This window comes from Drosophila teissieri, chromosome 3R (assembly GCF_016746235.2).
Source record: "Drosophila teissieri strain GT53w chromosome 3R, Prin_Dtei_1.1, whole genome shotgun sequence".
NCBI classification, from domain to species: Eukaryota; Metazoa; Arthropoda; class Insecta; order Diptera; family Drosophilidae; genus Drosophila; species Drosophila teissieri.
In genome coordinates, this window is record NC_053032.1 from 13640267 (window position 1) to 13777947 (window position 137681).

Below are 137681 nucleotides of genomic sequence, written 5' to 3' on the forward strand. Positions count from 1 at the left end.
AAGGGGCTTAAAAAAGCGCGAAATTAATTTCTTTTTAACCACCCGTTGGCATCAAAATCGAAATCAAACCGCTCCGGCACGTGAAGAGTGAATCGCTATTGTTGCACGGATGACTGTGAGTGGGCTGGGCGGGCGGAGAAAGGGGTGGAGAAATGGCGTAATGAGTAGCACAATGTGACAATTGTCGTGTACTTTTCCAGACTCATTTCGGACTCGGGTTCGTGACGCAACTGCCAGCCGGCTGGCTAATGAATGAATGGAGTTGGGAGCTCGGAGCTTGGAGCTTGGAGCAGTTCACCGAAGTGGAGTGGAGGAGGGAAAGAAATGTATCTCACTCGGGAGGCCACGATTCTACAAAGAAAGTCTCGCAGAGCGATTATGTCTGGGCCTTAAGTCTAAGGGAAAGTCATGAGACTTTAATTGCGCAATGTTTTTGTGCAAATGATTTGAATAATTTGCAGAACTTGTCCACCAACTACACTGGGGGAAAAGTTCTCTGGCAGACTTTATGGCCACTCTAATGGGCTACTTAGCTAGTCGCATTTTCTCTCACTGCCTGCGCATGTCAGATACGCAATGCTGGGCACAAGACGAGCGCGAAGGAATCAAGCGTATCTCTCGGAGCACCCAACTCCCAACCTCCAACTGGCAACTCCAGCTCAACCCTCCGGTTGTATCTCCACTATCTGTATCTTCAAGCTTCGTCGGGCTGGCGCTGAGCAGAAAAAAATACGACTAATTTCTGAAATAGCTGCCGCTGCACAAGAAACTCAAGAAACCTTAAAACAGACACCGAAACTACGAAAAACTACGGCTAAAACACAGCCTGGTAAATTGAATAGAGAAAGTGATGATCACGGTAGTATGATGTTATTTGTTAAATAAATCACATCACCCATCAACACCACAACCCCCGTCGAATGCGTGCAGTTAACGGTTTTAACTGCCAAATGAAAATTCTCTTAAAAGTAAAAGCTGGCGACGCACAAAGGAAAATTCTACCTGCACTTAAGTGGACAGAAACCGTTGAAAGCGAGAATGAAAAGGGGCAGGTTCGTGTTTGGGTTCTCTGAAATAAAAACAAAATTAATTATTTGTATCTCATTTAACTGCTTTTTTATGTGACATTCGTAGAAAACGAAACCAGGCACAGGTTAAAGTTAAAGGGTCTTCAGCCCTTCAGGTCCAGAAAAGCCATAAAGCTAAGAGCTTTCTGGCCAGAGTCTGGACAACAAAAGGGCAAATTATGCCGCTTTGCATTTTTCGTTTTGTCTCAGGTGGACCACATTTAATTACTTGTTACTGTTAGCTCATGAATAAACCGAAAACGTTGTCAACACTCGAGAAACAAACACAGCCGATCAGAGGCCATCAAAATTAAAATCTTGGATGGAAAATGGAAAGTTTGATGCAAACAGAGAGATAGATTTTTATGGCGGCGGGCTCAAAAGTGTTTTATGAGTGAAATGTAAACGAATATTTAATTGAATCATCTTGATTTAAATGCGGTGGTAGTGTGTTGATTTCATTTCGGTAGCAAAGCCAAATATCATAAAATCCATCATGCATACAACCCCCACTTATGACACTATCCATAAAGCTCAGCTTGTGTATTATTTTTGTTTGCAAATTAGAATTGCAATTTCAAATGCAAATTTAAGATCAAGCACGTAATGGCTTTGCATGCATATAAGCGTAATAATACGCTTATTACCCGAAACTATTCTTCTGCTTGAGATCTCTCATTCATTCTTGGCCAAGCTATTCTCAATTTCCAACTGCGCCCAGGCGATTTCAGCTCCACACAAAGTGAAAAATTAAATGCATTTTACGATGGAGCGAAAGAGGCCGCGGGCAGCTCCAATTATCGTAAGACTTGACCACGGTCATTGATTTCGAAAATGCCTTCACTGCTGCAGCCCGCTGGTTACCCTTCCCCCGGCTATCCAACCAACAACCATCAACCATCTATCCACGCTCTCCACCTGCCCCCGGATTCCCCTAATCCGTCACAGCTTCTGCGCTTGCGCAAATGGCAAAACCCGGGCCACCGGCATTCGGGAGTCCCACTCGAAGTCGCGACACCACTGGGTTTAATTGCAATTTGCCCGCGGTTCGGGCATTTTGTGGGAGACTGACATTGGGTTCAAACCCTCAATGGTGCATTGCCCAAAGTTGACTTTGCGACATTCACATCGGTGGTATGCAAATGCTGAACCGCACACATAATGCTCGCATATTGGGCAAGTGATTGTGGCACTCGTCCCTCTCTATCATTCGTCATTTTGGCCAAAAGAAAAACAGTTTAGCCATTTGGCCATCATATATATTCCATATTCCGCGGTGCACAAAGGCATTCTCATTGTGCTCCTACTGCCCACTTGCGCCAGAGATGATATTGTTGTTAATATGGCCCGCTCTTTCTTTTCTTTCTCTGCCACTGGCTCTTTTGCTTGTAGCAACTGCTTCGACGTTTTGAGCCCGGTTTAGTCGCCGTGTGGCATTCAACGAACTCGGACGGACTTAGCCCGGTTTCGGAGCCCAGTTACAGCACTTGGATTGCAGATGCGGATTACCAAAAGATAGACCAGTATTTGAACGGATTGGGCCGGGTTTTTCGAGTGACGATGTGGTGCAGTGGAGTTGAAGTTCAATAAGGCACAAGTAAATGGCATTTCAAATTGGCTCATTCGAGTTGTGTGTGTGTGTGTGTATGTGGTTGTGAGGCATTTGCTAATTACCGCGAATATTTCTGCAGTGAAAGTATCTCATAGATGCAGCTCGAGTCCCACTCCGTAGTGCGTGGCTGTAAATAGCAACTAGCATTTTTCCGATACAACAATCGCATTTCATTGGGCAATTTATCAGCCGAGATGGTGTAAAAACTAAAAACGAAACTGGAAAACCTAAAATCTCGAATCATACATTATTAATAACGATTTTGCAATACCTTTTCCTACTCGTGAATTATGGCCAACGGTTTTGGGTGCCTGTGCCTTAATCTAATAATGCTAAAGTCTGTCGGTTTTTGGTTTTGCTTGCAGCTAATTAATGAGCCGGCTCCAGTGCGATGATTGAATGATGGCCCCTGTGGAGCACGCCATGCAAATGCAACACCTTCGCCGGGTATCTTACAGTGTACCTAATATCTCATACCCTGTGCGATTCGCTAACATGTTGGAAATTAGCGTTCAATGCGCCTAAACGGATTGCATTCACCGCTAATTGCTCACAAATTGCTAGCTCCACCGCCGCCAAAATAAACCAACAAAGAAATCAAGTTAAAAACCAACAATAACCAGTCAGTGAAACAGTGCGATTTGCATCCGCAGCTGCGGCATTCCGCGGCTGTTTAGCACGTCCAGCCCCCAGGAAGGAGGAGGATGGTCACCTGCAAGGTGGACTCCCAAACCGCGGTGGCTGTGCCCAAAATGAACTCGGTCCGGACCCGTGGAAAGCCCGCCGCCGGCAGCAACAGCAATAGCAACTCCTCCGGCTTTCGGCTCCTGGACGGCGACCAGCTCGAAAACAATTCGAGTGTCAGCCGCAACTCGATCTACAAACTGAAGATCGATCTGATGTTTGACGATTCCAGGTGAGTTTGGATATGTTCGGATCGGATATGATTTTGGTCATAGTTTCGGGGTGAAATTTTGTGATTGGGAGCAAATTGCCTGGGGAGGTGTGTTTTGTTGGGCCATTAGCCTCGCTCTCCATCTCTCTATCTCTAAGCAAAACAAATCAATTAGCCTCTCATTTCCACTGCTGACCACCCAACACTTTCGTTCTCGAAACCGCGACTCACAAGATACAAATACAAAAACTAGTTCCAAGAGATATTTCGTTTACCGTTTGGCATTTCCATAACCAGCATAAAGCTACAGTTAGTTCCAAAATTAAAAACTATATTGTCCGATGGAGTCTGCTCCATCCGAATCCGAAGAGGGGCCATCCAAAGATAGAGCGACACTTGCTCTTTGAATAAACAAATATTCATCGGCGACACACATTCGCCGGCGGACGAACTACTAAATTGATTGAAAAAGAAAACCACGAGCTCCCCACACCAGCCCCCATCAGTCTACACCGATCCCCACTCAGCTCCACTCATCTTCATTCCCATTCAAAACTCGAGACGTTCTATGGAAATAAGCATTTCCGATTTTATGTCAGCTAGCGGTAAACGGAATGGCTTGAATTGGGAACACCTTAAGCTGCATTCGGTATTCGGTATTCGGCACTTGGCCATTGGCCTCCAAGACGCCTCTATCCCGGTAACCTCTCTTTGTCTTTGGCCATTCCAATACTCTCGGGCTCTGACCTGGTCAGCAGGATGTGGCCAATTCGGCTTCCAGCCAACAAGTTCACAACTAGCTGACACTCGGACTCAAACTCCGCGGAGAGTCGAATATGCTAATCTCGGCTTGCTTTTGCGTTAATCAGTCAAACTTTCACAAAATGGAACCGTTTTCTCGACTTAAGCACTCTACGTGTTGACGGGAGAACGGCAATAAAATAAAAAGCAAAATTAACTTTTCAATCTAATCGATGATCTAGATGGCATTCTAAATTTTATGTTTTTGAGCAAATTAAATTAGACATTTATTCTTCGGCGAGGCCAATAACTTTCTGGTCGTTTTGGCCATCAGAATGGTTTGAATATATCAATCCAAGTTAAGGAATTAAATGAGTTTAGAAATTCTTCAACTAGTACTAAATTATTCAGTTCGTAATTGTTACCTGTATATGTAAGAATAGTGTTAGGATGTAGAAGGAAAAAATTTATTATCAATAGGATATGTGGAAAATGGTATTAAATATTTATAGCAATTCAACTAGAAGTATATATTTTATTGTATATTTTTGAAGTTATCTACTTTGTTTTTGTAAGAAGATATTGATTTTGATTTTGACTACCAATAATCATCAAAATAATGGATCCCTACTCCCTATTCAGATCCATGCGAAGCAGCCGCCTTGACGATCCCCGTGGATCGCATCGCACCCGCTCCATCATCATGTATGGGCGCAGTGAGTTGGCCAGCACTTCGGGCGACACGCCCCGCTCCCTGAGCAGCTTCCTGCAGGACAACCAGCAGGGAATGGGTCAGGGGCAGTCGGCCAAGGTGCTGGCCGAGGCGGCCAAGAAGGACGTGCAGCGGATCAGCAACAGTGTGCAGGCCCAGATCGAGCAGTTGTTCACGGACGTGGCCAAGGACGCGACCAGCAGCTTCGATGTCACCTGCCTGGGATCGCTGCCTCTGAAGGACAAGGTGACCAGTCTGCAAGGTCTGCAGGAGCCACTGCGTCAGCTGTACCTCAGTGAGGTGACCAAGAAGGTATGAATGCTTGCAGGTTATCCGCCCAACTGGCAATAATATCTCCGTTCCAACCAACAGAAGCTCAACTCCGGATCGCTGGATATCTGTGCCACCGGACTGAGAGTAAAGATCAGCGCTCTGGCCATCCCAAATGGATCGACTGCTCCGGAGGAGAACGAGGCCCTCATAACGCCCTTCCACAACATTGCCGTGTGGTCGGCGGTGAAGTTCGTCATATCCGATGACGATGGAGGTGCCGCCTTTCTGCCCCTGATCACCGATCCAGAGAATATCGACAAGACTGCCCTGTTCCAGCCACTCAGGTGAGTTATCGTTCTAAGTTTTTAGGGAAACTGATTCTTGTCCGTATGATATATATACATATTTTATATAAAATTTACAGCTCCAACGAGAAACTGGCGGTGGAGCACAGCATCCATGTGCACGCGCCCATTTTCGCAGTGGTAATGCGGTCGGCCAGTTCGCCCAAGGTGCTTGAGTGCCATGGATTCATCTGCAAGAGCACGGAGGACGCCATCGTGATCGCGGCCACGCTCTACCAAAGCCTGATGGCCCACGTGAGCAGCAGTTCCCGGCGAAGCACCCAGCGGAGGGCACCGCGTCAGCAGAACGGAGTCAGCTGCATCAGCATCGCCAGCAGCTCGGCTTTGGCCAGCTCGAACTACCTGTCCCGGTCGCAGATCGTGCCCAGTGCCTCTGGACGACGCAGCTCCTTCCGGGGTAGTGCCGGTGGTGCCCCATCCCGTTCCGGTCGGAAGAAGCGGGTGTCCAATAGCTCCCTAAGCTCACATAGTAATGTGATCAACGAGACTGCAGAGCTGGAAACATCGACGGAGGAGCGCAGGCGGAAATCTCACAAGTCTAAGCGGGCTCCTCCGGTTCCCACCACGGTTCCTGGCTTGGGTAATCACAGAAGCGGCGGAGGAGGAGGACCATCCCGAAGTGGCAGCATAGTGTGTGGCAATGGCCACGTGAACCGACTGCATCAAAGCGCTCATCACGGCAAGAAGTCTTCGGTGGGATCGGAACTATCTGCTTCTGTCGATGTGGCTCCCGTCAACGGGGACATCCTCACACGTGTGGCCATTCCCAGATCCGGCAGCTTTCTCAACACCGGAGGATTGACGCGCTACAAGTCGCGGGCGGCTAGACGCCATTCCGGCAAACTGGGCGGCGGAGGCGGCGGCGGAGGAGGGTGAGTATTGCCACCGGTCTGGTGGTCAGGTGCAACTGTCGCACAGCGCCACTGCATCTGGCCCTTGGGCACGGGCGGCAAACTTTTTGCAATATGGGGGAGAAGGTTTGGTCTGGTTGATTGGCATCGCTTGAATTGTGCTTCTAGTTCCCCACTTGGTTTCAGCGAACTGTTTAACGAATTTCGCCTGCACGAGAACCTGCACTCGCTGGACGACATCCTGTACGCCATCATCGATGCCGACGGCATGTCCTTCAACGATCTGAAGCCCATCTACAAGGAGTTTCTGCTGAAGCTAGCAGTCACTCTCACCCAGGACGAACTCTTCCAGCGCTCCAAAAACATCATGAGGCGCCAGAAGAAAAAGAAGCAGAAGCGCAAGGCTAGTGTTAATGGATCACAGGTGGGTCTCCTCTCTGCTTAGGAAATTGGTCCATGTAACACATTTTCCATCCTATAGAAGAAGGTGAAGACGAGTTTTTTCGGCACGAAGAGTCTGAAGAAGGTTCTCCAACTGGGCCAATTTCGCTCGTGCCGCGGCAAGTTGACCAAGCCGGCGGTGAAGGAGTCCACCCTGGACAGCAAGGGCAAGCCCAGGATCAGTTCGCCCATCATCATCGGACCGCCCATCAGTCACAGCCACGCCCAGCAGCAGCACCAGCGGAATAGGGCGGCCACCAGCGGCTCCGATGTGTCCGTGGTGCGGAACGAGCACATCCAAGGACTTAATCGGAACAGCAGCAGTGGGTATGTTACCGCTATTGCAATATATTAAAACTGGTTTCAAGTATATCGAATGATATGCCATATGCATACCCTGTTCCCAGTATTTTCAACAGCTTCTAAAATCATATGTTATATCCTGCAGATACGTGTCCTGCTCGGAGTGCAGCTACGACTCCGAGTCCTGCGCCTGCGCCTCCGCCGATCGCTGCTACTGCAGCCTGCGCACGGAGCACCTGAACCACAAGCTGCGCCAGAAGAACGAACGGACCATGGCCCTGGCCTCCCCCACCCGAAAGCCCACGAGCGGCGCTGTCCTGCCCCCCAGTGCAGCTGGAAGTGCAGCCAACAACCGGCACTCGTTGATCTCTTGCCGCTCGGACGACAAGTGCTACTGCTCCATGGTGGAGGAGGAGCCGGCCAGCTCGATGGAACGGGACTCGGCCAACAACTCGCACACGGAAACCACCACATCCTGTGACTCCGACAGCTGTGTGAGCGCCAGCAAGTGCTACTGCAAGCGGACCCATCGCCGTCAGCGATCCGCGGCGGCAGCGGCCATCAGCGAGGATTCACTGTCGCAACAGCAGCGCAAATCCCGCCCAGGAAACGCAGGAGCTGGTGGGGCACGTAAGGGAAAGTCTGCGGAGAAGCTGGGCCTGGACTACGAGCTCTTCAGCATCAGCGGAAGCGGTCAGCCGGTGCAGCCGCACGAGGCACTCAGCGTGAAGAAGAGCGTGGAGGCGGCGGCGGTCTTTGCGGACATGAAGCTCAGCCAGACGACGGACATTAAGAGCCTTTGCCCACCAAAGGGTCCGGGATCGAGGATTGGCAATGGGAGCTGCCGATCGTACGCCTCCTCCAGGAGGTCCTCGTACCGCACCCGCGAGTCCTTCAGCACGGATCGCTTGGGTGGAGGCCTCCCACCGCCGATGCCTCTGGGCAAGGGCATGGGATTGGCGGGCGGAGGAAGCGCCGACAATCTGTTGGCGAATCTAAAGGCCATGGAGGCGAAGGCCGCCTCCATTCGCAGCAGCGTCAGCAGGAGCCGCATGGGCAGCTATCAGTCGATGCGGGCGGTCAGCGCCTCCCTGGAGGACTCGCTGGGGTACTTGCCATAGACCAGGATGTGGGATCCGAAACTAGAAGCTGATTCTGATAAGATGTACATAGTTCGTAAGCCTATATTTAAAGAACATACTGTACTCCCTCGAACGGCTTATGTTTCCCAAGACGATTTTCATGATTACCATTTGCATGATCAATTATCTTGGGAAACGTAATCATATTTAGCTTTAAGTACTATAGGAAATTCAGTTAGACTTTAGTTCTAAGATCGTATCCGTATCCGTAACGAGGTGCAATATAATGACCAATCTTTTGGGCACAGAAATGTTCCAGTTATTTAAAGCAGTGCAATATTTATAAATACTATTTAAAATAAAAACATATATACTCAACAAAAAATCGTAGTTTCTGGAAATCGGGTTTACGTAAGTTGCGAATGATTTAGCAATTTTCAATATTTTATATGTGGCTATTGAGTCGGAAATGACTCGTATCTCAAATATAGTAAACAGTGATTTGGGGAAATTCACGGAAAATATAGAACTCATTGAGTCTATGCGATGTACAGTGAACTCTAGTCAGAGAAGACCTTTTATAGCTATTATTACGAGTCCTATACTATATTTGTTGTTAAATATTATGGTCAAATATAATAATCATGTGTGATAACTGACGCAACATAGATTGGAACCGTAAGGATCTTAAAATACCTATGATTTTTATAGGTGTTACAGACTTCACTGTAAGCTGACATGCTTACTTATTTGCATCGTCATTCTATTTTGACCAGGGGATGCGATCGCTGACTCCTAATCAGAACCGGAGGGTCAGGGTCAGGAGCAAGTCACAAAAGCGAAAGCCCGCCGGCGAGAACACGTTCCGTCGGGAACAGATGTTGAAGCTCTAGCCGTCATCCCGCCCATGGGTCATACGTCAAGTGGGCGGAACTGATAAGATTACGGACTGCTATGTGGCCTAAGTCGGCACTTTGTGGGAGCGCCAGCTGTTGGCTTCTGAATCCCCGGAAAGCCGACGTGGAACGTGATGGTGGAACGGCAAATTATTCACTTGCCATCCGCCGACCAGTGCTGACCACCAGAGATGACCACCTCCGCCGACAGTGTGTTCGTTGCCCGATCCGATGGCATCTCCGCCGAAGGAGTCCGGGATCAGTACGCCGATGGCAAGGCCGCCAAGGTGTGGGAAATCTTCATCGGAGACAAGAACTCGCGCACGGACAACTACAAGAACTTCCTGATCGACATGCTGCGCAATAAGGGATGCAAGCGTGTCCTGGACGTGGCCTGTGGAACGGGGTAAGATGCGAAACTATCCTCATCCTTAAGTGTTAAATCTTAGTCATCTAAACTATGGCATAGAATCAATATATTTAATCAATGAATTCTTTCAATAGCTCTTATTGCAAGCTTGTCCTCAGAATCTACTGTGTGCTCTAATCTACAATACTTTTCTTTCAGTGTGGACTCCCTGATGCTTGTGGAAGAGGGCTTTGAAGTTGTGTCCGTGGATGCCTCTGATAAGATGTTGAAATACGCTCTCAAGGAGCGCTGGGCCCGACGAAAGGAAGCTGTCTTCGATAAGTGGGGTATGTTGCGTGAATATCCTTGATAATATCCTCAGCCCTTCAGTAACTTATCTACTTATCCTACAGTCATTGAGGAAGCCAACTGGTTGACTCTGTACGACGACATCCAGGAGCACATTCAGGATGGATTCGATGCCGTCATTTGCCTGGGCAACTCCTTTGCCCACTTGATGGACGGGTTCGGGGATCAGCGGGAGCACAAGCAGGCCATTGGCAACTTCGAGAAGTGCCTCAAGCCTGGAGGCGTCCTGCTCATTGATCATCGCAACTACGACAATATCCTGGAAACAGGAGCGACGCCTGCCAAGAGCATCTACTATAATGTAAGTACTACTCTTCATTTAATAACTAATCTCAATCTGATCCAATAAGCGTGAAGTTCATGCCTCCTATAGTGAGTTGAACAATTTCTAGCGAATCATCTCCTCAATTAAAAACTATTAAATTCCACACTCGGTCAAAATAGCCCAATATTGTCGCATCATCGTGGCGATAAGAGCGGATGATCTTGTTTGTGAACCCCACATAACACATCGTAATCATCACTCGCCTTATCAGTTACACATCTTCCGATTCAATTAATCCAATAATCCAATGATGACTTGCGACTAATTGCAGACGAGTCACACGGCGGACATCAAGACATCCGTGCTCTTCTACTGCGGCAAGCCCTCACTGGTGTCCATGGACTACCTGATCGCTGGTAACAAGCTGACCAGCGAGTTCCGCCTGTCCTACTATCCCCACGAGCTGAAACGCTTCCAGGAGATTCTCGCCGAGATCTTCTCCGCCAAGGCCAAGCACCAGTTGTATGGTGACTTCAAGGAGATGAGCCAGGTGAAGAACCCCGCCTTCTACATCCACCTGATCGAGAAGCCACAGGTTTAGGTTTAAGTTTTTAGTTGTATTCACATTAGGCCACAAGACACATTCATATAAATATAAAGTTCCTCCAATTCGCACAGTCTCGGGTCTGCTCAGTTTTCTCCTAAACCATTATGCAGAATCGACCCACGATGGAGCCAAAGCACAGGGTCACCATGGAGGCCTCGATTACGAACGGGAATTTGGCCTTCACGTAATTGAACATCCCGGTGTAGATGCTCGACAGGGCGGCCAGTAGTATCAACGTCATCTCTCGTCCGCCGAACTTCGCTTCAGACTGCCACTAAAACGCAAAAGCTATCGAAACCCTCAATTCTTGGGGCAAGTGTCATTAGCCTTGCAAATGCTTTTCCATTACGTTTTCAATGGGTTCTGTTTTGAAGACAAAATGAGTAACGATCGAAGTGCAATACTTATACACCCAAATACTGGGAAAATTGGCGGTATTCTGATAACAGTGAAGCTCAAACTTGAAAAACTGTACTCCTGCGATACTACTCTGTTTTGATAACAGAATATTATTTATAAATGATATGATATGGTCAGTTACTACCAAGAAAATACCATTGTAATGTAATTGCTTGGCTTGGTGTTGTAATTAAGACTTTTATCCGGAAAATGGACCAGTACGTCAAGAATAGATTTTACTGTAATAGACTTTGTAGCACAATACCCATGGGTACCATGTTGTGGTGGCTTCTGTTTGAAGGATCGTCTAGCAGACACCGCTGACGTATGCTCATTAAAATGTCATCGAATAGAAAACAAAAAGCCAGCTAGCAGAAATAGGACCTAATCGATATGTTTATTATTAATACGTTTTAGTTCTACGCAAAGGCTTTACTATCTCGAAAACGTGGTGAAATCATAACAGTGCGCTTTTCAATCCGAGTTTAGACGCCAACGATTTTGTTTATGCGCTTGACGTCGACGATCTGGCGATCGATCTCCCCGGTTAGCTGAGTGAGTATCTCGGTAATAGTGCGGTGCTGTTTCTCCGGCAGCTCGTACGCGTTCTTCTTGAGGTCCTCTTGACTCTTGGCGATGTGGTAGCGCTGCTTGTTTAGCGTCTTCTTGGCGCTCTCCAATCCAGCGGCCAGGCTCTGAGTGACCTTGTTAAGTCGCGTCACCTCCTGGGAAAACTCACGTTCCGCTACCACACTATTGGGTAGTGAGGCATTGGCCTTTTGCATCAGGGCGTTGCACTTGCGGACGAGGAGCTCCTGGTTGTAGCTGATCTCCTCGAAGCGCTCCGCAAGCTTGTGGGCCCGCTCGCTGATCAGTTCGCGTTCCTGCTCCAAGTCTTGGATCTCCTGCAGCTGTTGTTCTTTCTTTAGTTGGATCTGGTTGATGTGGCGGGCAAAGGCGGCGCGCACAAGGTCATGTCGTTTTAGGTACTGCTCGCGAAGCACCTCGATGGCCTGGTTAAGCAGTTCATAGCTCTCCTGGGCAGATGGCGAGGAAAGTTTATCCGCCAAGATGGGCTGGTTAACACTGCGTTGCAAAAGCGATTTAATGGTATCGACAAATGATGGCCCACTTTCCTGCTGCGACACGTCCAGGCCAACTGGCTTATTCTCATTGGGTGTAACCAGCAGCTGGGCATCAATTACCAGCTTAAGACTAATAACCTGACCGCTGCCCAGCAGCAGAACCATACCGGCAGGAATTTGCAATAGTGCAAGCCCAAAGACTGCGTTCACAGTCTCACTGGAGTCGAATTTTGTGCACAGAATGTACTCTGCACGTGAAGATGCAGCCAGCTCTAGACGATCCTCATCGGACTCGCTCTCCAAGTAACGTTGCAACTCTGAAATAAAGCTGACCGTAACGGCATGAAGTCCTGCGTTGTGGTAGGCAAAGTAGCGCAGCTCATTGATCAGATCCCGCTTTAAATATATGGGACAGTGGTAGACATCTCCTCCTTTTTCAGTTCCGGATGCAGCTATTCCCAACTCAAGTTCCACAGTTTCTAGTACATGTACAACGTATTCGGCGGGTTCAATTAGCACAAAGTCATCAACCTCGTTGAACGAATGCTCAGTGGCTTCCGCCTCCATTAGCAGAGCATGGTGAAGCTTTCCGTTAGACTCAGCTATAACCATGGTCGGCGGAAGTGACGGGATAATCATGAGGGCACACGACTCCAGACCATAATTGTCATGCGCCTGGGGCGTTATGGTGATGGGGCCCTGGAGGCGGGTTTTCTCGGAGTCCAGGCCGGTCATTAAAATGTATATATTTCCATTCTCGCGGAGCACAACCATGGGCCACTCTATCCGCTCCTGCTTTGGCAGCGTTTTTGCCGCCATAAGGGTTTTGTTGCTCTTATCAAGAGTGGTTTCGTTTTTGCCGGCTATTTCTGGTTCTGTATCACGTGGTTTTGCGGCAGGAGCGATGTCAAAGTCAACGGCTACCTCGCCGAAGTCGCAGAGCGAGTTATTGGCCCCACTTCGAAGGACCGAGGGACCCACCTGCCACACGTGGCGCAACTTGGAGTGATTGTAGACTCGAATTGTGTTGTTGTTGAGCAGCACGAGCAGCGTGGAGTCCGATACGGAGTGCGGATGCCAGCGGACCTGGCGCACTTCTAGTTGCGGGTTGTTGAGAAAAAGCTGCGTGTCCAGGCCAAACGTGCGGCAGGTGATCATGGGCTTGCCGTCTTTGTAGTATCCATCGGGGCCCCAGCGACGGGGCAGTTCCATGATGATAACGCCGCGCGGTCCACTGAGTGCGACTATGGAGCCCTCGTTGGAGGCCAGTACGCGGTCCACATCGAGGGTCACCAAGCTCGATGGAATTAGCGTCTGGAACTTGACATTCACATCTGCCGCCAACGATGAGCGCCAGTTGCGCACGAGCAGGCAGCTGTCCTTCGCGTCCCAGGCAAACAGCAGGTCGTCCTTGCAGTCCAGCAGGTTCTGCGTTCTTTGTATCACGGGCAACCCATCACGAATCTTCGCGAACAGCTCCGTTTTGTTCAATTCCAAGACATCGGTGAGCGACATCGTTTGTTTATGCTTTAATTCGTGTGCCCGACTTTTGATGCAATGTGATGGTGTGATCGTAGTTTTCGGAAATCCGCAAAGTATTTTTTTAGTATTTTTTGAGTTCGAATAAAAAAACTCGAAATTTGCGAAAATCGCGACCAAGAACAATTTCGAAAAAATAATTTCACAATAATTGCTCTTCAACTTTTTAACTATAAAAGTTAGTATGGACCAAACCAAAAATTTAAAACATAGGGAAATAATCAAAATTGTTCTCTTGTAAATTCGGTGAATCTTTAAAAAAAACAATGAAATAGATAGGAAATATTATTAGCTAAATAATCTACATTCCTTACAATATTGATATAATTCACAGAACGCATTCTTTCAAACAACTTTTATTAATCTATTTAAAATCACTTAGTTCTATAAACATTTAAATTCTCTTTTGGAGCTCCAACAGCGGCACAGATTTTAACTTCATGGTTATATCCTCAACGAAGTAAAGATCTTCGAACGGAAAACTCGTTCTAAACCTATAATTCCTCAATAACTTGGCTAACGTAACTTTAGCCGATATCAAAGCATATCTCCAACCTAATACAAATGAAATAATAAATATTTAGTCAAATTAAATGTCATGTACAAGCGCCTAGTTACCTATGCAATTTCTAATTCCCTTGGTAAAAGGTATGTACGCGTACGGATGCTTGTCCTGGATATTGTGGGGCAGAAAATGATCTGGGTTGAAGGTTTCCGCATCTGGGCCCCAGATCTTTTTGCTTCTGTGCATGTGATATATGTCGATGGCGATCTGGACCCCTTTGGGAACCACTATTCCATTGGACAGCTTCAGGTCCTGCGACGTTTGGCGGGATACAACTGGTACGGGGGGTATCACTCGCATTGATTCGTTGAGGATCAGATCCAGGTACACCATCTGCTGTGTGTCAGCGTAGGACACATCAAAGTCTCCGGTGTTGGGGAATATCGTTTTTATTTCCTCAAAGGCCCTCTCCTGATAATCGGGAAACATGGCCAGCAACATCAGGGTGTAGTACACTGCATTAGCGGTGGTCTCAAAAGCTCCAAACACGATTATGTTTGACTCATCCTCAACATTTTTCAGGGTGAACACTCCTCGTCGCATCAAATCCGTGGCCAGGTTTAGAAATATATTCTTATCATTGGATTGGATGGCGGGTAATGTTCCCATCTCGTCCTCTGCCAACTTCCTTTCAATTATCTGAAGCAGTAAGAGATTATTAACTGAATTAGCGGAGGTAATGATTGTCCTCACCTTCCGGATGAACTGCCGAATCTCAGTTTTGGCCTGGTAGTAGTGCGATTCCTTTCCAGCCAGCTGACGACAAATACGGCTATTGAGCCACGGGGAGAAGCACATATCTGTCATGGTTTCCAGGATGCTATTAATGGATAGATGCCATCCGATTCCACCACAACACTCACCATTGATATCGCCCCAGCAAGGAATTGCTCCTGAAGTTCTCCTCGTCCTTCACGTCGCTGCCCATGGTGGTTTCTGATATTATATAAAATGGTAATAAGTTTTAAATCAGATCGACTACCTGCAATTTGCGTTTAGTCTAATGCTAGAAATGCTTCAGCGGAAATGTAGCAAGATACAGCAACAAGTGGAATTCGCTTTTGGCAATGTTTATAAGCAAACAATAAACGTGACAGCCATAACTAATGAGTCTTCAATAAAACAAACAACACATTCTTCTTTACTCACGGGTGGCTATTCCCAGGGTGAAACTTTGCAGCAATGGAATGAGATCCTTCTCTCCGTCGTCCTGCAATGGTTCGAGCTGGTCCAGCAGAAGGGCCGTCTCTCGGTTGAAAATGGGCAGGAAGCTGAGTAGGACCTTGTGGCCAAAGGCGGGATTCAGCAGCTTCCGATGGATGCTCCACCGGGGATCTACACAAATCCACACTTAAGTAACTCCCACAATCAATTCCACGGACACACACCCTTCATGCTGAATAATCCAACTCCGGCTCCATCGTCCACTGCCTTGTAGATAATACCCTTGTTGACGCAGTGGGGCGATGTGAAGATATCCTGCACCACTTGGGGATCACTGACAATCATGAAGGGAATGGGCCCCAGCCAGGAGAAGATCGTCGGACCGTGCTTGTCCAGAAAGCAGCCGAATGCATTCAGGATATCTGCACACGGACACTAAGATTATTACTCCCGATCAACACAATAATCCAATCTATGGCACCTTCCCTGCGCATCAGCCAGTGAGCCATGCCCAGAATGGGATATCCAAGTGGACCCGGTATCTTCAGGGTGAGCATATAGAATCTGCGCCTGCTCCACAGAAAGTAGAACCAGAGCAGGAACAGCAATCCACACCACAGGGTCCAGGTCAGCATGATTAATCCTTTGGCAATATCCGCTATCCAATAGTATAATCCGTTTCCTAACAATTTTCGACCGATCGGCTTGAAGTGCGCCAACAGTTTGATTAGCCAATTTTCAGTCAATCGACTTTTTATATTCCGGACGTGTTGACTGGTTTGGGACTCGATCGATCGATTTGTTGTCACGCGTGGAGCTCAGCAATCGACCTGGTTGACTCTCCTCCTCCCAGGAGAGAAGAAGCCACGGGGCGTACTACGGGGCTACGGGTGGAGACCCATTGAACCGCACATAGCGCGCCGTTTTTATTGGGACTCGACATGGGGGGTTGCGCATACAAATAGCTATAATTTTGACTAATGGCCAGTGGTGACATGCGGCACTCACTTCAAGAATGCGAATTGGCCAACGACGATGCACTACGTCACTGATCGATTCCGATCTGGGGGGTGCTAATAATTGCGTTGTATAACCGAGCAAATCTCAAAAACTACCGTGTTCCCGTCGTTTCAGGTGGTAAAGTGCGATGACACAAATATTTCATAACGATAGGGTTAATTAACGATACAATAGCCCCTCAATTGGGTTTGTACGGAGTCAGCGACCCATTGAAAGATTAAAAAGTAACCCATATATGATTGATTCGATGTTTTTTAATATTGTAATATACTCTTTAACACTATTCCCCAATTATAAATCATTGCCCGTAACGAGATCTTCACTCTTGATTTCCTCGATAAACTACCCAATTCAATAGTATACTTAACAAAGAGTCAACAGACTAATAAAACTCAACGGGTTCCTATTCTGTGTATTATTTATTAAAATTTAAAATATTACTTTCATTTGGTTTTCAAAATGTTCTTAGCCTAGGTATATTATGCACGTATGAAGGATAGGAAAGCGCAAAGGCCTCTCAACCGATCTCATGAAGAATGGGCATATGCTTGGAAACATGTGCGGTAGCTATGGCCTCTATAAAGAATGAACACCTCGACTTTGCGCTGGCTAAGCTGTGGGCTCCGACGACGAGATTACAGCGGAAAATGGCAGAACTTTTCAATTGGTTTCGAAAGTTTTGTGGAATTTTGAGTTAGTGCGACGACTGCCTCCCTACGACGCCGATCCGTTGGGCACGGCGAGTTTCCCTGAAAGATGTACAGGATAATAGAGTTGAAGGGGTTTTCTTGTGGAACGATTCGAGCCTGCCCATGCGATGACTCCGAAACACTCAGCGAGTAGTATGCGACATAAGCTGGCATTTATTTACAGCGGGTCCAAGTCGATGAGGCTTACGATCTACAAAGCAATTGGGGACTATGGGAATGGGTTTAGGGGTGCTGGGATGCTGGGGATGCAGGTGCAGGGTTAGAAACAAGGTGCTCGGAATGTGGAGTGGATAGAAGTGCGTCTTAGTCATGCTATTCGATTACAAACTCGATCCACACCAGGAAGGCATAGTACAGCAGGCGAAGCAGAGAAGCTCTAGCAACTAGCAACTAGGCAGTGAGTGGGTTAGTAGATGGAGTAGTCATAGCGACGCCTCTTGGGGTCGTCGCTCAGGGGCAGGGACTTGCTGGAGCCAGTGGCCCCGCTCAGCAGGGCGGTGTGTGAGCAGCTGGGCAGCAGAGTGCCCGGGTTAGTGTGAAGCGAGCTACTGGGATGGTCGCAGGCGGCGGAGTCTGAGATGCGAGTGGGGCTAGGCCAAGGTGAGGCCGGGTACGAACCAGTTCCGTTGTCCACGTGTCCATTGATCTGGATAGCTGGCGACGCTGCTGCGGTTCCATTGACACCGTTGGTGACTCCCATTAGCGGTGCACTGGACTTGGTGCCTGTAGGGAATGTATAAATCAAGTGCATTATTAAGTTAATAGCTCAATTACATTCTTAGTTTCCCTTCTATAGGGCTTAGATATGACCAACAACAGACGTGGAACTTAAGCGACCAAAACTTACCAGTAGACCGATAATGGCCGTTGCCGGCTATCTCGATGTCTCCATTGGCCAGAACCACCGCTCGCGGCGCACTGACCCCGTTCTCCTCCTCCTTGACACATTTAATGAGGAATAAAAGCGAGGAGCCGAGCAGCGGGGGCAGTCCAGCGAGGATCAGCGGTAATGTGTAGGAGTTCGTGCTGTCGAAGATCATGCCCGCCACTGGTGGGCCCACTGTCAGCGGAATGGAGCTGAGGCCTAGCAGAAAACCGATTGCCTGTGTGGCACCCGAGGGGCCGCAGATCTCGTAGGCGATTGGGCCCAGCAGCGAAATGAAGCAGCCGTCGAAGAGACCCATAACCAGGGTGAACGAGACGAGGATGACATACGAGTTGGTGAGCGGCAGCATCAAGGTGACCAGGCCAATGGACACCAAGGACAGCTGTTGCAGGTACATGCGGTTTACGCCCGGCATATCAGCAATCACGCCGAAAATCAGACGCCCGATGCCGGAGGTGATGCCGATGCACATGACCGGCAGGTTGACATCCTCGCCGGGAAAAGTGGTTTTCACGAACTGCATCATGTGCACATAGGGCACAAAGTAGCCGAACAAGGCGAGCGGCACACAAAGAGCCCAGATGACGAAGCGTTTACGCTTCCAGATCTCCACGTTGATTATGGAGCGCATGAAGAGATTGATGCGCGACCTGCCGGGCTTCTTCTTCGGCGGCTCCGGTGGCGGATGCAGTGGCTTGTAGACGAAGGAGCAGAGGATAATAAAGGCGGAAACGAGGCTCATTATCTGAAAAGTCAAGAAAAGCCATCAATATAATATAAGCATGTATAAGCCATCGAAATCCCACTTACCCGCAGGGTCCCCTCCAGACCATAGCTGCCCAGGAGCTTGTCCAGACAGGGCGGCAGTATCACAGTGAAAACGCTGGAGCCGGCGGTCACGAAGCCACTCACCTTGCCCAGGTAGCGCTTGAAGTAGTGGCCCAGGATGGCCAGCGTGGGCGTGTAGGCAAGGGCGGCGCCCAGGCCAAACATGATCCCGTAGGTGAAGTACAGGGCGCCGATGTTCTCCGTGCAGAACGAGGACAGCAGCAGTCCTCCTGCAGAGAGGACTCCGCCGGCGAACGTGGTCAGCCGCAGTCCAATCTTGTCGGTCAGGCAGCCAGCCATTGTGGAGAAGAGGAATGTGGTGCCGATGGCCAGGGCTCCAATCAGAGCTAAAAATAATTAAGAAAGAAGAAAGAAGGGTGTGACGAATAAATAATATTTTCCCAATCATTCAATTCCGCGCACGTATAAAAGTATTTTAGATATCAGATAAAGTAATCTGTGTGAAAACAAGACGCTTTGTGAAATCCAGAAGGAGTGCTTCCTTTAAACACTGCTACATTCTGACCTAATTGTATATCTCTGTTGAGATATTAAAATCCTTTTATATTAAGTAGGATGACGATTTGCAATCCCTCTCTGTCTGAAACAATATTTACTTTTCTGGCTTATAAGAAAAAATGTTGGCGAAATAAATGTTTATATTGTTGTTGGTCCACAATATTCGTATTTATTTATCTCTTGATGATTTCCTGAGCCATAATATACCGTAGGTGAAAGTATAATGAGGCAGCTATTGAATCCCTAACTTGCTGACCAACTGTCTGCTCGACTCATTTGGACCAATTTCAATTGACAAATCGAATCTCACGCACTTGCGGTCGATTGTGAAGTGAGGCCATCCAAACCATGTCTGGATATTGGCCGCAGTCCCAGGTGTTCATTGCAACTTCCAGGTGGATGCCCGACTGAGTCGAAGAGAGGGCGCGAGCTGGAAACCCGATCCGCCGGCGGTTGGCGGGATGGAGGACCAAACGCATCTTGTCGCACGCCGCTCAAAGATTCGATTTTCGTCGTCAATAATTTTCCGCTGAACTCTGAAAGCAGAAGTGGGGAACTCGAACTGTTTTCGTTGCGTAAACACTTTCGCTTGTTCCACTTAGGCACTTCAAATTGATGTTCGATTGACAGAATTGGGTTAATTCTTTGTTCCCCGCCTGTGAGGATGATCAAATGGCGTGATAAGGTGCGCTTCTCTGGCAGATGTGCAGCTGCAGCCCCTCCAGCGCCATTGGTCCATTGTCTGGGACATGGACAGTGGACCGGAGCAGGTAGCGCTCCAAAGCCATAGTTGCTTTACTTGTAACTAATTGAAACTATTAAGATTATTTTTATAGCACGCAATTATAAGTCGATGACCCCTCAAACCTCTCAAAGCGGATTTGTAGTTCCTATCGCGGGGAATTTCAAGTACTATTGTGCGCCGGAACTAGAGATAAGCACTAGATTCTGTTCGCGTGTCCCTTCGAATTCGTTGTCACAATCTACGGTCTGAAGTGATTGAAATAGCTTCTTTAATGGCGATGCTAATTCATAAGCTAACCTCCCTTGACCCTTAGTCCGAAAATATGTTCATTCATCTAATTCACTTTTGCCAAAGTCGTTTAAAAAACTTTGAGATGCATAAGAAAGACACTCTTCAAGTATTTTTAATCTCGCATGTTATATGGGAGAAATGTAACAGAAAGTGCAGCGCATTAACCCAAAATAGAACTTGACCCACTCCGGGTGCCCCATGGATATCTATTGACCGTTTGCCGAGACACGTCCCATCATTTCCCACTGAGGAATGGGGCCGTGAGATGGCACGTAACTCTCGCCCACATGCGCAGTGATTCTGCCGCAATCTCGGCCAGAGCCAGCTAGTCGTCCAATGTCAATGCCACAGATAGAGACGGCGGCGATTCTCTCTCTGCACAGCCAGTCAATGGCGAGGAGAGCCATTAGATAATAGCCGAATGGCCGGTGCCAAAAATCTAAAAAAGAATCCGAACGGAAGGGGAATCTGCCGAGTTACATGGCTCCTCCGGCGTCTGGCGAAAATAGATCGGAATATTTATAGTACGCCTCATATTCATACGCAGACAGACGGCAGGCAACCCGATGCGATCTCATGCAATATCTGACGCAATCTGCAGGGAGATTGCATCGGTGGATAGCACCAAGATTGGCACTCGCTTAGATGATTGATCTTGACCTCCTATCCACCCGGATGAACCAATGGGCCAACCAGCGCCCATTAAGCTCCACTAAGTCGCGCTGATGTGCCCATGGAGGTGTGTAATTGACAAAGGCTGACAATTAATTGATGAATCGACACCGCGATAAAAGTGGGTGGAGGGGCAAAATATGGCACACATGAGCTCGGGCTGGGGCTCGGGCTCGGGCTCGGATTACGTCAGGTTTTAATCATATTGCGGAACTGAACTGGCAGCCAGTCTTAGCTTAGCTCTAGCCTTAGCCCTAGATGAATGCATCTAGCTGCCGTTTGGCGGAGGATCGCTGTCAGCCGGAGCACTTGAGGGGCTTCCCCGTTGCAGCGCCGTCAGCCGACCAAGTAACTGGGTCACTGGCGGGTGGCTTTCGTCTTCTGCCGGCCAGTTGCCGGCTTGGCCAGTTCGCCCAGCTCGTCTTAAAAGCGCCGGCCGTGCCCCCAATGCGTTGTCGTCCAACGCTGCGTATGCGTAATGCAGGCCAAGCAGCAGAACCTTGACAAATCCAGTGAACTCTGCACGCTAAAGCAGTTGTTTCTGGTTGGGGATAGCACTTCCCCTTCAGGTGAAGAGCTGCCAAATAATTATGCACTTCTGACGCTGGCAAAGAACACTCTGTCCTCTGAATTTTCCGCTCCAACTTTATGCGACTCCCGCGAATCTCGACGCCGCTGTCTTCGTGCTCTTCGCACTCGAAGTCCGTTGAATAATGCTTTGTGATCCAATCAACTTTTAGCAATTTAATTCACTTGACGTCGGTACGTTGGATTCCTATATCGCCGCTTCGTACTACGTACTACAACGTTTTATTGAACCCAAGAGCCAGATGGAAGACGCCAATGTGCGTTAGATTCAAAATAAATATTAATAAATATAAATAAAAATTGGCAAAGTAATATTGAATGCGAACTGCGTCAACACCTAATCAAATTTCAATTCTGAAATATAAAAGCTCTTTTATATTTTAGCGGTAATTCCAAATGGTGATAGTACAATCTTTGGCTGTGGATGCTATTAAATGCAAGTCAGATGTGACAATATTATCAACTAATAGGGATTCTTTCTGGATTGAACTTCTAGGCTTTTTCGAATCAAAGTTTGAGGACCCCCTGGTCCGCAATCAGAGGCCATAAAATATGATTTGTTCTTTGGAGGTTGGGCAGGTCCGTGCAAAAACAGATAATAGCCGCGAAAACAACTGCCCAGTTCCCATCTAATCTCATTTGCCCTGCCTGCATAATTACAATCAACGCCGGCAGCAGCCGTCCATAAATTCTGAATAGATTTGCCAGCGGCTGAAGGGATTATGGACAAATTGCTTTTGCAATCGGGGATGGGGAAACAACCCCATACCCGGCGCCCGTGGCACACTCACCCGCTTTGCTGGATGCCTCCGGATCGCCGAGCTTTGTGAGCCTATCCGTCAGCAGCGAATGGATCACGCCGTAGGTGTTGATGAACCCGAAGATGATGCCGTTGCAGAGGAAGGCGCTCACCATGACCAGCCAGGCGCGGGCTCCTCCGTCCGGTGGCTCCTTGCCGTGTATGTCCCGACAGCAGGGCGCCTCGATGTGTGTCCCGTTCGCGTTCCCGTTCTGATCCGGTGCAGGTGGCTTCAATGCATCCTTGCCATTCGCATGCAGCACGCCGTTGGTCGCGGGTGCAGTGTGTCCATTGGCAGGCAGGATGCGACCATTCACCTGGCTCTGCAGGTCGTTCAGCGGCTCTTTCTCAGCCATGGCTGCTGGCTAGGATTGACTTGCTGCCTGAAAATATACATAGTGTTTTGAGGGCTTTGGATCAGTGGGGTGCACTCCGTAATCAGTCAGCCACATTGCACCCAAATATGCTGTTAACTACCGCCCGCCGAAATGATACCAGTGCCGCTCGCGTTTCCCCATCCCGGAAAATAATCGCAGACTGACGGAATTGGCTGGCCAAATATTTGGATACGTTTATCGCTATTTGCCCCTCCGGCGAATGAAAATGCAGTTTACTTTGTCGGGGATCCAGAGCCCAACTAAATGGCGGACAAAGGCATGAAGTGCAAGATTTTAAGGGAGAGTTACTAGGGACGATCTCCAGTCTATCTAGAGATAAGCTGAGGGAATAGATTTAATGATATAGTTAATGCATTTTGGTCTCAAATATTTCAAATAAATTAAGTTGCATCTTTAAATAATTTACCCCTTTGTTCTTTACAATTTCAGTCACCTTATAAGTACCACAGTTAGCCAGCGAAAGGTTTAAATTGGATTAAATTGCAAAGCTCAGTTAACTGAGAACCATAACAATATATGGATTCATGAGCTAACAGGTTCAAATTAATATCCAAAGATATCATAGCAACATAGCTTTCTGGTTACGAACACCAAGCTATTGCGGAAACATGCTCGATTCTGAGTCCAATTTCCCTTCATAGTATCTGGTCAGCAACATTGTAATGCATTTTAAAAGCTGCGCAGAACACAGATTGCATTACAAGCGATAACTGAAATTCCTCGCTTTTTTCGATTATGCATGCCCTTGTCGAGTGCACTTCGGTTTGGGGGGCTCGAGGTGGGTCTACGGTCTACGGTCAACGGTTCACTGCAGCGTTCCGTTCTGCAAACGTTTCTTTTTCCCGCCCCGGGGCAGCCGAAAAACCGCACCGCCGCAGCGAAAACTCAATGTAACGCGAACCGCTCGCCAGAATTATAGGAAAATAAAGAAATATAATTGAAACCGCTTTCGTTCTTGGCGGCTATCTATGAAGTTCGCGCTATCAACGCCATGCACGTGCCCGCTCGATGACGCTGCGGTGACACCCAGCCCAATCCCTAGGGGGGTCACTGCCTAAATCGAAGGTCACCGTTCGCTGGGTTGGCCCTTATGCAACCGCCGGTGCTTGGGCGAACTCCATGTCGACTTCTTGAAACCCTCCTCTACGTACTTGTAAGCCGGAACTCCAGTCGCTGAAGGCGTGCGATTCACTTGAAGACTCGGGAAATCCGGCGAATTTGACTCGAGCGCGAATCGAGAGTGTTAAGTGGTCGGGTGGAGACCTCTCAAGCGAGCACACAACCGAACGCTTGCGTCGTCGGCGGCGGAATGAAGAAAACTGAATTATTTTCCACGAGTCGTTTTTGCAAATAATCGCTCGCTCACTTGAGGGGCGCCTAATCAGAGAAGCAGAGCAACTGAAACCACGGCGGTTGCTGTTCTCTGCGGTAAACAAAAATTCACCTAGGCAACGCACGAACAAATGGCGCGGCAAGAGTTTCCCAGCCAAGCGGATGATGCAGCTCCTCCAAGTCCAGTTCCTCGCACAATCACATGATCAGGGGCGGGATTTTGTGTTCAAACTGAAGGCTCTTCTAATTGATCAATTCCCAGAATTAGAAACTGAAGCATTCGGCTGTCCTCTGCGCAGTACCATCAATTGGTGGTTTAGTTGGTGGCGATGACATCCACTGCAGGCAAGTGGCCATATCCGCCGCAGCCACCAAAGATGAATAGTCCCACTGCTCAACAACCTGACCCCAACTCAACTCATCCGGCGAATTGTTCGCTCCTGGCGCCGGCGCTTTCTCTTTTCATATTCCGATCAAAGGCCCGTCGAGTGGTTTCGGGTATGTTTTCTTGTATATTTTGACTGAACTCCGACGAGGAGCAAAAGCCACGTGCATTGTGTTAGATGAGATGTATAAATGAAGAACTTACGTGTTAGTGGAAGATTCAATTCGATTAATTTAAATAACTACTAGCTAAGCACTTGACACTGTCACATTTTCAAAGGCGCAGCGTCGAGGGACATGGGCAGAACATTGGACAGCACAGGTTCCGGCTGGTCGATGATCAGCTTTAGATTCTTGTCGGGCCACGCGAGCTCCAACCGTTCTTTGGGCTCGCATTTCTCATCTAAGCCCGCGCTGCGGAAGTCTTCTAACAGACGCGGGACCAGTTCGTCCGGTACTAGGACCTGAATCCAGTAGCCCAGCACGCCGTATGGTTCGTTCACTGTGACAGCCGAGCCGGTCACAGATTCTGCCACCAAAGTTAGCGCCAGATGCTGAGCCTTGAAGGTAAAGTGTCGCCCATGTCGGATGCGATCCTTGATGGCCAGTAACAGGTACTTAGCCACACCAGGTGCGAGGGTAATTTCAATGCCATCCAGTGAGATACAGTTTGGTGCCTGCGCCTGAAAGTCCAGGGGACAGGACTTGTGCAGCGAATTGCTGCTCATCGACATGGACTGTGGAAAACTCGGTTCCTCGCGCTTCATTTGCATCTCCGTCAGCTGCCGGTTGTTTTCGTCGTTGGCGCACTTCTCGCTTAGCGCCTGGAAATCCACCTCTTCTTTTACCTCCTTGGTAGGTTTCAGCTCACGGAACGTAAAATCGGCGTTAACGCCAGCCAGATCGGACCCCTGCTTTTCCAGGTCATCCTGTAAGTTGAGCAGTGTCTCGGGAAACAACTCGAAGACGCTCGTCGGGCGATCCATGTTTGTCACCAGCCAGTCGCCGCCAGTTTGCATATCTTGGCGAAGGAAGTTGAGCACTCCGCGACCGTTCCAACGCGAAGCCTGCTCGAGTTCGTCCTCAAAGACGCCGACGATCTGGCAGAAGTCCACCGTGCCCGTTGGAGTATCGATGCAGCCTAACTGCGGATCTTGGGCGACGAGCAGGCTTTGAAGCTTGGAGGTGGTACTGCCGTCGAGGCTCTTGCGCCACGGTATGTTATCCCCAAAGCACAGGCCGTTGCCCGTTTGAAAACAGTATCGTCCGATGGCCTGCAGCAGGTTCGCCGGCCAGGTGGGCGGTCTTTGGGGCTTCTCTGGGCTCTCAATCTGCTGCTTTAGCTCCACTTCCGTCTTGGCCAGCCGAAAGGTCAGCTCGAATCCCATTCCCGACCGAGTGACCCCCTCCTCGCGCAAGTGGACCCGCTCGTCGCCGTGAAGATCGCTGAGTCCGAAACTGATGTAGTGCCAATGCGGCGGAATGTTTCTGTCCACATCTCCGGGATAGTTGTACATGCTAATGTAGTCCAACGGATCCTGACCGCCCAGCCAGTACTTGAGCAGTGTGGTAACCTGCAGCGGGTTTGGCTGGTTGGGGTAGACCTGCCCCAGGTGGTCTATGATGGCCTTAAGGCCCGGCGGAGGCTTCACCTCCGGTTTTTTGTCCAAATTCGCCTCGGCCATTTCATCCAGTGTCCAGATTAGTATGACCTCAGTTAGACCGCTGCGGAATACCGCCGCTAAAATATACCACACATACAAATACTGGCATGTAAAGCGCTAATTTAACAATTGTAGTTTACGTGATTTTTGTTTTGCTTTACTATAAATAATATAATAATAATATAATAATAATAATAATATAATAATAAAATAAGTAATTTTAATATTTTCTGCTAATTTAAAAAATGTAACTAAAAATAATAAAACTATATATCCATTTTTTTTTAAAACCACCCCCATGTCAAATGTTGAGTATCTTCCTTGGTATATTTTTACATGCTGTTTATTTCTGCAAGCCAGCTACGGTCACGCTGTTGACCAACTATTTAATAGAAAATTTGCAAATTTTGATAAACGCACAGAATGGAGCCTTATGATGTCGTCGTCAACCAGCCCGTCGTCATAGATAACGTAAGTCGAAGTGGGGTCTATTAAATCCGGGCACCTTTGTCCAGATCTCGGGTTCCCAGCGTTTTAGCCAGCAAACAGTGACATCACCTACCGCCCGTCCCTTTGTCAGTGAGCTTTCAAGCCGCCTTCAAATGGCCAACATGACTAATCCCAGAAAGAAGAACTCCGCAATCGCCAGAAATGGTTCGGTTTGAAAGTCAACCCAATGGAAACGGGGAATTTGGTTGTTAATGTGTGCATGGAATCACTTTACCTGCCCAACACACGCACACACGGATACCTACGGGAGGTGGGCGAGTCCCTGCTGTTGCGTCCCTGCATCTGGAAACCCCTGTCGAAGTCCATTTGCCGCCCGTACTCTATTGGGTACACCACTGGAATGGACTCCACATGGGAGGCAGCCGGTCGCTTCAAACGCTCCAGTTCGGGATCTATCTTAATCCCACACTTGCCCCTGTATGTGCTGAACAGCTTGGGGCGCAGCAGCTTATTGTAGGGATCGCGGAACTGATCCCGATACTTCTGGCACTCCAAATAAAAGGAGTCCACCTTGTACAAGCTGCCGTAGCTGATGTTGGTCAGCCCAACTGGCGGGGCGAACTTTAGGAGCGATTCCCGCTCGTATTGCGAGTTCTTCGATACGGTCATCATGTCCACCTCCGGCACACTAAAGGATTCCATGTCGACTATTGAGATTTTCCTGTTTGCACGTTAAATTTGTAATGAAATTGGTTGACGCAGCTAACTAAATGTGTTTCACATCACTTTTTACAGGGCTCCGGTGTGATCAAAGCCGGCTTTGCTGGTGAGCACATTCCAAAATGCAGGTTTCCCAATTAGTAAGTGCCCCGGACCGTTCGCGAGCCCTAAACCCCTCGAACTAATGCCTTCTTCTGCAGCATTGGCCGGCCTAAGCATGTCCGAGTGATGGCTGGTGCGCTGGAGGGCGACATATTCGTTGGACCCAAGGCGGAGGAGCACCGTGGTCTGCTCAGCATCCGGTATCCCATGGAGCACGGCATTGTTACCGACTGGAATGACATGGAGCGGATATGGAGCTACATTTACAGCAAAGTAAACTGCCTAAAGCTTTTCCATTATTCTTACTAATTGTTTTGAATGGAAATAACCAGGAACAACTGGCCACCTTCACGGAGGATCATCCCGTGCTGCTGACTGAAGCCCCGCTTAACCCGCGCCGCAACCGCGAAAAGGCAGCCGAGTACTTCTTTGAAGGCATCAATGCACCTGCGCTTTTTGTGTCCATGCAGGCGGTGCTCAGCCTGTAAGCATTGCAATCCCACGAATTGCCACTATCGATTTCATCTAACCATTCTCTATCAGCTACGCCACCGGACGCGTGACAGGCGTAGTGCTTGACTCCGGCGACGGTGTGACGCATGCGGTTCCCATCTACGAGGGATTCGCCATGCCTCACAGTATTATGCGCGTGGACATCGCCGGGCGCGATGTGACGCGCTACCTGAAGACACTCATCCGCCGGGAGGGCTTCAACTTCCGGTCGACTGCCGAATTTGAGATTGTGCGCTCCATCAAGGAGAAGGTCTGCTATCTGGCCACCAATCCGCAGAAGGAGGAGACCGTGGAGACAGAGAAGTTTGCCTACAAGCTGCCCGACGGCAAGACCTTTGAGATTGGACCTGCACGCTTTAGGGCGCCGGAGGTGCTCTTCCGGCCCGATCTGCTGGGCGAGGAGTGTGAGGGCATTCACGACGTTCTGATGTACTCCATCGAAAAGTCAGATATGGATCTCAGGAAAATGCTCTACCAGAACATCGTGCTTTCCGGCGGATCCACGCTCTTCAAAGGATTCGGCGACCGTCTGTTGTCCGAACTGAAGAAACACTCGGCTAAGGATCTCAAGATCAGGGTAATTGTTTTCAGCAAAAGATAGTTTATTGTCACAGTTCTATAACTCACTAATGTATGTTATTATCAGATCGCCGCGCCTCAGGAACGTCTGTACTCCACATGGATGGGTGGATCGATTTTAGCCTCGCTCGACACTTTCAAGAAGATGTGGATCTCGAAGCGGGAATACGAGGAGGAGGGACAGAAAGCCGTGCACAGAAAGACTTTTTAGTGTGTGTTTATTGGCTTAAACGCCATTTGTAAAAGGCTAATTAAAATGTATATCAAATCCTTGTGTCAGCTAACATCAAGTACCCCAGAAATTGAAAACTAATGTGTATGTTTTACGCATCAAGGGCGCAAAGTATTTAAAATGCTATTTATTGAAACTGCTTTCCCAGCCTAGAAAATAAAGTACTAAAATTTATATTTCACTTGCGGGTGATTATTTCCCAGGCTAACTCATAAAAAATAAATCAAGTAATTGGAACAAGCTATTGAATTTTTGGCAGATAGTGATATCTTCTTATTTAAAGGATTTTTGTAATCTTGCGCAATCACATTAGCATGTATTTGCACTTATGTGTAAAATAGGCAGACTTTCTTTATCTGAGATAGCTAGTGACGCCAACTTGGGATGTTTGTGCGCCCATTGGAATGCTACCCCCTAAAAACATGCTCTTGTTTCGAATCAGGGGGAACACAATGGGCTGCCGGTCCACATTTCCGGCAATCGCCTGTGTCATCTTAATCACGCTCTGGTCCAGCTTGATTCCGCACTTGCCCTTGTGCAAGTGGAAGAATGCCGGACAGTGCACCTTGCCGTAGGGGTCACGATAATGATCCCGGTACTTCTGGCACTCCAAATAGAATGTGTCAATCCTGTAGATCTCCGCACGACTTATGGTGGCCAGGTCGACAGCCTCGGGCACGAATTTACGAATCATCTGGCGATCTTTCTGGGACTTCTTCGAAACGTCCCAGTACTGAGCCTCTGGTATGGGAAATTCCATGATGCTTTTTCAAATAACGCTGCCAACTAAATATATTTAAATTTCTTTCTTTAAACTCCCAACCAAAGCTATGTGTAAATTGTACTGTGGTAAAAAATATGAAAATTGATCACTCCAAGCCTACGTGTTTATGTTCCTAGCATTTTGTATTTAGCAGACTAGTCTAAGCCAAAATAAGGAAAGGTACAAATACATATAAAACCAAATCATAATATCATCGAAGGGATATAACCTCTTCGCCATATAGAACTTGCAGAATTTAATCAATAAATTTTCAATCCACTGCATTAGTCACGGCTACTCAAAAACACTCTTTCCAGCTTAGAGCGCTCTCTTTCTGGTCAAGTGTACTGAAAGCCCGAATCATACGAATCGGGCAGTGCTCTCTGGGCTGGATTTCTGAATTCAGTTCTCCGTCAGTTGTTAAATCGCGTGGTTGTGTCGGAAACCGTCTCCACGACAACGCCGCTCCAAGCACCAACAATTAGTTGCCAATTTGAGGAGACAATGAAAACCGAAACAACTTGAATTGAATGTTTTCGTAAGTTCTTTTGTCCGGGCTGAAAACTGATCCAAAGCGCAGTGGTGTGTGGCGAAAACCAAAGCTCCAGCTGAAATCAAAACCAAAGATTCATTCATAATGGCATCAGGTTTGGAGCGGGTTAACGAAAATGAGGTAAGTCAAAATACATACATATATGAAATGAAGATTTCAACTTTAGGTGTATTCATATTCAGAGCAACCACCGCACCGACCTTGATCTTGACCATATATTCCTGGTCTTGAATTATTTATTTATTCGTGCGAATGAGACACACCACCATATCCCCATTTCCATCCTATCCATCCCATCCGTAATTGCCAGTCCGGGTAATTGCCGCTGTTGTTGTCTTTGTTCCGGCTGTTCGTGCAATTCAAAAATGATATGTGCCCGACTCGTTGGCCTTATGCACCTTAAACTCCGATGAGCTGTGCGAAAAGCATTTCACTTCCACCCGGTTGTTTGTTCTCATATTGATTTTCTAAATGTTATGGGAATTACACGGCACATGCATCATTTTATAGTAATTATCCTTGCAGTATGGCTGAATCGTTCGTCTCCTCACAGAAACCCGTAAAAAATGCTTGGCAGGTATGAAACTTGTTTTCGTTACTAATTTCTCTTTTTACTGTGCATAATTGTGTTTGTAACCCTTGCCCCCAATGTAAGCTCTTTGTATGCCTATTTTTCATTACTCCGAGCTGCGATGTTCTGTTTTCTTATCGGCACAAGATCTGACATAAATGGCAATAGATAAGGAACTACTTTGAAACAGAACTTCGAGTTTCATTCACTTTCAATCTGACTGTTGCACCGCCACCATGACCACTTTCCTCGAAAATGTATGCTTCGGTTTTGAAGCTTTTTTATCCTGATTACTAATTTGTATCCCTTGTATTTTAGATGAAAGCAATGGATGCCAACAGGTATGCCACCAAAAAGACGATCGCCCAGGGCATGTTGGACATCGCCCTGCTGACCGCCAATGCCTCCCAGCTGAAGTATATCCTCCAAGTCGGCGAACAGCACCAGTTCTACAAGCTGATGCTGATCCTGATCAGCCTATCCATAGTAATGCAGGTGGGCATACAAATACTTTTGATCCCTATTCTCTAAGTGTCAGGCACAGAGAAAAACATAAATGAGTATCATCATATTTTGAGCGTCTCAGCAGAACTTGGCTTGCTTTCTATGACAACATGGAACTGATATGCTTATGTTTTTCTCTGTGTAGGTCCTGTCGGGCGTGCTGAGCTTGTCCCTGAGTTTGCTGCGGGATTGCCGGCTGCACCAGCCGGAGTTTCACCAGTCGGCCAATATCATTAACCATGTGCGCACGGGCTTCGCCTTCTTTACGACCATGATAAATCTGTTTATCTCGGCCTTTGACAGTCGACTGCCCCCGCCACAAGGCGACTTTCTTAACAACTAGGTCTAGAGGGTGGGAATGGAAGAGTCCCGAGAGGGGCCAGTCTTTCGCTTTTGGACTTAATGCATTCCCTATCCATTTCAACAGCTTTTGGTGGGCATTCTGTTTGTGGTCATCGGCAGTCTCAACATAAACAGGCAGCAGGATCAGACGGCCGCGGTGATCCTGAACGATGTCATTTTGGTGGTCGTGTTCATAATATCCGTGGTGAACGTTATCATATCCGGTTTCGGCATAGAGTACTCGTCGCAGCCGCTCCGACTCCTCGATCAGCATGAAAAGACACCCTAGAAACTAGAAATCCAACGATTTACATTTATACCTATATATGTACTTTAAGGCTAATGCAATCTTAAGTTGTAAAATGAAATAAATGAATGTATTGATCCAACGGCTCCGCATTTCCTCTTACCTTCGCAAACAGGTGGCTGCTGGACTTTTGCTGGTCATTCAGTCCCTCATCAATATGCATAATACCAAGGATCGAAATCGGGGCTTCGCCATCAACCACTTTATAGATGCATTCATATTCCTGTCCGTGTTCTGCGACATTATGAAGATGAATTTTGGCTTGGATCCGGCCGTTCCTCAGTCAGATGTGGAACTTCTGAAGCCCTGAATTTTTGGGAGCTCAAGCTCAATTTTTATTAACGGCGTAGCCTCAGAGTTTTATATATTCTTGCCTGACCCATTTTATACATAAATTTGTACTACAAAATATCAAATTTGTATACATTGTATACATTCATACAGATTCAACAGATAAGTGCTTGTTGCCGGTTGTTTTATTGTTTGTTGTGTATATTTTGGAAGGTCCGTAAATTTATCGTTTTGTTTGATTACTAATAAATCAAGATGCCACGGCCAGAAGCGGGCGACAGGTGAGCAATATAATACTTGTAAACTTTGAATTCGATAAGTTCGCGCTATCAAGAAAAGTGTGACCGCCGTGCAAATGTGGACCGTCATCGATAGTCGCATATTTGCAGCGTGGCCGTATATGATTATCTTTCAATTTATATTTGCTTTCATCATTTTTTAATTAAATGAGCACATTATAGCCATTGCTATTGTTAGGTTTTAATCGAACAATATAAGACATTTTTTTAATTTTTTTTTGGAATCAGATTAAACTAATTTGTAAATTAAGTTGGAAGACGAGTTGGTATTCTTCGTAAGCTTTTGGTATATTACAGTATTTATTTGAAGGCTGCGTGGTATTTCTTCGTTGTCATTGGCGCGGTCATGCTGATTGGTCCGCTATCTGGACCGAAAAAAAGTCGTATTCCAAAAATAATACGTATACGTACGCGCGTGAATCACTCGCCACACGTCCCAGCGCAGCGCGACAATCGAGTGTAGACACATAACATAACTGCCGTAGCCGTCGCATCCGTGAGAACCGCGTCAGCACAACTCCGTATCCGGCCGCGTCCCCCAATTCCGATTCCGATTCTGATTCCCATTCCGAATCCGAATCCAATTTCCCCCTCTTATTTCGGTGGCTAATATTAGAGTCTTGCGAAATGTTTAGCTTTCTGAAGCGCGAGAAGAACACCCAGGAGGTGGTGGAGAATGTGATCGGTGAGCTGAAGAAGATCTACCGGAGCAAGCTGCTGCCGCTGGAGGAGCACTACCAGTTTCACGACTTTCACTCGCCAAAGCTCGAGGATCCGGACTTCGATGCGAAGCCCATGATCCTGCTGGTGGGTCAGTACTCCACGGGCAAGACGACCTTCATCCGTTACCTGCTGGAGCGCGACTTTCCGGGCATTAGAATTGGTCCGGAGCCGACAACGGACCGATTCATCGCCGTGATGTACGACGACAAGGAGGGCGTGATTCCGGGCAACGCCCTGGTCGTGGACCCCAAGAAGCAGTTCCGGCCGCTGTCCAAGTACGGCAACGCCTTCCTGAATCGCTTCCAATGCAGCAGCGTGGCCTCGCCGGTACTGAATGCCATCTCCATCGTGGACACGCCCGGAATCCTCTCCGGCGAGAAGCAGCGCATCGACAGGGGCTACGACTTCACCGGAGTGCTGGAGTGGTTCGCGGAGCGCGTGGACCGCATCATCCTGCTGTTTGACGCCCACAAGCTGGACATCTCCGACGAGTTCCGGCGCTCGATCGAGGCGCTCAAGGGGCACGACGACAAGATCCGAATCATCCTGAACAAGGCCGATATGATCGACCACCAGCAGCTGATGCGGGTGTACGGAGCACTGATGTGGTCGCTGGGCAAGGTGCTGCAGACGCCGGAGGTGGCGCGTGTGTACATCGGCTCCTTTTGGGATCAGCCCCTGCGCTTCGACGCCAATCGACGACTGTTCGAGGACGAGGAGCAGGACTTGTTCAGGGATCTGCAGTCCCTGCCGCGTAACGCAGCCCTGCGCAAGCTGAACGATCTGATCAAGCGCGCACGCCTGGCCAAGGTGCATGCCTTCATCATCGCCGAGCTGCGCAAGGACATGCCCTCTGTGTTCGGCAAGGACAGCAAAAAGAAGGACCTGATCAAGAACCTCGGCCAGGTGTACGATCGCATCCAGCGCGAGCACTCCATTTCCCCAGGCGACTTCCCCGACATCAAGAAGATGCAGGAGGTCCTGCAGCACCAGGACTTCACAAAGTTCCACTCCCTCAAGCCCCATCTGCTGGACATCGTGGACAACATGCTGGCCAAGGACATTGCACGACTGATGGAGATGATTCCGCAGGAGGAGATGACCATGGTCGCGGACCCAGTGGTCAAGGGTAAGTCCCCACGAGAGTGAATGATAAAGCACCGCTTTGCCGCATTAGTCACGCTGCACTTGCTCGGGCACCAGACATCCGACTCGTGCCCGCAAAGATTCCGAGAAATCTCTTGATTTTCCGCGGCCATTTCGCTGGCGTTTTCGCTTTCCCATCGCACCGAAATATTGCGCATGCGCAGCGAGAAAAATGCGCCAGTTAACCCAGATTTCCAGCCGGGCCAAAATGCGAAGAAAACGAGTTTTGCCAAGCGGAGTGAGCGGCTTGCCTTTGGACACGGCCAAAGTATGAGCCGCAGCTACAGCTAGACCGCAGCCAAACGTATTTATCGGATACAATTACATTTACAATTACAATTTCAATTGCCAACAAAAAGCAAAACCAGTGGGAGCGATCAAAGAATCGAAGCTTTTCCCTGTCCCACATGCACAGCTTCCTCTCTTCGCTGGCTGGCCAATTATGCAATGCCTGGCAGGCAACTATATATAAACCCTATACTATACGCGAAACATATTTGAGCTATATAAACAAAGTGATAAGCCCCAAAAACTGATAAGGCGAGCAAAAAGTCGGTGTCAGTTTAGCGCTTAGGCAACACACACGCACACACGCACTTTCTGTGCCAAACTCAACATCGAGGTGGAAGCGAATAGCGCCCAGACCCACGTATTTTCGTATCTCTTGCAAATACTCGGCTGGCCAATGTGATAGCCGACTGCTCTGTACTCGAAAGTGGGCGCCAGTGGCAGGCGGGGCGTGGCTGCCCGAAAAAATTATACTATTCATATGTGTCAATAATTATCGCCTTGCTTTCGTCATGGCTAGAACTGAGTGGAACTGAGCCAAGTTGACTGTTTTCTCCCCACGACCTGATAAGAGTCGTGGCTATGATGTAATCATTGGAAAATACCGATAGCTTGGAACACAGGGTTCGTTCTAATTGGGACATGAGTCATCGGAGCAGGGAAAAAATAAAATAAAACCAGGCGTACAGTTGGGCATGATAAATATTTCACACTCGGGTACCCAGTGGCTGAATCGGAGCTGGCTCCCCGGAGCAGACGCATCCAGGCAACCATGACGAATACCACGCACTCGATGCCGAGCCAAAACGCCCAGCAAAATAGCAAAATGAGCGAGTTTAGGTGGCGAGCATCAGAGGAAAGCGGGTAGTCATTTAGTTAATCAGAGACTAGCGGCGCCAATCGCATTGCATTCGGAGTCTCAGTTTCCCAGTCGGGAAAAGTAAACCGCAACTGGAAACCTAACCCAGTTCGATGGCAGCTGACTGCTCCACCGGTGTACCCTGCTACTGTGACCTCCGACCTTCGTGCGTGGCCCCGAGTTCAAGGCCCAATTACATACCCTATGCCGCGCACCTGTTCGCATTCCCCCATGCATTCGTTAGTGGGTCGAGCAAAAGTGGCTTGTTTGTCAACCCTTATCGGGTTGCTAGGCAATTTCTAGTTAACCGGAGTGCCAGAGTGCCGGAGTGCAAGTTATTAGATAAAAATCAATGTAAGGCCGAGTCAGCCAAGTCAGTACCATCATCAAATCATGTCTTATCAGCCCACAAAAGTCTGGGTATGTCTCCGTTTTCTATGATTAGCACTGCTCTAATTTCCAGCAGCAAGTATGCTTATTTCGTTTATCTGCTCAGAGCAAACAGCTTAATTAGGCAACCACTTGTGGCTACTAGCCACTAGCAAATTTTAGACATATTTCAAGCAATAAAGTCCAGAATTATCAGAAGTAGTGCATATATTATGGGCGGCTCAAAGGTTATCCACCGTACAACTTGTAATTATATTCAGCTTTGGGGATCATTGCTTGTTGTGCGAGCAACTTATACAAAAGCCAGTAACTAATTTGATTGCTCATTTATGTAATCATCTGTTTTGCATGCAAAAACCTTTTTATCGGGCGAGTAGAAGGCTGTGTCAGCAGTTCCCAATGTACTTTCCATTTATCAATACTCCTTATCATGCCAGTGCTCCATTCCCAAAACGAACACTATAGAACTAAAAGCGAAAGGCGTGTGATTGGATTAATTCAGTACACAGTACACAGAACAGCCAGACAAGGAGATCGAAAATAATTATCTCTTAATAGGCAAAGCAATTTGAGATGGGAAAAGTAAATAATAAAACTTTGCATTCCAATATGGGCTGCCTGCGAGGAGACATAGTCCGGTGCATTTGTCATGCCGCCAGCTGACCAAACAGCCCCCAGAATAATCCCCACGCCCAGTCCCAGACGATCCCTGTTCCAGCCATCACCCATCATTATCACCCCAACCCACCTCTGGCGATGATAGACGTACGTACATATCATCTGTAAGCCGAACCGGTTGCAGTCGGATACATATTTGCTCTCTTCTGCTGGCGTTGGCAACCTGAGGCCGCGTATCAATTTGTGCTTCTCCGATTCTGACTTGCGACGTGTGGCACTAAGTGGCTCATCCTCCGCCTAATCCGCCTAATCCGCCGGTGAATTCGACGAAGGGGCCTGCGGAATTCAGATGAACTAGCGCTAAGTGCAGGAAGAAAGCATTTTACTCTATGATATATGGCTCGGGAGCAATCCAGCCATCCACAATGGCATTGTCTGATCTTTACAGTTTGCCTTTTGGTTTGCGGACCACTTGAGTGGCCTTTTAATTCAACTATTAGCGCATTTCGCATGACCTTGTGCGAAAGCATTCCACATACATATATGAGTATATACGAGTATATAAGTTTCGCTGGGGTAAATCCAAGCAAAATACGATTTGCGATCGACTGATGTCATGGGCGATCAATGCTTCACCGCATGTGTCATCCGCAGTTTCAGTGAACTCGACATTCGATTTGGGGAAAATTCGATAGCCCCTTAAATTGGACCGACAAGTGAATGAACTTCTCGCGTATTATTACACCAGAAGGAATTTCGATGGATGGGCACCCCTGAAAAAGAGAGGCGGAATGCGTTGATAAAGCGAATCGAAATCAAAGTCAAGAACTCGGGGCTCTAATTTAGTGCATGGGCGAGTGAGAGTGTATGTATCTGTATCTCCGATTTTATTTTCGTTGCGTTCGCTGCACAGTTTGCTTTTATTTCCTAGCGTTTCCGTTGTATTGTCTTGGGTAATTGACGTGGCTAGTCCAACAGCGAGATAAGTGCCCTGGGTAGTGATGTCTTTATAGTTTCGGTTGACTTGCCCATGGAATTGACACTCCATTCCATATGGGACTTATCTGGACCGTGCCACTGCGATCGCACTTGCCCAGGTTGACGGCTTCTTTCTGCCTTGTGTCACTTCCTCCACCGCTACCATCACCGTCACCGCCACCGTCTCCATCTCCATCACAGCACATCTGAACATGGGGGTCGGCATCACATGTTTAGCAATATGTCGCTAAATAGTTGTACACATATCTGACACGATCTTGCAGAAATCTGTTCTTCTGTTCGCCGTTCTTTTGGTTCTTCGTACTTTTCGTTTTCGCCATTGGCCCACTAATTAATCTCGGTTTGATTTCCACGTCCGAGTCGCACTGCCGCACTCAGCAGATGTCCTCCTCTGTCAACCATCTCTCTCTCTATTTCTTGCATACCCAAGCGGACTCCGACGACGATTTCGATGTGGCCGAGGAGCCAGCTCTTCTGACCCCCGGTTCGCAGCGGCAGCAGTTTGCGGAGCGCTTCGATCGCTGGCTGCAAAATCTGCGCCAGCAGCAGGTCCGCCTGTTCAGCAGTTGCACTAGTCGGGTGGGCAATGTCGAGAACGATAAGGATGCCGATCCCGGTCCAGATACGCAGTCTGTACCTCAGGCAGGGCTGGAGCTTGACTCGGGCTCTGAGCTAGAAACTAAGCCAGATCCTGGTCCTGAATCTGAAAATGAGGCGGAGGTCGAGCAGGAGGCGGGGACAGGGACTGATGTGGCCGTAAGCACTCACAGTAGTTGTTTCTATAAGCCAGTGGCAAACGTACAAACTTACTACGGCACATATGCAAACAGGAATTCTATGATCTCCAAGTCATGCCAGTCGGAGGGCCTTTTCAATTGCAAGAGGCCGCAAACGAATTGAGCAACTTCAAAAAGTGAATTGAGATCGCACTTGGCAACCTGCACCGCCCAACCGCCCATCTCAATTGCCCCCCAGAATGCACCGCAGCACAATTGCCAGTTAAAGTAGCCGGCAAAGTACATGCTTAAGTCGGTCAGTCGGCCTGGTCACGGAACGGCGGCGGCAGTGGCGGCTACGTCAATTGGAGCCAAAACGATCTGAAGGTTTTAATTGCCTCAAATTGAATGTTTGTGCACGGCGACGCACCGATCAACTTAGATTACATGCTTAATTAATGCAAATTTATGGCGCACACAGAGTATCAAACACTGACCCTTCATCCCTTCATCACCTCTTCCACAGGTGGCGCCTTCGAGGGAGTCATCGACGACCATGTCTCACCATTCGGCTACATGAAGGGCGAGGGCATCGACGCCGGCTACGGAGAGCACGAGTGGATCTGCAACAAGGACAAGCCGCGCACAGATGGCATCTTCAATGGGCTGGGACCAGTCGATGGCAAGATATCCGGTGCAAGTAAGTGCCCATGCTTTTGTTTTGCCTCACAGAGAGAGAGAGAGTCGAAAATGCTAATGCCAATTCTCCACTTTCAGCTGCCAAGCAGGAGCTCATCAAATCGAAACTGCCCAACTCGGTGCTCAGCAAGATCTGGAAGCTGTCGGATGTCGATGGCGATGGGTTCCTGGACTCTGACGAGTTCGCGCTGGCCTTGCACTTAATCAACGTCAAGCTGGAAGGCTGCGAGCTGCCCACCGTGCTGCCGGAGCACTTAGTACCGCCGTCGAAGCGCTATGATTAGTGTCCTGTAACATATGCACATACACACCCGATTACACAACCTCACAATTCCCAAAACACATACACTGATGTCACATATAGACCAACTCCTAGGATGCACTATGTTCGATTCGTTTGATTTTCAACCAGAGTGCAGGCGACTGCCTTTTTATATGTACTATACTCGTTGTGAACGCGCTAAACTGGGTATTAAAAAACACACAAGCGGCAATGGCAAGCATTGCACACCGTATGACCGTATGACCGTATGAGATATCAATCATAAATTCGTAGAATTTACACAAACATAGCATATTTTTGGATAATCGATTGTAAAGCAAGATGTAATGTAGCAGCCTAGTGGAATAAGACAAGGAGTGTGTGTTGAGCGCCCAATTGTCGTTGTTGACTTAAGGAAAGAGTAGAGTGGAGAAGCAATTGTTCAATGCCAATGAAAAAGCATGAGTTAAACTGTATACAATATCTAGGTTAATGTCGATGAGCAGCTTGAAGGGCCATTAATTTGCAATCGTACCCCTTTTGATACACAATAAATGTATTTTTGTTATATTGAAATTTACAATCGATGGACGGATTGTGGGTGAGGGCATGTATTTCCTGTATTTATTTTGAAATATTATTAATTGTTTGAAATGCTCCCGCAAGGCAGGCCACATGAAATTGAAACGTGCAATTTACTGCCTGTGCTTCGACTATTTTGTAATTAGCAAATTCTTGAATATTATTAAATGTGAAGTGAAATCAGATTTTTAAATTGTATAAAGAATAAAATAAAACTATTTTGGAAATGTCTGTTTGAATGCGGGTGGATTTCAACTTCAAATTTTTGAATATACAAAGTAGCCGCAGTTTGAAAATATATGGAGCTGTCATTTTAAATAAGAACCAGTTATTTTTTGGTAAAATTCAAAATTGTTAACTGTTTAGTTGAAACTAACTGGTTTTAGTATATTTTTGAAAACCCGTTGGTATATTTAATTAGTCGATCAGTGGTCACACTTCAGGCCGGCTAAATTTTAAGTTTAATAAAGTTGCCTAGAAATTACTGATATGGCCACCTACGAGGAAGTCAAGGACATTCCGAATCACCCGGACAAGTACCTGTTCGATGTGCGCAACGAGTCGGAGCTAAAGGAGACGGGAATCCTGCCCGCCAGCATCAACATTCCACGTGAGAAGCGCCAAAGTCCAGGGATTAACGGCTTATTGGACAAACCTTTCTCTCATTTCCAGTGACTGAATTGGAGAAGGCTCTGAACTTGCCGGACGAGGTCTTCGCCCAGACTTATGGACGCGAAAAGCCGGCCGTCGATGCGGTCCTGATCTTCTCCTGCAAGGCGGGAGGACGCGCTGCCCGGGCGGCCAATCTGGCCAGCACCCTGGGCTTCACCAAGTATGTATCAAGTTGAAATGTTTAGTATAAAATTTGTAGCTTTATTTATAAATCAATTGCAGTGCCAAGGCATATGCCGGATCCTGGACGGAGTGGCAGGCCAAGCAGTCCTAAAACATTCAGTCTTTAACAAATTGATTACAAATTCTATAAAATGGTATAATAAACTCTACTATAACAACAACAACTTAAAACAGTCTACATCCTAAACTCCTGTAATTCACCCCAACTGCGTCCAATCCTCAGCTTTACCTTGAGGGGCACGCTAAGTTTCACGCAGTTCTCCATGGTGAGGCTAAGGACTTTGGCTATCTTTTTGGCCTTTCCCGCTGGCACCTCGAAGATGAGTTCGTCATGTAGGTGCATTACCAGGTCAACTGATTTATCGCCCAAGACCAGCTTATCGCGATAACGTTCAATGTTCTTTTCCATCTTCAAAATAGCGCTCTTTGCAATATCCGCAGCGGATCCTTGGATGGTGGAGTTAATGGCCTGGCGCTCGGCCTGACCTGTGGAAGAAAGAGAGGTTAAAATGAATATCACAACCGTGTTGAGAACTATTACTTTTCAGCTGCTCCTCATCACTGTTGATGTTGTCCAAATAGCGACGCCGTCCAGTAATAGTCTCCACAAATCCCTGGTTGCGTGCGAACTTGACCACCCTCAAGGTGTACTCTCGAATACCCTTGTACGCCTGGTGGAACTGTTCGGATATCATCCGAGCCTCCTGCTCACTGCAGTTCAACGACTCGGCCAGGGAGCGCATTCCCATGCCGTACACGATACCGTAGCAAACCTGCTTAGTGCTGTTGCGGAGATCCTGCGACACTTCGGACTCCTCTATTTTATTCCAATGCGCCGCAATTGCGATAAACAGGTCCTGCGGCGAGTTCATCACCTCCAGCAGAGCCTTATCCTGCGAGATGTGGGCAAGGATTCGCATCTCCAGCTGACAGAAGTCAGCCGACAAAAGACATCGGTCCTCATCCTTGGGCATGAAAGGTGACCGACAGGATATGCTGAGCGCATCAGAACCCACCTGTATGCAGAATTCCTTTGCCACATTTTGCAGGTTCGGCTCTGTCATGGAGATACGACCTGTTGCCGTATATGTAATGCTCTGCCCATGAATTCTGTCCGCTTCGCAGCACTTTAACAGAGGCTGAATGCTTTTGGCCAAAAGCCCTGCCACCTTTCGGTAGCCCAGTATCAACTGCGAAATGGGCGAGTTCAACTTCTCGAGCACCTGGCGCGAGGTGGTTACTCGTCCGTTTGCTTTCCGGTGGAGTCCCAGCACCTTGGCCACAGTTTGTGACGAGCCGAGATTGAAACGGGAACCATGCTGCTCGTAAATCTTTGTCTCCAGTTTCCTCATAACGGCCACCATTTGCTGATAGAGCTGTTGTAGTCGCTGCTGCTGGGCTGGAAAGCCCACAAACTCCATATGACAAAGAGTCAATTGAATGGGCATTTCGATATCTATAAAGAGATTCTTGTCATTGGTGCTTACTACATGAATCTCCATAACCTTACCGTGGAAAAACTTTAGCAACTGACCCGAGCCGATCCTTCCAAGGTTCTCAGTTTGTCCCTTAAGTATGTGCACCGTTACGCAGGCTTCGATGGACGTCCTAATCTTCGGAAGAATGGCACTGGAGCTATCAAGCCCGTAGCTGCTATAGCCACGACCACTGCCACAGAGATCGGCAAGGGCGGTGCACTCTGGAGCGAATGTCTGACACTGCAGGGATCATGAATTAGAAGGGAAAAACGAAAAAATGACTCAATAGCATACCATATTGTAAAAACTCATTGTTTTGTCCGGCTGCAGCAGCCAGTTCGCCACCTTTGGATCCTCCAGCTTGGCGCTAATTTTTTGAAGCTGCGGAATCGCTTTGAGCAGCATCTTCAGCTGCTCCTTTCCGTCGTGCATGACCAGCGTGAGATCTTTTCGAGCCAACAGCTTGCAGAGTTCCTGCACCTTTAGAATGGTGGGCACTCCCTGACCTGTTGCACGGTCGTCATTTTGCATATTCATATAGTAGGCAACATTGTCCGCCAGGCAGAAGGACAAACCAGAGATAAAGTTGCTGTCGTCCACTTGAAATAGCACCTGTTCTCCGGCAGCCGCCTCCCGCTTTTCGGCCGCCGCAATTTGATTGATCAATAGGTTGGCTCCAATTAGTGGCTTCTGTCTGCCCGCTTGAGCCTGCAGGCCAACGCTAAGTCCAAAGCGCGTGGCTTCATTGAGCTCCATGACAGCAGCTTGAAACAATTGTCGGTGGCCACACACATTTATTATATCTATACTAGAGAAACTTAAGGCAGTATCATCGACTTTTGAACAGCTCATAATGTGTGAGGCATTCAGATGTAAAGGATTTTTCATTAGTGAATTCTCCATCGACATGTCCGAGATTTCCATAGAGGAGGCTGCACTGGATGAGCTTTTCACTTCCGAATCCATTTCGATTTCACGGTGCGGGGTAGGACTGGGACTTTGCAAACGCTGTGAACGCAACTGGTAGGAGCGCATCAGTCTGGATGCATGTGGAGTCAGTGCACCGACCACCTCCGGTTCCTTGGGTTGGGAACTAGGTATCATGTCCGCCTCCGCAGGAGAAGGAACTTTGCTTTCGGCGGCCGTAAGGGCAGCGGCTAGACCGGTGTTCAGCATAAAAGAATCGTCGGCCATGAACAAGTCCTCCTCTACGGTGGATGCCTTCCTCGAGGCAGTGCGATTTGGAGTGGGTAGCGGTGACTGCGTGTGATTTCGAGGACTTCTGCGAGGCAGTTGTCGATTGCTTTCGACAGCAGGGTTCATCCTTTTGTTTGGCGTTTCCGATTGTGTTCTTCGATTAGCAGGTGTTCTAATAACAGGACTTGAAAGTGAGGCAGACCTTGGCGCCTGTATGGGCTCATCCTCAGACTGCTTCTCTTTTTTGGCGCGTTCCTGAATCTTCTGTAAAGCGATCCTGCGTCGTTCGGCCATTTCCATTTTAAGCAGCTCCTTGCGGGCATTTTGACTGGTGCTGGGTTTTTCTTCTCTTGCTATTTGTGGTCTACAAATCGGAGCTGCTGGGTTGATTTCCTTCGCAATCTCAGAACCTTGTTTTTGGATGGCTTTAACATTGGAAGATGATATCTTTTCCTGCGCCTTATCAACTATTATGTGTTGTGACCTTTCTAATGCAAGTGTAGACCGAATATTAACGTTGTTCTTATTCAATACTTCTGTATTTCTCAGGTCATTGGTGTTTTCCATGTGTGCCATAGGATTTCTTTGAGACGGATTTTGCGCATTCTCGAACTTATAAAGATTTGGGTTCATCTTGTGGGAAATGCTTTGATGATTTAGTCCTTGAGCTGTTTCTTTCTTCTTCATTTGACTAGCAATATTATTATTACAATTGAGACTATCAACTGTATAATACATCGGTGGGATACTTGCATCCTCCACAAGTTTTTCAAGTCTTGGAATCTTTTGCGAATAGGCACTTTTTTCTTCGCTGGACAATTTCCTCTTTAATGGCGGCTGCTCCTCCTCAAGGGACATGTGAAGGTCTACCTCCCCGCCATTGTGTACTGACTTCGAACTTTCGTTGATGCCCACCTGAGTTTGGGTCCATTTAATGATACCCCCTCCGATCTCGTGCTGGACGAACTGCCTAGCTTCTCCAATCAATAGTTTCGCAGCTTCGCTCACTGTCATCCCCGCCTTGCCGGTGATAAAGAAGTTTCTCACTACATTTCGCTTGGCCGCCTCCTCCGCGTTCTCGTGGTCGTGTTGTTTTGCAGAGTCAAAGCTGAGTGAGTTATATAGCACTTTCTCCAATTCTAGGGCATCTGCGCCCGCCAGCTCCACCAAGCTGGTGAGCCCAGCATCAAAGAGAGCACGAGCTCGTTTCTGCGACAGATCTGGTAGCCGCATTAGATCGATAAGATCCCTGTGAATGCCAAAGAAGAGACGATCCTTGAACTGGGAGACTATCAGGGCGAGTGTAGACCACTGCAGGGAGTTGCAGAAAGCAGTCACTATGCCTGCGAAGGTTGAGGCCATTTGCTGCAGGCTCTGTAGCATTCCTCGGTGACACTTAAACTTGTGCACCACAACGTTTATGGGGGTCTCGTTGACCAGTTCCTGCAGAGCCAGCGCAGTGTAGAAACTGTAACATATGTACGGAAATATAGTTTCGTATTTAATGTATTTCACAAAGGTTTCATACCGCTTATGCACTTGCATTTGCTTGTAGTCCAGTTTCGTTTGACCACGCATCGCCTTCACGAGAAAGGCCTCCTTAACCCCAACCAGTTCGCCAACTTTTTTCATGGCTGGGCTTAACTTTTCCCACATATCCAGGTAAATCAGCCAGTCAAGATCTTGCAGTTGGTAGCACACAGAATAGGGCGTTACTAGGTAAACAGCATGCAGCTCGGACTCTAGGACGAAGCAGCGACGAGATTTCTGCAGTTCCGCAAAGAGGATGAGGCCGTCAGTGGGCGGCATAGAGGAAGCCAGACAGGCGGCACCAAGACGAGTGGCCACGTAGGCTGATGTCTCCTCTTCTTCGTCCTTTTGCAGGCGAACAAACTCGTACTCCACCAGGAAGTCAAGGGCATCGTTAATGTAGTGGGAGTCTGAGTCCTCATCTGGTGGTTTCTCCTTTGCCTGAAAGGCCTTTTGGGCACTCAGCAGAGTACAATTCACGAAGCAGTCAATGTCTTGTTTAGTGCTCGCCACACCAGAAGAAATTACCTCGAGTAGAGCGCGTTTCAAGTGGGTCTGCAAAATGGGAAGCTTATTTGAATTGTTTTGGCCATTTGCTTGAATACTTACGCTTCCGTCCATTTCCAGGCAGGAAGTAATGGGCTGCAGCTGCGCTGTGACCAGATCTCTTCCCATTCGGGCATTGCTCTCGGTGCAGATGAGAATAGACTCACCCAGCGTATCCTTTCCCGTGCGCCCAGCTCGTCCGATCATCTGGCGGTACGTTAGGGAACTCATTTGCTTGCCTCCAAATAAAGGCGAGCGTATCAGCACCCGTCGAGCGGGCAGATTCACTCCCGAACTGAGAGTGCTGGTGGCGACTAGAACCTTCAGGGCTCCCGCCTTAAATGAGGCTTCCACAATGTCGCGCTCTTCCGTAGTTAGGCCAGCATGGTGAAATGCGCATGCGTAAGTGACCGCCTTTGACATTACCGCATCTAGACCTAAGGTAATTGAAATCGTATTTATCAGGAACCGGGATGTAAATGATCAATTTGACTAATCCAACCTGTTGGAATATCCCTTAGTTGTTGCTTCACTTCTTCGATGGCCCTCGGATTCAGATTGGTCCGCAATCGTAGGCCCAGCTCTGATCCAGATTTAATAAGGCCGTGCATTGCGGTGGCCAATTGAACGGCCAGGTTCTCGCACCAATCTTTCGAGGGGCAAAACACGATTACGGAGCAGCCCTCGAGCAACGTCTCTATGCAGAGAAGGGCCACATCATCGGAGTCGTTTCCCAGAGCTTGCCTCATTTCCCTTTGCTCCGAAACATCACGGAGAAACTTTAGATGGTTGTCAAAGATCATTGTGCCTACCTTAATCATTTCCTTCAGAGCAACGGGTCGGTAGTTTGTGATGTACAACTCGGCGTCCAGCCAGTTCTTCAGCAGTTCCACATTCTCCAGTGTGGCCGACATGGTGATCACCTGGATCTGCAGTGCATTGCGACGGGACATGTAGAGGATCTTAGCTAGCAGAAGTTCCAGGATATAGCCGCGCCCCTTGTCAGAGATGAGATGCACCTCGTCGACCACCACCGTTCCTATGGTTTCCAGTTTGCCCTGCTCCATCAGCTTGTTCACAATGGAATTGGCCTTCTCAATTGTGCAAATGGCCACATGAAGGCTCTCAAAGCCACCTGGTGGAGTATAGCCGCCGTAGAATCCCTCCACCCGGTAACCGGCCGGCGTGAGCAGATCCTGAAGGTAGAACATTTTTTCGCGCACCACCGAGATGAAGGGCAATATGAGTAGCGCCTTCTTACCGCGCTCTAGTACGGTTTTCAGCAGCAGTATCTCACTAACTAACGTCTTGCCCGCCGACGTGGGTGCGGAGTACACCAGGTTGCAGTGCTCGAAAAGCACTCTTGGCTTGCAGAGACACTCCACTTGCCAGTCGAACATCTGGACGACACCCTTCTTCTTATACTCCGCCTGAATGCTGAAGGGCAGATTCCACGCGCTTATTGACTTTTGGGAGTTGAGGTCAGGAGGCATAGCTGCTCTCTCGGGCAACGCTTCGCGGATCCTCGAAGAGTTGGGCGACACTCGCAATTGGTTGGGCGACATGCTGCTCAGGTTCTGTGTGGTTTGCGAGATCTCGTGGTAGACTCCCTGCTTGGCCAGGAGGGAACGGCTGAGCAGGATGTCCTCCTTCAGCTGTTTGGAAGCCTCTGCATCCTGCGGAGGACACAGAAAGCTGCTCTCGTCCAGATTGGGCAGCTCCAGCACTGCACCCGACACTGCGTCTGTGTCCTCGTTGTCGAACACATTCTCTGTGCAAATCTGGGCATTCAACGCGGATGAGCTGCTCTCATCACCAGAGTCCTGATGGGATGCAACTGCTAGATGATGTTTAACCTGCGACACATTGACCACTGATTGTTCCGCCGGCTTCTTGGCCTGGTTCACTTCATAGGAGAACTCGTCCCGGAAAAACTCCGAGTAATTGTCCTGGCTTTCCCCCTGTAAGTCCTTACCAGCATTTTGAACTTGGATGTTTCCATTTCCGGGCTGTGCATTCTCCTTTTCGGCCGCTTGCATACCCTTCTCCAGCGCCATCAAGGTGCTGTTTCCAAAATCAAACGACTGCGAAAATGCCATTGCACGGGTCCCTTTTATATTCAATTAACAATTGCTGGCAGATATATTTGTCAAAACTAAAATGAACAAAAAACGAAACGTCGCGGGGTCAGTGTGACCGTCTTAAGATTAGTTTTAAATATACCATTTGTTTTTGGGACTCAGACCGAGTTTTGGGACACTCCGGCGGCACCATTGAAATCCTGTTCACACTGCATCGCGGCTTTCTGGCAGCGAATCTTGAGTATACTCGACGTTCTATTCCATAGGTGTTCTATTGCGATTAAAGCACAAAATCAAAGCACAAACTCTAATTTAAAAAGAATTGCAAACCGTTCCCAAATAGCGCCAAATTGTACCCAAATCGCATTGCGTGCAGCCGCATGCAACTCACGTTGAAATCGCATACAAACCGCGCTGAAATCGCTTACAATTCGTTCCACAGCCGCACCTAAATCGCTATGAACTGTATCTTTAACTTCTTTGTATAACTTTATGAACTTCTCAACACACATTTGACTTATTTTTATTTATTTTTTATTTGTATATATCCTTAGAATAGTTTGTGTTGTTCAAGATTACATAAAATTTGTTTACATATCTATTAGATCAATATCCCATTTACATAGTTAGCATTACACAATATCGCGCGCCGCATGCAGATGACATTCCATTTTAGTGGTTTTATAATAACCTATTGTGGTGCGGAGAGGGATGTGGTTGGTGGATAGTGGGGGGTTAATTAGCCGCGATACAAATTTGAATATATGCTAGACGACAAATGTTGCGACATTATAAAATAAATAACATGGTTGCTGCTCGCCGCCCTTGCCGAATATCTGTGATAGCCACTCCTTTTGGTTTCTGGGGGTAGGCGGAATGGATCTTCATCGGTTCATCATCTACATCTTATAGGTGGCGGGCACAGATCGCGGATAGTCCAGATCGAACATCTGGGCCTTGATGAACGCCAGCTTATTGACCGGCTCCGGGCGAACAGTGGCCAATCCGTTCTTGTAGGCATACTCCACAATCTTTTCGGCAATGGCCACTGAACAGCTGACAATGGAGTTGAGTGGTGGATACAAACTGCCCTTGCTCAAGTCATCCTTGGAGACCAGCTCCGCCAAGCGCTCGGCGGCGACCAAGAACACCTGCTCGGGAATGTTCAGCATGCCGGCACACAGAACACCCAGTGCCACGCCAGGGAAAATGTAGGAGTTGTTGCCCTGACCAGGGTAGAACTTCTTGTTGTTATAGGTCACAGGAGCAAATGGCGATCCACTGGCGAAGATGCAGCGCCCCTTGGTGTAAGTATACGCTTCCTCGGCGGTGCACTCCGCCTTGCTGGTCGGATTGGACAGTGCAAAGATGATGGGCGTCTCGTTGATATCGGCCATCAGCTCGAGGATCTCCTGGTTGAAGGCTCCGCCCTGCGCAGCTGCTCCAATCAGAACATTTGGACGCACCTTGCGCACCGCCTCTGCCAAAGTATCAATGGGTTCGTGCAGCTGGGCAAAGTGCAGTTTGTGTTCGGTCAGTCCGCCCTTTGGGCGATCGCGGGTGATGACACCACGGCTAAAGAGAAAGCATCATTTAGTATCTGTATGAATTTTAAAAATATATTGACCCACCTGTCCACCATCCAGATACGGGCCTTCGCCTCCTCTTCGGTGAGACCCTCCGCCTTCATGGCCATCAGGCACAGGTTGGCAATACCGAGAGCCGCTTCTCCGGCGCCCAGGAACAACAGCGTGTTATCCCTCAGCTGGGTCTTCTTAATTTTAAGCGAGGCCAGCAGTCCAGCCACGGCCACCGAGGCGGTTCCTTGAATATCGTCGTTGAAGGTGCAGAAAGAGTCCCGGTACTTGGACAACAGCCTGAAGGCATTGGCGTTGGCAAAGTCCTCGAACTGGATAAGGCAGTTTTGGCCAAAGCGACGGACGCACGCGTGCATGAACTCATCGATGAATTCATCGTACAGATCTCCAGTGGCCCTGCGTTCGCGCAGACCGATGTACAGGGGATCTTCCAGCAGGGATTCGGTATTGGTGCCCACATCCAGGGTGATGGGCAGGCACTGCGATGGCTTAATGCCAGCCAAGGCCGTATACAGAGACAGTTTGCCCACGGGTATTCCCATGCCATTGGCGCCGAGATCTCCCAGTCCCAGGATGCGCTCGCCGTCCGTGACGACAATGGCACGAACATCCGTTTCCGGCCAGTTCTTCAGCACGTCGTAGATGTGTCCCTTGTCCTTGATGGATATGAACATGCCCTTGGCGTTCTGGTGGATCAAGCTGTAGCGCTGGCAGGCCAATCCCACGGTGGGCGTGTACACCAGAGGCATCATGTAGGCGATGTCTGAGCTGAGCACATTGTAGAAGAGGCGCTCGTTCCTCTCGGACAGGCTGATCAGGTACATGTACTTGTCGAGATCCTGCTCCAGTCGCCCCAGCAGAGCACGGCAGTGCTCCACCTGCTCACTGGGCTCCCTGACCACGTAGGGCAGCAGGCCATGGATGCCCAACTGCTGGCGCTCCTCGTGTGTGAAGGCCAGGCCCTAGAATCAAAAGGGATGTGCATTAGTATCTTGTACTAATAATAGCTTCTATAAATATGTACACCTAAGGATCAAGATTCGTGTGGCCTGATCGCCTCACAGAACGATTATAAAACCTCTCAAACAAAACAAACCGAAGTGGGATGGTGGAAAAGTTTGCCCCGCTTATCGGGGACTTGAATTCCCAGGCACGCGCCCCTACGTATATGTATATTAAATTCGACGGGAACTGGCCACTGGACAGAAGCAGTTATCACCCGACCTTCGCAGATCCGGGGAGATAGATCGCTCGATTTCACAAATCGGGTAGCAAGTTCAAAGTCGTTTTCCAGCGCCCAGTCGCTTGAAATGCGATTTGCAACCGCAGCTTTAATTAAAACACTATTTTTTTGATGGGGAAGTGACTCAGCGCTGACCTCGTTTCACACGCACAACTAGTACTAGATTTTGAAAGTTTTTGCTTCGTAATTGCTGCGGTTATTATCGAAATGGACAAAACAACCGGGGATTATGTTGGGGGCGTTGCTGGCAACTTTCGACTGGGTCACAGCACTAGATAAAAAATACGTGCAAGTTGGCATTCAAACACAAATCGCGCTGGATTACTTGGTTTTTAAACTACGGATGTACCTGCTAATATGCACATTAGGGAATAGTTACTCGTGCTTTGAGTAACTTTGCAAGTGGCTACAGTTTTCAAATCGTGCCCACACAAAGGTTGTTTTCGTAATGAGTTTATTTTAAGCTTCTTGGGACATTTGAATTAACGTCATAATGTATGCACATTTTTATTTTCAAAAGATCCATCATAATGTAACCAATAACCTCACCACTTTATCTGTTGTGTAAGCTTGCGGATCTTTTTTTCTCTAAATTAAATATTTCGTTTCTATCTGAAATTAAGTTATTATTGGAAATTATACTTGTTAGGTTGTCCATCATGCATCATCGCTTTATATTAATTTATTTCGTTTCAGTCACGCAATAAAACAATCTTAGTATATCCTAGTTAATTGAGTCAGCAAAAAATGATATTTTCAACACCAAAGAAAATTAAGTTAAATCTTGCTTATGCAAGGCATTAAAAATGTTATGTTTAAAATGGTGACTACAATGAATAACAACTAGAAATCCACCATATTCCGATTAAACATCACTGTATTTTCTGTTATGCCAACTAAAATCCCCCCAATAAAAGTGAAACTAATAAAGGCTTAAAACCTTAAAGAGGAAGTCACACTTCGTACCCATGTACATACATACATACAAACGCATCAAATTCAATTAGCTCTAAACTGGCTGTTTGGACAATAAACACTGAAGTGATCCCCATAAACAGTTGTTTACAGCCAGAATCGCCTCGAACTTAACCATTATATTGTGGCTACGTCATCGGTGGGCTGGTGAAATACATACAGTTGTACATATGTACGTATGTTCATACATATGAAAACAAGATCGAGAGAACGACACCGTTGACATTGAAAGCGACGCACGACCGTCGATAAGCGTGCGAAAGTGTTTTCGACCCGCCTGGCAACAAGTATTCCCCATTCTCCACCGCCTGTATCATGGACTTATATTCATGTATTCATGCCCCCAGCAATTGCTTCAAGCACCCGAGCTTGCCCCACACTTACAGACCTCCAAAACTCATATGATCCAAACTATAGTTGCTTCATCTTCATCACCTGCCTTTAGGATGTTAAGTTATAGTTTTTCTAATAATTGTACCTATGAAGAGGGCACCAATTTGGCCATAGCTGTAAATCGAATCCCGCGACATGCGTATACGTAATGGGCAACTCCGATATTACGCACACACATTTCGCATGCTATTGCAAAAAAGCAAAAAGATACGAAAACCGACAAAAGTCGCAGCCACAACCAAAACGAAACAAAAAACACAAATTAGCTGATTTTTTTTTTTTTTGCACTGTCTGGCGCGACCAGTTCGATGATCATGATCATCATAATACAAGCGCGATCATCATCATAGCTATGGCTAATCATTAAGTCGGCTGGCTATCAACGGCAGTCTGTCTCTGAACTTTGCATACGATTCGGATGACGAAAGCGTCGATTTAATCTACTCGAGTAGACACAGACAAGGGGCAATCTCAGCTGATTGTTTCCCTGGCAAAGGTGAGCTGATGAAGGCGCTTTTTATGCTGTTACGCTTCCCAGCAGGTGAAATGCTGCTCTTTTGTGGGTCACACGATGTGGAATGATGACAGGATGAATGTGCCACTGAATCAGACTGCTCCACAAAGCATTGTACATAGTTCTGGCTCGGAAGCACATGAGTCACAGAGCAAAAATGCTACTAATCTTTGAGAAATTAAAATCATAGGGTTTGCTAAAACTGGTAGTCCAAAAGTAATATAAATTCAAATCGATAATGCTACTCATTTCACAGCTTTTTAGCCAATAATAGCAATTGACAAGCACACTATATATTATTCTTTCTTTAGTTGCCAATATAAACAATCGGTACCTATAAATCATTGGGTAAACAATGAAAATATCCAACTATTTCAACAACTTTCGAGCTCGCTGCTCTTTCGGCACATTGACCGCTGAATTTGTTTAAATTTTTAATTTCCTTAGAGCGTCGATAGATAACAACAAAGACCAGCGGAAAAAAGAGAGAATAAATTCTATTCGCCAACTGCATATAGTGTGTGCAAACACAGATAAATATTTAATGTATATATAGGGCTGATACCAAGCGTTTCTGTGGGGATTATCGTCATTCGGTTGTTTGTTTCTGTGGTTCGAAACAGAGTTAAATTTATGACTGAATGTAGGTCAGTTTTCGCGGTCTTGTTCGATTTGGATTCGGTTTTGGTTTTGCTTTATTTTTGTGGTTTTTATTTTATTTAAAAAGATAAGAATTCGAAAACTTTCCGTGGGGAAATCAAAACAAACAAAATCAGCTGTTTGTTTCTGGGGAAGGAGGTTCAGATAAACAAGTCACAAGTCACTTGTTGGCAGCGTGTAAGGAGTAATAACAATCTGTAGTACACAAGTGGCAGCCTCTGCTTGATAAGGAAGTCCCCGAGATAATTTCTGCCTAAATTAATAATTTGAAGTCTCTTCATGCGATTGCGGACTGACGTAAGTCGTCGAAAGCTACTGGGTTGTTATGGGGAAACACCATTTTGAAGGGCCTCTCCATTATTCTCAGTGGAGCTTCTGTTTACAATACCAAATGGTTTGCCCCTTTTAGTCAGCTTTTTAGGAGCCACACAGGGAAAGTGCTGCTAGCACCCTGTCTTTATAGGAGATTACGTAAATTGTTTTAATATAGGTGGGATTCTAGCATATTAAAGAGTAATATCGGAGCAAAATGGCTTTATTTAGAGACTCAAAAACAGCAAATGCAAGTTCTAGTAGTGGCCAACTCTTGTTTTTTCAGTGCATCTGCTCAAAATAAACAAACGCAAAGCCCATGCGCCCTCTCTCTGGGAAATGCTCTCTAGTATTATAATTTCTGAAACAACTCGTGCATTAGCTCATTCATGTCTCTGTGGGCAAAAGCGTAGAAGCCAATGCAAGCTGCAAAATGCACAAGCATTAAACTTGAAAATGCAATCTGAGATAAATTTGTGAACGCAATCTGCGTGCCCGATTCGCGTGAACTATTTCATACCCTACAATTTCGGCATTTGGCAGCCAGTTAATTGCCCCAATTAAAAAAGTTGAACTATCGATTTTCTTCGCCTGCGGCAGCACATAAAAATGAAAAAAACCGAAAAAACAACAAAAACAATGAGCTTTGGTCTTCCAGAGTGGCGCGTGTGCTGTTTGCTGTCCCTTTCACTCGCTATGTCATCTAAAGGTCACCCACACCACTTGCCGAAAAATGAAGCCACTGCCAAAAAGTATCTTTTTTTGCTCTAAATTCGGCAGCTGACGTTTCCGCTTAATAGTTGTTTATGTATCTATGATTTGGAATTTTTTATTCTCGTGCTTGTGGTAAAAATAGCAGGTGGCCTACAAAAAATACAAACTTTTTAAGAACAAGGAGCATTAGCAGACTCGTGGTTGCAAAATGTTTATTGCTCTTCTAGGAAAAATTTGTCACTTTAAGAACGCATTCCAAAATAAAAAGCATAATTTCCTTATTTCCTATAATTTACAATTAAACACATCAAAGCTCTTCGATTATTTGAAAATATCTTTCAGATACAAAATATTCTATATCCACCAAGATAAACGCCTTATGTTCATAAGTTCTGTATAGGGGGCACCTAAAACCCTATAATTATGAATCTGCCTCTAAATATTTACCCAAACACTGTGCTCTAACAAAATTCGCAGAGTTTAGTCGAATTCGCGCCCCTTGAGCATGGGAAGCAAAAAAACCGAATGCGAACCCACCCTAAAACCTTTGCCTGGTACTTTTCCACTGAGCCCATGGAACCGGGCGACTTGAAAGCATATTCCTACTTGTGGAACTCACCTTTGAGTAGCGCTTGTCGTAAAGTCGGGAAAATCCGGAGATGCTGCCAACCACCTCGTTGTCACCAGTGCCCCAAAGGCCCAGGCGATCGCGGTTCTCGTATTCATTCGGTTTCGAAGCGGGATTGCTCATCTTGTCCTCCAAATTTGTGTGGCTAGTGGAGCTATACGAACGTAGTTGCTGTTGCTGTTGTTGTTGCTGGTGGTGGAGGGCGTGCAAACTGCTCTGCAGCTGATTCCAGTGATGTCGCGAGGATAACGGCAAACCCTTGGGCAGTTCCAAATCGGTGGCTATAGGTATATTACCCTGATCCGTATCCGTATCCCTGTACCTGTCCGTGTCCGTAACCGTATGCGGCGATGTGGCGACTTCGGCGGCACTTTGCGTTGTGATTCGTGTCGTTAGTTTTGCGAAATTGGAAAGTTCGTATTCGAGTGTGGTTGTCGTTGTAGTCGTATGATTTTTACACACACGACTACTGCTACTACAACAGCTCTGGCTCTCTCTCTCATGGTTGTTGTTGATGCTCTTTGTGTAGTAGCCCTGCTCGCGCTCTTTGCCGCGGCTGTGTGTGTGCAGAGGCGTTATTTGGCCATTGGAAGGACTTTGGGAATTGTTGGCAGTGGGATATACCGGCGTGCTGAGGGAGAAACAGAGAGAGAGCAGACAAAACGGGGTGTCAGTGGGTGGGTGAGAGTGGGAGCGGAAGTGAGAGTGGGCGAACTGGGGAGAGTGCACATAGCGGAATTGTGCTTGTGCTGGCGGAATGCGAGATATGCTCTCTATAATTCAATTAAAGGAAAAAACACTGAGAGCAGCGAGTGTGAATGAATGTCAATGCGGGAACGACAATAACAATACGCTTCGTCGCCGACTTTTGGATACCCTTTCTGGGGGAATCATTGATTATTTTTTTTAATTAAGTTTTGACTGCACCTACGTTATGTACCCATACTAATAATGTATATAATAATCTCTGAATTTATCCAGAAACAGTCGTATTAGTCGTATATGCGATATTATACTTAGGGCCACATGAGTCGCTTGTTTGCTAAGGGTATTCTCCCTTTCAGCTTCCTTATCAAGGTTCTCAGAACCCTTGAAATGCGCTGATATGTACATACATATGTACATGGTCATATGCAGGCGCTTTATTAAGCCCCAGTGAACTCGATGAGGTGATGCACCGTAGACAGGCCTTCCAGATGGGAATTGATAAGCGGTGACAAAGTAACACTGATTATCGCCGATCTAGGAACACACCCTCTTGATCCGTGGTCCAGTCGTATGGCACCACATTATACTTATTATTCGAAAGATCTTGTATTTGACTCACAGTCCAAAGGTTTTTCTGATTCCGGAACAGCGTCGTAGGATCGAGTGCATGGCGATGCTCTTAAAAGTCCTCTATATTCTTTGCTTATAATATTGATTTCCCGACAATTATCTCACTGAGCATGTGTCTTTTGTCTGCGTTGCTGCAGCTTTCGTGCTAAACTGAGCCGCAGTATTCGATTTGTTTTGTTGCCGACACACTTATCTCTTTTACATTTTACACTTGGCGATTTTGTTTTGTTTTGCCTCGCTCTTTTCTCTATTCTCTCTGATTAGTTGTGCGGGGCGTATCAGCTGACTGATAAGGGAGGTGCAAACACTATCTACACATACTTTTATAAACGCAATTAAACAGCGATTATTACCATCTAATCATTTGTCTGGGACCTGGAAAACATTGCGATGCGGCGTGAAAAGCATGTGAAAAGTTTCCGTGGGAACAGCAGCGGTCGAAATACTAGTATTCAAATTAGACTAGGAGTCTAAAGCCAGCAATTTCTTATCTACAATTATTTATAAACAGTAGCTTTGATTTTTAAGTAAACTGAAGTACAAATTGCACGCTTCACTTGGAGTAAGTGAACTGAGCCTTTTCTTTTACAGATTATTAGATCCGATGCCGTTAAATGCAAACCTAAAAGGGCCCTCTTTACAAAATTTCCTCCTGAGTTTGTGACATACGATTAAGTATAAATTATTTAATGAGACGGTTCAAGGCAGAAACCCTAACCTTAACCTTCAGTGTCCCGAATCGCTTTAGTTCCCGCCCCACTTTGCACTTGAATCACTCATACGCTCGGTGGGCCCATTCCGGATTTGATCGGATGTCTGTCTGATAAATTCAATTATTACACAAAAATTGAAAGTAAAACACGGCATGCGTATAAATTGGAATATATCACACACATATGTGTGTGTGTCCGAGCAACCTTCATAAATATTAACAATTTACTTTAGCTTTTTTCCAAGTACCTTCGTGAGCAAAACACACCTGTCGCTGCCACTTTTTTTCTTTTTGCTTCGAAAATCGTTAATTAAGAAGGTGGTGCTCTGATTTGATGTCGATGGCGTGTGCCAGGAGTTATACTTTTTTATCCGAACGCCGACGAGTCGCCTGTAAATCGTTGATAAATCGCTAGTAAAACGCATCATTGAACACTAATGACACCTCGAGAAACACATTAATGAAGGGGCGTGGTTGTGGGCGATGGCTTGGTTTGGGTTTGCACTAGAAAAACTGATAAGTGCAAGTAAGGGATCTACTACATTTTAAGAACCGGGAAAAAAATATTTACTTTATTGAGTGCTTTTTTTTAGCATACAATTTTTAAGGGGGTAAGCGTAATTTAAGTTTTTAGTTAAAATAAAATAAAAAAATGTATTACAAAAAGGCTGCGTTCTAGTTGACACAAACTCTTTAGCCAACTCTCGCATTTTCGAAATCCTCTTTTGCCAACTGCTTGAACTCAGCTTTAGTTTGTTCACTTTTCCTTTTCTTTTCTTACCCATTTTCATCGAAATTTGTTATGACATTGCGATCGGCGCAAATGGAACTGGAATTACCCATTTTGTGTTTTATGTTATAGTTTAATTAAATCCAGTTAAATAGATGTAGTTAATTATTTTGTAACCGAAAAAGTTTGGAACTTTTTGCAAGCGAAAATCACTGACGTCCACTTGACCACGCGATGTTTCACCAAAATTAATCAAAGCAGTTAATATCAAAAATTAAAAAAAGTTTTTTGGGCAATTGCGCTTAACTTGGCAACTCCGAACCGCCTGAAACTGAATCAAAAACTAAACTCGCGCTGGAATCGCGGCTCTGCGAACACCGGAGGCCACTTGTTAGCGAGCGGCCCAAAGGAGAAGGAGAAGGAGAGTGTCCGCTACCTCCCTCCCGCTCGCACCCGCACGCAGGCAGCACGCGACATTTGCTCCACTGGCTGAGTCACTTCGGGAGGCCCCAGACGGCTACAGTGGCACCTCGCTAAGAAGAATCACATATAATACAAATAATAATGGAAAGATAATCGTAATTTATATCAATTTTCTTTTCATTTATTGTAGTAAACTACAAAATTTTAGGTAAGCACTATTTAAATCTGAAATTAGTTAATGCACTTTTTAGTTGGCCTGTTATTTATAAATTATTAAGATTTACATAATGACCGTAAAAAAATGAATTTTGCATTTTAAGATGTCCTACACTTCGAGGTTTCACCGTTTTTGATTAATCGTTGCAGCCTTAGAGAAGCTTTGCCGTTGAGTCGTACTTCAGTCGAAGTCGCACAAAACCTGAGCGGTTGGTTAATCGCAGTGACCTCTGGGCGGCTCACACAAATGCATGAAGCAATTTGTTGCTGGCCAATTAAAAAATAATAATTTCAGCTGTAGGAGAAGGCAACTCGATGGCTGACCATCGCGTCCCAGTCGGCTGCACTTGGCAACCGAAGAAAAATTGACGAATGCAATGAATTCCGGGTCATTTCAAATGCACTGAGCTGAAACGATAATGTAGGGCACTCGGCAGTCGGTGTGCTGGAGCCATAAGGCTTTTTTCGCCTTTTGACTCTGATTTTATCACCTAATGATTTCACCGCTGCTTCATTTGTCGCCTGGGTGGCACTTGAATTTTAATTAGATTGCTTTAATACACTTGCGTCTGTTAAAGTCAGAATTTATATTGCTTGAATGCTTAAAAATCTTGTTCGATTGTGCAAATATGACACACATTAATTACTGTGTTTGGATTGCTATACTGAATTTATTGTTGAAGTGCCGCTTTGCGTTTATTGTCTAAAATTTGCGAAAGTGTCGTATAAAAAGTTGCAACACGCTTGCAATTGTTGCCAGGGTCAAATGTAATTTCAGTTAAGGCAGCAAATAAAACTTCATGTGCAATAATGATAAAAAAGCCATAATGAATATATGGTTACAAATCGGCAAGCAATAATATACGGACATGTATTGGTTTTATCGACATATAACAGAGCATTGTGGAATTGCAAAAGTAATTCGAGCAAATAAAACTAGCAAATAATGTACTTATTTTTATTAACTTATCTATGTATTTTTAAACCGCATTTACGTTCACTGTTTATAAAACTTTCCACTAATTCATACAATTTCAATGCCGAAGGGACCACAAACATATTTTAGTGAAGAAAACAAAAATAGATATGATTATTCAAGCGATATAAAGAAACCACATAGACTAGATTTTTTTTGTATAATCCCACTTATTATTTAAAAGGCAGTAACATTTTAATATATTTATTAATATCATATAACAGCAATATAAATCATAACATTACTGTTAATAATTCAGAGTGTGTGGAAGTTTGTTTAAAAAATAATAGATGGCGCCAACGAGCTGTTTTAGATGTTATTTCGACTTGTGATAAACTTATAATTCATTATTTAAATAGAAGAAGAGAGAGTGCTGTGGTCGACTGTGGTCTCGACTATCAGATACCCGTTCAGCTTTTGTTGAAAAGTAAATAATCAGTTTATTTGTTTAAATATTATTTAACAGTAACATAAAGGCTATGATTACAAAACATGACTGGTAATGTTATGGAAGCTCAAAAGCTTTGTGTACGTACAAGTGTTTGGAAGCAAAACCAGGTGGCGCCAGCTGTAGTTCTTGAAACGTCCGCTATGTATTAGATGAATGCTATATATAGAAATATATATTTAAAATTGTATAATTCGTCATTAAGCAGCAAAAAAATAAAAAGGTGAATTAAAATTGCATTTATAGTTGTTGTTATGTAACAAACACCCCATTTAATTATAATTAATTCGTTTAACCATAAATGTATTACTGAACGTTTGTTTACTGCATTAAAAAATGAAATCAAATCCCATTTTATAATATTACAATTAATAATATACCACTCAAACTGCGATTGTTATTTTAGAGGTGTGTCATCTGCTTTCCCAGCTCCAGTGCTTTTCACATGCTCAGTTCAACCATGTTTTGCACATATTTCTTTTTCAACTTTTTGCCATTTCAATTTAATAACAACGAGATGAGGGGAGATCCAACGACGTGCAACAAGCAACAAGGCAATTGAGGGCCAATTTTATCATCAAATGATTTTAGCCAGCTAAGCCAGCGCAATTTCCACGAAGTTGCATGTGACGGGGCTAACACTAAGAAAATTACACTAGGAAAACCCAATGAATATTAATTTACTATATGGCAGATATGTGTCAAATAGACATGTTTCAAATAGAAACATTGAGAATTTTATTAAGTATTAAGAGGACAATGGAATGTGCTGGACTTGAAGAATAAATTTATCAGTGTAGACAAACGCAAGGGTAGTAAGTGTGTGCGGCGATTGCAAAAAAATGCAATTGATGGGTGGTGGTAGGTGGTTGGCTGTGTGGGAGCGAAACGGTAATCTATCATAATTTTTATATCCTAAAATCCCATTTTCGTATTAGGGCAAAAATGTCTGAGAGCAAATATAATAAAATGGCCAACACATCGACTTGGCCACCCAGCCGGAAGGTACAAAGGACGATGGAGAGGAGCTCACACATTTATGCTCCTTGTCAAAGGATAACGCACTCACACTTCTGCCATGCCAACAGTATGAAATTCCAGCCATCCGCTTGATTTTTCTCTATTTTCGATGCGCTCCTTTCATGCCCCCTCTCTTTCTTCGCCCGACCATCTGTCTCTTTCTATTAGCCTTTGCTGGCCGCGTTTTATTTTTCAATGGCTGGCCCGGCACAAAAACGTTCAGATGGCCAACAATTTTATGAGTCTCGCGTACACGATCTCACTTGGACTCGTTCTTGGACTTGGTCTTGGTCTTTCCGTGCCGGAAATGTCAAACTGGACAAAAATTAAGGGGGATGGATTGAGGAATAGGAGGTACTCTAACTAAGCTGTTAAAGCAATGCTTATTTACATTATTTTCGGGAGATTTAATGTAGTTAAATGATTTTCGACGCTACGTTTTTATGAATTAATTTCGGTATTTTGTAATTTGTTAAAGGAAGAAACGGGGATGAAAATCAATAAGTAATAGCCGGAAAAAGGCGCTTAACGATGGATTCGTGAGTATTTACTTTAAAGCCTTAAATGTTCCATCAAAATTATCAGAGACGCGGGGACGGACTACGAGATGGCAAGGTAAATTTAAATTAATACGCGTTAACTATTTTTTAATATACGAGTATGCCCAGGTGGTGTTGGGTAGCGGCAAGTCAATATATTATATATAAATTAAAAACTGAATCGACCGGTAAAAACGCGACGAAGTAATGCGGCAAAAACCCAAACGAGCCAACGTGGCGTATAATTAATTTTTAAATAATAATATAAAAGCAGTCAATAAAAAAAGTACGAGCCAATCGCAACAAAAATCTGAACGCCATGTTGCCGTTAAAGTAAAATCAAGAATGTATATATGGGGCTCGCTTCGAAAAAAGTGTTTCGCGCACATTAAACCGCTTTAAAAAATCACCGGCTCATCGATGGTAAGGGGCTCTGAGCGGCTCATTATGCATTTACAACTACATTAAATGGAACGACAGTCGGCTGGAGTCTTGCTGGCCACGCCCACTTGGGAACACCGCCTGCGGGCGACAGGACTTGGCTTCTCGGCAGATGGCCGGAATGTCAACGCCGTCGGTGTCCTGCTGGCAGTCATGTACTTTTGGCCACTTGACTAGTGGGATTCTGTCGCCTTAATTGCAAGTCAATAAGTTAACAATTTCCGTGAAGTTGTGGCTGTTTAAATGAATTCATTATGTTGAAAATAAAGTTCTTCGTATTGAATATGTGGGCATGAAGAAAGCTTCTGAAACTTGGAAATGGTAATAATTAATTTAAATTTCCCGAACCTTTTTTATTACTCAGATAGCCAGATTCTGTTTATTTGTGCTTCCAACTTTTAATCCTTTAAAATTGTTTGAATGTTGCAATTAACTTCCAATCGCGACGTATTCATGGGAAAGTTGACAGTGCCTTTGCAATAACGGAAAGTATGGAAAAATGGAGACAAAGAAGCGACAATCAATTTAATTAAAAACTTTTAACAAGCTCTGCCTCATTTCACGTTCTCCCAGTTAGGCCTTTCTGCCATTTCCCTATGTGAGTTCGCAGTAGGTTTTTGATTTTGGACCGTGTTGGGGATGCTCGCGGATATGGCAACGTTTCATATTTTATATTAATTAAAAAGTTTACGCTGTCTGCGCTGGCTGCTTTAAAACAAATTGTTGTCACAAGCAACAAAAAATCGGCGAAAAAGGAAATCTGTTCCGCGATGAAAAAGCCATACACAATGGCAGTTGCATGTGATCCATCAGCACGAGATTGCCGAACGATGGGTGAAAGTTCGGGGTGAAAGTAAGCAAAGGGGGATGCCTTGGGTTTCATGTTGCACTGTCGCCCCAAAACGAAGCCCCGCGGTGACGACAGCTGCTAATGTCACGCCTCTCCGCTGACAAAGTCGAAAAAATTCATAGCAGGAACAGCGACGAAACAATGGAAAATGAAAAATCTCTGACATGACGAGCCCAACATCTTTGCTATAAAAATAGAGTATTGACCTTCAATGGGAAATCGCAAAAAATGTGTGTAACTTCCTTTAAAAAAGTCGTACTTTACGTACATTAAAGCATTATTCGGATGATATCAATTGTATTACAATTGATTGATCCCATTTGGTTACAGAGAGTATTAAATAATATTTAAAGTTATTCTGGATTGGGTTGGGTTCACTTTAACTGCTATCAAATAACAAAAATACTCACTTTTCGAACTTGTTATCTTATATATATTATTATATGTACATATATGTTTTTAAATACGTTATTGTGTGTTCTTCATTACTTAGCTTATCTTAATTTGTTTTAAGTGTCTGATTCGAGTGCCTTTTCAACGTTTTTCTATATCTGATCATTGTGTTGTCTAACGCGTTTAAGTAGCATTTCAATAAAACACGTAAACCGATTTACCAATTCTATAAAAATTAATATCCATAGAAATCCATATCCATATACATAGAAAAATAAACTTTCTTTGGGTGTGGATTCTCTTTACCTCCATTTAAATCCGCATTGAAAGTTCATTGAATTGATGGCAACAATTTGGCGGAACAGAAAATAAATGCAAATTGCTTCCTTTTTGAGGAAATTATTAATGTAATGCGGGCCTGCCTCATTTCTTATACTTCCTATTACATAAACAAAATACAAGTGTGCAATTTTTTTCCAATTTACATACATATGAAAAGATATATTCCTGTATTTATGCTCTTTGAAAATATGAACATTTCTCGCATAACTCATAAGTCTACTTACATGGGCACCCTCCAGCAAATCCGTACATGCAAATATGTGTTTGTAGATACATTTGATTGTGTGTGCATATCTAGAGCCTATGACATTTTCAAATCAACGAACGTCGCGACGACAACTCGCCTTTCACTTTTACGTCATAAAAGTCAAGAGCCTCCACCTCAAAATCGCGCCGCTTGCTAGACACGCCCCCTCCCAACGCCACGCCCCAAAATCGCGAAACAATATCCCACCATATAGTCGTATTTGATAGGAATGAGAACCGAATTAAAACACTGAGAAAATCAGAAGTGGAACTATTCGCTATGGACTTCAGTCATTCATTTAAAAAATCATTTCGTTCGAGCTTTATTTAAATCGTATTGGTATAATTTTGTTACTTGGCTTAGTAATCTAAGCAACGAAGATTTCATGTTGTAATTGAGTTTGTAATTTCTCACAGTGCACCGAGCCGAAGGGAACCCACATTCGCACAATAAACGAACGCACTTGACTGAAAATGTAAGCGATAATCCCCGAGGGCCACGACATTTCAGGGAGGTGGAAAACGCGAGTAATTGAACTCGGCAGAGTCCTGGAGCTGGGATAAGTGGGTCGGAGATGAGAAGAATGTGGAGCTCGGAATGCATATTTATGCGAAAGTTACGCCTTTTTTCCGCCAGCTCCATTCATACGGTCGACAGTACAGTGGGCCCAAGCCTACGGAACTCGAATATTTGGGAATACAAAAGCAGTTTTATGCAACAGAGGAAAAGGTAAATATTTTTAAGATTTGTATCTTCCTTACGAATTAAATAATATGTTGATTTTCACTTTATTAGTTTTTAATTAGTATAGAAAAAAGCAATTGCAAAGGTAATATGTCTGTTTCGCATGTTAGTTCTATGCATTTTATATATGTACATTTATATCGATTTGCTCCACTGTGCAGCGGTATCATTCAGCGGACTGGCAACCACCAGTGAGTCCCCACATCCTGTTGCTAATAAACTCCCGCCGTGTTGCCGTCTGGAAGACTCGAGTCCTTGTCCTCGAGGCTGCCGAGCGCCAATAAGCGCCAAACTTTGTCGATATTTATCGAATTCCGTAGCCCCTGGTTAAATGTTTGCCGGTTTTGCATGTGTATTTGGGCGGTCGGGGGCTGCGGCTCCTTTGGCATCAAATAGGGGGTGGGGCCTTCGTTGGCCAGGGGATGTGTGCACCCACATCCTTCGCGAGAGATTCTTCCGCCTTTGGGTTTATGGCATGTACTGAGGCATGTTTTAAGTGGTTTTACAGGACGCGCTTCATTGCGTCATGCAATCAATTTACTCAGCTCGTTATGTTTACCAAACGCTAACCGTGGCACACACTCGCACATAAATTTATTCATATTTTAACTAATATTTATCAATACGAGTTGCGGCGAACGATTTTTCCCAGGTAAAGCGAATTTCTGCGGATGGGTGTGCCCTGCATATTTAGTGCTTATTATGGCGAAATGATTGTTTTCTTTTAGACGAGTTACATTTACATATTCGCATGTTCGGCTTGCATCGCGTAGTACCCCCTTTCCCACGGTAGGTACACATGTTTTGGCTGAACAAAAACATAAAAAATAATATTTATGCGCATAAATTGAGCGGTGAAATGCTAGCATTTAATTGGCCCTTTTGCTACAACGCAATAATATTCAAAGGTGAATTGCTTTCTCATTAAATTTCGTATAAAACAGATAGAACAAATACATTTTAAGCAACGCAACTGCAATCATTTTAGAGCCAATTTGGTTTAATAATGGTCTATGAAATTTCGAGGAAATATTTGTTATTGCTAGAACTATGAAAATTCGTGAAATTTAATCCTTATACATTAAATTTGGCGCTTATTTAGGTGGCCAATTTGCACAAATGTTTTCGCGAATAATTTAAAGCTATTTTGAAAAACGACAACATGCCAACAATTCCTTATTTTACGATTTTAATATGCTGTTTTTCTTTCGATTGAGGCATGCGAATGGCTTTCTTAAAATAGACAGACATTTGCATTATAATTTGCCACTCCCCTTGGCAAGGAAAAACAGAGTCGTTCGTTTGAGTACATACAAAAAGGTGTCAAAGGCCTTTTGTCTGCCTGTCAATGGCAACCGGGCCAAAGTGTGCCAAAAAACCAGGCAAAAGACTTTGTTAACCCCAAAAACGACAACGAAAACGAAAACGACTTTGTCAGCCGAGAAAATTGTGTGCAAAATTCAAATCTCTCTCATCGGTTTTTATTTTTTTTTGCCGCTGCCTTTGGCAGCCCTTTTTAGGCCCACTGCCATGTCTAACATAATTTAAAGCCGTAGAAAATCGAAGGAGCCCGAAGCCCGAAGCCCGGAGACCGGAGCCGGAATGCCGGCCGATTTGGGGGCCATAAGCTAAGCGCTGTCAGGCCTGCCAGTTGACCCTGACGAGCAATAGAGCAATCGAGCAATCGATTTGCCAACGACCCAACAACGACTCTTACAAGCCTGTCACTTGACTGGGATCCTGCTACTCAGACCACAGTCCGCCCCATTCCAGAGACCTCAGTGCACAGTCCTTGTCCCTTTTGTTGGCCCACTTTATGCGGCTACAACATCGATGTGTGGTAATCGGGTCTTCGGCATGGGCGGCGATCCTAAGTCGGATTATTGACACGCCCACCAGCGCACAAACACACGGAGGCCATAAAAATTAAATTTACAGCACTGCGAAAAATGCGCAGTTCATTACAAATAAATGTTGGGTAATATTACATCTTGGTATGCGGTATTCGTAGTGTTTTCCTCTCAGTGCAGACATTATGCATTGTCTGCGGTGCTGGCCGTATCTTGAATTTCAATTAAACGTTCTCGGCCCTCTAATCGAATGGGGCCATAACTCAGTCAAGGCTGAGCTTTGTGCGCTGCGAATGTCCTGCGATTCAATTATGCTCCTACTGTGCAATTTGCCCGCTCCCCCGCTCCACAGTCCCCCGTCCGCGTCCCCCGACCTCCACCCGCGGCAAACTAATCGTAATTGAAGACTGCGCCGCGGCCTTCATCCTCGCAGGTGTGTGTGAGTACTGGTCTCATTATTTATGGATTTGTTAGTGCAATTTGGCTTAATTAAGGTGTTGGACGTCGACGCATCTCGAATTGTGTGTGGGGACAGGAGGCGGAAAGCGAAATTGCACGGTACGGCACTGTTTCCAAATCCATCGGACTGAGTAAGAGATTTTCCACATTTAAAACAAGTATGAAATAAATAATTTTATTTAAAGTAACACAATTAATGAGTAGACCATTTTAATTAGCTTCAAAGAAAACACGATACTCCTCCAGATATATGCAATTAAATTTTGTGAGTGACTGCAAATGCAGGTGCAGCTGCTAAACTTAAGCCATTAAAAGGTGATTTGGCCCCAAAGGCAGCCTTGTCAGTTGCTCGCAAATTAAAACCCAACATTTCATATTTGGATCGGAATTGTGTGCTCAAACCACCCCACCACCCCCTCCCCGCTCCAGCAAATAACCGATTAAATGTTCGTTGTGCAGTTTTGGCGTAATTTTTCAGTGGAATTTTTACTCGCAATTCAGGTTCATAAAAAGCATCTTGCACATATGTATAAATATTTCTATGGCAGCGAGTGTGTGCGCTGCACTTATCCTTTCACTTGATGCGCATAATGAAGAGCACTTTGCGCTTATAAAAGCAATGGCTAAAAACAGGCAACAGAACAAACAGCCAAGCAAACAAACAAACAAACAAACACACAGACGTCAACGAGCGTGCAATTCGCATAAAGAAGCCTGTTGGCCCCACTGAAGGGGGGCGTGGGGAGTGGAGAGCGGGAGGGGCGTGGCAGGGGGTGGTGGGCGGCGGTGAGGCTGTTGCATTTAGCATGCTTAAGATAGCACCCACACCCCCCAGCCAAAGCCATGTGTTTGCGAAGGACACGAGCAGTGACTGCAAAAACTGGCAGTCGCACCGAGGGTCAAAGGATCACTTAAATGCGTGAGGTAAAAGAACGAACAAAATATCACAACATATATAACTTTTATTAGAAGACCTTATTTTGTGAATTGTTTTCATTCAAAAAACATCAATTATTATTTCAAACTTTTTGCGTTAGACATGCACGTTTTCATAAACATATGTTTGTATTGACAGAGCATATAACTATCTACATATAGTTATGTATTATATTATTATTTATCTACATAATTGTCTACACAATTAAGCATAAAATGTGATTCATGAATAATATAATCGGCCCTCGCAACTGCCTTTTAATGCTTTTTTTCTTTGCAAATGAAATGCAAACAGTTTAGGATGGGTGGGCGCTATGGAGTCCATGCTGCCCGCTGTCAATTGACGACCACGCCTCCTTTTTTCCAGAAGAGGACTTAGTTTTTAATTTCACTTTCGCTGGCGAAGACGCCCTCCGGCGGCACCCCGCACATTTTGCTCATTTAATACGTGTGCTAGCCGCAAGGACACTCCGTCGCCCGAGTCCTCCTACAGTTTTTCTCCCGCTTTTAGCGCACTTTGAAAGGGTATTTTAATTTAGTTTTTCACTGAAGTGAGTTTATTTTTAGGCAAGAAATATATATGAACTTCGTTATCTTTTTCATTTAAAGCTTTACAAATAATTGTTATATTAAATGAACAAATAATAGTTTTAAGTTTATAAGCCTAACTACAATAATAATGCAATATCTGGTGTTAAATAAAGAGATAAAGATCTCATTTTTTAAAACTTGTTGTCATATATAAATATTTATTTATTAAATAAACATTTTCCGATATACCAAAATTAGAGAATGTTATTAGTAGCTCAAGATACCTTTTTTGGAATGTTAAATATTTGCCCAGAATAATTGTCAGGGTATTTAAAGGTCCGGTTGCCGGAAACAGCTTTTATTCGTTTTTTTATTTGAGGTTTTTATGTGTTTATGTATTTACAGCACACACACATAAATCACACATACACCCGCATTTGTTGGCATGGGCATAAGTGGCTTTAGCCAAGCGTATTGGGGTGAAACAGTAAACAGCTGCGAGATAAATTGCTCATCTGCTCGACCTCGACGTTGATGTGATGTCGCCTTTCCTGACCCCGCCCCCATTTCCCAACGCCCCCTTCTTCGCCTAAAATGCCTGGACTCAGTGCCATCGCATCGCAGGGCGCTGAGCTGAAGTGTTAAGTACATAAAACCCACATACATTGCGTTTATCCATAATGATGACCTAACTTATGACTCGTCCGGCCACGCTGCGTATACGTAATGCGCATAAGGAGCGTACAGCAGGAACGGAAAGCATTTCTGGAAAAGCAGAAAATCGGAGCTTGGGATTGTCAGTGCTTTGGGAAACATAGATTGGATTTGGGCGACTGTATCCTTATTTTTGGAGCGATTGGTGCAAGTGTCAGATGTATTCCAAGGAGCAAGTCTGATCCAGGCTTTAAACATGTTTATTTGTTACATTTTCTTCTAAGTTTAAAAATGTATTGGAATAATAGTTTCAATTACTATAACTACATATATAACTATTGCAAATAGGTAACACGAAACTACAACAGTGCAGGTGAAATGCCAGTCCTGCAGAACAATCGAACAAAGTTTTGTTTAGAAGCGCAGTGCACATTTCTCGCCATCACCTAGTTTTCAAATGATTCCGGATGTTTTGTCTGTGAATCGTTCCATCGGTTGTGGCTTCTTTGCCCCTTGACCTGTGCTCTTTCAGCCATTTGCCTGCCCTATTGGGATGCCTTGGTGGAGAATTGGCAGCCATTGCCAATCGGGGGCACTTTGCCACTCAAATGCCAAACAATTTCAAAAATCAACACCACCTCGAGTTGAAAAGGGAAAACCAGGGGAGCAAAGGCAACAGGATGTGGGTGGCAAAAAGGAAGGAAAAGCAATTCATTTGGAGCTCAGAGCTCAGGAGTACTCGTTTTGCAATGACACCGGCAAAGCCAGCCAATCTTTGCGCTCAATTAATTAACTTGGCCAAAAGGTAACGCCGGGCTTGGCTCAAATGAATACTAAATGAGCATATCAGCATGTGTACCGCCAGACAGCTCGCGATTTATTTTGAGTAATAAATTCGGTAAAAAAGTGTCACGAATTTATGGAACCGCCAACATCTCAGGCACGGATGACAGATTGCTTTGGATGCGAATGAGCAGAGATTGCCCGCGCTCTCTGGTATTTCGGGTGTTTCCCGATTTATGTGGGTGTGTCTGCCCGCCGAGCACTTCCTGGATATGGATCCTTGGCTGCTCCTCCATCCCGCTTAGTCATTCGTGCTAATGTACATTTTTTATGCCCACCGCTGATAAGAGAGCCCGTCGTCTCCGTCTCCGTCTTCCTTTCCGTCTCCGTCTCCGTCTCCGCCTCGCACTCCAAAACCCAAATCCATCTCAGGGTCGGCCTCATTCGAAGGGCGGTCCTTTCGTTTCAATTTACATATGCCCTCGTATTTTTAAAAGTACACTGGGAAATGCAAAGGGCACAAAATTAAACAATGAGCAAAAATGTGTAAACTATTTAAGGATTACCAAGTTCATTTGGCAAAATGAATTGTACGTTTTAGTACGCGGAAACCCTGTTTCATTACGAATACGCAATGCTTTCTTATTGAACAATAATTATAATTAATAATTATTATTAGACCCACAGGACTCTTACATTTTTCCCAAGTGCATATCCCTTGTATATCCTACATATATATAAATGATGTGTCAGTTTGCGTTGCCGGTTGCGTTTTTACCTCCAACCTGCTTTCACTCATTTTACGCTTCGCCGCCGCTGCTCACTCGAGGTTACCGCTTTTCTCGTTTCCTGATCTTGGTCGTGGCCTCCTCCGGAAAAATTCTTGGCCAGGTGGGTGGGGCGGACAGGTGGGTGGCGATTGTGGGTGGCAGTTGGGCGGGAACGCGAGTGCTAAAACAGATTACAGTTCGGGACATGTTTTGATAAGCAGCAATTTAAAACGTGATGCTATTTTGGGCTTGCACAAGAAAGAGGATCCGCCGCAAAATCAATCTCGACTGGCTAACCAAACAAAGTGCCGGGAAGTCGAAAATAATCCGAAGATTACTGTATTCGTACAAGGATGCAATATTTAATGTAAGTCTGTAGTAATAATACTGTTAGATATTCCTTCTATTTTGATAGAGACTATCTGAGATCTAGAGTCTAGTTTGATTATTTTCCATCAAGAGATTTCAAGCCTGTTTACCCAGTTTCTGAATTTGAAAACTAATTTGGTTTACATGATCGTTGCTGGTTGTACTTTAAATTACGGTTCATTCGCTATTTGTGTCCACTTACCAAGGAAAAGATTAAATTATTGGGAGCACAACAAACTGTGATTTCTGTTGATTGAGGCAATTCATGCTTTTATGTAACAGTGAAATTGGCAATCAAGAAATGCGTCGAAGATTTTAATAATTTGATTCAAATAGCAATAAGACAGGGGATACAGCGTTCAGCTGAAATCACAGGCAATTGTACCGATACATTTATGTTTCAATGTCAACAAAAATATTTTACATTATAAAATGGATGGAAATTTCACAAGTGCATTTATTCAGTCAGCAAGTAGTAAATTGTTAAGTTATTTGATTATTCTGCTAAGCATATAAAATCACAAGTTCTCTTAGACTCTTTTCGTCATATTTTGATTATTGGACTGTTAGGTTAACATTGAATTCAGAACCATTTTCTAATTTTTTTGCGCCCTCTTAAGGCGAAAACAAGTATTTTTATCCAGGTGGTTAAAGTTTGAAAGACCGCCAAGAGAGCTAAAAATGTCTCAGCAATATTTTTTCATTTAGGGGATAAGCGAAAAATGTGGAAACGATTTTGGCTGCTGGTTTCGTATCCGGGAAGAGGCAATCAACGTGTGTAATAACTGTCATAAACGAAATTGCTGCTATGCTGCCAACTTTCGATCTTCAATTTTTGTCAACAACATTGCAAAGCGTTCATATAAGAGAAATTAAGGGTAAAACCTTTTGTTTTAATGATGAATTACACTTTTATATATACATACATATACATAAATATATAAATTCTTTTTTTCCAAATTTGCGTTAATTAAATATTAATTAATATATTGATCATATAATTAAATTAAACTTTAAAATGTGACCTCTTTTTTCTTTTAACAAAGTTTAAAACATATGGTGAGTGCAGCCGAAAAATAACTTAATTTTGATTTATAAAACCATGGCTAAAACTCTGGGAGAAGATAAAACACAGACAAAAAGCCATTCCGTGTGCTGTCATTTTTTTCCCCAGATTTACTATCCTGGAGTCTTGGACAAGCCAAAAGAGCTCAATCTGAGCCAAGAGCCAAAAGTTTCTATTTCGATTCTCCAGTTTAGTGGAGTACCACCCCCACAATTTTTTTTTGGCGGCACGTTCGCACTTTTTGCTGCCGCTTCATTTTGTATCCGCCCCTCCACTCGCTTTTCCTTTTCCTTTCCTTTTCCGGCTGTTGTTATAAGAAACTCATTCGTATTGTCAACTTCGTTTTCATCAGCAGACAGCTGGAGAACCTGGAGGGGAATGCCAGCGAACTGACAGAAGCTTTAAGATAACAATTTTTATAACTACACGGCGACGTCTCATTCACTTTTCCATAGGCTTTTTAGGCACTCTAAACCAAATATTTTAAAACTTTAGTAAAGCTGTTAGAAAAAAGAACACAGCAATGGAAAGTATCTTGAAAACTAGCAACACATAAATAATATTTTTAGTTTAGTTATCAATTCTCTGATATTGTGTTTAAGCATGTGTGAGTTATAAAACACTTAAGGTTTTTTCAATAATTATTTTAAACATTTTATTTCTTATTTTAAATCTTATGTAAGAATACGACCTTTTTGATTTGCTAATTATTTTCCCCGAGTGTATGATATAAGGCTTTCCAGCGTTTTCGCACGCCTCTTTGGTTGCCCATTTATTTTTCCTGTTCTTGTTATCGTTGTTATTGTCGCTCGCTTGTCGTGTCCTGTCATAAAAAAGGAGCAGGAAAAGCGGTGAATCGCGGTGGGGGAAAAAGTTAAGCATCTTGGCGGGCATATGACAGATTGCTTAAATGGTACCCATGTGGGATATTACCCGTGCTCGAAGGTCGCACATCCTATTTGACATTTCGAAAGTTCTCTTCCTGTCTACTCGCTTTTTTTGCGGAAGTTAATTGGTATGTTGTTGTTTCGATTTTGGGTTAGGTAATGGTAGCTCCACTGTATTAACAGCATACGGTAAGCTTTCCACTCAATTTCATTGGGTATACTTAGAGGTAATGTGTAGCTGAATAACCAGTAATGAACTAAGAACTTCGAAGGACTTTTTAAGTTAGTCGTTAGCTAGCATATATTAATGTAACACTTTAGGATAGTGTTTTATTAAAAACCCTTTAGACTATTGTTTGAGTTCTCAATTATTTCCAGGCGGCCTATCTTCCGGCTAGTGGCAAATGCGAATCAGGAATGACAACAACATTAACTGCAACAAACAGGCACATAACACACGACACTCGACATCCACGCAAATGTCCTGCAGCGAAGGGAAATTCGTTTTCATGCTCGTTCAGTGGACGATAAACGGACGCGATTAAATGAGCAAATCGTTTAATTATAAGTCCACTTAATGCCCAGCGTAAAGCCAAAGGCTTTATGGGCGACATATCCTGGCAACAGCAGGGCAACAGCACGGTGAGGGGGGATGGGATATGGATTGGCAATTTCGATTGCCTCCAGCAGGATCGGGAATCGTGACGCGACATTTTGACAGTCGCAGGGACCCAAGAACACTTGGCATGGCCGATAGTAACAATATGTCAATGCAATTTGGCAATGATACGGCAGGCTGTGCGAAAAACAGCCTGCCAAATAACCACCCCCCGTATTCAGTTTTCCGCCCGCTCTGCTGGAGTTTCCCCCAAGTGCCAACAGTCAAAAATCGTTGGACAAGACGACAACTGCCTTTGGCAATTCTTTCAGTGAAATCACAACAGGAGTGGGACTGCAGATCTGTCACATCGCACACCTTCGACTATTGCCCATTTAATTAAAAGAAAACATGCTCTACAAAAAGGTCTTTTGAATGTTGATATATTAGAAATATATAATTATTATGCAGTTTGGAAACCGTTCTTTCTTATAAGCTACTAAGCGTAGGCATTACTAGAATCTGCATCTTTTAGTTCTCTAGCTTTCGGGTTTCAAACGGACGGACAGACAGACGGACATCGCCATCTATGCGGCTAGTTTGTTTTCTTATGTACTCATTTAATCTAAGAGTAAAGAGTATAATACATATATGTATGTTTATACTAAGAAATATACGTGTATGACAAGAATCTAATCATTGTTAAATAATGGGCGGCTATCACGTAATCAAATTATTACTTAATGTGTGCTATGGCTTTTATCTATTGTTGTAGAAGCCCAAGTATAGGAATGGTAAGCCAGAGAGTGGAGTCCTGACATAGGGATTCCGTGCAAGCTTAAATTGCCATCATCGCGTTGAACGCATGTCAGGTTTGGGGTCTTGTCATGAGCCGGGAATCATGACTTCGCAAAGCTTTGACTGACAGCCCGTTTTCAAAATGTAAAATCAATGATTTTACCAGCAAATCCTTTCCAAAAAAGGACTTCCAAATTGACTTATTTTGCACAGTGACTGAGATTGGGTACTTTTTTAATATGTTTGCTTAAATTGTTTTTGGTCTTTTCCGATTTTTCTATTATGTTTTGTTATTAATTATTATGTATAGTATTCCATACATCCCAATCACAGTCCAATCGGTCGCCATTAAATCTTCTTTGTTTTATATTAGTTAGGTAATATACTCGTTTATTGATGCCGAGTTAAAGGGTGTACTCGATTCGTTGAAAAATAAGGAAAAGGTAACGAAAAGGTAAAGAAAAGGTAAAGATAACCATATAAATTATATATTCCAGACCAAGATCATTAGCCGGGTCTGTTTGTTCTTCTGAGCGAGATATATCCAGTGGGATGTCTGATAGTCGATCAACCCGACTAAAGCGAGAAGGCTTGATTTAAAAAAAAAACCTAAAAAGTTAAAATTGTCGAAAAAGGGGAAAGGGGGAAATTGATAGCAGCAGCTACAATGTGAAAGCCCGTTTATATTTATTTGAATCCGTGCTGACAGAGTGACACAGCCGGTTTGTCCAAATATTTAATTTAAATCAGTGTCACTGGCCATTAGGCGAATTGGTTGGACAGACGCATGTCCATGATCGGGCCAATTGTACACTGGTTAAATAAAAACACACACCGAGCTAACGCAAATTCAAATGGGAACACGCATGTTGAGCTTAAATTAAAATCTCGCTTTAAAATGGGAAACTGGAGGGGAGATAAGCCAGTTTTCGGAAGGAAGAAATTAATCAAGGAATTTCGATGGAAGTGGAAGAAAAACAATCCTACATGTTACCACCTGAGAAGCGACTCTTATGCGGTTGTTTTTGCTTTCGTTTCATTTGCCTGAAACTACATGGGAGCCACCCCGAGATTCCGGCGGTTAGCGGAGTCGTTTACGTGTTTTCATTTAATTTAAAACATTTTCTTTGCCGAAATTGCACATTGCATCTAGTGCTGAGCTCAGCCATGAAGGCCTTCTAAGTACCTACCGTGCGCTACGCTAGCAAATATATATATATACTCCAACCAGCAAATATATGATATTGAATAAGTAATCATTAGCCTACTTATTTAATCTTATATATTTGCTTAAACGTATTTAAATCCCATTATTTGTTAAGGCCATTCAGTTTAATTGTAACTTTTATCAAACACTACAAAACTGGGATAAGATTAGATTTCTAATCTTCTACAAAAGACATTGATTACGTATACGAAATGACAAGCAACAAAATAGAAAATATTCTCGAATAAGCAAAAATTGGTTGTGAAATATTTGTTTTACATCTTATCTTAATTATCGCAATAAGTAAGAGCTACTTATCGTCGGCAAACTGAGTTGTCATCCAACAAACATATGAAAGCATATATGCGTATCTACCATCCAATTCACCCATTCAGTCTGCCGTTAACAGCCTACCAAAATGGTTCACAATCCGAGCTGGTTGTTCCTCTTTGCGGTAGCACTCGCTGCTTTCGTAGGGAACTCCCAGGAAGCCAACATCCTGGGCCTCTTTCCCAGCCAGATGCCGTCGCACTTGATCATCCAGATGTCGACGGCTAAGGTCCTGGCGGAGCAGGGACACAATGTGACGGTGGTCACGACACTGAAGCCCGTAGTTACCCATAGGAATATAAACGTGATCCAAGTACCCCTTGGCAAGAAGGAGGAGCAGCATTTGAGCGACACAATCAAAACGATGTTGCAGAACAACAGTGGCAACATGGCCTTGTCCCTGCTCCGAACAATGGACAAAATGAATTTCTTGTTCACGGCCAACGCAGATTTACTGATGGACGATCGGGTCAAAGAGTTGTACCTCAATAAAGACAATAAATTCGACCTGGTCCTATCGGGATACTTCATGAACGACTTTCAACTCGGGTTCGCAAAGAAAGTCAACGCACCTGTCATCGTCGTAGTCACACTGCCTCCCAACCAACTGTTGAACCATCTGATCGGAAATCCCCTGGAGGTTTCCTACGCGCCAGCATTCAGTGCTCCTTTGGAGAAGGGAAAAGGTTTGACTTTCCACCAACGTTTGGTCGCTTATGGTACAAGTTTTTTTTTCGGGGTGTATGCTTACCTCACCGAAAAGCGTAATCGGAAGCTGTACACGTAAGTGAACGAAAACTTCGATGTGCACAACCGATAGCTAAAGAAAGTTTTCCTTTCTAGGCAAATTTTTGGAGACGATCCCAATATGCCTGAGTATTCTGAACTGCTCAAAAACACATCAATGGTGTTCTTTGTATCCCACGCCCATAGTGAAGGACCTATACGACCAAATGTCCCTGCTGCCATAGAGATCGGGGGTATCCACATTAAGGACAAGCCGGATCCCTTGCCCCAAAATATGGCCGAATTTCTGGGTAATGCCACGGATGGCGCTATTCTGTTGTCCTTGGGTTCCAATGTAAAAGGAAGCCACATAAAACCAGACACGGTTGTTAAAATGTTCAATGTGTTGTCGAAGCTGAAGCAAAGGGTGATCTGGAAGTGGGAGGATCTAGAGAAGACTCCCGGACAGTCGGACAACATTCTTTACTCCAAGTGGCTGCCTCAGGACGATATTCTTGCTCACCCAAACGTAAAGCTTTTCATCAATCACGCAGGAAAAGGTGGCATAACCGAGGCCCAGTACCATGGAAAACCGATGCTTTCTTTGCCAATTTTTGCAGACCAGCCGGGAAACGCTGAAGCTATGGTCAAAAAGGGCTTTGGCCTTAGCATGAGTCTTCTCACTTTGGAGGAGCAGACATTTCACGACACAATCATAGAGATCTTGTCGAATCCGCAGTATTCCGAGAAGGTTGCCTCCTTCTCCTCCCTGTACAGGGATCGCCCGATGACCGCTAGAGAATCAGTGGTCTACTGGTCCGAGTACGTCATCCGTTACCGAGGAGCTGCCCATCTTCAGAGTCCTGTGGTGCACATGAGCTTCATAGCCGCTAATAACATCGATATTTACGCTTTGCTTGCAGTCCTTTTACTTGCCTTTATATTCCTACTAAAGACGTTGTTTAAACTGATCTTCAGGAAGGTGTGTTCAAAGTCAAAAAAGGAGAAGACGCAATGATAGTTTTAAAATAGCCTAATCTTTAAAAAAAAACCAATAAAATAGTATTTATATTTAAAGCAAATTGTTGCACCCGTTACACGTAGAGTAAAAGGGTAAACTAGACTCGTTGAAACATATGTATGTTAACAGGCAGAAGAAAGCGCTTATTCTTGATCTGGATTAATAGCCGAGTCAAACTGGCCATGTCCGTCTGTCCGTATGAACGTCTCGATCTCAGGAACAATAAAAGCTAGAATGTTATGTTACCGCCAAAAACAGACACGACCACATTTTAGGATCATTTTTTGATATTTTTTTTTATTTATTAATATGTCTTGTAAATTTCCATCGATTTGCAAAAACATTTTTTACCACGCCCACTCCAACGCCCACAAACGTTCACTCTTCATACATACATACATATGTACGGTGCCCTGCTCCTATTCGTTTATTTGGATAATAGATGTTTCTGTGTGGCTTTTAGGACTCTTTATTCACCTGGGCCGATATCCATGAAGATCTGATCCTGCGGGGTTCCGGGTGCGGGTTCCGGGGTCTGGGGTGCGAGATTTGTGGCGGTCTATGGCAAGGTATTTATTTATTTTAGCGAGTGTTTTCGATTTTCGTTGCCCCGTCCGCAAATCAAATAGTAAACAAATACGAGGACTAACCGATCAGATACTGGGCGATAAGAAGCGAGGCAGTAGGCGATAACACTTTGATTGTCTCCATTCCGATATGGAAGCCGAGCAAGTCCGTTTCCTGGTGTCACGAGCCGATCATCAGTGGCATCGATTCTCATATTATAAAATTCTGAAGAGTCTTTAGCTTTAACCATTAATTTTTGGTTTGTTTTGGGATTCCTACCCCTTGAAACGCTCTCGATATGCATATATTGTTTTGGGCTTCGGGTTTTGGGCTTCAGTCGTCCTTCATTCTCGACATAGACGAGGCTTTCTTATGAGACATACTAAGTTCCTGATCCTCTGTCTCAGTGCAACTTATTGCAACTGACGGGACATTAGTTTGACCCAAGAAAACTAAACATTTCACTATATACGATCAGGATCAATAGCCGAGTCGAACTGGCCCTCCGTCTGTCCGTATAAACGCCTCGATCTCAGGATATTATATACAAAATATTATTATATTTTTAAAACTTAAACTTAAACGTACTTAAAATACTAAAAAATATACTACTATTCATTGTGGTGACACACATTATGGTCACACGCATTTTTGGTCCCACCATATAGTAAAAAAGCGTTGAACATGATTTCCATTAAACCAGACTGTTATCACTCGGAACCAGACAATAATAAGATAAGGCGGAACTCCTAGTGATTCAACAGACTCAGATTAGCAAAGTGTTTGGCGCGATAAGTGACCACTATCGGTACGCGCACATTTTAAGCTTTGAGAAATAGCTGATATGATTGTGAAATGTTTTATTCGACAACCTATCACAACAATGCAGAAAACACGACCCACTTATCAGTGGTAAACTAGATGGTCATCCGAAGTCAGCGGGAATCCAAGTACATATATAAGGTACTGCCAGATGGCTTACTCTATCAGTAAACGGCTAGAATTCCGACGAAATGGTGCACAAGCCAGGTATATTTCTGCTCATAGCGACCGCCATCTGTGCTCTAGGTGGTTGCCATGGCGCCAATATTTTGGGTATCTTTCCCAGCCTAAGTCCCTCGCATTTGATCATCCAAATGAGCACGGCTAAAGTTCTGGCCGAGAAGGGACACAATGTGACGGTGGTCACGGTGCTGAAGCCAGTGGTCAACCACAAGAACATAAAAGTGATCATGGTGCCACTGAGCAAAGAGGACGCCCAGCAAATGAGTGACACCATTGCAGCGATGTCGAAAAATGACAATAGCAACATGGTGTTGTCCATGCTCCGCATGACGAATCAGATGAGCTTTATGTTCACTAAGATGGTAGATGCCCTTAAGGACGGCCGTGTTCGTGACCTGTACCTTAATAAGGACAACAAGTTCGACGTGGTTCTCTCTGGATACTTCATGAACGACTACCAGCTTGGATTCGCCAAGAAAGTAAACGCACCTGTCATCGTCGTGGCCACAATGCCTCCTAATCAACTGTTGAACCCATTGATCGGAAACCCCCTTGAGGTCGCCTATGTGCCCTCAATTGCCGATTCCGTCGAGAAAGGTAAAGGAATGTCCTTCCGGCAGCGCTTGGCTGGTTACGGTTCAAGCGTCTTCTTTGGACTTTTCAATCTATTTACCGAGAGGCAAAGCAAGAGATTTTACAAGTAAGTGCGAAGCTTGATAGGTTAGTATTCTTAGTTCGTATACTTACATCAATTTGGATTTATAGGGAATTATTTGGAGATGATCCCACGATGCCCGAGTACTCCGAACTGCTGAAGAACACCTCGTTGGCTTTCTTCGCCTCCCACGCACCCAGTGAGGGTCCAATCCGACCAAATGTTCCTGCTGCCATTGAGATCGGAGGCATCCAAGTAAAGGACACGCCGGATCCCCTGCCCCAAAATATGGCCGAGTTTCTGGGTAATGCCACGGATGGCGCTATTCTGTTGTCCTTGGGTTCCAACGTGAAAGGAAGCCACTTAAAACCAGATACGGTAGTGAAGATGTTCAACGTGCTGTCGAAGCTGAAGCAAAGGGTGATTTGGAAGTGGGAGGACCTGGAGAAGACTCCTGGAAAGTCTGATAACATTCTCTATTCGAAGTGGCTTCCACAGGACGACATCCTGGCACACCCGAACATAAAGCTTTTCATCAATCATGCCGGAAAGGGTGGCATAACCGAAGCTCAATATCACGGAAAACCTATGCTGTCTTTGCCAGTATTTGGAGATCAGCCAGGAAATGCTGACGCCATGGTCAAGCAAGGATTTGGCCTTACCCAGAGTCTTCTCTCCTTAGAGGAGCAGCCGTTCCAAGAGGCCATCCTAGAGATCTTAACGAATCCGCAGTATTTCAAGAAGGTGTCCTCGTTCTCCTCCCTGTACCGGGATCGCCCGATGACCGCCAGGGAATCAGTGGTCTACTGGACGGAGTACGTCATCCGGCACCATGGAGCTGCCCATCTTCAGAGTCCCGTGGTTCACATGAGCTTCATCGCCGCCAATAATATAGATATATATGTTTTAATTGCAGTTGTCCTAGTAATTCTAGTGTTGCTGTTCAAATTGTTAGTGCAATTCATTTATAGAAAATTCGTATCGAAGACAAAGAAGGAGAAAAAGCAATAATAGTGCTTTTAGTGTTCTATTTAGTTTAAAAAAATTATCTTCCAGTCGCTTATATTTTTTATGAAAATAAAGAACGTTTTTTAGAAACCTCAAAGCTTTTTAATTTCGGATGCATTTGAAAATATTAAAATTTTAAGGATACAATTTAGATACAATTTATTTGCGTCGGATTTTTATCTGCGATGTTATAATATAAAAATTAATTAATAAGGTTTTAAACAGAAGCAAGTCTAATGCTATTGGTTTTGAACGAATTTCAAACCCATTTACAGGAGTACTGCAGTGCAATGCTTTGTGTTATCTTATCGCGGCACTTATTATAGACTTTGCATTGAAAACCCGGGTAAGCATTACCTACTATCTAATCAATTGACTTAATATAATTCACACATGAAAAGTGATTAAATTTATTAAAACAAATGTTAATTACATTTGGTTGCCAATTCCTTAATGTAATCATCAAAATCCACTGTAAATTTACTCATTACTAGTTTTCCGTAAAACGACTGAAATCACTCTATGAGGTTAAAGAAAATATTAAGTATTAAATAGTTATATATTTTGTATAATTTATCCCCTTTATTACTACAACAAAACCGCATTTTTAGTTTGTTTTTTTTTTTTATTTATATATATACATATGTGTGCCTAATGTTTTAATAAAAGCTATATAATATTGTCATTCATTCATTTAGTTGTACATTTCAATTGGTTTTCTCCTTGCTTGGCTTCGAGATGAACCTCCTATAAATAAACTGAACCAGCAACTTAATAAGTACCAAAACGGAAATTAGTATGGCAGATATCAGGAAATAAATATCAATATTATTGGCGGCTATGAAGCTCATGTGCACCACAGGACTCTGGAGATGGGCAGCTCCATGGTGGCGGATGACGTACTCAGTCCAGTAGAGAAATGATTCCCTAGCGCTCATGGGGCGATCGCGGTATAGAGTTGAAAAGGACTTAACCCTCTGGGCATACTGCGGATTCGACAAGATCTTCAGGATTGCCTCTTGAAACGGCTGCTCCTCCAAAGTGAGGAGGCTCAGGGTGAGGCCAAAACCGTTCTTGACCATGGCGTTAGCGTTGCGTGGCTGGTCGGCAAAGACCGGCAACGAAAGCATGGGCTTTCCGTGGTACTGGGACTCAGTAATGCCACCTTTACCGCCGTGGTTGATGAATAGCTTTATGTTTGGGTGGGCCAGGATATCGTCCTGCGGAAGCCACTTCGAGTAGAGGATATTGACTGATTTCCCTGGGGTGTTCTCTGGGTCCTCCCACTTCCAGATCACTTTTTCCTTCAGTTTTGATAGGACGTTGAACATCTTGACAACTGTTTCTGGGTTCAGATGCTTTCCCTGAACATTGGAGCCCAGGCTGAGGAGAATAGCGCCTTCTGTAGCATTGCCCAGGAACTCCGCAATGTTTTGGGGAAGGGGATCCGGCTTGTCCTTAATATGAATACCCCCGATTTCTACGGCAGAAGGAACATTAGGTCTAATGACTCCTTCGCTGGGTGCGTGGGAACTGAAGAATACCAACGACGTGTTCTTGAGCATTTCCGAGTACTCAGGCATGTTGGGATCGTTGTCATAAACTTCCCTGGATAGGAAAATTGAATAATTTGTATTAATAAAGTGCTTGTATTTTTGTCAGCCTTCTACTTACTTGTACCACTTTCGATTACGCCTCTCGGAAAGATAAGAAAATATACCGAAACCGAGGCTTTGCATATAGGTAGCTAAGCGGCTCTGGAAGGTAACGGCTTTACTGCCCTCTGCAGGATTACTGATTCCGGCGTAGGAAACCTCCTGGGGATTACCGACTAGAGGGTTTAAGAGCTGGTTGGGAGGCATTGTGGCCAATACGATGACGGGTGCGTTCACTTTCCTTGCGAATCCAAGCTGGAAATCGTTCATGAAGAATCCGGAGATAACCAGGTCGAACTTGTTTCCCCTGTTCAGGTACAGATCCTTCACTCGGTCGTTCATCAGGGTCTCGGCATTCTTTCTGATCATGAAGTCCATTTGATCCGTCATCCGGAGTAGGGATAAGGCCATGTTGCTGTTGTCGTTCTTGGACATCGCTCCAATCGAATCGCTCATTTGCTGGGCTTCCTCCTTACTAAGGGGCACTTGGATCACGGTTATGCTTTTATGGGTAACCACTGGCTTCAGCGCTGTGACCACCGTCACATTGTGTCCCTTCTCGGCCAGAATTTTAGCCGCGGACATTTGGATTATCAGGTGCGAGGGACTCAGGCTCGTAAAGAGACCCAGAATATTAGCTCCCTGGGAGCTGCCCATTAAGGCAGCAAGTGCTATTGCTAGCAGAAGAGTTTTTTCCGGCCGGAGAACCATTTTGGTGGACGGCTAACAGTAGACTAATTGCCTGTACTATCTAGCCGGGTTTTTATATTGAAATGTACATGGACGCCGACTGGCGGAGTGACCGATAAGCAATTTCAGTGTTTGTAGACAAATTTCAACAATTTGGTGAAACTTTTCAGTATAGAAAAGGTGTCTTATCGCCGTAAACATTATTTTTGCCTGCAAACACATGCGAAAATCCCTATCTTTCTTGGCCATATATTTTTTTTGGTGATAAGAGGTAGCAAAATGCTTGCAATTTTTCGTAATAATATTTCCTAATAATATTTTTTTATATATTTTTTCTAAATAACTGCGTAACGTTGCTGATTATGTGCATTTCATTTCGCAATTTTATGTAAGTCCATATATTTCTAAGAGTTTAGAACAATTGCATAATAATTATATCTACAGAATGAATCATACTATAAGAAACCAATATGTAAATAGTTTCCTTGCCGCACAGAATACGTCGGAGCAACTTTCATCCTTCCCAACCTAAAATTTCGCTCTGCGCCTTTTGTACATGTTTTGGCAGAGCCTGCGGTCAAACGAGTGTGTTTCTTCAGCGAAAATCGGTGGAAAAGCATCGGGCAGGCAAAAGAAAAGCGAGGGGAAATGTGAGCCAGCATAGCGAGGATGACACTTTGTGGCGCACGACTTGGAAAACGGATCCCACACCTAAACTGAAAACCCCGGATGGGGCAATTTACAGTTACGCGGCCACGTGACTTACTAAATCAACTTGGACTGCGGCATCCGAAAAATAAAGCAATAAGAAGTGGCAATAAAAAACACCTCAAATCCAATTCCCGCCCAGGGTGATGTCGCCGGAAATGTCGGGCTGACAAATCGCGTGCAAAAATCTGTGAAATCTTCGTTTGCTGCCATCTCTATCTGTACATTGCAGAGATGGAGTCCTCGTGCACTAAGAAAACGATGTATTAAGTTTTCTTAATTAGGTGTTAAGCTTCAGATTCAAGAATTGTTATATTTACTGAATATGGAAATATTTATAATAACCCGATGTTCCCATATGCAAATCCAGCTCTATTCGATTTTTAGAGTGCAAGTAACATATTTTCTTTACTACATTTGTTACACTTAAATTAAATGGTGCAAAGTTACAGACTATTATTATTATTTAAGTGATTGTTATATTAAATATTTCTTCTTAATCAAGACCACATGCTTTTTTTCACTGCAGATGGCTGAGCAACTGCTCCGAGTTTTCCGTTCCGTTCCACGAGTGGGGTTTCTGCTTTGGCGCCTGGTCCAGGACTCAAAAAATCCCTCCGAGCACCGGCGGCGCCTCTTTGGCAATTTGTTGGGTTTGCTTCGTGTTTTTTCTTTTTGGCCGCCATTGCCTGCTGTTGTTGTTGTTTCCTCCCATTCCAGTGGCAGTGGTAAATTTTTTGATTAATCAAAGGAGATTTTTTTGTGCAGTGCCCGTGTCTCTTGGCTGTTGGTTTGTCGGTTCGGCCAAAAAAGGAGGCAGAATTAATGCAAAAATGATGAGTGGAAATTTGTCAAGCTTATTTACTTCCGTCATTTAATGTGCCCGCGGCCAATCGTGGGTGGGAGTGGGATGTCGACGTGGATGTGGAGTGGGTCAGAGGCGTATCCGGATCCGGAGCCGGAGCCGGGACTCAAGGCGATCCCAAACCAACAGACGGCGGAACTTATCTTTGTTTGCTCCAATTTCGTTGTTGTTATTTTTCCCGATGCCCAAGGCCACTTTATGCATAATTTTCGGTCAATGCCTGACAGTTTTTGTTCCTGTTATTTTTGCTACCGACTTTTTTGCTGTCATTCTTACCTGCGGCGGCCATTGGCCATTGCATATTTTAGGCCGGATTTAGCCTAATGCGTTGAATATTTTTCACTGGCCTGTAAAGTGTTTGGTTTTATATTTATTTGCGGGGGGTGCTAAATCGAATTTGCCTTTGTTGGCATTTTCCTTTCATTTCTGCAGTGTTTTTGTTTGTTCGTATCTGTTTGCCATAAGTTAGGTAAATGACTTTGGGAAAGGAAAGCGGGTTTTCAAGGCGTCCCCTACTGGTTTTCCGGAATTCGGATTAGCTTTTTTTTTGCTCTGACTATGACAGGCATTCAGTAAGTTTCTAGGAAACGGAAAGCACTTAAAACATTAAAGAACACTTGTTAATGTATCAATTCGGCGAAAGCTCCTTCGACAATTACTTAATGGTTTGGTTAAAATGCATGTAAACGTCATTATATTTCATTGAATTTTTAAACAAAGTTTACTTCTCCTTTTCAGTCTGATTTTAAAATATAAAAAACTATTGGGCTGTTCAAATTTTCAGTTTTTAATGCAGAATGCACGCTTGTAATGTATACGGAACCATCTGTAACATGGGACTACTACTTCTAATCGAAATGAGTTACATTTTTCGCATACTTTGGCAGCCACTGAGGTGCGAGGATTCTGATCTGAATTCGGTTATATTTATTGCTGCCATCCACATTTACCTACTCCAAGTTGGACCACTTTGCATGATCGGAAATCAAAGGATAACTGCAACAAAACATCTCATTCGTCCTATAATCCTTCACATAGTGGGTGTCCATCTGGCTTTGGCTCTCCTTTGGAACCCAACAGGTCTTGTGGTTGAAGGCATTTTGTCTGCTGTGAAAACAAGTGATTTACCCCAATACTTGCACCTGATTCGTCTTTCCACGGCCTTGAGCTTCTTGTGGTGCTGCTGGAATCTTCCGAAAAATCGTGAGAATTGTTGGCATAGAAGTAAATCATATAGGGCGAGGAGTAATGATTGTATTGATGTCCATTCGGTGTGGGATGCACTTCCATCGGAGATCCGATTAGGAAGTTTGGGCTTGCATTACAGGGAACGCTTTCCGAGGCGAAGAAAACCCTCATATCATGCTGTTTCCAGGGGACTCCTAAGTCGTGATGAATATATGTAAGGCTTAGTATTGGAGGTAAATTGATATAGTACCCAAGGCAATCAAATAACCATTGTCAAGGTGTGTAAATGTGTGCTCATCATATTTGGCTTTCGAATGTTTACCGACTGTATAATATTCACAAATGTGCTTACCTTTGTATGTTTTATAAAGTAGTTCTAAAAAGATAAAGTGTATGTTTTTGAATTTTTTTTATTTATTTCCCATACATCATTTAATACAATTAACAATTCACATACAATAATTAAGTTTACTTGCCATTGATTGTGTGTGTTCCTTTTTTCTGTGCTCAAATATTCATGTGTAAATTTGTTGATATTCAAATTTTACTCCTCTATTGAAATTATTCTGACATAATCGTAGTTGGTAGCAAATGTTACGTTCATATACCTAGTTATTAAATTATTCTTCATAGTTTTCATTAAGTGTTGAGTTTTTGGTTTTGCATTTCCGTTGGCTTGTTCACACATAAATAAATGTTGCATTACACTTATGTAGGAAATGGCTGGGCTTCCTGCTCGGACCTAGACTAATTCGATTTCGACTATATACAAATTCAACTGTTGCTGCCGTGGCTTGTTAACTTTTCACTTGGCTCGAAATCCTGCGAATCACCCAATTCGCCTTAACTTGGCGCGTGTGTCTATCTTATTTCTCTTCATTTTTGAGTGTCTGCACTTGGAGGCAAATCCTGGAAACTTAGGCCAGAAACAGAGCGCCAGTCAGTGCCAGCCACTAACTCTGGGAGCTTTGCCAGCGTAGGATGTGGACAAGGCTCAGGAGCCAGGCGGCCAGGGAGGCTGGAAAACACAACAGGAATACACAACGTTAATGGTTGATACACATAAGTGAAAATAAAATCTTTCTCAGAAACCCAACAAAAGGTTTTATCTCACTTAAGTCAAGTGCTACTTAACATGTTTCGTGTAAGGATATTTGGGTGATATTTGGGTGAAACTGCTATCCAACTCACCTGGTTGTCCAGTGATGCAGGATCCATTCTCGGTGAGTCGCTGCTTGGTGCCGGCATCCTTGAGCGCCAGGATGGTAGTCCGCACCCTGCTCTCCCTCCTAATGGCTGCCATTCCCATGATGTCCGCCGTGCACCGGAGCTCCAGCATTTCGCTCTTGCTGATGAACCGCTGGTCGTCCAGGTGAAGTCGCAACTGCAGGTGGCTGGCGAACAGGTGAAAGCCGTCCACGTTGCGTGAGACTTCGTTGATTTGCGGCTGCAAACTGTGCCCAGGTGCCTGTGGCCGGAAGCAAACGGAAGCGGAAATGGAAATGGGAAAGCGTTGGGTTTAAAAGCCAAATTGTGCACCACATGCGGGCGTGCCTTTCAGACCTCTCCCAGTACTCTATCAACATTTGGACAAGTTCGATGGCCGGGCCAAAGTTGGCTTAGCGACTGGGCCAAAGAGCTGGTCAAATAAAAAATTAGGTTCCTACTTTTACACCCGGAAAAATGAGGACAAGAGTACAACAGTATTATCATAAAATGAAATGCAAATAGCTAAGCTTTTCTGTTTATCATTTTTGTTTTCTATTATCAACTTACCGTTTTATTATTAATGTACCACGTCAACTTGGCCATCGGACTTGACATTTCCGTACTGCAATTGGCCTCCAGATAGTCGTGATATTTGTACGCATGTCGTACGCCCGAAATGAACGGATCGAATTTAGGTAGCACTGAAAAGCAAGTTTAAATTATAATTAAAAGAAGTTTCGGAAAGGCATACGATATATGTAAATGGTGCTGTTGTCTCCGCTTTTTTGCAATTGCAATTAAAGGTCTCGGATTTGAAATGACTGCATGACTGTCCATTTAGAAAAAGTGCCTAAAGTTTCCAATCTCTGGTGGCAAAAGTAAATTTGTGCGCCCAACTATGCCGGCAAATGCATAATGCCATTCGTACACCAAACTTATCCCAATTAGAGAGCCCAAAGTCGGGCTGAAATCCGAGCTTAGTTGCCACAGAAATGGACGCTACATGGCAAAGTGCAGCCGGCACTTGCACAATTACCGACACGCCAACAGCAAATATTTATTTGAAGTGTTAATTAATCTTAACAAATAATTGCCTAGGACAAAGTTTTTTGATGAAAACAAGCGTAATTTAGTTTATGGCGAGTGCCCCCTCTCCGCCTCTCCCCTTCTCTCCCTCTCACCAAACACCAAACCAACCACAATGGCAACAACAAATCCCGAATCCAAATGAATGTTGTTGTGGGAAATTTGTGAAATATGCTAAGGACCTCCAAGGCCTCCAGAGACAATGGACGTTGGGGACTGGGACTGGGACTGGAAGTGGGAATGGGAGTGGAAGTGGGAGTGGGAGTGGAAGTGCCTGTGGGTGGGGCATCAGAAGTCAGGCAGTCAGCAGGACTGTAAACTTTTTAATTGACTTAATACAAACCACTTTGGTGGAAAGTTTCTGACCTGTTTCAAGTACAACTTACGGGTCGGAGGACTGACGGACCAGCGGACAGAACTCAGAGTTGAAGTTGATGATTGCGGCCATGTTGTGCCTGGTGGCACGCCCCCTTTGTCCGTTTGCCGCCCCCAATTGTGGGACTTGCATTGCGGGCGAAACAAAAGCATCAAAAATGAAAATTCAACGAAAACAAAGCAATCAACTAGGGTAAATAAACCAAAAATGGCTATGTTGTATACCCGAGTGCCAGTAAAGCACCAGAAACCAGATTGAAAAAATACACACACCCAAAAGAAGGGGAAAACCCCTCGGAAAACCAAGAAACACAAAGCAAAGTCCGTCTTTCGGGGCAAAAATTGTATTGTTGGTATGCTAAACGGGGCTAAAAACCGAGCAAAAAATAAAAAAAACTTTTCAGGATTTCAACTCTAAACAGGTGTAACCAATTTCGAGAGTGAGTTCATTTTTAAGGGAAATCTAACCTCGAATGATAAGCCACTTTCATTAAATGTCAAATGTCATAGGCGGCTGACTGGACACAACCACTGAGAATTAAATATTTAAAATTCAATCAGTGCTTTATTACTAGTAATGTTACTAATATGATTTTGGGCATTTTAAGTGGTTACTCCTTAAGGAAATCGTTATGATTGTGCAAACGTTTATTACACTTCTGCTCATAATGAAATTCATTATTTTACTTTCCCAACTATACCCTATGCATGTATGTAATGCAATGACTATTTGCTTTAGAAGTAGTTTTCCGCTATATTAGCACCATTTCTTTCAGTGAAAAAAGAAAAGCACCTAAGCAGCTTGTCCCTTGAAATGGGGCAAATCTCCGAAGTAATTAAGTGCGGCTCAGTCACCGTTTTATGGCCAGTGTGTGTTGACCGGCAGGTCCAGTCATATCCTGGTGTATCCTGGCGTATCCTGACATTTCCCGGCACACTGCTGAGCTGTGCAAACTTGGCAAAGTTAATCAGTGTGCTGACACACGGCACGCAGCTAAGCGACAAAATATATGCCAGGCAAAAGTTTCAAGCTAACCTCAAGCCCCCTGGCCTGATCCTGTGTTCCAGTGTTCCCGTGTTTCAGTGGATTTCCGTATCCCTGTACCTTCATACTCCATACTCCGGTATCCCAGTATCCTGGTATCCCTGTTGCTGGCATTATCAAAGCGTCCGGGTGATGGCTGTTTGAAAATCGAGAGGCAGAGCATTTGGGCCGATGTTGTTGTGCCAAAGTTTTAAGGTGGTTACGATGGCGATGGCACTTTAGTGACAAAATTCCCAAGTCGATTGTTGGTCTGTCAACAGCTTCGCCTTCATTGAAACAAAAAACAGGCGACACCAGCTAAAACTACGTGCATCCAATTCCCCCTTCAACCACACTTTCCCAAACACTTTCCCCGCATTTCCCCAGCTTTTCCCACACTCCCCTTACACGGACACATTGTTCTGCCCAAAGAGGACTTTAAACTTTGCCGCTATCTCGTTGATGAAGTTTGATGCCATGGCTGGTTGGCTTTATTTTGCTGTTTTGGCTGTTGCCCCTCGTGGCATTTTGTGTTTTTTTTTTTTTGTTCAGTTAGTTCTTTTTTGGCTTATATGGATATAAATTAAAATGACGAAACCAACTGGCCACTGACGTTGTTATATGCCAAAGGCACCTTCCACCAGGCGGTGGACAATGCAGCCACTATGACTATTTTATTATCTCGGCGAAATATTGTATTTGTACAGTTCTAAACGGGATAGAAAGAATGCAAAGGACTTTTGAAAATAATATACGGAGTATGGATTCAGTATATACATTTGTATAAAAATATAATATTTTATAAAAGTTTATATTATATTTTACACTTGAGTTTTATTTCCATACTTATTTATTTTCTTAAGCCCAAAAACCTTAATTACACGCAGTAAATACACCTTTATATTAAGATATATTCCACTCTTAAAACTCCATTTAATGTCGATTCAGTCTGTGCACTTCTGCTGCTGCAGTTATTTCAATATTTCACAATTCCAAATCAATCACCATAAATCAGAAAGAAATAAATAAATGCCAACTAATAATCGAGCAGTATTGTGGCAAAAAGCAAGGGAAATTCGATCGTGTGGTGGTGGCTGAGGGGGGAAATGAAAGGCGGAAAAGGGAATACCATCCACGTTTCAGTAAGCTCGTCCTGCAGACTGGCACTTAATCTAGCCACTGGGATTTCCATGTACAACCACTTGAGCATGGCTTACTTTGTCTATTTAAGTACGCTGTATAGATAAAAGTCAAATTGACATGCAAATAGCGAGCACACAAACAGTCTGCCCTCTGCCAAACATCCAATTAAAGACGCAATACAAATACGAAAATGCGAATTCAAATTTGATTGTTACGCGTAAACAAATGCCTAAGTGCGCATTATGCAAATCAATATCTCTTAAAGTAACGTCAATAAATAAGCCGCCCACAAAACGAACCCAAACTCGCAGCTCGCAGCTCGAAACTCGAGGCCCAGGGCCATCCATTTAGCATCTATGTGAAGCACTGGCGGCTACAAAAGGAGACAAATCGCTGAGCGGCGAAATTGCGACAAATAAATCATTTTGAGCCGCATAGAAACTAGAAACAAAAGACATAAGCAGGCCATTTCCATTTGGACCGAAATCAATTGATTTGAATTTCAAAGTAGAACCAGCCCAGCGACCAAAAGCCCGACTGTCTGCCTGCCTGCCTGACGATTTCTCCTGGCCGCAATCAACCACAGAAAAGGGGAGAAAGGGGCATTGTCACACTTGGAAAATATTTGACACTTTCCCTGTTCTCAATTCAAAAGCATAATTTTTCGGAACTATCACCATTTCTCAGCAGCATGTGTAATTAAGTTAGAAAAAAAAGATAGCACCTAAAAGAAAAATGGCTCGATCTTTAAAAAAGGACTTCAAAGGTCATAGGTTACTCAGTCGGAAAGTATTTAAAAAGTTTTCATTTAACGCGGCATATGACCTTTTTTAGTCAATTTTCTTAATTCCACTTCCTGGTATTTTGAGTATGATCCTACTTCTGTATGTAACGCATCTAAAGAGCACATTGACTGTAAACTCTATTTAAAAGGGTTAAGAACAGAATATTTTTTTAAACATAATCAGGTATTTTCTCAGTGTACCGCAGAGTGTTGGGTGCTGGGCGGAATCCTCGTCATGTACGCTGCCAATCAAAGCGAAATCAAAATGGTGGGCGATGCGTTGCCAGCGGCTTTTGGTGGTTCGATGATGCGGTGGTGCTATGGTGCCATGGCGCGATGGTGCGATGGTGTGGTGATGTGGTGGTGTGGTGGTGTGGTGGTGCGGCGGTGCGCCGTTGACGTTAACAAACCCAACTACAAGTGCCACAAACGAGTTAGTCCTGGGATATTTGTTGTATTTTGTGCCATTACCCCGGGCTTTGTTGTTGGGTAGGCTCAGCACGTGACAACGGCAAACGACCGCGCATTGTAGATTATAAATTGATTCGTACAAAACTCACAATTGAGTTGAATTTGTTCAGCAGAGCGGCAGGTGGCGCAGCGGGGCATTCGGCCGTGGTGTTCACTGTACGCTTTTCGGGATGGTTCGTTCCGGATTTATTAACAATCATTACTCATACAAATGGCTGACGCGTGTCACAATTTTCCAGCGCTTATGCGACGCCCTTTTGAACTGCCTACTGCCCTAGGTTCGCGCCTGCTTTGCCCCCTGCGCCTCCTTGTGCTCCACCCCCGCACCCCGCCCCATTTATCCGTATCCGGTAATCCGTGATTCCCTCCCCAATCCGCCCGGAGAACACTCCGCCGGTGTGGCATTGATAAATGGAAAGGAGTTGCCGACTGAACTCCCGACCCCAAATTCTACTGGCCGTGCAAGGACCATTTATAATTTTATTAAGTGTTTGCAAAATTGCACATAATTTGTTGTCTTTCTGTTGCAAAACATAAATCAAACACAGCTACAAAAGTAACACAGTGGCAGAAGGCAGCGGACAGTGGGCAATTACGGATTACTTATCAGGAATTTTAGTAAGGAATTGTGAAGTAAGTAAAGATATAACTATCTAAGAAACTGCGTTCTATAGTTACTATAGTTACCAATTTTGAAAGGGCCTAACAAATTGATTTATTTATTTGTTCCATCCTTTTGATTCATTTTTAGAACATCCTTTTCCCATAACATATATACCCACTTGTATAAGTTTTAAGGGGCTTTTGGGTGTCCTCGCCCACTGTGCGTGGATCGCACCGAACTTCATGAGCACCTACCTCCGACTGTCATATTGGCCGTCTGATCGATCAGCTTGAACTCGGGCGCATCGCCGGACACCTCGCACCTGTACTGCCCGGAGGAGTGGGCGCTGAGCTTCTCCAGCTCCACGTTGCAGATGAATTGATTGCAATGCGGCGAACCGTCGGCGATGGTGACACCTTTCACGGGGAACCAATTTGTTGTCGGCGGTGTTAGAGGCGAGTATCTGAAAGGAAAGAGGTGGCAACAGCGCGTTAGAACGAGAGAGAAAGATATGGGGTTGGAGCGATGCTTGAGCTCGAGTGCTGCGCAAAACCGATACCATGAAATATTGATGAGGAAATCATCCGAATGAAAAAAATATATTTTTTTGGCTTCCATTTCATTCTGCAGCTGCAGCACTCGGCGAGTTGTATCCAGATTTTGGCAGGGCTGTCGATTTTATTATGAATTATATGCAGTTCCACTCAAGTCCGTATTGTCTTCGTAGCACAAATAGAATTCAAATTCGAAATTCCATTCATATTCACATTCATGCATTTGCATTTGATTACAGCAATTAGCGTGGCAATTGGGGAAAATCGTTTTAGATTGCTTCGAATTTGAATTTGGTTCAGGGTTGTGGGGAAATGGTGAGGGAATGTAAGGAAGTGCCAATCACTGGAATCTGGGGAATGGTAAATATGAATAATTCTTAAAGATATAAGCTGGCTTGTGAAAAACCTCTTGATAAAAACAAGCACTGCGATATTAACCAGAAAGACCATAATTAAATTCAAACTTTGCGTGCTTTCTTTGTCAACGCAAAAACCAAATGGATTGTTAGGTCGATTTGTTCGCCGTAAACACTCAATTTAACAAATAGAAAAGCACGGTCGAACAAATTCAGAATTACACTCGAAGTGCGTGTATCCTTTGTGGCGTTTTTTGTTACAGATGGAAGCAACCGCAGTGTCAAATGCACATGAATAATTGAAGCCGAGTGAAGACCGCACAATCAAAACGTTCACACAAAAGCGTAATTGATAAGAGGCAACTGCCTACGGCAGTAAATTACTGGCTAGGCCATCCCCGGAATCCGCCCCCTTCTGCGCCAATCGTCCTGACCTGCCACGCCCACTCCCACACTCCCACACCCCTCGCGAATATGTCAAAAACAATCATTTCGAACTGGGCAACCCAATCGAGTGCGGTGGCCAAAAGGCTTTAAATTTGCATCGAACTTCGTCGCTGGGGGCGTGGTTGTCAAATGACTCTGAGCTAAATAAATCTAAATTCAAGCATTGTTATTAGAAATATCATCTACAAAATAAAAATCTATTTAAATCTTGTTTTTACAACAAATCAACAGAATTGAGGTCAGCATGAAAAATAGCAGAAAATGTAACGTACTTTTAATATATGTACTTTTTTCTCAAGTTTAATGGAGATAAGAGTTTGAGAGTAATATAATATCAACTTAAGTGTTTTCACCAATGTGGGCGTGTCCGACCATCTGGCAAAGCCCATAAGCTGTTAAATGGTTCTGATATTTGGCATAAATAACACTTTTTGCCCCCTGACTTCTCCATATTTGTAGCGGGGCTTTTAAAATCAATAACCAAAACATTAAAAAAGATTTGTAATGCCCAAACACACACCTTTGTTAAAAATTTCACACTCGATTAAGTCCCGGATGGAGTGCTCGGATCTGGGCTACGGTCGACCTGGATATACTCGTACGTGGATATGTGCGCACCTGTATGCGGCAATGCAATGTGCAACAATTAAGCCAGTTAAATAAAAAGCCCTCTTCGCACATATTTGGGCCCGATATGGCAGCGTCACCTGGCCGCAATTGCAGGCGAGCCATAAAAATCCATTTCAATTAAGCATTTAAATTAGTTGCGACACTTTCAAGCGACCCAGCCCACTGCCATTATTTCCTTTTCCTTTTTGTTTTTATTTTTTTTTTAATTTATCTTTTTTTTTGGGAGTTGGTGGGAATTTACTTTGTTGCGGACAGTGTTGCAGTTTCATGACGTTTTCAATTTGCGCCATAAAATCTGCATGAATGCGCCGGCACATTTCGCAACTCCCAATCTCCGGGGCTCCCTGGCGACATTTTATTATTTCAAACCGAATGCCGAAAAATATTTTCATGGTAGGTGCTCGTGTTCGGGTTGGCGAGCTCAAGAGCTCCAGATATGGAAGGGTGGGTGCAATTTTATTTGGTCTACGGCCACAGCCGGCGGGTTGGCTCACCTGAAAAACTCGAGGCCATCCTTGTACCATTTGACAGAGTTCAGCGTCCGATTGCCCATCGCGTAGCTGCAGAAGAGTTTCGCCTTTTGGGCCACGTCGATAATGCGCGGGACGGACAGGTTGGACAGGTGCAGTCCTTCCGCGGGCACGGGAGCCATTCCTGCAACGACAGTGCAACCAGTGCAGCCAGCATTAACGAAAGAAGTCGAAAATATTCTTCATGTGTGTTTCTTACAAGCTAATTTAGATCAGAAGAAGATGCAAAGAAACTAGCTAGGATACAAGGTCATGTCTTTGAAATACTTTTTAAAAACATCTATACAAAGTAATGATTACAAATATATTTACAATAAGTAAGACAGTACTATCATTTCCAGCCAGATATTTAAAAATACTTTTCTTGTTTTCCTTACACATTGAAATCCATTTTCAAATACATTGATTATCATGTCCTATGGTAAAAAAAATATGCAATACGTTTTCTAGTCAAGAGTACTTTTTATTCAGCTAAACTATAGCCAAGCTGCCAGCACTGAATGCATCCTGAACGGAAACCGATTCCATGGGCATTATTCGGTAAGCTGTTGATAAGTGCGAGCTTGCCACGTGGGCGGAAAAATTTGGACTCGATTCGGGGCAGGACGGGAAGGACCGGCGCATGAAGAACTTAAAATAATAGATTTTGTTTCGTTATCCGCATGGATTTCATTGTTTGGTAAGTGATTTCTTTTTTGATTTCGAAATAGTATGTGCGGCAAAACTGTGTGTGAATGTATCGCAGAAATTAGGATTGGAAGTAAATTCATTCTGGTAATAATTCCTGCAATTTAATAACTCACTAATTATTAATTATATAACTTTGCAATATGATTTTACCTCTTTCCCCCTTTGTAGTTATTTATCAATTGTTAAGGCATTTAAAAGTACATCACTTGGCAGGCAAACAATTAAATAATTTAAACAAGTTCTTTAAATCTCTGGAAATATTTTCCCCCGCTGGTCTCACCGAAAAGCGCGAAAACCTTTTTTCAAAAGGCAGAGGTGCCAAAAAGGTCGCCATCGTTAATTCCTTGACTTTGGGCGCCGCTGACCTGCTGACCCGCCGCTCGACCTTTACGCTTTCTCACTTTGTGAGAGGTCAGACTCGGCACATTTTAATGCGTTTACTTTTATTTTTATTCCGCGTCGCCACATCCATTATTGCATTTAAGCCCGACCTCGCAAATGCAGGCCATGAATCAAATGCCCGACCCGTCGGCCGACGCGGGTATTAATTAAGTTTATATTACTTGGCCGCCAGATAGTAAAAATTATATAAACGGACCAGCCACGAGTGGGCGGCGCTTTTCCCCCTTTCTCCAGCTGCTTTTGGGGCATGTGAACTATGAACTCTGGCTGACCGACAAAATAATTAGCACGAACTACGGCCATCTCTTTCGCGAGGATGTACATCCACCAGTATCTGTCCTTTTTTCACGCGCTGTCGGCGGAAGCAACAGTTTCTCGTTTGTTTATGGGATGGCGCTTTTCCGGCGGCCAGGGACGAGTTTTAATGGCCCCTGGGACAACGGCTTGAACGTCGGCTAATTACAACAAATAACAGACAAACAGAAATTAACTTATGTGCTACATAAATTAGCGATGTAATATGACTTTTTCTGGCCACCCCCGCAGGATGACCTGAATTTATTGCCACGACAACTACGGGATGAAATTCGTCCCCAAGGAGCGAAGTTCACTAAACTGCGTGACACAGTTTGCATTTGTAGCAATGAGTAACTTGTTTATTAATTCTTAAGTCGTAGTACCAATCAGCAACATTGCTTTCAACGCTTTAATGTAAGTAAGGCCAGTTTGGAATACCAAATTCTTAAACATATGCCCTATTCCACTGTTCGAATGTGGAAATCCGTTTATAATTTGCATTTATCCGCAAGGGCATTTGACATTTGCTAGTTTGAATATTTGCATACCTTTGTTTATCAGTTTTTGCCATCGTGTTAAATATTGTTTCTTTACCCTTTTTTTGCCATTCTGTTAAATGTTTTTTTTGCTATGCTCGTTTGCCATTTGTAATCATGTTTTGTTTGCATACGAAATTAAGGCCAGATGACATGTATGATTACGTCGGGTTCGCATATACCTTTATTTTTATATTTTTTTCTGCTGATTCAACGGGGGATTACATTTAAGCGATTTTATTGTTTATGTCCGTATGTCGTTAAGCACGAATAGTTTAAATTGCGGAGCGCTTAGAGCAATTTGCCATTCGGCGCAATCTTCTCGACAAATTGCTTTATGTGCGCACTGCGCATCCTAGACACATTACTCATAATGACAGGCGAAAAATTCGATTAGCTTGGAAAGCAATTAACATGCAAGCCGCACAGGCATCCTTGAAAGGGATATTAACCCTCTGGTTGCAAGCGTTCAAATAAAGTTTTCCTCTGGCAGGGATATAAATCAACGGATTTTTATATAAGGGAATCGATTAACTACTTCATTAGAGTTAAAAACTAAAATAAAATAAAATATTACTAAGATATACTAAATACACCAGGCAACAGAATAAGTTCTCTCTATTTAAGGCAAAAATATTACAGAAAGCCTGTATGAAAGAGTCCAATACTAGATCTAGTGTGCTCGATGCTTAAAATATGCCACACAGGTAAACAGAGGGTTAAATACAAAATATATGCAAACATGACTAAGGCTATTCGTGATCAACTTGCCTACTGCTCGAATGCTCCCCTTTATCTCCGCTGGCGGAACTCGCAAAAATCTCGCATAAGCCTCTTTTGGCCAACTTTGCTTTGGCCGCTGGTGCTCCAGTTGCCCTTGACTGATTGTCGGTCAGTTAATATCACTCAAGCATGCCCTGGCGACGAACCCCGATGACAGACAGACAGAGAGACAGAAAGACGCACAGACAGCTGACCATGTGAGCCCGGCGATGAGTTGGCCAAAAAGCAGAGTATTTGGCTCAGGACCCTCGGCTCACATGCGATGAGATAATGAATGCGTTGACGTTCAAGGATTTAATGTGCCGAAACAATGATGAATTAGTGACGAGACAGAAATTTCTCAAGCGCAAAATAATGAGCATTAGGTTGTTGGCTTGCCGTATCTTCGAGGACATTCATGATGGCCGCCCCGTTGCGGGCATTTGGGCCATTGTGCGGACAATTTGCTTTGAATTTAGTTGATTGCCGGACGGAATTTGGCGCCATTTAGTTTTTTGGTTCTTCTCAACAGGGCATTAAATTTACAAAACAGAATTGGAATTTTAAAGCAAGCCCAGGGCTATTTTCAAATTTAAATCGTAACGACTATTACTGGGCAGGGAAACTGAAAGATATACTGGCTGGGAGAATTTATCTTTGTCATCGCCGTTGACATTGACATGTGGCACTTTTTTCTGATGACACATTAATTCAGTGGATGTTCTTTAAAAACACTTACAAATCATGTTACTTAAAAATATAGAAAGCTAGGCCTATGCTGCAATTTATATTCAACTACGATTTATGAATATTCCTTTGATGGAAAGTCTATACAATACAAATCAAACTTATCGAACATGGCCATTTCAAATGCTGAAATATCTCGTGTTTCAACATTCTCAGAACCTAAAACATATTCCTGTTTAATTAGCATTTGCTTAAAAGCTTTTCCTTTCCTCAGTTTTCATTTGGCTTCTGACAGATGCTCCTGCTTTTCGTAATTTTAAAGAAAACGAAAAGTGAGAGCTTAGTTACATGATTCGTTACGCCCCGAATGGAATGGAATGCATAGCTCGGAATTTTCTTGTTAGTTTTATGCTGAGCCACAGCCAGGTCTATTTTCTGCTTGTCAATGCCCTCTGCTCCTGCAAAGTTGCCTCAGCTTTCCGTGTCCCATTTCCATCTGCTCCCCATTTCCATCATAATTTTTTGCTCAACATGTTATTGCTGCTGGTGGAGTTCCGCACATTTCATCTTGGTTACATTTACTTTCCCTTTCCCTTTCCTTCTACTTTTCTTTTTGTTCATATCAGGCCATATATTCTTCCTTCACTTTAGTTAACATTTTTAGTGGCTTTCGGAGGTTGGGCAAACAACAAAAGATTCATCATCTTTTTTTTTGCTTCACGAATAGTTCGTTGGTGGGACTTAAAGCAGGGCTTTAACGTTGAGTATCAGATGGTAAAGTGTTTTATGTTGTTATTTTTTCCTCTTTGTGGAGAGTCCATGCGAGCTCTTGACAGTTTTATACACTCGGGAATTGGTGGGGTTTTAGTTTTTGGGGCGGGTTCCCGAGCATGATACGCCTTGATGGATTGCCAAGGGCCTGTTTTCTGGCATGCCTTCGATTCCGAAAGGTTATCTCTCACTTCTCCGCTGATTAAAGCCAGCCCAGAAGGAACTGAACTGTTATAGAATTATGCATAAATTGCGAATAAATATGTAATCAGATGAGCAACTTTCTGCAGCTGCTCTGCAGCTAAAAAACTGCATACTCGCAACTATACGATGCAGCGACTCGACACTTGATTGCAGTAGCAAAATAAAACTCGTCAGGGTAAAATGGGGGGCGGGAAAAGTCGAGAGGCATAGGGGCGTGGCAAGGATCGACCAACTCAGCGGGCAAGTAGGTAATAGTTTCAGGTAAAAGCCTGTAAACGAGCAAAACTGGCACAAACGAGCTGCAAGTTGAATGCAGACGAAGATGACGATGATGATGGCATGGAAAAACTGAAAGAAACGTAGAACTTTACTCGCCGAATGGGCAATATCCCTTGCAAAATAAATTGTACAAATAGTTATAAAAAATAAAATATTTAAAGAGTAACTTATAAGAGTAACTTATAGCAAATATGTCCATTTTTTTCAACCACTTTTTTTTCCATTTCAAATCAAATATTATATTTTATATTTCAAGATAATAAAGTTCATAAGTTATATATAAAAAAAAGTATTACTTATAATACTTACTTATTAGCACATAAAAATTTAATTTGAAAACGTATCAAATTAAACATATTATCCTAAGTAGACAGAGAAATTCGAAGCCTGAATAAAATGACCAAAGTAAGCGTATGAAGTGAGTGGATAAAGGTGGAACATAGGATGGCCAGAGATCCTTGGCAGCTGTGGCAAATGCAGCTCTAGTCGCTGGTTGCAAAGCCATTCAGTTGGAAACTGTTTGCCGGTGCCAAGTTGTAGAGTCGGGCTCAAGGAGCAGCCACTTGCTCAGTTCCATTCAGATACCCGTACCCGTACCCATTCCCAATATCCCACTTCCACTTTTATTTATTACATGGCGTATACGCAATGCAAATATTCCGCAATGCATTGTTTATGCTCCTGTTTCGCGAATACTTTTTCACTCAAATATTTGTTCTTCTTTTCCATCTTTTGTGCGCCGCTATTTTCGCCGTCTGACAAATTCGGTTTTTGCTTAAATTTATTTCCGTTCTGTGCAATTTTTGTGATTGTTTGTTCTGCCTTTTGCATTTTGCATTTTGCAACTTTTTTAATCATTTTTATAAATTCAGCGCTGCAGTAACCTTTTCAATCCGCAATCTGCCGCTGCCATTCTTGGCGTTCCTTTTGCTTTTAATTAAAACGAACTCTCAATACAATATGCTCGGCTCTGCGAGAGCGACGCTTGCCTTTTTTGTTTGCTCTTAATTTTCCTCCATTTCTTTCTATATTTTTTAAAAAAAATTTTGCGGAGTTTTCCTCCTGTTTTTTCGGCTTGGTTTTTGCTACCAGTAGATTTCCCACGTCCCATAGTTTTGCTTGTTTCTACGGTCTCCACAGACGCTGGGGTTTATTTATTGTGTGTGTGTGTGTGTGTGTATATGGCTGTATGTTTGTTCTTTTTGGACAACAAAAAGTTGCAAAACTAAAATTAGTAAACTGGGCGGAGCCAAGAGTTCCGAGTGTGATGCGGTGGCCTAAAAATGTGGGAAATGGATCCAACGGAAAAGTGTGCCAATTGGAAAAGTTATTGAAATTTAAGAACAGCTCAGTAGTCTGACACATTTCAATCTTCACATTTGTTCTAAAAGCTTATTGTTGTTCAAGAACTTTTTTATATCAAGCGAGACTTACCAAGAACTTGGAAATTTATTTAAATGGCCAACTTTATTTGAGCTGTTTAATATTTTATTGATTATTCTATGAATGAGTACACGTGCTAAACTGTTGCCCAAAATATCATTAACGGCTGGAAAACGAGAAGAAGGAAAATCAAAATAAAGGCAGTGAGAGGACACTTCACCTGCCACGAAGGAGTAGCGGCCAACTTACACGGAAAACTGCAACAAACACTCGGCGAAACTTTTCTCATTTAACGTCGACTCAAACTGAAAAGCTACTCAAAATCTATTTGAGTTTGCCGCGCTGCCAGCGACTTTGTGCAATAGAATAAAAACCATTGGACACTTTTGCAAAACTAATAACAAAATATTAAGTTTACACAAATTCGAGTAAAAAAAAATGTCGAGCAAGAGGTAAAAACTTTGCTCACTCGCCTGCAATTGACAGCTATTAAAGTTGTCCGCCTTGCGGGCCAATATCAATTTTAATGTTCATTTTCAATTGCAGCGTTTAGGGCGAAAACTTTGCCAACGCATAAATATTTTCCGGACCTTTTTCCCACAACATTTTTTTTTACCAAAGCCATAAATGTCGAAACGAAACATTGGCCTGCCACTGCATATGCTGCGGAATTTGAAGAGAGAGGGAGAAAAGGGAATTTCTGTATCCATAAGATACTTTCACATCAGCGCAAATGTCGTCGCATAATGTTAAAGAAAATATATATTTTTCCCATTCGATGCAATGTCGCTGCGTTGTTTTTTCCTCATCGTCTGCTTATTTTGCCAAAGTCAAATATTAGCTGAAAAGTTGAGAAAGTTTTCTCAAGCAATTTTGCGCTTACATTTTACGGAGGAGCAGCAGCATCTCGGCAGCTTCACGCTGGCTCCTGGTCTATCTGTCAGGCATTTCCCTCGGTTTTCCTCATGGTTTTTCCTGGGCTTCCACTGGGCTGCTGCTTTTCCGTTACGCCCCACCCCAACCCACAGATCTTTATCCCGAGCAGCTGCCTCGGTATCCTTCTTGCGTTTCATTTTCCCCCAAAGTGCATTAAAAAATATTGTTGCTGCATGGTCGGATACGAACAGCGCGTATCATTTTTGATAAAATTCATGGTAATTGTTTCAACTGTGAATTTATCGAAGTTTTTCATGTTACGCACAAAACTTTGCCAAAGCCAACCACTGAGACTTCTCCGGCAGCGGGACAAGGATGAGATCCGGAGATCCAGCAGGAGGAGTTGGCATTGCTTTTTATGGTTCAGTGGGGAGAGCTGGAGCAATGGTTTTCAGGCGGATTGAGTGGAGAATGGATGCTTTTGACATCGACACGGCATTGCTGTCAGTTAGCTGCCTCAGTTTGACTCCTTCATCCACAAACCAAAAAGTCTGCTTCAATAGTATGTGGTTGGATGTCTGGCATGAGAGAAGAGGAAATTAACTCTTTAAATTTAGCTCCGCTTCAGAGGTTTTTGCAGAGTAGAAAGAGCAATAAGAGCAGGCTATTGAGTAGGAAACTTGGAAAATAATTAAGGAGATTTTTATGGTTGTGAACCTTTGTCAGTTTTAATATTTGCAATTTTATTATTATTTAATATTTATGCGTGGTGTGTGTGCCAATTAGTGGTAAAAATATTTCAAAATCGAATTTAAATCCATTTATAATTGGAAGAAAACACTTTTTTTTAGCTATTGAGCAAAACTTAAGTAGTTTGCAGGTTACATTTTATGTACTTAACAGCTCGTGACATGGCACCTAATACATACGTTTAAGACAACACTGAAGTGAAATATTTTCTTAAGCCTAAACGAGTACAAACCTTTCATTTAAGCAGAGTTCGAAGCATGAGTTATTATTTTGCTACTTCTGATTTGTCGTAATCTAGCTCAGAGTACCCGAAATCCAACTGAACTGTCACTCTTGCCACATGCAGAACCATTTGTTTATTTTTTGGTCAGACACCAGCTCATGTGCTACCAAGTTGCATATCTGCCTCGTAGATCGACTCCCTGGTGCCAGTTTACTTTGATCAGAGTTTATCAGAGGGAAAGACCCTTACGGCCACATCAAAAAGAATAGTAAAGTTGGAAGTTTTAATTTGGAAACCCGAAACCCCCAGCAAACTGTCTCAGTGCACAGGGCCACAACATTTACATTAACTTTTGACCTTATCACAATAAAGCCAATAGAATCAATTTGGGCATCCAAAGAAAACAACAGGGTAATGGTGATGGCCAGGACGACGGCCAGGGAGAGGGCCAGATGGAAATGAATTGGCAATGGAAATGGAAGCAGTACCAGGAAAACGGAGTTTGTCTCGCTCCCTGGCAGGACACACAAACAATTGTGTGTATCATTGCCAATAAAACAAACACCAAGGGTTCAAGTTTTTCAACCGAACTTGTGTACTTTTGCATACAGATGCGTACTTTTGGGGCTCAGTGTGGTCACCACACGTCTGTATTCTCGACTCAGGGGAAGTGAAAGAGCTTTTGCAAAAAATCTTCAGCAAAAGTATAGTGCAAGTGCACTAGGGAAACAAAGAACATTTCAAATATACACGCCACTTAAAATGGTTAAATTTATAGATAGAGTACTGTAGGCAATTATTTGTTATTATTTCAATGGATTCTTTGCAAGAGAAGATGAATTAAAGGAAAGTAAATATTTTTCTACCTGCGTTGAATTATAAGCTCAAATGTTGTTTGAATTTATATGAGATTTATTTTTATTTATTATAAGCCGTAATGATATTGTCGAGAGATTACAAATATTAGTACGTAATCCGGTATTAAAATGTCTTTACATTGCTTAATGAAAACTTTAGAATAGATTTATGAGGACAAATAGTTGGGCACGCATGCAGTTACTCGCAATTGCCACCTTATTGAATTAACAATGGGGGATAAATAAAGCGAACGACTTTATCATACTCCCACACCCTCCGGAGCATATTTCATGTTAAATTATTACAAATGTACGTGGCTTGGTGGCACATAGGGAAAATGATAATACAATAACACGATTGGGGCAAACTAAAGTAAAATTTAAACATATTTTCACCCTCAGCTGGGAGTTGTCGGAGGAGTAGGAGTTGGTGTACCAGGCTACGTGGCGTTCTTGATTCAAAGTTATGACTGCTCAAGACGCGGCCGGCGGCTCTAAAATTTATTGTTCGCTACTATGAAAAACTGCTGCGAACGTGGCCCAGGCACTTGGCTGTGCAACTACACGAGATTATGATTAATTGTTTGCCGCCCTCTCTACAAAACCGAACGCGATGCAGCCCCTACCACTTGAATCCACAGTGAAGCATCAACGGGTTGAACAACTATTTAGTATAAGATATTACTAGATAAATATATCTAACAATGTAATAGTGATATAATATACGGTTACATATTCGCCTTCATTGCGCCAGGTATCACTGTACTGGGTATGGGCGTGGCACGTGTGACACAAGCGCGGTCGATGACACAAAAAGCATGCAGCTCGGTCGCAAGGCAGCTGCTTTGGCTCAGAACATAAATATGGGGCCAAGTGACAAAGCCAAGGCATTAAAAATTAATTTACCCCTCGTTGCGACTGGCTTGGGGCTTGGCGATAAAGATATGGCCAGATAGCTGGCGCTAATTTTTCACGCTCATTTTTGCGTAATTTAAAAACATCAAATATCCAATTAAACTTGCCACAAGCATTCATCTTCAATTTATAATAATTACAAACTAATTAACTCTGATCCCTCGCCCGGGCAACGCCGCCTGCCATCAACCACAAGCAATGCCGAAAATGCGAAAATAATTATTAACAAAAATTAAGTCAAATTATAGCGGAACCCAAAATCCAGTCCCTCACCATGGCAATCGCGCTGAGAAATGAGACGTGGAAAAAATGCTTAACTTTCCCCACAGATTTAAAGCGCTCCACAAAGCCAAACTTATCCCCCGGGCAGAAAATGACTTTCGGCGGGCGGAGGAAATCTGTTCGCAACTAGGGCTCATTATAGACGTTGTCCTGTTTTTTTCACTTTAAAGCGGCAGAGAAGGAGCCAAACAATATTGTCTGAATTTGCAAAGTCACGCAAAATGTGCTCTGTGTTTTCTATGCGCCACTTGGAAAAATGTTGAAGGAAAAATGTACAAAATATTTAAAATTAATATAGTAAAGAGAGCGTAGAAAGATATATTCTTTTTACAAAATATGCTTCAATTAAAGATAAGATGTTTGGTGCAGCATATTATATTATTGTATCCAAGTCGCATTTAAAAATGTTATGCACTTGCTTTAACATTCAAAAGTCATAATTAGCTGGTTATCTTTATTGTCTTGATGAGAACTGTTTTTTTAATCAGCAATAATAGTATTGACAAATAGATTTTATTTATTATTTTTTCAGTGAAGTCCTTTTGTCCAGGGCGAAGTGCACGTGGGACAAAACTTCACCGGCCACAGTAGCAGAGCCAGGACGAAGTGGGGAATGGACGATGGGGAGCTTGAGCATGTGCGTAACGTTAATGGAATTAGAAAACTTTTTAAGCAAAGCTGAATATATGAGTGTGATTTTGAAAAAAGTCCCTCACTGTGCCGAGAGCAACGTATGTACATAGGCAAAAATTGCGTAATGAAAAAGTTTGCTCCCACCGTACTACCACTTATACCCAGAACTCAGAAATTTTCTCAACACGCATATGGGCCGAGTATTTTTCTGACATTTTTCCGGCTAGCGCTGAAAATGGCGGAAAAGTTTTTGCCAAACGCAAATCACTGTCAATGGCAGTCGTAGCTCTGGCAAATAACCAAAATTCACGGCTATTGGCATCCAAAGCTTGAGTTCGCCGGCAAATCACAATTCATTATAACCTTGGGCATTTTCCCGTATATATCTTAACACACGTGCGATCTTTCAAAGTTTAAATGAATTTAATTATGGCGTAATCGCTAGGTAGTATATTATAATGCTAACGCTGAAGTATCTTATAATTGATTTATATAAAAAAGCCGTTAATTTTCAATATTTAATTTATCATATAAAAATCATTACTATATTTGTTCTTCCAGTACTTTGATTTCCTACCCTTGAATATGTGCGACTTTTTACTCCATGACAGTCAATAATTGACTGATCGAATCATTTCAATTAACTTCTAGTTAATACCCTAAATCAATTACTTGCCACATTAAAGAATATTTAATTACTTGTTTAGATAATCCTACGAAGCGGCAAGACAATAACTGCATTTATTTGCCGCCATTAAACTGAAGTAAATAAAATTAACGACTTTTTAAATTAAACCATTTGATTTTACTGCCAAAGTTTGAACATATTTTATGGCCACTAATGCAAATCGAAACGATGCAATGAAACTTGAGCGGCATTTAAAGCTTTTCCTTTGGCATTTACCCACGTATACGACTTAGTTTTCAACAGCTGTAACAGGATCCCAATTCCGAAGATGAAATGAGATGAGATGCGAAAAGTTTGCGAAAAGTGTTGATTCCACTGCGTACATATCAAAGTGCTATATAAAAAATCAAATTTATATTTATGGGTCGGCGCCACGACATCAGACGGCTGGATGGTCAAAAAAACTTTGCCGACCGGCCGGATGGCATTATAATTTCCAAATTTCATTCTGCCTGTTAATAAGAGAGTGCACTTGAAGAAAACAGTGATGACTCACAGAGAAACACCTTTTTAGTTGATTTAAAACTAAACTGTATACGAAAAACTATTGTAAAAGCTTATCAGTATTAATTTTCATAAGTTTGTTATTCTCTTTAGTCCATTTCCTTATGTACTTGTTTTAAAATATCAATATTATTATATTTGTGTTTTTCATTTGTCTACTTTTTTCCCCAGTCTATAACAAGAAGTTGAGCCAGACAAACGAGCGGCTGGTCCTCAAGTCCGTTCGTCCATTCGTCTGAAAGTCTGCGTGTAAAATTATGCCCGTTGTCTGCCCAGAGGCCATTACGATGGCATTCGATTTCGATTTCGTTTAGTAGCAACAGCGCAAGCTGCTTTGGCAACACTTACAACTTTCGACAGTTCAAACGGCCTCTGGCTTGGGCGGGAAAATTGTGGGAAAATTGGGTGGAAGAGCGAAAATGGGAGGCGAGTAGTCAAGCGCTGCGGGACACATAAATCATATTTCCCAGCGAGAGTCGTTCAAGGAGCTGCCATTGATAAATGGAAAGGATCAACTTTAAGCTGTGCTGTGTTACAATGATTTAACAAAGGACAAGTGGAGTACAAATAAACATTATTCGGTTCAAAACGATTTGCATTGAATCGATGGATCTCTTTAAGCTGGTGTCGGGTAGTGGTTATTAAATATAATATCGCTTTGGCTACCTTTTAAAGTGTTATATGCATGCACTTGAAAGGAAAGAGGAAGTGTAATCTTTGCGTTGTTAGGTTAATTGAATAGATTTTATAACCGATGCACATATGAATCTACTAGTGAAGCAGCAAATTAAATTGGTTGACGAACTTAATTTTATTGAAGGGGATTAAATACAGTATGTATGGGAATTAAAGTGGTTCAGTTTAAATGCGAAAAATTGTTATTTACCAAATCCTAAGGCTCAAATTGAAATAGTCCAATAAACGGATGGTTTGTGAATCAATTGACAATAAGTGGAGGGTTCAGTTTTTCATAATATATTTAATAATTTTCTGATATGGAAGCATTTTGCCATTGTTTCCTTTGCTCTTCTTTTCCTCGATTTTTTTTTATTTTTTGTGTACTGTGTTTTGTGGTGTTTATTTATACATCGATGTGAAAATGGAAAAATATTAACAGCTGGTTTTTATGAAGCGCCCGCTCAACTATGGCCCCGTAATGCGCATTGTTATTGATATCATTATCATTATTATGGCTATTTTCGGGTTTTTATGGCCGAAGTTGGTGCTACGCTTGGGATCTCGCATAAATGAATTTAATTATTCCGGAATTCCCCATTCGAGCTCCAAGTACGTTGTGCTCAGCTGGGCGTTGGCATTAATATGGATGCTGGTCGACCTGTTGCCTAATGGCTTAACAAATCTGGCTGAATAGCGAGAATAATTACAATTACCACGCGGCGTATACGCAATGTGTGTGCGGCTGTGCGTGTGGCTGTGTGCTCAGCACACTGTGCTGTGTGGGGGCGGGGTGGAATTTTGCAAAGTTTGAGTGGCTCTCGGAGGCAAAGTCTTGGCGCTACGAAGTGCCCACGGCATGACGGTCACATTGTTGGCATCAGCCATTGTTGACAGCCAAAGCCGCCGTCACACTTGCCACAGCAACAATAACAACAGCAACAGCTGCAACAGCAAGTACAACAACCAGTTAGGAGCAACAGTCATGCAACGCCAACAACACAAGCACACACAAGCGCCAGCAAGCCAACAACAATAACAAATAGTTGTTGACATTTATGCCGGCGAATGTCACATGCCAGGCACGCCACTCAGCGCAAAGCAGTAAGAAAGTACACTGGGAGAAAATGTTCAGGAGAAATGTAACCGTAATAAATTGTTAAGCGATTTATCTAGGGAGCGCACAGGAAGAATTTAAGCTATTATGATTACTTCAGTTTGATTGGCGGGCGGATGTATAAATAAAGTGCTTACGCAATTGTAATTCAGAATTAGCAAAGCAATTAACCTAACCTATTTCTAAACTTCATGTTCCTGTTATAGAAAAAAGGGAAACACTTCTTCATTCAGTTTCTTTTGAATTTTTTTTAAGTGAAGTTGCAATGCCGACCAGACACAGAAACAGAAGCAGAGGATCTACAACGAATACAGCCCCTTTGGCAAAATGGAAAAGTGATGGCGAGAGTCAAGGGCAGTTTCTAGAGTTCCTGCAGGGGGCCTAATACTTAAAGTTCTTGAGCTTAAACTTATTGAAACATAATGGCTTTGCACAAAGAAATGAATGAATGAATTGCACGGCAAGTCCGACTTAAGCAACAGCAACTCAAAGAAAAGCAAAGCCAGGTAGTCATAGGGAAACTAGTATAAACAACACAATGCAGAGGAAAAACCAATCCAATAGCATCTCCAAAGGGCAGCTGCAATTTACTTGGTATTTATAAATCTACTTAAGAATCTTTACTGCAAATACCACTCAATCATAATTTGGCATTCCTTTTTGCAACTGTTTCGGAATCTCAAGTTAAGCATCCTTTTCATTTTGGGCTTAATGTAAAACTGAAATATATTTATTAATTTAAATAATAACCCGGGCCAAAAAGAAAGCTCTGGCAACAGAGTAAAGAATGCATATATCTTCGCTTTTTAACACAGCTTCCTTGTTGTTGCTCTGAATTTATGTTGCTTGTGCATCGTTGCTATTTTTCACAATTACTGTGTTCGGGTATATGTGTGGCATAAAGCGAGTTTATGCCCTTCTGTCCGGTGATACAAATTAATGAAATATTTTAATTAAATGGGCTCGAGTACTGACGAATTGAGTTATTGCACTTTGAGGTGGCCCTAAAATGTTTTCATGACAGGCAAACCTGTCAGTGCAGTTCAGGAGATTATTTTCTTGCCCCCGTCAAGTTATGTAATCCTTTGAAATCAATTGAAAAGCTTGCAGTTAACCTCTGACATTTAACACACACTTAATACGGCTAAGATGTAATTACTTAAGCTGTCGGGCCAACAAATCAACGCCGGCCACCTACCAATCCGAGTCAATTGACAAATGACACAGTAATTACTTCCAATGATGTGGTAACATTTTTACAGCATCGGGGGTGGTGATCTCGACAAAACATTAACAGGATGTCTGACTGCAGCAGCTAACTGGGCAATTTGCTGCAATCCAGTTAGCTGGAAAGCTGCTGAGCAATTTGCCCGGCCATTATTCATGGCACATATTGGTCCAGAAACCCGAGACCAGACCAGGCTACCAGTCGCCACTTACCAGTTACCAGTTACTACCAAGAACCCGGTCAAACGAGCGGCAAAAGTGGCAAATCTTTGTTCACACCTCTGAAAGTCCGGGGGATGAAGCGCAGATTCGATTCGATTTGGCTCTGGGTCGCATGTGTTTGGCCAGCTATTTTTATGGATTCCTGCGTATGTCCTTTTGGTCAACCTTAAAAGTGTTTTCCTCTACATAAATTTGCTATAAAAACCATTTAAACGGAAACGTTTCAAACATTCAAAGGGGAAGCGATGCCAAATACCGCACCGACAGAAAACTAACCAAGAACCATGAACAAGTTCTTATGTTATTTATTTTGATTTATCTTAAAGTAACCAAATATTATTATCACCTTGACTGCTGTGCAAGTTTATGACAATCTTTGGTGTCAAGTTCCCTTTATTAAAACGCATTTTTCCCAGTGTACCCAAGGATAAGAAGGAGTAAAGATTGCGCCCCAGTCTGGACACATGGGTACGCTCTAGTTGTCGTTTGACTTGTGGTCCGGTTCGCTGCAGACTGGACCGCTCTGCTAGCCAAATCTAAACGGCTTCAATAAAGCAAATTATCGTTAAAATGCTGCTGCACATAAGAAGATTTACGATTGCTCAGCTCGTTGCTCGCCGTTTGAGATTGGGTTGGGTTGGGTTGGGTTTTTGGGATGGGCTCTTTTTTTTTGGCAGTACAAAGAGGACCAATAGTTGGGACTTTCGGGTGGGGATGCTGGATCCTTTGGCCATGATTCGGTTTTGGTAGCTTGTTGTCCGTTGTACATTTGTGGTTCCCCTTTCGTTTGTTTACTCTGCTGCTGCTCTTGATTTCTGTGCTTGAATCCCTGAATCGTTTAGTCGAACCTTTTTGCCTTCTCCCTTTTTGGTTATCCTGAGTTCTTTGGGGTCCTACATTCGATTTTCGCAGCAGCAACGAAATGAGCGTATGACCAAAACAAATAACCCACAAAGTGAGTTGTTCGGAGGGGAAACTTCTACATATATGCGTAAGTACATAAAGGGAAAAATTTCAATTTCCTGTTTCGATGTACATTTAATGTAAAATACGTTGCACAATTTCATAAGAAATTTAATCCATGATAACCGCGCACATGGGATGAGTTCAGTTAAAAATTTATAAAAAGCCACGCTGTTTTCCAACCTATTTAGTCAAATATTACCTTTTTTCCCCTGTGTATCTGCGTAACTGTGTAACATGTGTGCGTATTCGTTGATTTCCAGTGCCATGAATGCTTCAACGCTTCTGGCCACAGCTGGTGCGCAAATCTCACACAGTTGGTTATTTGACAATTGATGATAGCATCAAGATTGGGTCGCCAAAATGCCAGGCACACATTCCGAATCCCACCTCCCATTTCGCTATGTGTGTGCCAACTAGCGAGGAGCACGTGACCAGTGGGGATGTCACGAAAACTACGGTGAGGGTCTGGCAATTAGCCTTTGACCCCATGTGGGTGTGTGCGAAATTTAAATGAAAAAGGGTACTGATATTGATTGACGAGAAGGAATAGAAATCCTTTGATCTTAAACAAAATATTTATCCTTACTTAATTTGAGTTATAGAATTATGCATACAATTTTGGAACTATTTTCATAACATTTATAAATTATAATAATAATCATAATCAAGCATTATATGTAATTTAAAGATAACTACCATTCGATTTTTGGGTTCCGCCTCTGACTCTTTCTGCTTGCAGATTTTCATAAGCGAAGAGTTATTCAGTTAAAGCCACGGCTCTCCTCCCTAAAAATGCTGTGCTTATCTATGTATATTTTTGCATAGGCCACATTAGCATTAACTTTTGTCATTCGCTTTTGGGGTTTTGGGGACTAAAAGGTTTTTTGTGGCCACTATTATAATTTGGGCAATATTTGATTGCAATTTAATAGTTGCTATTTGGCCGAATAGGCCACAAAACCATTTCCTGGAGGGAGGGCTGGCATTATTAATGAGTGGTAAATTTACATAGCATTTTATGGGCCATGTGGGGCTCGGGCTTCTTTTTTGGCCACGGTCCAGTTGAAATTTCTCCGGATTCCGGAACTTTCGAATGGGTAACTGTAGCCTCTTGATCAGCGCTAATGAACTTTATGCGGAGCTGCCCCCCAGGGTCCTCCGGCCCAATGTAATGCCCCCGGAGTCGGCTTTTTCCCATGACCTGTTATCTGTGTTAATGCATGCGTTTTCTTTGTCTCCTTTATCGGGACTTCCTGTCATTACTCCTGCTATCGCCCGAGTCCCAGTCTCCGAGCTTCCGTGTCCGCGCATTACCGTGTCGTCCTGTCCGTCCTGTCCTGTGCTGTCCTGTTCCACTGTCCTGTTCCACTGTCCCTTCCACATCGCGATGTCGTCGCACTTTGGCTCCGCTGCTCAACTGCTCAACTGTTCAACTGCCCGGTGCCCGCGAGATTACAGCACTCACACTGGCAATAAAAGACGTTATTAAATAAAGAAAACTGTCGCGAAGTGAATAGGAAAATGCTTAAGGACCCGCGGGAGATATCCTATTTTCCCCTTCTATTGCATTTATAAAGTATCAGTACAAAAGGAAATTATAAAACGATTTAAGTTCAAATTCATATCCAACGAACTCAGGATCAAACTGAAAAGTAAATAAATAAAATGGCAGTTAGGATGAATAAAATATTCTCAGATGATTAAAACTAGTCAAGTATTCGCTACGGTTTCAAAAAATCTTAAATAATTTAGGAACCCAAGAGTCCCTTAAGACTTATGCTCCAGTTGTAGGAGATTTTTCTTCAGTGAACTTTTGTGCCTGGTGGCCATCAGCAGGTTCCCCTTGCTCCGCAGCCCAGTCCATTGCTTAATTTCGATGGCAATTATTTATTTAAACCGCCTGTCGCCCATTCCATTCGAACATGGCTGGTCTTAATTGTTTGACTTGGCGTTTCTGAAACTATGGGCAGGCTTCGAGCTCCTCTTTCCCCGGTTTTCCCACATTTCCCTACTTGTGCCCAGCTTTACTGGTGCCGCTTTGACAACTCGTTGACCGTAAATTTCCAAGTTTTTCATTAGGCTGCCTGCCAGTCCCAGGCGAGACTTTCTGCTCGGCTTTCTAATCAACTTGGCCGCAGTTTGTCGCGCTTTTCCCTCCCATCGGCCTGGCCCGACCCTTTCAGCCTTCTTTGTCTGCCACGCCATCGTCGGCGAGGGGAAAACTTTTGCACCTCCCATTCTGGCATGTTTAATGAAAGCGTTTTCACTGCGATTTCATTTCATTTAGTCGCCTCTTTTGCCGCTCCACCGGCCGAGCGCCTCCTCATTCATTATGCGCCGCTCAGATTTGTAATTTACACCTGAGGCTAACAAGCAGTTGAACAATGCGAGCCGCGAGGGCAGTTATACAAGTTTGTTTTCAGGGGAATTGGCCCAATCACAAGCTGGCCAAAGCAACCTTAGAAAAGCTTGGAAAAAAACAACAAGTTAGCTCCTGAGAAAAATTTAGATATGCAGCACAGTGAAAATTGTTATAGCATTATAAATACATATATACATATGTATATTATTTAGCAAAAAGAGAATATATTTTGCTTAATGAAACCAACATAACATTTTGCGATGATTTTGTTTAGATTTGTAGTTTTTCTAATTTCACAGGCCTTAGCTTATGACTTGCTCATATTCAGGATTTTAAAAATATATGCTCATACGTAAATGTTTGTAGTATGCTTTTTTGTGTATTCTCTTGATGAGTGTTTCATGAAATATTTATATTTTAGATATTTGATATTTCAGCCGGCTTAGGCGAAAAAGAAACAGTCAGCCTGAAAGCTTGAAAATCCGTTACCCACACACACAATACGTGAACACAGTTGGCCTGCCTCCGATAAAGCCATCCTAATTCCCGGTGCCACGCCCCCTCTTTTTCCGGGACTAGGCCAAAATGTGAAATGGCTGGCTGCAATTATGAGGGTGGCACTGAGGAGCGGCACCGTTTCCGCTTGCTGGGCAGTTTCCTGCAGCAACTGCAACTGCTGTAAAATGTTTATGATGCTTTTATGGCAGCTACCCTAGGCGACGGATAAAAAGGTTTTCTAGGGGGGATGGGGTGGGTGTCCCAGAGAATTAACAATATGAATATGAATTATAAATATATGCAAAGGCTGCTCGCAGGAAAGATGAAGTGCTAAATGGCTTATTACGATTACAGCCATTATGCTTATTGTACAGTTGCTACTTGCCAGCGATTTAAAGTCATTTGCTTGTTTACACGATGCCGAGTGAAAACGGCGAACAACAGACTTCTCTCCCATTGACGTCATGCGGTCCCAAATCCATCATACGCCACGTGGTCCAAGGTCGTGCTTGGTTGGCATATTTAAATTTCAAATATCTTCCCCTTCATGGCGCTCGCATGGCTACTTTTTCACTTGTGCATAATCTTTAATTTAAACAAATGCCGAAAGCCAAAATAAAGCCCCACGAGAATCTGCACCCGGGTCTGAAAACCTAAAAACTCGACGTGGCATGCGAGCCAAATAAGCCGCATAAAATAGAAACAAAATATCGTACATAATACAGAATAAAGCGTTTGGGATATGGTCAACGGTCCTGGTCCTGGTTTCGGAAGCAGAAACGAAACTGTCGTCGAAATGGTCAGGGGATGTGCAGGAACGAGCCCTATAGTTGTTTTTATTAAAGTGAACCTGCTTATCGAAACTGCGTTGTATTACATTTACTCTAAAACTGCGTAATATGTGTGTGACTTAATTATTAAATTGGGTTCCGACAATTATGAAATTGTTGGGGTAAGCATTTATATTTCAAACTTTTTCTATTATTGCCATCTCATATATATTTCATATCAAAATGTGCGCTCCACTTATTTGTTATTTCTTGAAGCACCAATTATTACTTCAATGCAATCAACCACTAAGAGCATTTCCAAGTCGGACTTAAATGTAAGTTACTTGCTTATTTTTTGTGGCTAGTCGTCCCTGTGCAGTATTTTCCCAAATTCCATCAAAGCCGCAGCGGCTTTGGACATTGCCGCTGGCCACTGCGCCCAGAGTCTCTTGGCCAATGTAGCTGATGCTGTTGCAGTGGCATGAAAGGAATTGGCCAGGAAATGGGGGGCACGAAGTGCGAGTGCTACGACACATTCTACGCGTACTGTGAAATTTGTGGCTCGCGTTGAATGTCGGCATTGCCTTAAACTAAAACTTTAAGGCGTTGGCCAAAATAGTTTAATTGGGAAAATTCGACAGTGCCGTTTGTTTGGGTAGCGTAAGGGAATTTTAAGCAATTATAAGTGAGGCACAATTTTAGCCGTTAACGATGTACAAATAATATTTAATTATACATTTAATTATACATGTATTTGAAACTCAAGAAAGTTATATATATTCTTTGTAAATTATGTCCTAATTATTTTTATTATACCCCTTCTTTTAGTTACTTAGGCACTTAACTTTTCTTTTATACTTTAATGTGCGCAATTGCATTATCTTCAGTCTTGACCTGGTCAACACGTTTTCCGCCCTATCTTTTCTTGGACTCTTCGGGTTGACTTTGAGTCCCGGGATGCCTTTTCTCTGAAAGCTGTTTGTTTTGTTAGAAATTTATTTATCAACGCTTTTTGTATTTCCGCTGCGGCTAGCTGGCTGGGCCGTTTGGCTTTTTGTTTATTTTCATACACTTCCTCATTTTTAATTTATGACAATGGCCCGGCTATTGTGAGGGCCACGCCCCCTTAGACCAAGCCGTCCTGCCGCCCGGCCACCCGGCCGCCCTGCAGTGTTATTGTAACTGATGCTCTTATAAATGGCCTCTACCCGTCAGACAGAATTTTCGTTTGTCGCTTTTATCGCAGAAACCGGAAAGTGGCGGATGCGAAAGGGGGTGTCGGGAAAAATCAGGGGCGCTCGGTGGAACTTTTCCAGAGGGGCACACGTACACTTTGTATTTCCGCTGGCCCCCTATTGTCCTTGACAGTTTCATTATGACAGCTGGCGGGAGTCGCTTTCCACACCCATTTTTCGTTGATTTTGGTTTTTGTTTAGTTCCGCATTTGTGCTATTAAAGTGTCATCTTGTTGTTGCTGCTTTTTCGCTTGGCTACCACTAAAACAATGGCCAAGTGTTGGCGCTGTTATTATTATTATTATTATCATCAAATGCGCTTCCTCTTCCGCCGCACAAAACGCAAAGATAATGGCCGAAAGACAAGCGACCAGATAAAACGCTGCCATTCATGCTCTTGACTGATTTTTAGTTAATTTCATTGGCTTTGTGTTCCTTACTTGGGAGTGATAAAGGGGGTGGATTATTGCGCAATCAACCCTCGGTAATTTTCTACTAATTACGGCAATCCTTTCAAGCGATTTAAGATGCTGTGCTGGGTCTTTAAATTTTACTGCATTCATTTAAATCTTCTATTTTCAGCAAATTAATTGTGACAATTGTGGACAACTTTTAATAATTATAATCCACTTAGCATGTTTAAGAACTCAACACAATAAATTAATACACATAACAATGTTTAGCTATAATTATTTTACTTACATAGTGAGAGATAAAGTATATTCCTTCTAGTCCCAATTAAAAAAAAATGTATTTAATTCTTGTTTTATATTTGTATAAGAATTTATTTCATTTAAGCTTACTGGCTTCCAGATTTACATAACGTATTGATAAATCCGCCCTTGAAGTCCGTTTCTTGCGCAAAAAGAGCGGCAAATGCATATTTATTTAATTGAAATAAATTTACGCCCCCGGCCGAGCATTTTGACGGCGTATGGCGAATATTACGAGCAGTCAGACATTTGCGCATTTCGAGCTGGGATTCGCGGTATTAAAAGCGGGCAAGCCGCTTGGGATTTATGGCTGCAGCTCGCAGTTCGCCGTTCGCCGTTGGTAGCGCGCAGGACTTTCGTCCTTTTCAGACGCCAGTTCCTTTGGCTCAGTGGCCGGGCGCACATAAATATGCAATTATTTTGCATTTTCCGCTCTCGCGCTCGATTTTTATTTATTCGCATATGGCGTTTGCTGCGGCGCTGCGGTCTCACGCACATTTCGCCATGTTTATGGCACTCGCGACTTTCGGGCGGCGACAGCAAATTGACTTTTACACAAAGATGCGGGTGCCCAGCGCACATATCTCTTGATGCGACATATTTATTTGTTGATTCATATATTTGCTCTTATTTATATACGTAATTTGCATTTGACACATTTTTATGGAGCCTGTTTGCGAGCCAAGTGAAATCAAAATACTTTATTCGCCATGCAAATATTTCGGATTGATTCAGTAGCCGCTGCGTTCGGCTTTATAATCGCCAGAAAATCTCTTCACATCTGAGTTATTTTAAGTCATTAAGCCATTCGTGCATTGCAAAAAGAATAAATATCAATAATGATTTAATGAATTTAAATTCGCTCGATCTTGTTGATTTCCTTGAATGACTTGTTTCGTATCTTTGGGTTATTTGTATGCAGTTGCATTGAATGGTTTCTATTATTTAAAATTGTCGGTCATAATACTTAAATATTAAAAAAATATAAAAGATATAACAAATTAAAATGCAGTATCATTTGATTTCTTCTGTCTTGAGGGGAATGTCATCACAGCCCAAAAATAATTGTCAATTAGTTGTGTATTTCAATAAAAGAACGAGCTGAAAGGAAACTCATTGTGACATATAATTCAAGATTGCCGAACTCATAGATTATCTTGCAATTTGATCTGAATTTTCTAAATGAATATTTTGATTGGAGATATCTTGGTCTTCCTATTTCCCATCAATAAAAAAATGCACAATAGAAGAAGAAAATCCTTTATGAACACACATGTGTTTATTATTTGACAAATATGCTTGACGAAATTCCGCAATTTATATGATGAAAATTGGCCTTTTTTTATTGTTATTTTCAAACTGTTTTCATGGGATCTTTATGCACTTCTGGCCTCGTATAGTGGGCATGTGAGTGAGCGGATGTTTTAACAAATTGAAATGCATTGTGAGTGCCGTCGAGGGTTCTGCATTGGTGTAATTTGTGTGCAGCTTTGGTTATTACTTATTGTTGTTTTTGCCGGCACAGCCTTTTGTGGCAACGATAAGCCTTTGGCATATCGCATTTTATTTGCCAGTCAGGCGGCAAAGCTGCAAGAAAAATGTTTGTTCATTTAAGATAAATTTATTGTAGTTGTCGATGCAAATTGCAACATATATTGAATCGTTGCTGCCACAGTTCTCGTGCTGTGCTGTTATTATGATTGCCAATGCCAACGCTCGTAAATAGTTGTGCAAATAAATTGTGAGCGCAAATAAATCGCGCAGATCGGGCGAAATCCAAGCGTTTATGACACTTTTGGGGTGGGGATGGGCTTACCGTTAATCATGTTCATAAATTTCGAACAGCTCTGAATTCAGCACTCAGAAAAAATAAATATTCTTCATTTAAATGTACCCCAAATGGTAAATAGTCATGTGGGATAAAATGGTACTTGTATATTTGTCTTTAATCCTATACTTCAATATTTCTGATACGTAATAAATTATATTGCTATCACAATCGTAATAATTAAATATTTCCCATTATATTCTGTCTTTTCATTAAATCTTTTTAGAAATTATTTTGTCTTTGAGACAATGTAATATTTTTGATATTTGGTCAAATGAATACTTTCTCCAAGTGCACTCACCATTGAATGTGGCCAGCAGCAGGGCACCAAGCAGGCGCAGCAGGCTCATCTTCAAATCCTTTCCAATTTACTTGTAATCCAGCGCCGAGCTGCTAGTTTAATGCCCTTCCCGATGCTGCGAAATGAGCCTGGGATTGAGTCCTAAACGGAAACGCGTTTACATTGCCGCGATAAGAAGCGGAAATGCTCGGCTCAAGGAGGCGGCGGCAGGAAGTCGGGTGGCAGAAGCAAGAGAGCAGGGAGCCCAGTCTCAGGAAGGACTGTGCCCGATGGCTGCCAGTTTGACTGTCTCTAAATGCGGCGTCCCACCCGCTGTGCTCTCCCTGTTGATTTTTCCCCCTTGGTTTTTCCTTTGTTTTCCCGCGGAAAGCGCGTTTCATTGCTCCACGACTCTCAGTGGCTGATGATATTTATGGCGGCGCTAGCTGCTAGTTGCTCCTCGTAGCTGGTTGCATTTTATTGGGCAAATTAACGCTGCTGCAGTTTTGCAACTGAAAACTCTGCGCTCTTAAGAAGTTTACATATTAAACCCGCTTTCGGCTCATGCATCATATTGTGACTGAGAGTCCTTGGCTGGCTTACATGCATGAAATCCACGTTAAAGATTTATCGTTCGTGGGCTCCACGTTGCTGCTGTGACTGTTCTCGTTGTTGTTATTTGGCTTTATGGTTACACAAGAAAAAAAGATTGGCTTTAGCATCAGAAAGTAATTAATTTATATATAGTCTGTAGTATATTTCTAAAACTATAATCATATATGTAAAGTGCTAATATTTTGATTACATATGCTTCTTGAAATGCTCGATAACACAAGCCCTTATCGTTTAAGGGCCTAAGAAGACATCTTTAGAAATTAACTTGTTTTAGCATTACTTAATGTTATAATCAAGTCCCAATTTTACTCCTGTAGACTGTTGCGTTTTCGGAATTTGGCGTCTGTCTCGTTGCTCGACTTTCAGACGTTGGCTTTGGCCTGTTTTAGCATTGGCTTACAGGAGAGACGAGACATGCAGAGCAGGTTGATGCTAGAGGCGAAAACTGCCAGCCCAGATGCCACACCAGATCCCACCTACCAGTTCTCAGTTGCCGTGACACCCGTGAACCATGTGGCGTATACGTCATGCGGATTGTCTTTGTGCCATGCGAGCGCCCTCAAAACTGAGCCAATGCATAAGGAAGCGTGAATAAGAATGCTGCTTTATTCTATTTGGATCTATGCTTTTATATGTTTAAAAGGGTGTTAGGAAATGCTTAAAATGGGGGATTTCTCAAAAAATTTTAATTATACAGCTTCACTGTAAAGCTATAAAAAAACTTTTCTTAAAATAATTGAACACATTAGCTCACAGATTTGTTCTGGACCTTATACCCAGATGCTGCATTATCGCCCAGTTGGCAGTCAGTTAGCCAGCACATCCATCTTGTGCCATCGCTTTGGCTACAGCACACAGGAATGCCAACAATTCAAAAGCCAATCTGTAATACACTGCAGGCTACTTGGGCTCATTCGCTATTCCCCCTGTCACTTTGGCAGCCTTGAAGTCCCACGCCAAATGTCTGACAAATCGACAGTTGTGAGCTGCAGGCACTGCCGAGGGGTCCTGGGATCGGTCTTTTCTGTTCCCCATTGCGGCCCAAATCAAATTGGCCGCCAAACGTTGCCGGGCGTCAAAAGTCATCCATCAAGGACGTGGAACAGGTCATTGGAGGATGGGATAAGGGCGCATCCAACTTTGCATGAAATTGGCTGTGCTTAGCCCAACGGCAATGGCAACAAAGCCAACTTGGACCGGGTCTAGTACATTGAAAGAGTAGCTTAACATTTATTTGAAAACAAAAAAACGACATTATTTACCAAATATTTCTAATTAATTCATCATTTAAGGCAAACAAAAAATACAAATATTTATAATTTATATATCTATGAATTAAGTATTTCACCATTTAATTTGCTACAATGGTAAAACACTTTTCAGTGTACTGAAAGTTTTCCTGGGGTGAGCGGAGTTTGCACGAGAGTCGGAGAACAAGGCTCACCACTCCAGACTTAATAAACCGAGCCCGCGGGCAACTCGGGCTCCAAAAAAAACTGCAAAATGTATGTAAATAAATGAACGCTTAACTCTTTTCAAAGCCAAGTTCATATGCCAGAAAAAGGTATGATCCTTCTAAAAACAGCGACGAATTTCGTGCAATATTTTGCCTAAGTCCCCAGCGGCATTATCATCAATTCATCATCGCTTGGTAGACAGAGGGGCGTGGCAAGGGTTACGATGCTTCCTCTGTTTATTTAATTTCAACAAAAGGGCGCTAGAAGAAGACGAAGTGAATGAGTTGGTCAAAGTCTCTTGCATGTGTGCATGTACTGCTATATACACTGCTGTACGTTTGGGTGTGTACGTGTTAGCCATTGCGGCTGCGGCAGCGTCACCAACATAACCATAGCCACAACTAACGCCAAGGGCTTGAATAGGACCCTGTGAGTGTGTAAGCACTGCACTCTCAGAAAAGACTGAGCAATAATTTACTTTTTACATTTTCGTTAAGAAGTTATTTAGCACTCCTCACTAATTTAAAATAATAAAATATTATGCCAACAAGCCACAGAAAAATTCGAAGAAGTCAATTTTAAACTAGCTCAGTCACAGACTTTCTCACAGTGGTTGTAAGTGTGTTCTTTTTTCCATTCTGCTGTTGCTGTGTCTTCCTATGCCCAAACAACAGGCGAGCTAACAGCAGCACATGAGTCAAATAAATTACCCCAACATTGTTGTTGGCAAATTTTTGATGGTTTAATTTTGTGGAAAATAAGTTAAGCCGCTGCTGTGGCGCCCATATAACACTCACACACACAACCACAACACGCTCACACACCAGTAATACTCGAACGCACACATGAGCAAATAGAAAGCATGCGAAAACCCACTCCACAAAAATTGTTGCCTACTTTGCTGCGCCGCGTATACGCAATAAAATAAACGCGTCGCAGTTACATTTCCGGCCTGCTCAGCTCAAACCAGCAGAGAAAAATAAAGCGGAGTGGAATGGAGGCTCAACTCGGCTTCTCGGCACATTTTATGCCGCATTGCCATTTTTATTTATTTATTTTTATTTGCCTTTGGCTGCCGCTGCTGTGCGCCCTTTATTCGTTCATTTATAAATTATTATTGCAAAACACTCTGCCCCTGCCCCTTCGCATCGACATCCTAAGCATTTCCCACTTGAATTTTGAGGAATTGTTCGTGTGCATTTCACTTGAAAACGCGGACATTGTTTGCTTTAAAAATGTATGAGGTAATGAGTTTTAGGCTGGCAAAATAAATTAGCCGAATGCTTGGAAATCTGTTCAAAGCCAAAGCAACGGGGCTCAAGTGAAGCTAAGTGAGTGGAAACCATCCACATATCATCCATTTGCTGTGTCTTTTCATTTTTGAGGATACATTTGGACCTGTCGTTTTTTCTCTTTTTTTTTTAATGTTCTTGCCATGCATGGAAACTGCTTGTATATTTTTTTCGTTTTTGGCGAACTTGTGCGACGGCTGTTTTGAATTGAGCCACATCATCATCATCCACTTTGTCATCGTCATCGCCATCATCATCATCTGAGCCTGATGGCTGACATTGTCAAAAGGGTTTAAGTGGCTATACTTGAACCAGGAGAATCAGCAGCAGTAACGGCTAAAGCAGCAGTTGAAAGTCCTCACCCCTAATACTAGACAAATATGAAAGCGTCGGGAGAATGGGGAGAACTCTGAATTCGGAATGGTTCGGGGTGGTGGAAGTGAGCAAGGCATGACAAGGAACTTCCACACGTTGCCAGGACGCAAGTTTAAAGCGAGTCCTGCGGCAGTGCAAAGCGGAACGAACCATAAAATGAAAATTTAATGCGATATTGATTTCGATATTCTGAACGTAATATAGAAAATTGTGCTTTGTTGTGAAACAACCTCAGCGCTTAAGTTCGAAAAAAATTTGAATGTATTGGTAAATACGGTTCAATGATTAGGAGGAATTTAAATATTCTGGATGTAAAAAACGTCATCAAGTAAATTTGCAGTTAACGTTAATTAACTCAAAAATGATAAAAAAAATGATGTTGATCTTAATTTAATTGCTAAAACATTGGTATTTATTCAACAACAGATTAAAAAGGTTACATGGTTTGTTAATTATTCAATTAGTAACAGTAACACTAAATGTATACTAAATAAGATGAAGTGACAACTCTTATGATTTCTATATATTGACAGTTTCCATTCTTTAATTTTATTTCACTTCGACATCGAGCTGCTGATGAAGTCTGTGAGTTGCTTACTTGTCCTCTTGTACGAAAACCGACAATTGCAAACCGCAACCCACTAGCTTCAATCACGTCCTTCGGTCCCAAAAAATACCGACAATAAACATTTAATTACCGGATATTGTGCCGTGTTTTGAACGGTAATTTGTCAAAGGGTCTAATTAAAAACTTCTGAATGCCTTGAAAAATCTGAGAGACTCGTTAGGCATCGACACTTTGGTAAAGAAAAGGTTGGCGCATTAAAAATGCGGTAATGTTTTGTTGAGAGCTGATTGAAGCATTTTGAAAACACGCAATTCACCTTCGTCATTGTCATGTTAATTAATTTGCCGACACTTAAGAAGACAAGTGAACACGGTTGCTAATATGAAAAAAAAACTCAATGTTGGGGGTCAGCCAAAAATGTCAGAAGCATTCGATGCCAAACTCGAGTGGCAAGGGTTTAGTCCCTTCTTCTTTGGCACTTGTTAAGAATTTCGGATGGGAATCGATTCCGTTTCCCATTTCTATTACAATAGCACCGAAAATATTATATTATGATAGATTAGAATTGCAATAATTCCATTATTCCCAAGATAATATAATAATAATAAATCTTAAGCACTTACTTTTTTATTAATATATAACATTTTTTTTATTGATATAAAATTATTAATTAAACCGAATACCTAAGCCAACATATATACATACATACATTTTAGTTATATTTTTACAAACGCAGCCAATTATTTTTTAGTGTTCTTTTTTTACTGAAATATAGGCATTTCGAATAGAATATGGTAGGTCTAGTTAATGGCACAACTCATTTTTTCAGTGAACACAACAACAACGTGGCGCGCACAGTTCATTGCATCCGGTAAACCGGTAGCCGGCAAACGATGAAATGGGAAAAGTCCGAAACACTCTCGTGAACTGGGCACTCACATATATATTCCTTCGGTTCTTTTTTGTTTCCATTCAACTAACTGTAATTTTTCGTCTTTTTGGCAACAACCTCTTCAGCCGTGTTGCGTATACGCCGCGTGTGCTTTGCGCGTTGAAAACCCCTGCACGCACAGCAGGCTTTTCGAGACTAAAGCCCCGATTCTGGGAACCTGCGGCTCAGCATTCCGATTCAGATTCCAGCAGTGGCAGAGCAGGAGCAGCGCTGCGGCAGAAGGACGAAGTACGAGGGCAGAGCATGAAGAAGATGCAGGAGAGCACACCATCGCTGATGTCATGAGCATGTCTTTTTTCGCCGAAGAAGAATCTGTGGGCCCAGTCAGTCAAGCAGCCATGTAGTAAGCCCAACATATTGTCGCAGGGCAGCATTCTGATGCTGCTGATGCTGACGATATCAAGGACGAAGTTAAGCACTTCGTGACAGAATCAAGAGTCCCAGCCGCATTCGTGTCCTGAGGAGAGCAGCTCTTCGCTCTTTTGTCGCTGTGTAGCTGACATTCTCTTGACACTTTTCTGGTTTCTGGGTCATATAGGCGAGACAGGTTACAAGGCAGATAAGTGCTGAAATACCCCACATTTCTAGGAATACAAAAATAAAATTATAAAAGAATTATATAACATTTTTCAACTGATCAAAATATTTTTAAACAATTTTGAAATAATTTTATTAACATTTATGTTACATTCAACAGCATTACCGGCCTAACATTCTGTTGGTACTGGTATCTGTGAGGAGCTGCCTAAAAAGTCTCCAAAAATGTTAGCACTCCGTAACTGGACATTAACATTTTCCGAATATGTTATTGCGAATGAGCTGTTGTGGAAGCAAATAATGTTTAGCTCTTATAACATTGCCCATCTATGTCCAAGCCACCAGCGTAGTGCTACGAATTTAAAAAAATAATAAAATGTACTTATTATTATTATTATAAGAATAACCAATGGTATTTTAAAAAAGAAACAAAATATACGCAGAATAATACCTTACTTTTTTGTTAAATCTTGTTTATTAATTTGGTCATATTCCAGATCTTATTATTTTGTTTATTGTTTAAAGTTCACTAGCCCAAGTGTTTCTCTATATCTAAGGACAAAAGATCGTTTTAATAGGATATATATTGCCAGTTTGCATAACTTATTATCGTGCTCTGACATGAGTGGCTTTAGTTAATATAGCACCCAACGTTTCTTAATATAATACGATAATGTAGACTCCTATTGATCCTTATTAATTAAAGAAATATAAATATATAAACTGTTTGACATATCTACTTTTTTCTAAGCGCTTTTCAGGTGGAGCACTCCTATATGAAATAAATTCCTATATAGAACGAAATTGTTTGCTTGCATAAAAGGACAGCAGGATCTCAGACTTGAAGCGCACTCACTCAAACTCAGTGGCACTCACTCCCACACTAAGCCGACACTCAGTGGACCAAAGCCAAAGCAATTACGGACTCAGACAATGGGCATGGAAATCGGGGCTTTTAACATTTTTTGATGGCCCGCAATAAAAGGAGTTCCTCCCCGAACCCAGCATCTCTTTGACTTGCAACTGGGAAAACTAACCCAGATGTATCCAACGGAATACGAAACGAAAAGAAAAGCGATGGGGGAAAATAGCGTTGAGCTGAGAACTTCACGTAGCCAAGAAAGCCGCGTCAAGTTCGTTTGGATATTTAATGCCATTTAGGGTCGTAAAAATTTTGAGTGTATCTTCTGGGGCTGAGGATTTCCAAATAGAAAATGCAAAGCACAGACGACAAACTCGGGCTAGCGCAATTATCTTGGACTTGGACTTGGTTCAGCCATTAGATGACCCAACTATTTTTGCGCATATATTATACGCATATTTTATGTGCCTCCGCTCTTTTTGTTTCTCCCTGTTGGCCATTTTATGGCCTCAAAGTCAAACGGAAATAGCCCTCCGCGCAATTCTCATGTCGTTTAAGATGTACTCACAAATAAAGATACAAAATAACTCAGATGAGATACATATACTTATAAATATAAAACGAGGCTTTAAGAGGTTGACTTGGCAAATGGGAAACGATTGAGTGCGGCAGCAATTATTGGTAGTTATATATGTTACGTGACCTAAAGATGGCCTAGTGTTTATTTTACATGGTATATTAGAAATTTATATTTATTTCCCTCACCCAAAACCCATTAGGTACTCAAAAATAATTATTAGGGTGTAAAAACTCTAGGATTCTTTAGGAATTTTGTATTCACTAAATATTGTTACATATTTTTTTAATGGCTTCAGATAAGGCGTAATAATGTGAAAAAGACCTGTGTAGTATTTCACGTAAGAGCCTCAATTTTAAATTATTAAATAGATAAACCCGATCCTGAAAGCACTCCACTCGAGACCTGCCGTTTCGCTAGGAAATACTGAATACTTAAAGTTCCTGGTTGGTTAGTTGGTTTAGAAGATCCTACTCGCACTTAAATGCGCATTAGTGGGTTCCACGAGGAAACAAAACCTCTTATGGGAAAACAACAAGGCGGCAGTGGCAACTAGGACAAGAACAAGAACAATGTCGACAACAATTTGGAAATTGAGCTTGAAGCGAAGGGCGGAAAGTTTTTGCATTTCATGTGTTTTTGTCATTGGAACCCGCTAATTTCCGTGGATAATAGTTTCATCTTCGTGACAGCTCCGCATCTCTCTTCCTCTCCTCCGTCTCTTTCTCCTCACTTCATTTCTATCTATCCCTCTCTAATGCCTGACATGTTGAATTTGTCGTCCTCAGTTGGGTTCGTTTTTCAACTTTCTTTTCGCATTTCTCTTGTTGCGTGTTATTGGCGATGTGCGTGTGTGTGTTACTGGGAAATGTTTGCTTTTCCTTTTTCCAAAACGTGTGCATGTGTGAGTCTATGAATATTTGTGTGTGGCGGCTTAAACTTAACGCAAAAGTTTGCAATTTAAAAAAGTAAATTGAAATGGAATCTTTGTCTTTGGGTGAGTTCCTGTTTTGTTGCCATGGCTTTTGCTCTGGATGCCAAATGCATTCGGCACTGGCGAGAAATGAGCCGCATCCCGTTGAAACACTAAGAGAATCTACAGAATCAAAAATCAACTTGCTTTTTCAGTTAAAATTTTCGTACTGCATAAATTACTACTTCTAGCTCCTTTAAAAGTGATTACAAAGAGCAACAAATTTCTTATGCTGAAATTTATGTTAGTTATTTAATACAAAAGAAACAAATAATTTAGCATTATTTTTTTAAAGGATTTAATTTAATCCTAATAAGTAAACTAAATATTTATAATAATAATTAAAGTCATGCCCATAAGTTAGCATAGAACTTTATATATTAATTTTTACGAAATAACCGTTGGACTATAGTATTCTTTATTGTGCACTTTGTTGCACTTGCAGCTGCGATATCCATGGTGCAGTGGGTGCTGGGTGGCGGGTGGTGCGTGTCACAGCCAAATTGACCCCATTAATCCTTGCGGCCAGAGATAGCAGCGACGAAGCAAACGCCAAGCCAAAAACAATGACAAAACCAGTGGCCCAAGCAAGAGCACAAAAATCAGAATCAGAACGGCACTGCTGTGAACTGAAACGCAGGAAAAAAGTTGCTTGTTAAAACAGCAGCAAATGCGGCTGGGTTCAGAAAGCCGAAGAAAGAGTAATCTTTGCATTGGTCGTTTGGCTTGTTTATGGCATATCGCTCCTTTCATGGCAGAGAACATTTGTATTTGCCTGCCTGTCGTCTCGAAAGTATAAATTATTCAAATGAAACTGGAACTGACTCTCTTGCTGATAATTATGAATTCAGCAAATTGATTTCAAACCTAACTGGGAATGCATGAATAATTTCAGGTGAATTTAGAAGCGTCTTAGTGATCTTTGTGTGATTTGTACGATTGTCTATTATTGTGTTATTCGTTTGCACAGTTCGTCTTGGTGTTGAATTTTGATTGAAGCCCGAAAGCATGATTCCAATTTTCTAGGACCTCTTTGTGCAAGTCAAAATATGAAATTGCAAGACTTAAAAGCTAAAAATTAAACTTATTGTAATAACTACAAGCCAACTTTAAGTACCTACGGGAAGTTAGGTTGCAAGCTGTTGGGCATTTTGTAAAGTCCCCTTGGAAATGTTTACGGGCAGCATTTAAGAGCTTAATTTCATCTCGAAAAACCCTTCGAATGGTATAGATGTTTTTCTGCTGGGCCATAACAAATGATCAATGCTGGAAACTGTTGCGTTTAATCTTGGACTTGGCTCGATTTGCCAAAATCCATTAATCATTTCGGTCATCAACCATGAAAGCGATTACTCATACATAGATGACTCCTCCGACCAACTTTCCGTTCCCCCTTTCCGTCTTTTTTGCCAAAACAGAAATTGGCACAACAAACACTGGCTAATAGGTACACTGAGGAAATGCACTATATCATTGCATTTGCTAAATAGGAAAACCGCCTTAAATGTTCATAGGTATTATAATATTTTAATAATAATATAAAAAGAAGAGAAACTTTATATGTATACAGTAAACAAGCATATATCAATTCAGCATATCCTTAGTTTGGTTCTCTGTGCAGGCAAATGGAAAAACGAATTGTATGTTTGCCCAGTAGAAGGGGACAGTGGATGAAGAAGAGATGGTGAGGTTGGCCAGAAGCAGGCTAAAATTGTGAGCCAAGGCTGATCTAATATTTGCTCAAGTGTTATTTCTGTCGGCTTAGCTTGCCCCCAAAATTATGCTACAATATTCCGTTATATTTATCACATTTGATTGTGCGTATTAACGGCGAGTTTAGTGGGGCGTGATGACAGGGAAAAGTCGGGGAAATCTCAGAGGGGAAAACTCATTGGGGAGTGTGTGATGGGGCAAGGAATTAATAAGATAACTTTTGTCTCAATTTTGGCCAGGCCAAGACAGCCGCTGGCTTATGGCTGTCATCGCGTTCGCCGAAACTTGTTTATTTAACATTTTGGCCTAATTTGGTTTTATGGCCACGAAAAACGGTCGACTTCGACCCTATTTCTGTGTAAATCAGCAGATTTATATTTCGCCCAACTACGCGCCGTCTGACTAATTTGATTTTGAGACCGCACATCCACATATTCGGAAAAGAGAGAGTAGAGCACATTTAAATGGAAATGGATTCAAAGTTAGGGACATGTTGTGCAAGTTAATTAGCACAAACAGATGGGTGAGCTTTTGGGGGGTTGATTTTCAGATGGTTACACCAAAGCAGAAATGCACTTTAAATTCAAAATGTAAAAAAAAAAAATTAGTTTTTACAAGCCAAGAGATGAAACTATATTCCACATGTCAAAAATTTTTACAGAAGTATTTACAACTTTGTAGGACATAGTCAACATAAGTAGTACCACATCTGGAGCCAATTTAAAAACTCAAAAAGTATTTTCCAGTGTATTACCTATACAGCAGGGAAAGGCTGCTCGCATTTTGTGCACAAATTGTTTCAAGGCCTTGGCTGCAATTGAATTGCTTAGTGCAATACCATTTACTATTGTTTATTTTAAGTGGGCCCATTGCAACAACGTGTGTGTGTCTCCTCTCTCCGTTGCGTGTGTGTGAGTGAGTGCGTTTATTGCGGCTAATTAAAAACAAACAATGGTCGCACAAAGTAGGTTGCATGCGGTTGCCCTGCAACGACAACAAAAGGCCGGCCAATCAAGTCAAAGCCACATTACACGTTACGTTATTTTCAAATCTTCTCTTTCACTTTGCCGAGCATTTTCTTTCGACATTTTCCATTTTCCAGTCTCCGTTTCCCCGCTTCCCCGCAGCCACTTTTCCCAGCCTTTGGTTTCGGGCCTTTTGTTGATGCGGCGCCATAATGAAACAATTAAGTGCACAAAATTAGGTTACAGCCGCAGTCGCGCTGCACAATGCCATGCAAATGCTGTGAGTAAAGTAAATACCAGCTGAATGCAACATCGGGACAAAGGCGGCTGGGAAAGAAAAGACAGAGACACTTTCCCAGATGGACAGCACAGGATACGAGGGCGAGGTGCAAGGGCTGGGGATAGGACAGACATGCGGAGGACAATGTGACAGGAAGGCCGAAAGAAAAGGACCTCAATTGTTTGTAAGGGGCACAGTGACTCCAGCTGAATATTAATGTGCCTTAGTCTTGATTTGATAATATAATCTTAAAAATCTTCTTAATCAAAAATTGATAGAGAGTTGTTTATCACCTTGAATCATTTTAACAGATTGATCTTTCTATGTCTATGATCTATTTATATCCTTTGGATTTGTTTTTAAAAAGGCGTGTTTACGTTTCGTTCCCCTTTTTTCCCATTCAACATGTCAAATTTTTTTGCACTTAGCCTAATCCATTTACATATAAGTGTTGAAATAATTACAGCACTCTCACCTAAATAGCTTAATTACCTGAAAATTAAATGAAGCCGAGCTCACGGTGGCAGCAGGACTAACTGGCTGCAGAATGTCAAGCCCCCAGAACCTTTGTCCATTTAATGCGCCAGGACTTCGGACCTGGGACTCTCAGACGACATGTGTTATCAGTGTCAAGAGCTGCGCTAAAGTATGCCAGAGAAATTGCATTGTGCAGGGCGAGTGAGCGAGTGTGCTAGTGTGCGAGTGTGTGAGTGTGCCACTTAGATTGTGTTAGTGAATGGGTTAAGCACTTGATGGACCAAGTCGAGCCAAGGGTTGCCGAGGAGGGTGCAAAAGAATGAGATTGCTATATTATTGCCATTGTAGCCAGTGCCGGTGAAATGGAGCAGCCACTTGATCTAGTTATTCACGAAACCGAGACGGAATCTTTTGCATTATGCTGGAAAAAGTGGCCAAAGTAACATAAATTGCTATATTATTGAAAGATATGATGGTGATGATCGAGTGTACTTTAATAAACGCATAAATCAAAACGCTGCCAACGAGGCGAGTAATCAGAAAACTTATATGACACTCGACGGATTGTTTTGATGTGGCATAACGATAACAAAATAATTTCATTGCAATATTTTTGTTTATTATTCCCCATGGCACCACGCGCGTATTGTTTGCTTTTATTTGCCTAGAGACTTCGATTCAGAGAATTTATAGCCGAAGTAGGCCGTATTTAATTCTTGATTATCCAAAAATGAATTTAGAATTTGAGGATGCGTAGGGTCATTCCATAGCTTCACCAATTTACTTTGTCGTCAAGTAGTTTCAATATTCATTTATTTTGAGCCTTATATTAATAATATAGTATTTTGTACCTCCCATCGAAAATCCAGCTATAGCAACACTCTTACTTTCGTTCTGAATATCGTATGAACGAATGATGTTTTTACTGGCTGCACCGTAAACATCATGCAGGACTCCCGCAAGTCCTGCCATTTCGAGAGAGTAGTCTATTTCCAATGGTCTGTGTCTGCTCATATGCGAAATGTGTTTCATGCGAATTACACATAGCCCGCAGACCTTTGCCCCAGCTAACCCTATCTAAACAGAACGCGACTGTATCGTTTTTTTTGGGTTTCGAGGACGCAGATTGATGTTTATTTTAATGCTAGTCTGCTGTCTGTGCATGCTATGCGCGCATGTGTCGTTTCAGTTCGGTCAAACAAAATCATAAAATCGGAACACACTGAACAGCGAACAGTGGTCACAGTAAAATTACAAAACATTGCATCAATTAGACTGATGTTTTAACGGCAAACTGTTTTATTTGTAAGTCATTTGTAAGTAAAAACTAAGTTTCTTTGGCTGTAAATTCTAAATATTTAACAAGGGATAAGATATAAATTGTATTGTCAGTGTTTAAAAAGTGTTATATTTTGTACATATGTTCTCCTATAATCCACTGTACCGCGAAATGTTATGCCCAGCCCGAGGACCCCCAAATGGCAGCTGAACTGTTTTTCAATTAAAAGAAAAGCTTTTGATCGGGATTGGGAAGGGGCCGCGGGAAATATTCAACCGAGCTCTGCTTGATTTAATTAGGGAAATGAATTCAATGTTAATACAGCAACTTAACTGATTTATGCGCTGGCCGTTGTCCCTGCCACTCGCCATTGCCATTTGCAATTTGCTCAAATTAATTTGGTAAGAAATCACGTAGATAAACAATTAACATTGCCACTGAAGACGCAACAGGGTTGCCCTTTTGCCACTCAGATGTCCTGTCATTTCATTCACTGGCCACGTACGAGATGTCCGTTCCTTGTTAAGGAGCATAAAATACGCAGGAAGCCTTCAAATGCTGCAGATACTTGCCACAGATGCAGATACAGATACACTGAATGTCGCACGGGACTTAAGCCCAGTTCATTATGGGGTCTTGTCAATGAATTTTATTATTCTAATGGTCAGAAAAAAGTTTCACTTCTTTTGGTTTGAGGTTAAGTGAATTGGAAGGGCAACAAATGATTAAAAAAAAGTTATTAAAAATATTTGTCACCAATAAATCAGTTCTTCCAATTAGTTGTAAGAGAAATTTTACATATATTTAAAGCCTTGATAATCTGGCTGCTATACTTATTTGTTGTATGGAAAAAATGCAAAAATAATTTTAATAAAATATCCAAAAATTAAACGAATGCAAATTAGCATATTTGAAACGTAATGCCTGCTGACAATTACACAATGCCAGGCCACCGAAAGCTGCAATTTTATTATTTATGCTGCATTAAATGCCAGGCTAAACAAAACATTTCACTGCAGTTGGTAATTCTACATTTTCAATTTCAATGTGGAAAAACGAAAAACCAAAAAAACTAGAGCTTCGTGTTGAGCTTAATGCATATTTGCAGGCTTTTACATTGTTTGGAAGGCTTTAATGCATAATTATTGCTTCTGATAATTAATAATAATTATTTTTTGGCGGTTTATTTATTGCCTCAGATTTGTAATATGATTAAATGGTGGTATTTTTGGGGCTCTACTATTGCTAAATTAAATTATTGGGCAAAGCACTGTTTATCCCTTTACAATGTAATGTCTTAAATGTGTTAATGCATTTAATTAGCACGCATTTTCTTTTTTTTATCACGTTTTATTGTCCAGCATTTGGGCTCCAGTTCTGAAAAACATTTGTGTGGCACAAGTATTGTAATTCAGATTTCAAAAAGGTGAAAGGAATTTATACCATGAGACATTTTGGTTGAACTAAGGTAGATTTCAACTATAAATGCTTGCATACGCAAGTAAGGATGGTTTGTATATGGACATAAAATATTCAATTGACTTTTGCCCGAAATATTTGCCGGGTCACGTTTTATTGTTAATTTCAACAAATTTCTGCCAAATGCATATAAAATTTAACGGCTCCCCACAATGGCGCATACAAAACTGAGAGACTCTGAATTTCGGTTGGGCAACGAGGGATGGTAAAAATGGTTGAAAAAGCGGTTGATTCCCCAAAAAGAAAAAAAAACAGACAGGGGATACAGACATATTGCTGGCAAGCACACATATTTTTTTAGGCCGATTTGCGACATATCTTCAGTGTTAGTTTCGCTTTGGTAGATTTATATCGAGGTACAGAGCAGTCGAAATTGGAAATCTTAAAGGTATTTGATGGTTACCATCCCTTTTATACCCTTGCAAAGAGTATATTGACTTGCAGTCCAGTGAAGAAGACATTTTCGACCGTATAAATGTATACATTCTCGATCAATATCAACCGAAAAAAGTGTTGAATACTTATTACCTTTGTGCTTTTGATAATTAAGATCTAAATCGGTATACACTAGTTTTTTGGCAATACATTATTTTGTCTTGAGTTTGATCAAATTTGGATGAATATATTATCTGGCTGTTATCTTCATAGTTTAGTTGTTTTTTATTTTTATATATACTGTAAGGGAATTATTAAATTCGGCATGGCGAAGCTTGCTTCCTAACTTGTGGATACACTTTACCAATTAATTTTCTCGACTTGACCAGTTCAATAGAAAAAATGTCCTCTTTGTGGCATTTTTTGATCGCAACTGTTTGTGCTTGTTGCATATTTAAGCGGTTTTAAAACATTTGTTACTTTATTTTCTTGTTTCGGGCTGTGTGAGTGTGAGTGTGTCGGTTTTTGGGAGCCCCCATTTTTATTGTTCTGGTTATCAATGCTCAGCGCTTTTAAAAAATTCAATTGCGGTCGGAAGTCGGCGCACTCCCATAAACTGCGACCCGGCCACCTCTCGTCCCCTGAACGGCAACAATTTACATTTAAATGGCGATAAAAAAAGTGATACAAATGTAAAATTCTAGACTAGACCCAAGCTGGACCGCTTCGCTTTAATGACACGACATTTTCTTCCGCAAGAGGGAGAGATATGGGAAAGGACGAAGGACGAGAGGCGAGGGGCGGAATACCTCTTACAATTTTGCGCAAAATGCAAATTTAAATTCTTTCCAATTGTTATTGTTGCTGTTCTATTTGCACTTCGGTGCAAACACTCGACGCCTTTCCCGGGCCACAAAACAAACGACAAGCTGAAACATACGTTAGCTCTCGTTTCCTTTTGGGGATTCCCCCATCGCCACCCATTTTCCCACCAACCCTCTTTTCCCACCCGTTTTCCCCATTGTCGTTGCCATTTTGTTGCTAGCTTTTTCGTGTCTTGTTTTTCCGTCGCATTTGTATTGGTGAAAGATTTTTAAATATTTCATGATCTTCGTTTGCTGCTACGTCGTTGCCGTTGTCGTTGACCGCAATGCCACAAAGTGCATGGAAAAATTTCAATTTGCCAGCAAATGAATTTTTATCGAGACAAAATAATAATTGCAGTGTGCAAATAAGGGACTGATTCCCAAAACTGATGTTTACATCCAGATAAGCAATGTTTGCAGAGTTGATGGTAAAATGAATTTCTAATGGCTTTTATTAAGAAAACAATAAATTAAATCATCTTCGCTACCCAAATATTGGCACAATTTTCATAATATGATTGTTACAGGTGTTACTTTCGATGAGATATAAAGTGCCAACAATCGGATAGTAATCGAGAATTAAATAATAGCTCAATATTTTATAATATCCATGTATTCCGGCAATACCTTACTCCGTCTTACGACGGCCTTAAATATCCTCTAATCTTAGAAATGTTACTAGAAGTTTATTAGAGCAATAACTCCTGACATTTTTCCTATTTACATTATATTTAAGTAGTATTTATTTCAACACGCATTTCTCAGCCTGCAGTTTTGCCTTTGGCGGAAATTTTGCCAATTTCCGATGTGACAGAATCAGAGAATTTACAGCGCCGTCAATCTTTATCGAAGCCATTGCACTTGGCTGGTCAAACAGCAACAACAAAATGGGCGTTTCGATTTTCGCCGGGGGCGTGGCACGTGCCATATTTTCCCCGGAAGAAAATCGGGGAAATCCCGATAAGCGAGTGCAAATCAGTTGGCAAGGCGAGCATAACGAAAAAATTATTCCTCCAGTTGATTTTTTGCGGCATTTTATTTTCGGCCCTTCTCGTACATTTTCCGATTAACCGACTGCGGCGATTTTGGCGAGACTTTTGAGCCAGTGCCAACGGCATTCTTGGCAAATCTGTTATCTGCCCGACTTTTCACTCGCCTCGCAAAATGTTCCAGTCCACTGCAGCCGGACTGCTTTTATAATTGACAAATTTATGAGTTGCAGCGAATGATTTATGCTGGGGGAGCTTAAAGACGTCCAGGGTCTTCTATTCAAAATAATGTCTTAATTATGACGCTCCATTAGAAAGAGTTCAAAGCCAAGAGACGAATAAACAATGCACATTTTATGCTCCAATTGGCATTAGATTCCAAATTGATGCATTTAGAAAAAAACTTTAAAAACATAACCTTATTAAATTATTCAGTATTGGGACCAAGCATTCCATTTCGATGAAAAAATAAAGTATCGAATTCAACATGTACATATATTTAGAATTTTTTTAAATTAATTTCATAACTTTTCGTATATATTAAAATATTTTATAAGCAACAATTACCAACTTTTAAGAGACAATCAATCACTGTTTATTTTGGTGTAGAGTGGAATTGTAGCTGGGCACGCATTTTAATGAAATCAAAAATTTACGACACTTTTGCCGAGTCAAGCAGAAAAATTTAGCTAGAGCTGCAGCAGTCTAGCGAATTACTTCAACATCTTTCTCTTTTTAGTAAAGTTTCTGCAAACAAAAATCTGTTTGCGCTTAGAATTGTGCAACGAGAGTTTTCCAAGAAATCGTGGTATCGGGGAAGTGGGGTGTGAGTGGGGGAGTGGGGGAAGGGGGGAAAAGCTTCTCATACATGCAAATGGCGCGTTGAAACAATAAAAAGGGCGCAACTGACTGACTGAGAAATGGGGCGGGATGCTTGAAGTTATTTATGCAACGAAGCGAAACAACTAAAATGCAAAATGCGCGAAGATTTCGCATCGCCAAAGTGACGAGCCATGCAAATTGGCGTTGGGGCAGGGCACACTGGGCGAAATAGGTGGCGGGGGCCAATGCAAATATCCCCCCGACCCACTGTGCAGCATGCTGCAAGTCTCGGGGGAAAACTTTCGACTGCAACTTTGGTGACAAGTTGCCTCAAACTTGGCTTACAATAAATAAGAAATAAATTAGCCAAATGCAATGGCAAACGTTAGGTGCTACAGTTCGCCGTCGCCGTCGAAGAAGTAAATAGCCCATTTTGAAATCATTAATTAAATTTTTAAAATATTTTTATCGTTAATTTCTATCCACCAAGTTGCTTCAGAGTTAGGATCGGACCTAAGAATAAAGTTATAGCTAGAATAAAGATATATAGTATACCTAGATAAACTTTTAGGAAAGTAAAATTAATGCTTCATGGAAAAGGATATGAATTTGTAGTACTGATTGCCGGTTTAAGGAATATTATGTTCATACTGCCCTTTCATGCTAATGTCTATTCAGCGCGCTTCAATTAGCTCCCTCCAGGATTTCCTGCTGCATCTGAAGCACTTGACCACAAAGCCAGCCCCTTCAGTTAAACACCTCTCCACGTCATCCACAAATGTTGCAGCTTCTGTTGATCCGGGCACAATGCATTATGTTAATTTGTGAAGATCTGGCCATGTAACTGCCTTGTGGTGCTGGTAACCCCTCATGAGCAGAGTGCCACTCAAAATTAAAGTCCAAATGCCAAGTGCTGCCTGTCAGACTCAGGATTTGGTCAGGAGAAGCCTTCGAGCCGCTCACCAGACTTCTGATTCTGGCTCTGGCTCCGACTACTGCTCCTTCTTCAGCAGCCAGAATCATGTCAAACTTCCACCAAGTGAGAATTTCCCACCCACTCCAGCTCTTTGGCATCTTTTGCTGCTTTTGTTGACATGGCTTTTGCGGCGTTGTCACAGCCGATGTGTCGTGCTGCATTTTGCACACTGCGTTGCCACATGTGTAGCACACTCGCATTAACCAAGGAAAAGCGGGAAAGGCCCGGGAAAGCCCGGGAAAACTCAGGATGCTGTGAATGGAGTGTGAATGCGCGAAGCTGAGGGCTGCTGTCATTTGCCATTTGGCTGTGCCTTTTTTGCATGCCACCGTTTCTTTGGGGCTTACTGCCTTTCCTCAGCCCAATTTTTTTATTTAATGTCACTCGTGCAACTTGTCGCTTAATTATGGCACACTTGAAAAGGCCAAAGTAGTTGACAAAGCTGATAAGAAATCAGCTTAAGAGCAATCATCGTGAAAAGTGGATTCAATTAGTTGAGCTTTGAGTTTACGAAGGCTACAATTAAGTCTTCACATATGAATAGCTGTATTAAATTCGCTTTATCAATAGTTTTTAGGGTGTTTTTTTACTGCAATGCTTGCTTGAATTTGTAAAAAACATGGATCTCATCACTCGTTATTGAAACGTGCAATTAAAAGTAGTTGAATTGATCTAAATACAATTGTTTTGACATGAGGGCAATCTGCGAATTAGAACCCGACCAGGTCCCTAAATTATATATTTGATTTCCGCACAGAGGCAGCAGTGGAAATCATTTTCCACACAATTTCAATGATAATTGCACAAATCGCAGACTTGACTCGCAGCGGCTGGGAAACTAATCAAAACTTGGCTTGCTGCTTGTAATAACTTCCATTTGCAGACATCAGTTCCACTAGCACTTCCACTTTTCCCCCTTTATTTTTTTCCCACTGCTCTTCCTTCTGGTATTTTTTGAAGTTTTGCAAAAGTTTTAACTTGACAAACCCAACAAGTGCCGATGACAATGGACCG

The 137681-nt window shown here is 43.2% G+C and overlaps 19 protein-coding genes and 1 long non-coding RNA gene across 31 annotated transcripts; 9 read left to right on the forward strand and 11 right to left on the reverse strand.

Moving 5' to 3' along the window:
• Positions 1-3088: 3088 nt before the first annotated feature.
• On the forward strand, positions 3089-8612 carry LOC122620332. The gene is made up of 7 exons (XM_043797747.1): positions 3089-3595; positions 4958-5339; positions 5400-5644; positions 5725-6537; positions 6685-6940; positions 6998-7284; positions 7406-8612. Exons 1-7 carry the CDS (start codon positions 3384-3386, stop codon positions 8379-8381), a joined length of 3171 nt encoding a protein of 1056 aa, XP_043653682.1. The 5' UTR covers positions 3089-3383; the 3' UTR covers positions 8382-8612.
• Positions 8613-9379: 767 nt separating this feature from the next.
• Positions 9380-10896, forward strand: LOC122620788 (glycine N-methyltransferase). Its single transcript, XM_043798410.1, has 4 exons — positions 9380-9644; positions 9807-9934; positions 10001-10257; positions 10553-10896. The coding sequence occupies exons 1-4, from the start codon at positions 9430-9432 to the stop codon at positions 10820-10822; spliced, it is 870 nt and encodes a 289-aa protein (XP_043654345.1). The 5' UTR covers positions 9380-9429; the 3' UTR covers positions 10823-10896.
• Positions 10818-11272, reverse strand: LOC122620789. Its single transcript, XM_043798411.1, has one exon. The coding sequence runs from the start codon at positions 11067-11069 to the stop codon at positions 10923-10925; it is 147 nt and encodes a 48-aa protein (XP_043654346.1). The 5' UTR covers positions 11070-11272; the 3' UTR covers positions 10818-10922.
• Positions 11273-11601: 329 nt separating this feature from the next.
• LOC122620160 (nuclear pore complex protein Nup88) lies at positions 11602-13866 on the reverse strand. Its single transcript, XM_043797490.1, has one exon. It carries the CDS (start codon positions 13825-13827, stop codon positions 11713-11715), a length of 2115 nt encoding a protein of 704 aa, XP_043653425.1. The 5' UTR covers positions 13828-13866; the 3' UTR covers positions 11602-11712.
• Positions 13867-14215: 349 nt separating this feature from the next.
• Positions 14216-16289, reverse strand: LOC122620744 (probable cytochrome P450 313a4). 2 transcript variants are annotated; one of them, XM_043798348.1, is made up of 7 exons: positions 16062-16289; positions 15805-16002; positions 15566-15751; positions 15280-15352; positions 15110-15236; positions 14470-15055; positions 14218-14406 (listed from the first exon to the last, which is right to left on the reverse strand). In XM_043798348.1, the coding sequence occupies exons 1-7, from the start codon at positions 16213-16215 to the stop codon at positions 14246-14248; spliced, it is 1485 nt and encodes a 494-aa protein (XP_043654283.1). In that variant the 5' UTR covers positions 16216-16289; the 3' UTR covers positions 14218-14245. The 2 variants fall into 2 exon arrangements, with proteins under 2 accessions (XP_043654284.1, XP_043654283.1); XM_043798349.1 differs by lacking the exons at positions 15566-15751; positions 15805-16002; positions 16062-16289 and having other exon boundaries at positions 14216-14406; positions 15110-15216.
• A 749-nt stretch (positions 16290-17038) lies between these two features.
• LOC122620670 (monocarboxylate transporter 10) lies at positions 17039-24359 on the reverse strand. Of its 3 annotated transcripts, XM_043798257.1 has the most exons (6): positions 24188-24355; positions 22631-23021; positions 19007-19371; positions 18158-18941; positions 17929-18033; positions 17039-17349 (listed from the first exon to the last, which is right to left on the reverse strand). In XM_043798257.1, the coding sequence occupies exons 2-6, from the start codon at positions 22992-22994 to the stop codon at positions 17315-17317; spliced, it is 1653 nt and encodes a 550-aa protein (XP_043654192.1). In that variant the 5' UTR covers positions 22995-23021; positions 24188-24355; the 3' UTR covers positions 17039-17314. The 3 variants fall into 3 exon arrangements, with proteins under 3 accessions (XP_043654192.1, XP_043654190.1, XP_043654189.1); XM_043798255.1 differs by lacking the exons at positions 17039-17349; positions 24188-24355 and adding an exon at positions 23470-23620 and having other exon boundaries at positions 17395-18033; XM_043798254.1 differs by lacking the exon at positions 17039-17349 and having other exon boundaries at positions 17396-18033; positions 24188-24359.
• Positions 24360-24836: 477 nt separating this feature from the next.
• Positions 24837-26477, reverse strand: LOC122620671 (suppressor of fused homolog). Its single transcript, XM_043798258.1, has one exon. The coding sequence runs from the start codon at positions 26435-26437 to the stop codon at positions 25019-25021; it is 1419 nt and encodes a 472-aa protein (XP_043654193.1). The 5' UTR covers positions 26438-26477; the 3' UTR covers positions 24837-25018.
• Positions 26478-26733: 256 nt separating this feature from the next.
• LOC122622607 lies at positions 26734-27655 on the reverse strand. The gene has a single exon (XM_043801185.1). The coding sequence runs from the start codon at positions 27566-27568 to the stop codon at positions 27137-27139; it is 432 nt and encodes a 143-aa protein (XP_043657120.1). The 5' UTR covers positions 27569-27655; the 3' UTR covers positions 26734-27136.
• Positions 26752-29089, forward strand: LOC122622606 (actin-related protein 1). Its single transcript, XM_043801184.1, has 6 exons — positions 26752-26887; positions 27662-27726; positions 27787-27961; positions 28021-28172; positions 28232-28778; positions 28848-29089. The coding sequence occupies exons 1-6, from the start codon at positions 26840-26842 to the stop codon at positions 28989-28991; spliced, it is 1131 nt and encodes a 376-aa protein (XP_043657119.1). The 5' UTR covers positions 26752-26839; the 3' UTR covers positions 28992-29089.
• Positions 29090-29256: 167 nt separating this feature from the next.
• Positions 29257-29878, reverse strand: LOC122622608. Its single transcript, XM_043801186.1, has one exon. The coding sequence runs from the start codon at positions 29770-29772 to the stop codon at positions 29365-29367; it is 408 nt and encodes a 135-aa protein (XP_043657121.1). The 5' UTR covers positions 29773-29878; the 3' UTR covers positions 29257-29364.
• Positions 29879-30197: 319 nt separating this feature from the next.
• On the forward strand, positions 30198-32368 carry LOC122622236 (ninjurin-2). Of its 7 annotated transcripts, XM_043800541.1 has the most exons (4): positions 30198-30448; positions 31218-31394; positions 31549-31755; positions 31831-31950. In XM_043800541.1, exons 1-3 carry the CDS (start codon positions 30413-30415, stop codon positions 31744-31746), a joined length of 411 nt encoding a protein of 136 aa, XP_043656476.1. In that variant the 5' UTR covers positions 30198-30412; the 3' UTR covers positions 31747-31755; positions 31831-31950. The 7 variants fall into 7 exon arrangements, with proteins under 7 accessions (XP_043656476.1, XP_043656477.1, XP_043656474.1 ...); XM_043800542.1 differs by lacking the exons at positions 31549-31755; positions 31831-31950 and adding an exon at positions 32168-32368; XM_043800539.1 differs by lacking the exon at positions 31549-31755 and having other exon boundaries at positions 31831-32078.
• Positions 32369-32459: 91 nt separating this feature from the next.
• On the forward strand, positions 32460-39918 carry LOC122622235 (EH domain-containing protein 1). Its single transcript, XM_043800538.1, has 4 exons — positions 32460-32624; positions 33278-34494; positions 38908-39081; positions 39159-39918. The coding sequence occupies exons 1-4, from the start codon at positions 32599-32601 to the stop codon at positions 39362-39364; spliced, it is 1623 nt and encodes a 540-aa protein (XP_043656473.1). The 5' UTR covers positions 32460-32598; the 3' UTR covers positions 39365-39918.
• Positions 39919-40279: 361 nt separating this feature from the next.
• LOC122622237 (rhodanese domain-containing protein CG4456) lies at positions 40280-40943 on the forward strand. The gene is made up of 3 exons (XM_043800547.1): positions 40280-40534; positions 40597-40756; positions 40819-40943. Exons 1-3 carry the CDS (start codon positions 40414-40416, stop codon positions 40868-40870), a joined length of 333 nt encoding a protein of 110 aa, XP_043656482.1. The 5' UTR covers positions 40280-40413; the 3' UTR covers positions 40871-40943.
• LOC122622234 (DNA polymerase theta) lies at positions 40777-47722 on the reverse strand. The gene is made up of 7 exons (XM_043800537.1): positions 46033-47722; positions 45594-45967; positions 44983-45539; positions 42552-44922; positions 42290-42497; positions 41321-42235; positions 40777-41265 (listed from the first exon to the last, which is right to left on the reverse strand). Exons 1-7 carry the CDS (start codon positions 47627-47629, stop codon positions 40955-40957), a joined length of 6333 nt encoding a protein of 2110 aa, XP_043656472.1. The 5' UTR covers positions 47630-47722; the 3' UTR covers positions 40777-40954.
• A 406-nt stretch (positions 47723-48128) lies between these two features.
• On the reverse strand, positions 48129-57623 carry LOC122620208 (NADP-dependent malic enzyme). 2 transcript variants are annotated; one of them, XM_043797573.1, is made up of 4 exons: positions 57480-57623; positions 54640-55279; positions 49243-50171; positions 48129-49186 (listed from the first exon to the last, which is right to left on the reverse strand). In XM_043797573.1, exons 1-4 carry the CDS (start codon positions 57539-57541, stop codon positions 48511-48513), a joined length of 2307 nt encoding a protein of 768 aa, XP_043653508.1. In that variant the 5' UTR covers positions 57542-57623; the 3' UTR covers positions 48129-48510. The 2 variants fall into 2 exon arrangements, with proteins under 2 accessions (XP_043653508.1, XP_043653509.1); XM_043797574.1 differs by lacking the exon at positions 57480-57623 and adding an exon at positions 55976-56118.
• A 5809-nt stretch (positions 57624-63432) lies between these two features.
• Positions 63433-65977, forward strand: LOC122621732. Of its 2 annotated transcripts, none has more exons than XR_006326239.1 (3): positions 63433-63662; positions 63740-64052; positions 65578-65977. It is a non-coding gene; the product is annotated as an uncharacterized LOC122621732 (long non-coding RNA). The 2 variants fall into 2 exon arrangements; XR_006326240.1 differs by having other exon boundaries at positions 63433-63656.
• A 9410-nt stretch (positions 65978-75387) lies between these two features.
• Positions 75388-77057, forward strand: LOC122620234 (UDP-glucosyltransferase 2-like). Its single transcript, XM_043797606.1, has 2 exons — positions 75388-76088; positions 76149-77057. Exons 1-2 carry the CDS (start codon positions 75394-75396, stop codon positions 77047-77049), a joined length of 1596 nt encoding a protein of 531 aa, XP_043653541.1. The 5' UTR covers positions 75388-75393; the 3' UTR covers positions 77050-77057.
• A 1570-nt stretch (positions 77058-78627) lies between these two features.
• On the forward strand, positions 78628-80333 carry LOC122620114 (UDP-glucosyltransferase 2-like). Its single transcript, XM_043797425.1, has 2 exons — positions 78628-79324; positions 79390-80333. Exons 1-2 carry the CDS (start codon positions 78633-78635, stop codon positions 80288-80290), a joined length of 1593 nt encoding a protein of 530 aa, XP_043653360.1. The 5' UTR covers positions 78628-78632; the 3' UTR covers positions 80291-80333.
• A 609-nt stretch (positions 80334-80942) lies between these two features.
• On the reverse strand, positions 80943-82658 carry LOC122620315 (UDP-glucosyltransferase 2-like). Its single transcript, XM_043797722.1, has 2 exons — positions 81962-82658; positions 80943-81895 (listed from the first exon to the last, which is right to left on the reverse strand). Exons 1-2 carry the CDS (start codon positions 82651-82653, stop codon positions 80995-80997), a joined length of 1593 nt encoding a protein of 530 aa, XP_043653657.1. The 5' UTR covers positions 82654-82658; the 3' UTR covers positions 80943-80994.
• A 3171-nt stretch (positions 82659-85829) lies between these two features.
• Positions 85830-118355, reverse strand: LOC122621325. The gene is made up of 6 exons (XM_043799157.1): positions 118260-118355; positions 94571-94730; positions 92344-92552; positions 87170-87303; positions 86585-86861; positions 85830-86411 (listed from the first exon to the last, which is right to left on the reverse strand). Exons 1-6 carry the CDS (start codon positions 118306-118308, stop codon positions 86347-86349), a joined length of 894 nt encoding a protein of 297 aa, XP_043655092.1. The 5' UTR covers positions 118309-118355; the 3' UTR covers positions 85830-86346.
• Between the last annotated feature and the right edge of the window lie 19326 nt (positions 118356-137681).

Coding starts and splice junctions, on each gene's coding strand:
- LOC122620332 (XM_043797747.1), top strand. CDS start 3,384: ATGGTCACCTGCAAGGTGGACTCCCAAACCGCGGTGGCTGTGCCCAAA. Junction 3,596..4,957: donor CTGATGTTTGACGATTCCAG/GTGAGTTTGGAT, acceptor CTCCCTATTCAG/ATCCATGCGAAGCAGCCGCC. Junction 7,285..7,405: donor AATCGGAACAGCAGCAGTGG/GTATGTTACCGC, acceptor TATATCCTGCAG/ATACGTGTCCTGCTCGGAGT.
- LOC122620788 (XM_043798410.1), top strand. CDS start 9,430: ATGACCACCTCCGCCGACAGTGTGTTCGTTGCCCGATCCGATGGCATC. Junction 9,645..9,806: donor GACGTGGCCTGTGGAACGGG/GTAAGATGCGAA, acceptor CTTTTCTTTCAG/TGTGGACTCCCTGATGCTTG. Junction 9,935..10,000: donor AGCTGTCTTCGATAAGTGGG/GTATGTTGCGTG, acceptor CTTATCCTACAG/TCATTGAGGAAGCCAACTGG.
- LOC122620789 (XM_043798411.1), bottom strand. CDS start 11,069: ATGACGTTGATACTACTGGCCGCCCTGTCGAGCATCTACACCGGGATG.
- LOC122620160 (XM_043797490.1), bottom strand. CDS start 13,827: ATGTCGCTCACCGATGTCTTGGAATTGAACAAAACGGAGCTGTTCGCG.
- LOC122620744 (XM_043798348.1), bottom strand. CDS start 16,215: ATGCTGACCTGGACCCTGTGGTGTGGATTGCTGTTCCTGCTCTGGTTC. Junction 15,752..15,804: donor TGGATTATTCAGCATGAAGG/GTGTGTGTCCGT, acceptor GGATTTGTGTAG/ATCCCCGGTGGAGCATCCAT. Junction 15,056..15,109: donor TTCGGCAGTTCATCCGGAAG/GTGAGGACAATC, acceptor TTACTGCTTCAG/ATAATTGAAAGGAAGTTGGC.
- LOC122620670 (XM_043798255.1), bottom strand. CDS start 22,994: ATGGCTGAGAAAGAGCCGCTGAACGACCTGCAGAGCCAGGTGAATGGT. Junction 19,372..22,630: donor GGAGGCATCCAGCAAAGCGG/GTGAGTGTGCCA, acceptor AATTATTTTTAG/CTCTGATTGGAGCCCTGGCC. Junction 18,942..19,006: donor GTCTGGAGGGGACCCTGCGG/GTAAGTGGGATT, acceptor TTGACTTTTCAG/ATAATGAGCCTCGTTTCCGC.
- LOC122620671 (XM_043798258.1), bottom strand. CDS start 26,437: ATGGCCGAGGCGAATTTGGACAAAAAACCGGAGGTGAAGCCTCCGCCG.
- LOC122622606 (XM_043801184.1), top strand. CDS start 26,840: ATGGAGCCTTATGATGTCGTCGTCAACCAGCCCGTCGTCATAGATAAC. Junction 27,727..27,786: donor AAATGCAGGTTTCCCAATTA/GTAAGTGCCCCG, acceptor CTTCTTCTGCAG/CATTGGCCGGCCTAAGCATG. Junction 28,779..28,847: donor CTAAGGATCTCAAGATCAGG/GTAATTGTTTTC, acceptor TGTTATTATCAG/ATCGCCGCGCCTCAGGAACG.
- LOC122622607 (XM_043801185.1), bottom strand. CDS start 27,568: ATGGAATCCTTTAGTGTGCCGGAGGTGGACATGATGACCGTATCGAAG.
- LOC122622608 (XM_043801186.1), bottom strand. CDS start 29,772: ATGGAATTTCCCATACCAGAGGCTCAGTACTGGGACGTTTCGAAGAAG.
- LOC122622236 (XM_043800539.1), top strand. CDS start 30,413: ATGGCATCAGGTTTGGAGCGGGTTAACGAAAATGAG. Junction 30,449..31,217: donor AGCGGGTTAACGAAAATGAG/GTAAGTCAAAAT, acceptor CTTGTATTTTAG/ATGAAAGCAATGGATGCCAA. Junction 31,395..31,830: donor GCCTATCCATAGTAATGCAG/GTGGGCATACAA, acceptor CCATTTCAACAG/CTTTTGGTGGGCATTCTGTT.
- LOC122622235 (XM_043800538.1), top strand. CDS start 32,599: ATGCCACGGCCAGAAGCGGGCGACAG. Junction 34,495..38,907: donor CGCGGACCCAGTGGTCAAGG/GTAAGTCCCCAC, acceptor CCTCTTCCACAG/GTGGCGCCTTCGAGGGAGTC. Junction 39,082..39,158: donor TGGCAAGATATCCGGTGCAA/GTAAGTGCCCAT, acceptor CTCCACTTTCAG/CTGCCAAGCAGGAGCTCATC.
- LOC122622237 (XM_043800547.1), top strand. CDS start 40,414: ATGGCCACCTACGAGGAAGTCAAGGACATTCCGAATCACCCGGACAAG. Junction 40,535..40,596: donor CGCCAGCATCAACATTCCAC/GTGAGAAGCGCC, acceptor TCTCATTTCCAG/TGACTGAATTGGAGAAGGCT. Junction 40,757..40,818: donor AGCACCCTGGGCTTCACCAA/GTATGTATCAAG, acceptor AATCAATTGCAG/TGCCAAGGCATATGCCGGAT.
- LOC122622234 (XM_043800537.1), bottom strand. CDS start 47,629: ATGGCATTTTCGCAGTCGTTTGATTTTGGAAACAGCACCTTGATGGCG. Junction 45,540..45,593: donor GCCTGGAAATGGACGGAAGC/GTAAGTATTCAA, acceptor CCCATTTTGCAG/ACCCACTTGAAACGCGCTCT. Junction 42,236..42,289: donor GTTGCTAAAGTTTTTCCACG/GTAAGGTTATGG, acceptor ATCTCTTTATAG/ATATCGAAATGCCCATTCAA.
- LOC122620208 (XM_043797573.1), bottom strand. CDS start 57,541: ATGGGTAATTCCAGTTCCATTTGCGCCGATCGCAATGTCATAACAAAT. Junction 55,280..57,479: donor ACAAATTTCGATGAAAATGG/GTAAGAAAAGAA, acceptor TTTCTCCCTCAG/CACGCCGGTATATCCCACTG. Junction 49,187..49,242: donor CGTATCTGGATGGTGGACAG/GTGGGTCAATAT, acceptor CTTTCTCTTTAG/CCGTGGTGTCATCACCCGCG.
- LOC122620234 (XM_043797606.1), top strand. CDS start 75,394: ATGGTTCACAATCCGAGCTGGTTGTTCCTCTTTGCGGTAGCACTCGCT. Junction 76,089..76,148: donor CGTAATCGGAAGCTGTACAC/GTAAGTGAACGA, acceptor TTTCCTTTCTAG/GCAAATTTTTGGAGACGATC.
- LOC122620114 (XM_043797425.1), top strand. CDS start 78,633: ATGGTGCACAAGCCAGGTATATTTCTGCTCATAGCGACCGCCATCTGT. Junction 79,325..79,389: donor CAAAGCAAGAGATTTTACAA/GTAAGTGCGAAG, acceptor TTGGATTTATAG/GGAATTATTTGGAGATGATC.
- LOC122620315 (XM_043797722.1), bottom strand. CDS start 82,653: ATGGTTCTCCGGCCGGAAAAAACTCTTCTGCTAGCAATAGCACTTGCT. Junction 81,896..81,961: donor CGTAATCGAAAGTGGTACAA/GTAAGTAGAAGG, acceptor TTTCCTATCCAG/GGAAGTTTATGACAACGATC.
- LOC122621325 (XM_043799157.1), bottom strand. CDS start 118,308: ATGAGCCTGCTGCGCCTGCTTGGTGCCCTGCTGCTGGCCACATTCAAT. Junction 92,553..94,570: donor GATGGCCTCGAGTTTTTCAG/GTGAGCCAACCC, acceptor CTTTCCTTTCAG/ATACTCGCCTCTAACACCGC. Junction 87,304..92,343: donor GGCCAATATGACAGTCGGAG/GTAGGTGCTCAT, acceptor CTTGCTTTTCAG/TGCTACCTAAATTCGATCCG.